The 123,987-nt window shown below is 31.6% G+C and overlaps 6 protein-coding genes and 1 long non-coding RNA gene across 10 annotated transcripts in view; 3 read left to right on the forward strand and 4 right to left on the reverse strand.

Annotated features, from left to right (window-relative positions):
• The first annotated feature begins 17,022 nt into the window (after positions 1-17,022).
• Positions 17,023-41,017, forward strand: LOC134708392 (uncharacterized). The gene is made up of 11 exons (XM_063568884.1): positions 17,023-17,117; positions 24,029-24,286; positions 25,364-26,949; positions 27,833-27,944; positions 28,652-28,870; positions 29,314-29,417; positions 29,922-30,055; positions 30,665-30,848; positions 31,595-31,882; positions 33,054-33,173; positions 34,465-41,017. The coding sequence occupies exons 2-11, from the start codon at positions 24,069-24,071 to the stop codon at positions 36,201-36,203; spliced, it is 4,704 nt and encodes a 1,567-aa protein (XP_063424954.1). The 5' UTR covers positions 17,023-17,117; positions 24,029-24,068; the 3' UTR covers positions 36,204-41,017.
• Positions 41,018-55,937: 14,920 nt separating this feature from the next.
• Positions 55,938-81,145, reverse strand: LOC134706100 (uncharacterized). The gene is made up of 6 exons (XM_063564809.1): positions 80,858-81,145; positions 79,404-79,547; positions 78,394-78,565; positions 59,196-59,464; positions 57,907-58,050; positions 55,938-56,248 (listed from the first exon to the last, which is right to left on the reverse strand). The coding sequence occupies exons 1-6, from the start codon at positions 81,057-81,059 to the stop codon at positions 56,103-56,105; spliced, it is 1,077 nt and encodes a 358-aa protein (XP_063420879.1). The 5' UTR covers positions 81,060-81,145; the 3' UTR covers positions 55,938-56,102.
• LOC134708393 (uncharacterized) lies at positions 67,169-69,284 on the reverse strand. The gene is made up of 3 exons (XM_063568885.1): positions 68,984-69,284; positions 68,542-68,679; positions 67,169-67,525 (listed from the first exon to the last, which is right to left on the reverse strand). Exons 1-3 carry the CDS (start codon positions 69,207-69,209, stop codon positions 67,359-67,361), a joined length of 531 nt encoding a protein of 176 aa, XP_063424955.1. The 5' UTR covers positions 69,210-69,284; the 3' UTR covers positions 67,169-67,358.
• A 6,184-nt stretch (positions 81,146-87,329) lies between the features above and the next one.
• LOC134705534 (uncharacterized) lies at positions 87,330-90,680 on the forward strand. 2 transcript variants are annotated; one of them, XM_063564252.1, is made up of 3 exons: positions 87,330-87,512; positions 88,029-89,504; positions 89,971-90,680. In XM_063564252.1, exons 1-2 carry the CDS (start codon positions 87,444-87,446, stop codon positions 89,481-89,483), a joined length of 1,524 nt encoding a protein of 507 aa, XP_063420322.1. In that variant the 5' UTR covers positions 87,330-87,443; the 3' UTR covers positions 89,484-89,504; positions 89,971-90,680. The 2 variants fall into 2 exon arrangements, with proteins under 2 accessions (XP_063420322.1, XP_063420321.1); XM_063564251.1 differs by having other exon boundaries at positions 88,029-89,434.
• A 4,629-nt stretch (positions 90,681-95,309) lies between these two features.
• Positions 95,310-98,784, reverse strand: LOC134708394 (uncharacterized). The gene is made up of 3 exons (XR_010105835.1): positions 98,728-98,784; positions 96,853-96,980; positions 95,310-96,290 (listed from the first exon to the last, which is right to left on the reverse strand). It is a non-coding gene; the product is annotated as an uncharacterized LOC134708394 (long non-coding RNA).
• A 2,796-nt stretch (positions 98,785-101,580) lies between these two features.
• Positions 101,581-121,199, forward strand: LOC134708396 (transcription initiation factor TFIID subunit 11-like). Of its 3 annotated transcripts, none has more exons than XM_063568888.1 (11): positions 101,581-101,820; positions 104,975-105,088; positions 106,241-106,309; positions 107,803-107,915; positions 109,586-109,628; positions 109,922-110,057; positions 110,563-110,620; positions 111,422-111,493; positions 116,373-116,556; positions 116,859-116,912; positions 119,538-119,677. In XM_063568888.1, exons 1-10 carry the CDS (start codon positions 101,732-101,734, stop codon positions 116,905-116,907), a joined length of 927 nt encoding a protein of 308 aa, XP_063424958.1. In that variant the 5' UTR covers positions 101,581-101,731; the 3' UTR covers positions 116,908-116,912; positions 119,538-119,677. The 3 variants fall into 3 exon arrangements, with proteins under 3 accessions (XP_063424958.1, XP_063424957.1, XP_063424956.1); XM_063568887.1 differs by having other exon boundaries at positions 119,541-119,652; XM_063568886.1 differs by lacking the exon at positions 116,859-116,912 and having other exon boundaries at positions 119,538-121,199.
• Positions 121,200-123,217: 2,018 nt separating this feature from the next.
• The window catches only part of LOC134708398 (sacsin-like), a 10,002-nt gene continuing 9,232 nt past the window's right edge, over positions 123,218-123,987 (reverse strand). The window contains exon 2 of the mRNA XM_063568892.1: positions 123,218-123,987. This exon is cut by the window's right edge and continues 1,298 nt beyond it. The gene's annotated coding sequence lies outside the window, so the exon portion shown is untranslated.

Here is a 123,987-nt window from a genome sequence, read left to right on the forward strand (position 1 = left end):
TTTGAAAAATTCCTATGCAGTCGGCGCCGCTTTTTTCATAATGTTAAATGTATTAACATAGAAACGTGTAAATGGCTTCTTCGTACTGAAATTGAACTTTTATTCCCTACCCTGTTTAATATGATATGTAATCAATTTTATAGATTTATTTAACGATGTGGCATGTATTTTTCATTATAAGACTTTATTTTGTAAAGCATCAATCTGAAATTTACCTTCAATTCAGAGTGAACTGTAACCTTCATTGTGGCACGAGCTTTTTCAATGAAGTGCACAGTTTAATAAAAGAAAACTTGATAGGAATCGTGTTTTCATTATCAAAGCATAGCCAAAAAGTTTAATAAAATGTATTGAATGCTTCTTGTAGTAATTTTATAGGGTTGTTAAAGCGTTGACCTTGCGCACATTTTAAGATTGGTTGATTGATTAGTGGTTGCTTAACGTCCAGTGGCAAATGTTTAAAGAATGAAGCGTTCACGTGCTTCATACAAAATGTTCTTCGGTCAACGATTTTACACCCCAACAAATTTGCAAAAAGAAGCATTCAATTCTTAAATGTAGGTCCTGCAATAGATTGATTGATTAAAGATAGCGTACCATCTAGTGGCAAACAGTTCATGCACGCAGGACAAGAAAAAGAAATGAATACAATTAATAGGTATATCCTAGCTGTAACAGAGGCAGCATACATTGATAATGTCGCCTTTTTTTTATTTATAACAAAACAATGAAGAAAATGTGTTTTACGGTCATTTAATGTACCGAAAACGTAGTTACTGTTGTCCAATCCCATTTTCAGGGTACATGCACCTGTTTTATACATTTAAAACCCAATGTTTTCACTGAGATGGTCAAAATGTACTTTATTTTCAAACCGATTTAAGTAATTATAAACAATTTAAAGAGTGATAGTTAATTTATCAGATTTGATAACCATCATAATTATATATGATTTATGTACGCTAGAATTTAATAAACTCCTAACTTGGGCAAGAACTGCTTTCTAATGCTTTCTAATGACCACATTATTGATACTGTTGGTCACATGTCACAGTCTTGTTAAAATGTGTGGTTAAATAATTGAGTTTCAGAACATAAATTGTCACTAATTACCCAACAACATTGACACTTATTGTATAATAGAGCCCTTATATGAGGGTGAATATTAAATAATTTGGCTTCAGCACTTTCTACTCAAATATAAATTATATATAAACGATGACCTAGGATATTATAATTTTCGCTTATTTCTTTTAGTTGTCCATTGATGAAACCCGTATTTGTACTGCTGGATTGGAGAAGATAACCACATAATTATTAAACACTTGACAAATGTTCAGGACTGACGTCTTCTTGGGAAAAAGTATGACAACATACACAAAATGCTACAAGTCAGCATGCTTATATAATTACACCGATCTACAGCACAAAATCCCATAAAATCAAAGACGACAGAATGGCGGAACGACTTACCCTCCACGTCCACTTGTATTTTTTGTTTATCTGATGAGTTAAGCCTTTTTCAACTGATTTTTATAGTTCGTTTTTATGTTGTACTGTTATACCACTGTCCCAGGTTAGGGGAGGGTTGGTATCCCGCTAACATGTTTAACCCCGCCACATTATTTATGTATGTGCCTGTTCCAAGTTAGGAGCCTGTAATTCAGTGGTTGTCGTTTGTTTATGTGGTACATATTTGTTTTTCGTTCATTTTTCTTTACATAAATAAGGCCGTTAGTTTTCTTGTTTGAATTGTTTTACATTGACTTATCGGGGCCTTTTATAGCTATGCGGTATGGGCTTCGCTCATTGTTGAAGGCCATACGGTGACCTATAATTGTTAATGTTTGTGCCATTTTGGTCTTTTGTGAATAGTTGTCTCATTGGCAATCATACCACATCTCCTTGTTTTGCCATAGTTCTGTTACTTGCAACTCTAATTGTACTGCTGGATTGCCAAATTTTGGCTTTACGTATCCGCCTTGTTAGAACGGTTACGTCTTCGAAATATTTGTTTTTGTATCTTCACGTTTAAATATCCACAAAAACAGCAAATAAACTACACAAAATACCAAACATTTCTTTTTTCTTTCAATGGTATTCTACTTTAATTTGTTACATTAGCTCTTTTTATATTTTTTTACACTGTTTGATATCTAGTCCTTCAACAATTCCGATATCAGCTCAAGATGACAATTTAATGACTCGTTAAAGTTGTCTTCAATCTTTAAACTAGATCCCCAAGGGTGCTTACCGAATCTGATAACACTTACTTTGTGTGAATTTATATACGATTAAAATGTTAATGCTATTGTAAATGATGAAAGGTTATCATTAACAAATTACAGAGACGTTCCTAGGGATAGATAAATTCCGGTTGACAGTAACTTTCTGTTATACTGATCAACGTTGGGGTTTGGTTTTGTTTTTTTTTTTTGGGGGGGGGAGGGGGGGGGGGTAAATGTGAAAGCTAACGTTAGAAGTCAACGAAAAAAACACCAATATAAAAAAAAGAATCGTATGATTTCCAATGAGACAAGGTAGATTAACTGTACATCGCCATTTTGAATTGGATTGTACAATACCAGTACACAATCGGTCTAGTTTTTTGCATAAATCTGAAATGTTTTTATACATATTTGCATTTTATGTGTAATAATGTTTGTTTCTAATAATAGAAAGTGATTTATTGCAATTTGTTAAAATTTCGTCTGAACAAATACCAAATGTTTGGGTTTTTTTAAAGGACCCAATTTTTCAACTTTAAAGGGAGATAACTCTTATATTACAAAAAATACTGAATTGATAGGGAAATTTTAATTTTTGATTTGCAGCGGTGATACTTTTTCATCTTTTTATTTTCTGAAAGCATATAATAAAACCTACATACTTTCAAATCCCCGTCTCCATGAATCCGCCACGTTACACAATCTATGTTTCAAACAAATTATTATACAGATGATTTACTTTCAAAGATTAAGGGACGACATCAAGATCCGCAATGAAGGATCGATAAAAAAAAACTTAATTCAAATAACTTGGGGGTGGGGGTAAAAATTGCTGCAAGTTTTGATTAATTGACATCGATTTTACATATATCCTTATTGGTCAATCATTTTTTTCCTAAATTAAGTTATGAGGGGGGTAAGGGGTCAATGAAAAAACTATGTGAATTAAGTTTTTTTTTATCCTACATTGAACTTTTGATGTCGTCCCTAATGCGTGTATACTTCTTGCGTGTATGAATGTTATATACTTGTTTTATTAACGGATTGAGTTTATTTTCTTATTTACGCTTTAGTAAATTAATACTTGATAATGACTGTAAAACAAATACTTGTTAATATAAGACATAATTAGAAGATCAAGAGCTTGTAAAATATTACATAATTCTTATTAAGTTTTCATTCATTATTTTGTGTTGTTGTTTTTCTGTGATAATTGAATAACAGCTCCTTTGCAACAAATTAGTCCATATTTATTTATTAATGCATTCTTTGCGAAATTAATAACGCTATTTTTTTCATCCAATAATACGGGACATTGACGCTGAATGAGTTAATTAATTATGTCTATACACCGAAACCGACACATGAACGGATATGTTTATTTAATGCGCAATGTTTACAAGTGCAGCAAAATAAAGATTAGTTTCTTCAATGACTTGAACATCTTGTAAAATTATATTATCGCTTTTTTACTACAACTAATTATACTTATGCTGGTAAAGTCATTACTTACGAACTGTTTCCCGCCATCTTTTTAATTATGGTAACCAGATCGTCATAACGACAGTTCGGAACATTTCTGATGATAGAGTAACTATCAATTGTAACCAATAATTTCTGCTTTTCATATTTTAGCCAGGAAACACCCGGTGCTTGTTGAGAGATGCTAGCCACACGCAAAAGGAACACAATTAAACTTTTAACAAAAAAAGTGTTAATTTGTTTATCATATATAACATATTTTCAAAAGTCATTGAGCCCCAAAGTAAGAAAACCGAATTATCTTGTATACAGTCCTCAATTCTGGTGCAACCGACTTTGCATCATAGCATTTATATATATACACGTTTTCATCGAACAAACGTACTTGCTTGTGTCGTTTGTTTTGGTCTCTGTTTTGAGGAGTTCGGTCGTTGTGTTGATACTGACGGTTGCATGAATTTGGCTCGATGATTTGTATTTCATCGAGAATTCGGCGTAAATATTTGATACACTGACACCACTATAAATCATCTGACAGATATTGTGGCTTTTATCCATACAATTATTGAATATCAAAATCTAAAGTTAAAGACTAAATCTGTAGGAAGATATAATTATAGTAGAACGACTTAAAACATGATATTGCAATTACAAGTGAACAAATACTAGTACCAGTTTATGAAATATTTGCATTACACCCGAGGGATGTGTACTTGTTGATACTTTAGTCTGAACGAGCATTAAATCGAGAATGGAAAAGGTGAATGTATCAAAGAGACAACAACTCGACCAACGAGCAGAAAACAGCTTAAAGCCGCTAATGTGTTTTAACATAGCGAGAAAATCTTGCACCCGGATGCGGGCTTTAGTTGGCCACTCAACAAAAATGTATACTAGTTCATAGAAAATAGATGTCACACTTAACTCCGAACATAGTAATCTGAATAAGATATCAATTTCAGTTATCGTCCTTTAATATGGATGTTTGCAATTTTCTCAATAATTTATTAAATAAAACATGTTTCGACAATGATATTTGAAAAGTACATAGAATGATGAAAAACCATCATGCAAATGATGGCAAAATATCATAAACATCCTTCTGTAAGATAAAACTGCAAGGAGTTATTTATAAAAATACCAAAGCATACAACATTTTTGGTAGAGATTTAAAGTTTCATGTCAGAAAATCAATTAAACTTGCTCCTCGCCTAATGAAGTTAAACCGAAGGTGATGGTGGCTCTTACCCTGATACTGGTAGACAATGGTGTTCTCCTGGATAAACTTTGAGTTTTCACAGCGGGGTAGAACAAAAGCATTGCATCTGCTAGAAATGGACTAAGTCCTAATGGGTTGTAAATTGTCTAGAAGGATGTTTAAGGAAAGGTAATATTTAAAGGTAAGTAAGAATGAGAACGCCAGTTAATGAGCGAGAGGTGAGTGAATGGGCGAGAGTGATGAGTGAATGAGCGAGAGTGAGTGGATGAGTCTGCGAGACAGGGTGAGTGAATGAGTAAGCGAGAGAGAGAGAGTGAATGTGCAAGTGATGAGTGAATGAGATGAGCGAGAATGATGAGTAAATGAGCGAGAGTGAAAGTGAGTGAATGAGTGAGAGAATGAGCAACAGTGTGAGAGTAAGTGAATGAGCAAGAGTGAGTTAATGAGTAAGAGTGAGTTAATGAGTGAGAGTGAGTGAATGAACGAGAGTGAGAAAATGAGCGAGAGTGAGAGTGAGTGAATGAGCAAGCGAAAGAGTGAATGCGAAAGCGAGAGAAAATGAGCATTAGAGAGTGAATGAGAATGAGCAAGAGAGAGAGAGAGAATGAGCATGAGAAAGAGTGAATGATAAAGAGAGAGAGAGAGATTGAGAGAGTGAGTGCGATCACTGTAGAACCATTTAAATTATACAGAAGTATTTGAAATTTTTATAGAATGGCACATTTGACCTGTTGTTCAGATCAAAAGTTCCCGTTGTTGTACTATCAAACTTCATGGAACCAGTACGCTCTTACATGCAATTAAAGGTATGAGGATTTTTGCAGCACAAGCCAGGATAAGGTACAGTTTTGACATGAAATAACTACCATTTTATTTGAACTTGAGACAAAGAAGCCATTAATGCTTGAAATTGCAGAATTTAACATAGAAAGCAATGAGGCTATTAATGATAATTTCTACCCAGTTTTGTGTTTTTAGAATCATTTATTGCAGTCGTTATGATAGTGATCCATGGATAACTTTGGTACACTTTTGGTGATTTATTACCATGTTTCCAAGTCTGACAAACTTTCTGAGACAAACCAAGGATCTTGTTGAAAACTGTTTCTGCAAAACACGTACCGACACATGGTAGCAATCTGAATAAAATATCAATTGAAGTTTAAATATCGTCCTTTAATATGGATGTTTGCAAAATAAACCAAAATTTAAGAAAACTAAACATAAAAGGATTCAACAGAGGTTCCTGACTTTGTACAGGCACAAAAATGCGGAGGGTTAAACATCTTATGTCTCCACCCTCCCTCTATACCTCTAGCCAACGTAAACAGACAAAAACATAGCAATATGCAAAATGATAATCAGTTGAAAAAAGTCCAATTCCGATGTTAATATAGATAACAGAAGAAACTTAGCAAAATGACAATGATCAACATAAATTAACAAAGGACTACTAACATGCGCTACTGACATGCCAGATCGAGACCTTACTCAAACTGATTGAAATATTATGTCTTCATCATACGAAAATCAAGCACGATACCCCTCCCCCTATATAAGGTTAAGTAGCATCCCATCATGAAATATACGATGTAAGAACATAACCCGTATCATGCAAACAACTGGTTTTAAAATAAATGTTTCTGTTTAATTCATACGCTGTTATTTACTGACTCTAGCCTATAGTAATCTCGATTACTCTTATAGCGGCAAATTGTGTCATCTGACTAAATGTTCGTTGTTTTTATGCTTCACACGAGTCCTCTAAATTCAAGTTTATTGTTTATGTATGTTTTAAAGGCAATTAATTGAATAGTGTTTTGTCCAATTAAGTAACACCAGCCAATGTCGTTAAACACTCCGATCTTCGTCGCCAATTTTGCCAAAAAATCTAAATTTTAGATGAATGTCTCGAAAAGTTGGGCATAAATTAAACAGAGACTATCAAGAGCTGTCATCAAAATCAAGAAATTTTGATAAAATATAAAAGACACGCAGATTTTGCTTAAGACATCATGCACGAAAGAGGTTCCTGGTATGGGAGAGGAATATGAGAGGTTTTTTTTATATAATATGCATAAAACATTTAAACTCTAAAAGTGTCCTATACTTGTGTACAAGCAGATGCAGTGTACACTGATAAAATATTGATTGATTGGTGTTTAGTGCCACTTTCAGCACAATTGTCCTATGTATTGGCGTGAAATTTTATTGGTTGGGAAACAGGAAAGCAACCGAAAGAGAAAAATGACAATTCTAGTCGATGAAGATTGGAGTCGAGTCGAGCGCATCTGCCATTAGCGAGATTCCAAACTCACATACTTCAGTATTGTCAGGCTAGTGATACAGGTATACGACTATACTTAGACCACAACGAGGCCATTAAGGCCCCAAATAATTGAAGAAGGGATTAGATAAGTGTAAAATCACAATCTAAATATAGTATTACAACAATATTCTAAGCTTAAACTTATAATTATGTGTGTGGCATTTTTAAGAAACATATTATATAATTGACGTAGTCTCAACTCAAGGCTTAGTTTTGACTTCAAGACGTTTATCGACGATTAAAAACTTTTTGTATTTTATTTATTTAAATGAAATCCCAAACTTTATATGAAAAATATTTTAATAACTTTTGTTTATGAACTTTTGTTTATGCATAGGTGACGTTAATTGTTATGCTAAGTTAACATACATTACCTTCCATCAACATTTGCATTAGCGATTGTAAAATGTCAATGAGGGCGTTTGTAAACCTAATCCACAGAAATTTATATTTCGTTTGTTTTCTTACAAACTTCTGTTTTAACATGTCACTTAACGAGTAGTGTAAGTTATCTTGACACTTACAGAAAATTACTGAAAATGATTAAAAGCTTTCGCCGACGTGCTGTCATCCCGCGTATGCTGCCGTCACGCTTCATTTTCAATCTTAACAGGCGTTCATGCGAACCGTACTGTAGTTAACATGCCGATATTATCAAGAATGCGCGTGTAATTTCGCGGTTTTAAATATTATTTTTTTTTGTATGTTCTAAGTTAAAAACTTGTGTCTTATGAGAAGAAAAAAAAAACGCTCTATAGTTTATGATGCATGCATTAAGATCCGGTAAATGAAGACTGCCTTTTTTACAGTATCAAATTAAATCAAGTTGCTTTGGAAAACTAGAGTGTCTAAATACCAAAATTAAAACTTCGCTTCGCGTATACATTACAGAAATGGGGATATTATCTCTATGTTATGTACAATTTTAGGGAAGCGATAACTAAAAAGTTAATAAATAAATAAAATCCTTTAAACATTTGAACTGACGGATATACCTCTTTTTTTGGAAGAAAATCTTTTATATATCTCTTCATTTTTTCATTTATCTTTGTATAATATATATCTCTAATTACATTTCATTACAAAAATCAGTTTTCTTCAAATAATCACATTTAAAAAAAAATATATTTTAGACTGATACTGAAGTTTATAAGAAGTTTTGTTTTCTTTTTCTCGATAAAAACGTTGGATATTTATATAGGTGTTACTGCTTACAGCATGCTTTCAATATCGACTCGTAACTCGGTAAATTGTATAACACTACAAGACATACACACGTAGATTTACCACCCATATAGCCGTTTCGTTCACAAATTTTCTGACTGTTACTTATATATATATGATGTGTTTAATTATTTTAATAGATCGATCTAAAAATGATATATTTTTTTTATCTGAATTTGAGACTGTAATAAATTGAAAATACCACAAATATTTCTGTAGCAATTTTAACTGTCATTTGTAACATTAAATCTGAAATAATATAAAATGACTCTATTTAAACCAATCCTTTCAATAAGAATAAAAAAGATTCACCCGAAGAAATTTGAGATATAAATGTCACAGCGAGAAGAGGTGACATGATTTAAATACGCTAAATAACAAAGAATTTTCATGACACCGAGGCAAAATGGCGATAATCCATTAAATAGTTAGATCTTTATCTACAAATCGGAAATGAGATATCAAACACTAGATCAAATTAGTTCTAAAATTAACCCTCAAATATATTTTATTTACCTACTTTCGTATTCATTTGCACTTTATGGCGACTGCATTGAATAATTATTTAATTTATTGATACACGTACCTCTCTTTGATTTTTATAGATATAAAATTGTTGATGTCTTGATTCAGTGATTTTAAAATATATATTGTTTGATTGAAGTCTTCCAAGTGAAGCATCCAGCGATAAATATTTACATACATATTTTTAAGACGATTGCATGTAAAAGATCAATGATTTTATCTTGCCTTCTTGTGGTATGAGTTGTAATGAACTATCCACAGAAATCAAGCAAGTAAGCAATTATGGGGCATTGTACGGACTAAAACAATGAGAAAATCTCATACCGTACATTCGGCTATGAAAGGCCCTGACATGGAAAATGCGAATTCATACGAGAAAACGAACGGCCTCATTCATTACAAAATAATTTACAAAAGAAATATGACAGAGAGAACCCAACGACAACCACTGAGCTATAGGCTACTGAATTTGGATATTTGCATACATTGGTGATTTTTTTGTGAGCTATCAACCCGCCCCTAGCCTGGAACAGTATGGACAATAGACACATCGTATTTTTTCATTCATAGGGTACACATTGAGAAAATTGTTCATATCTCTAATTTGAATATTAAAGAGTTTATTATATAAATTTGAAAAAGATTCAACAATTACACATTCCAATTTTAAAATGATGACCGCAATAATTGCTGTTGAAGAATACCGCCCATTTTACACGGCTTTGTAAAGTTTTGCATCGAATGACATCTTTAACATATCTGATTTATCAAAGGGACATTAGCACCAAATTCCTGATTTAACTCAAACTCTCATATTTGATTAATCATATACTACAAAGTATATTCAAAGTAAAAAAAAGTCTAAACCAGATGTAGTTAACAATGCATGGGCTAAATAATATGGATCCGTATTGCGTATGCAATTTAATCTAGAAGCCATCTAATTAACAATCGAGGTGACCTCCGAAGACTGCCGATTTTCATATAATCGGATATAAAAATTAAAAAAAACAGACAGAAAATTCGTGCAAGCGGATTTTTCTAGTTCTGGTTAAAGGAAAAATGAGAAAAATCCACACCGTATAGTCGGCTATAAACTGCCCCCCCCCCCCCAGAAAAAAATGAAACAGTCCAAGGTGAAATCTAAGGGCCTGCATGTATATCTCATAATTGACAATATCCAGGTTGACACCTAGCTCAAACATGTAAACAGTATATATTTTTAAACCTAAGTTACTCTCAGTTTTATATTAGAATTGAGTATGAACTTCCTGAGTTACCCAGGGGGAAATACCATAAAAAATATTAACGATGTTACAATAAATATTCTAAACCTTTCCGTTAAAAGTTATATGTTAATTGTAAAACGGTGCAATTCAGTGTAGTTTTTATTTGATTGACGCAAATGAAATACAACCTTGTGGCATTACTCAAATACTTGATTTTTTTTTTTAAATTGGTGCAAATGATATGCAACCAAAAAAAGACATTTAATTTAATATGCCATTCAGTTTTCAAGGTAACACCTCCTAGTGTCAGTGCATTAAGGATACCACACTGCTAGGCGCGTATCATTTACGACAGCTTTTACAAAATCAAAGCTTTCATTTGCGCCGCAATGTTATATTTCGTTTGAGACATTAAATGAAAACTGCGTTTGCGACACATAACAGAATAGTTCAAATATTCATAGCTTTTTTCGTACAAAAGCGAGACAACTCAAATGTTCAAAATGTCTAGTTACCGTCATGAAAGTGACGGTTTGTTGTTTTATTCTTATCTCTACTGTTATTTTTGTTTATAGATTGGACTTGTTTGTTTGTTTGCTTCCATTGAAATTAGGTGGAAATATAACGTTGAAATTAAAAAAATATGTTCCTTTTCCTTTTAAAAATATTGTTTCTTTACTAAGATTAGAAAAAAAACCACTCTTATAGCCATTTGTTTTCATTAAGTCGACAGAATTGTTTGCGGCGAGAGAAAAAACCCATGCTCATTCCATATAAGAAAAATGGTTGGTGTTTTACAAAATGTTTGAAAAACCGATGTTGTACTTTTTATGGTAGCACAAGAAACAAGTGCTGAACTATGAAACTTTATAACTTTGTAAAGTAAATTCCTACACCTTGCAAAAGTTGTGTAACTATCTTTACAAGAATAACATTATTTTGTTACTTGAATATCTGAGGATAGATTTCATTGATAAATTTCTGGAAATGTTTATGAATAGTATATAGAGAATGCTATAAGTAATGCACTATATTTTGTGTATACCAAAGGTAGTGATAAACCTTGCATGAAGATTAATATATTAAGTCTGAAGCATAGGGTTTTGATTGCACTTTATGAAATCTTTACCCCAAAACGATGAAAAGGTTAACACCAGCACATTAAACACAACATAGAAAACTGAAGACTGAGCAAAACGAACCACCACACCAATAACCGTGGGGTGTTTCCTAGGTGCTCCGAAAAGGTATGCAGATCCTTGACGCACACTTCATTGGCCGATCCAAAAGGGGGGGGGGGGTCAGGGGGTTGGACCCCCCCTTTTTTTGCCGATCAATGCATTTGAATGGGGACATATAGTTTGGACCCCCCCCCCTTATGTCCTGGGTTGGGGACCCCCTTTTTTAAAATGGCTGGATCCGCCTCTGCCCTTCATGTTGCTCATGCAAGTACAATCCCGTTGATAAATCTAAATCGCTAGGTTCCATTCGAGGGAACAAAATCTCACTTTTCTTTTAGAAAATAAAAAAAAAACTATTGCAAAGTATCGTGGATAGACACATTTTCACGATTGAATTGTTTTACATTTGTCATTTCGGAGCCTTTTATAGCTGACTATGCGGTGTGGGCTTTAATTCTTCATTGCTGTCGTATCGGGTGACCTATAGTTCTTTATTTCTGTGTCTCTTGTGGAGAATTGACTCATTGGCAAATTAATCATACCAAATCTTCTTCTTTATACATTAGACATGGTAAACACTCGGTTTGATGTATAATGTAGTAATAAAAACGGGTGTGTTTCGGGTGGAAATGAACTCCAATGTGTATCTAAAGTAAATTGTTTCCGGGCAAGTGTTAACTGAAATGAATGTTCACAGACAAAACAAGAGACCTCCTCAGCTTCCTCAGTCGTAAAATTTCTGATGCTGTAGATCATTGTTTTTTATTTTTATTTTGCTTTTTTGTAAGAATCTTCTTTTTTTTTTTTTATCTAAGACAAACAGATTGTTTTGCTGACACGCAATGTTCCACACTTAATTATATTTGCTCCCTACTCATTATCATGAGTGGCTCATTATAATAGAAAACAGTCTTCTGCTGTGGATCGACGTTCCCTTATAAACGATATCATAAATATCCTATAGTGACCTATTTCGTAATGTCTTATTGAGGTTTAGTAAATATCGAAAGTGATTTTGCCATCTCCGTAATGTGTTTAGCCTCCCCAGCCAGGTACTACGTTTCAGAGTCACATGTTTAAGCCTTCCTTAAATTGTTGATGAAAGCAAATGGTGGAATTTACCAATTTCTTCATCAATTCATCAAAGACGACGCCATTAACTAAACCATGGCCAGTCCGTGTGTGCCACAAGACACTGAATTTTATCAGCATCTATCTGAAGAAGAAGAAAAAAAGAAATAAGTAACGGCATTCAAATCAATTTGTAATACCAGAGATACGTATTATATGTCTCTGGTAATACTGATACGTTTCAACTTTTACAATACTTTTCTGTTCTTCAGCTGTTTTAACGACCTCTAACACATACCTTAGATGAAGAGAAAAACTATGTTTTAAAACATTGTCCGAATTTATTGTTCTGTCTGAAATCAGCGACATATATACAAGTATATGTGCGGCTGATTAAATTGCTGTGTTTACATGTTTTCAACAGGTGCGGATTAGGGAACAATACCCTTCTACCATGTCTACCGTAAAAAAAAAATGTTTTTTAGTACATTTTTCAGATTAAGGATGTTCGCTAGTCAGTTTCAATATCACAAGTTTTTCATAACACTTGTAAATATTAAAAGTGGATTAATAAAAGAACCAAAAGAGCCAATCTAATTAAAAACCGATCCCTCGTTGACTCCCGTTTTCTGACATGTCACGTTTAAGGCATTGAAAAGGACAAAAACAGATGATTCTCAAAATCTGACAAAAAACATTCCAAAACATGACAGGCGAACATCCTTAACACTGCACTCTCCATTGTGCATTTTTATCGGTGGGTCCTTCTGCTGTCACCTCCCTGTTTTTGAAGAATCTTTGAACTGTTATTGGCGTTAAGCGATGTTTTCATGGTAAATATCGTGGGGGTATATTTCGAATTGTCAAAAACTAATTCATATATATACCAAGCAGTGTATGTAATGGTATTTACACAAAAAAACAAGAAGATGAAAAAATCGTAGATGTTTGGGGCTTTATCTGTGGGAACAAAAGCATATTTGTCATGGAGGTGTTATAGGTGATAAACAAAAGTTGGTCTATAAAGATTGATGCAGCATGTGTATTCAAAGAATCGTCCAGATTTAAATTTTAATTTGCATCATCGAAATCACAGCCTTAACCAATTAAGAATCATTAATTACGTCTTTCGCAATTAGCTCATTGTCTAGCAAACTCTTCGACTGAACCATCAGTATTTTTGAAGTTGTGTTTCAAATTGTTTTTTGGAAGTTCTAGCCTTTTGAGAACACATTACGCATACATAGATGTGTTATTTGCAATCTTCAGGTTGCAAATAATAACGTGGGCAGACAGATTATATATGAATCGGGTGAACTTTTTTTTTAGAATTAGGACAAGTCGTTCTTTGACATACCCCTGTATCATCAACTTTCCGCTAAGACACATGAATATCGAATGTGTTTGGAAATGTATATCCCATATGCAGGTGAAGTTGGCATATTGCTATTAAGGTGGAGGGAATTAATAATGTCAAACTAAAAAAAGTTTCGTTTGTCATAGATTCTGGTACTGAGATGACTGTGTATGTCAAATTCGAAGTATCAGTCTAAGAATGAGGCGGAGGAAGCCGTGTATGATGTTTCTTAAATTTCTAGTTCTTGAGGATATTTTATGGAACCCAATCAGAAAAGCTTGGAATGTTAATGGAAAGACCATCATTAATATTAATGAATGTGAAATTAAATGATCTGGCTTCTTTAATATTTTTTGCTTTTGACGAGTGTCGGAAGAAACTCCGACTCATATGAAAATAAGAAAAGGTCGGCAAGAAGAGGCGCATGGTTCGTTCCCATAGGAATGCCGACAATTTGTTGAAAAGTCTGCCTGCAAATTCAATAAATAAGTTGTCAATAAGAAACTTCAGCATACTGATAATTTGCTCCTCTGCGTAGCATGTCAACTTTTGTTCACTAAAATCAAAATATACCGTTGGTTATCCCCAAGTAATAAATTTAAAGTAATTTCAAATTTGTTTGTGTCCTTGAGTTTCTTTCTCATTTACATATAGTATGATATACCCCAAATATCCGTGTATGCATGCTAAATATGACGGCAATTAAATGATAGCTGCTACACATACAGATATTTTAAGAAAGAAATGAAGGGTGGCCGGATAAATTACAAATCTACTATACATAACATCAAAAACAAACGAAATAAAAAATTAGGAATTCCGCTTATGCCGTTCCTAAGGGTCGTCTTACACTTGGAGTGAGTTTTTTTTTAGCTTTGTGTTGAAAGCCTAGCTGCATTAACACTTTGACATGAAAGTGACAGCAGTAAACACGCTGTTACTTTGCTTTTTGTGTGATCTATTTGCTGTACATGTACTGATTTTGTGTCATGAATGGATACCCCATATTCTTTGTTTTTTTCTTTTATCAAATCAAAACTTTTAGCACAGCCGTATATTCGTACAATGAGAGACAACTCCATAATTCATATATTACAATTTTGAGTTTGGTTCTCGTGATAATCAATATCTTTATCTTATAAACATGATAAAAAGAAGACTTACTAAATATTTCATCACATCTTTTATACAGTTATTGATAAATGGCTTTCAGTACATTTTTTAAGACCGTGTCATCCATATAAAAAAGTAAATTTCATCTTCTACAGTTTCAAGGCTTTCAAAAGGGTGTAGTTTGTTTTCCGTCTTTAAAACCCCGTTTATAGAACAACAATGCAGAATATGCATATCAACCAAGGCAGTAACGGCAATCCCTTGTTTCTGACAGAAAGAAAAACCCGTAAAAATATTTTCTATGGTCGGGTTGTTGTCTCTTTGACACATTTCCCATTTCCATTCTCAATTTTAATACTGTAGGCCTACTTAAGACTTAGTATATTATACAAATCCTTGGGCTACTCTATCAATCTGAAACAATAAGTCTCAATTTAACAAATATTTCATTTATATATTTTTGTTTTGCTCGAGGAGATCCTATATTTAAGTTAGGTTCAAACTCAAATTCATTTAATTTCTGTTTATTGTTTAATTATTTTCATCTGCAATTGATATGCAATTGGGTCCATTTTTTAATTTTTTTTTTAGATATATACTATTTAGGTGGTGTTTACAATTTAAGAAAGAAAATTACTACAGAGTTCGACCCGTAACGGGAAGAATCAGTGATAATAGTTTGTGAATCGAATACAACGATTGTAATAAGATAAATAACAAAAAAAAAAGACCAAGGCCATGTGTGGATTTGAGTTCACATACACTTTATTTTTGTCTCTAAAAAAATATATTATAGAAAGCCACGGATTTGTTAACTATACAAAGCCTTGAGTAGGCCCAAAAAATTATTACTATGTTGGGTTTTTTTTTCAGAAACAAATGCGTGTGTTCTTGGACGGCAGTTTAATGACAAATATAGCTTCTGATTCTTAAAAGGGAGCAATTCATTATCATCATTAAATATCACTACATGCATATGGACGTCTATAATTATTGTGTTTTGTATAAGGTTTCAGTTACATCAGATACGTATTAGTTCTGACTTGGGCTAGTTTTTATCTCACGGCTAATCTATACCAACTCTTTATATTTAACGATATACAGGTAACAAAGCAACGGTAAACTTCAAAGTTCCCATTTCAAACCACACAGCCGCAATTAAATTTAAAATATGCAGACCTTAAACGAGGGTCCCTGACAGGCATGACAGTGCACTGCATAACATATCTTACGCGAAATATGTGACAATCGATTTCGGTGTATTCCCTTTAAGGTACCTCTTACATTAGTCTATACGTTTCATCCAATCAGACTATGTGTAAGAAAGAACTATTATAGATTTATCCAATGAAATTATAGCTTACTAAAAATTAGGTTGTTCTGGAGGAATTCCTCGAAAATGTATATTTTTGAGAAACATTATTTTTAAGAAAAAAGCATTGTTTTTTTGTCAAAGTGATACTATACTTGACTCAAACCATCCATGTGCATAATTGTATCATGCATATATTCAAAAACGATATATCATTGGAGAATTTTAGTGTAACAAGAAGGCACTACTCGGGGATCCATGTTACTATATTTAGTAATTTAAATCATCCATTTCAACGTTAACAGGGTTTGCACATACAAACTCATGGAGCTCTGCGATAGCGCACTACTTATCCATCATCAATGTATAAAACATCTAACTATGCGAACTGAATTTGCAGTATAAAACACATTTTCTTGATTTAAACATGAAATAAATTTTCCAATGAAAGGGATTCCCTTTGAATTTATGTTATGAATCAACCTCAAAACTTGGATGTCCCGAAACTTATTTTTTGTAGCGGAGGAACCTGTGTAAAAAGACAGCTATTTAGTATTGCATATTTTCTGAAATTATTAATGTATCTTACCTTTTCATAATTTGACAATATTTTCCACGGTCAATGTTTACATTGTGGTCGATGAGTTACAACACAGGTGTCAAAAATGTGTCCCACAGCTTTACACATAGTACATGTTTGTAAACAAACCCTTAAGTGGCCTCCCAACCTCATAAATATTCATAATTTACACGCATATCTTGGCAGCCATTTTGATGGAAGACATTTGCAATCTAAAAATATTTCAAATATTTTGATAAAACATCATAATAATAAACGATGTGACAGGTGAGGCACCGAAAAACTATCCCCTATAAACAGATCTATTTTTCGGATTGTAAAAAATCCAGTTATTAGCAGTGGTTTCAAATATTTTTCCAGGGAACCCCCTTTGACTACGATGTTTTTTCGTCAATATTTTCGTTGTTTTTAAAGGAAAATTATGAAAAAGGAAGGTTATTATTTCGGTTAAGTTTTTTCTTACAATCTTAATGGATTGACTACAGTTAATCAAACGACTTTCACTTCACGATGTACACTATATGATGCTATATCAACAGAATCAATTCGTGTTTTTGTCCTATTGATAGTTGGTTTAGGGAGTAAACGTATAAAATGCTTAAAAGCGAAAATAACATCTGAAATAAGTCAAAGTAAAATGATAAATCTCCCTCCCCAAAACAGGAATGTCCTTCACCAGTTCCTTTTAGACAGCTGTTCGTTCAGTACAAAAATAGCAAGCCAAGTGTACGAAAATCTGTGTAATATGAAGTGCAATCACTTCACTTACATGCATTAAAGCAAACTTTGACTATTTCACGTATTTAAAATAATTCTTGTAACAGTCACTTTAATATTCCAACATCCATCCTGGTTAACACTCAGTTAGTCAACGCAATGTTCTTTCCATAATGATATGCTGCAATCCCTCAGTGCCTACTTGTATGTGCCGTCACAATATTTTGCTACTACTACCACGCTTTGTTAAGCCTGATCGTCTCTGTAACTTAACATGCTAAAGAGTTAATCGAGTAGCATGTAAATTTTCACATTCATGTATGAAATGATAGCTTTCATCAAGTTGAAGATTGTCTCCAAGAAGTAATGTAGTAGATCTAATTGCACCATATGTTGCAATTACTGATTTATTAGTCTATCAATTACCTGTATTGAGCTTATGAGGATATGCACAATTTTGCGTAGATTATTTATGTCAAATAAGTAAAGATATATATTTTTTGAGTTTTAGAGTACAATATTTTACCTTTTCACCAATAGCCACCCTAACAGAATTAACAAAAAAATCTCGATACAATGGCCATGGCCTCCTTGGCTATTGTGACTCAAGTGAAAAAACTTCATATTAAACTTCAATTAAAATTAAAAAAATTCTGTAGTTATTTGTCTTTATTTTATCCACCTATACATGCTATATCTAAGTTACGTTTCCTGTATTTACGTTCACATGTTTGTGACGTTACTTTCATCTTGTATAGGCTTCGCCATTGGAAATATTATGCGCAAAGTAAACACAACACAAAGTATACATATATACAACCTACTTAGTTTATTCCACACAATACCATTGTATATATACCATGGACATAGTTTTGTTTAAAAAATGGTTTATGTTTTAATTAAGGTTTTGTCAGAAGAAAATCAAATATATGCCAATTCTGGCGTTGAAATACACAAAACTTTGACCACTATACATGTATATGCTCGTCTTGAATACTTGAACCACTTTTGACTTGATTTATAAATTCAATCCCTGATTTAATATCCATGTCTTCAATATGTCAATAGTTTGTTGTGATGAGAGCTAAAATCTTTACCAGGACTGTGGGGATGATGATGGTGCCTTGGTGGGGGATCTTTTCAAAAAGAAATTTGGAAAACACATAGTTTTGTGAAAAGTCAGGAAGGGGGGGGAAGAGAAATTGTTTCAATTGTATATCTTCCCAGCATGTAAATTTAAAATTAAACATAAGAAAACCTCAAATATGTTAGATACCCTGATAATTTACTCTCTAAGTTCATGTCTAATGAATATTCATGTATTATAGATGGGCAGGAATTCGCTAGTGAAATTTTAGGGTCAATAGTGTTTATCCAATTAAAAAATAAAGAAATCATGCAAATATGGAGAATAAACATTGTTTAAATATCAAAGTGAGTTAGTCTTTATTGCCAAATGCAAAAAAAATGGATCCAATTAAAAAAATCAACAAAAAATCAGCACTTGTTATGTGCTGGTAGTTGAAAACTGTAGACAAAAAGTGTGACATTTCTGCAGTGGCAAAACCCCTAGTCATATTTAGAATATGCCTGAAGAATTGTTCTACTATAATAGTTGAAAATCAACTGCAAAATGATTTGTCCATCATTTAGAAACCCCATTTTGTACAAAATCTGATTATTGCTGCAAATAAAATACGTTTGAAAATGGACAAGTGCATGTAACTTTTCGTGTCAACAAATGTTACATGCACCTTTTCATTAGCTGATTAGCTTTGGAAACAATTTATTGGTCCAGCATGGCAAATTTTGAAAGGTGTCAACAATGGGTACAATTTGGATTTCATGATTTTTATCAATCAACTGAAGTTTGAAAAATATAGAAGGTAAGAAAATTTATTTCATTTTCGTGTCAATACTACCCAATAATACTCATCTTTTTATAACAGTCGTACACTTTTTATAGTAAGCATTACCAAAATTATTTTTTTCACATTTCAACCCACTGACAATAACATTAAAATGTGGCTTTGTCATCTTTCACACTAGGCATCTACCAGTGATCAAGCAGATGATAAGAGAGTGGGACCAGGTTAATTTGACCTCACAATGAAGTGTTACATGCACTTTCTGTGTAAATTAGGTTCTTTGATAATGATGTGTGACTTGCTTTGCAATTTTGTAAAAAAAATTAAGTTTATCTTGTATTTAAACAGGTTTGACCCTTACGATATTCATTTTATTGCTGGAGAGATTTCTGTACATAACATTGACACGAAAATATTTACCAAGGAAAGGTGTCTATGATACATGCAAAAGTTTTTTTATTTACAGTTTGCCTTATCAATCTAATATTTTACATGAAATACCACAGATTACATGGATTAATTGCCAATTTGATTAACTAGTACTTGTATTCATTCTCAGCATTATAAAGATAACTGGCCACTTAATTTGAAAACATAAAATGTAACATTGACACCAGAATAAAAACAATATTACTTTATTACACTTAAAGCATAATTGGCCAGTGCATAATATTAAATAAAATGTAAATGTATGCTGAATTCTTAACAGAGTTCTAAGTTGTTGATCTTTCTTGATTTCTAGACTTTACAATATTTACTTGTAATTCTTATCGTTTAAAGGCATGTAACATTGACACATCTTCTGAGTCCAGGTTACATGCTACAACCTAATAAATGTGCATACAATTATTCAATCTATAAAATCTTGTTGAAATTTAAATTTGCTTCATTAAAATGATATTAAAGAAATAAATGAGTTTTAATTATTTGTGTTTATTTTTTTCCTGATTGACTAGCAATTTTTCCTCATCATTTGTTGGTGTTCCTGTCAATGTTACACACATAACCCAGAATTATAATGTTTTAAAAGCATTGATTTCCAAACCTCTGTTATGAGCTTTAAAATGAGTTTATCTGAGTTTATAAATGACTAACATCTGAAATATTGTCATCACACAATTTCTTTGATGCTCCTATGATAACTTTATGAGTAACATGGACTACGATTTTTGTATCAGGTCTTTTTTGTGTTACATGAGAAGATTTTACTGTGTTGATATCAACAGTTAATCTAATTTTTAATATTCAAAGTTATTATTATGATACCTATTTTAAAAAATAATGTATAAAGTAAACCCAAATTAAACTTTTTTTTCATTAAGAAATTGTGTATACATGTAACATTGACAGATTCTATTATTTAGACTTTTACATGTTCAGGCCAGTGTTACATGCGTAAACAAAACTTGCTGCCATATGGAGCTATTATCTTATTTCTATTTTACAAAATTAAAGCGTTTTCATGTTTTCCTGTTTAATTTGTCTTTTAACACTAGCTAGTAACATTGACAACAATATTTTGTGTCAAGTTTTTTTTATGTTACATGCAAAGGTATTACTTCCTTAAAGTCAGACATTTATATAACATTTTATAACCTAAATGATTAATTAGATATTACTGGGCAGCAATTATATTATTTCTCCAAATTTGACTATTAAGCACACCACTTTCATCTTCTGGTCTTCATGTATGTAACATTGACATACAACCTTTTACGTTTCTGTCAATGTTACACGCATGAACAGAACTGATAACATTTACTTACTCCTTTCCTCTATAGAGAGATTATTGATAATTTAACTTGTTTTACCACCATCAAACTTCATCTTTATTTCTAAATATAGATATTCTTTTTAGAAGTGTACATTTTCTTCATTGACAACAAAATTGGTGTCAGTCTTGAAAATTTACATGCAATTTTTAATAAAAAAAAATCTACAGGCAATATAAACCTAAGAAAGAAAAAGATGATCAGCAATAAATGTGATGAAGAAAACTCTCAGGGAGATGCTGAAAAAAGATACTGTCCCTGTCAACCAGTCAGATGGTGATGTCCCTGGCAGCCAGACAGATGGTGATGTCCATGTCAGCCTGGAAGATGGTGATGTACATATCAATCAATCAGTTAGTTGGTGATGTTCCTGTCAGTTGACCAGTCAGTCTGTGATGTTCTTGTAAGCCAGTCAGAGGGTAATGTCCCTGTCAGCCAACAGATGGTGATGTCCTAGTCAGCCTGTCAGATGGTGATGTTCATATTAGTCTGTCAGTTGGTGATGTTCCTGTCATTCAGTCATATGGTGATGTTCCTGTCAGCCAGTCAGATGGTGATGTCCCTGTCAGCCAGTCAGATGGTGATGTTCCTGTCAGCCAGTCAGATGGTGATGTCCCTGTCAGCCAGTCAGATGGTGATATCCCTTTCAGCCTGTCAGATGGTGATAACCCTATCAGCCTGGCAGATTATGATGTCTGTGTTAGCCAGTCTGATAAGGTCCCTATTAGTGAGTCAGGTGGTGACGGTCCTTTCAGCCAGTCAGATAGTAGTTCTGTGTCAGAAAACCAGATGATGGTGACTGTGTATGCAGACATACTAGTGATCTCCAATTTGACCATTCTACAGCAGTGTAGAAGATAGTTATTTCAAAATCTTGTTTATTTGTCCCTTTTCATTTACCAGTCAACACATGTATCATGTGTATTTACTGATGCTCAATATAGAAATCTTGAGGAATTCAATTTGTAACATTTTTTTTTTAATTGTTATGCCAATAATTGACATTCCAGAATATCTTTTGCATTATAAGAGGTTCAGGCTCCTTCTGATTTCAAAATAATAATAATAAACTCATCATGGATACCAGAATTGAAATTTTGTAGGCCAGAAACGCTTTTCGTTTACCAAAAGACTATTCAGTGACGCTAATGAAACAAAAAAGTAAAAGAAGGCCAAATAAAGTTGAAAACAGGACTATGGTCTAATGGGTGTTGGTTTTCTCTTCTGAATTGTTTTACACTGGTCATTGTGGGGCCCTTTAAATTGTGGCTTCCTGTAGTTTAGGTAACAAGTTTTCAAGATGAAATGGCATTGAAAAATCGAACCAAGATATTTGAGAGTTTCTATATTATTGTAAATTTTATAATCTATGCATGGATTTTGGTTCTGATTGAGGGTAGATTAATTGTTGTTTTGTTTTTTTCTTTTATCAGATAAATAATTGAAGATGTTGGAGACAGAAAAACAAGAAACAAGAATATTGTTTTGAATGTTTGAAATAAAATTTATTGTTTAAACCTTAAAAAGTTATCATAAATGTAAGATTAACCAGCAGAAATAAAACGAGATTTAGGGTAGTATGTCTATCAGACAACAACCTCAAAGATGAAACCCAAATTGTTCTTTATAGAAGTTATGTAAACGATTGAAAATAAGATTCTCAATAAATGCAGCTGCATAAATCTCTCGTAAATTTGTCCATATTTTGTCTTGGTTTTTCATACTATTAGTTTTAAGTGTAACTGTGTCACATGAATGAGGGATACATGTAATCATTTTGTACCCTTACTTTGTCAGTATTAGTTATTGAGTGAGAAACTTTATGGATGCTGATGGTTGTGTGGTTGTCTTCTTATCAATCTCATCCCTGTGCATAAAAAAACGGGTTGCTTACTTACTGATATAAAAATGTTTCATGTTGTGGAAATTTTGGATGACTCCTTCATCAATTGATCTATCTTTGGTCTTAATTTTTATTTTTCTGGTTATTTTGACATTTCAATATCTTTTAATTTAGCCTTCCATAGTGTACCACCATGAACAAGCATAACTACTGGTATAGTTAAAAAATATGTCTGCTGTCTGAAATTTAGGTGAATGGTTTTGGTATTAACCACTATTTAAATAATATCATATATGAGAAATGTGGCAGTATAATTGTATAATTTACATTCAGATGGTTGTTTGGAGGCTTTTTATATCTTTTAAGGTCAATTCTGGCATGGTTCATTATTCATATTTTTTGTGTCCACGTTACATGCAACATTTAAGTCACTATTTTATGACAGAAATGAGATAATTGCAAAAATATTAATACAATTTTTTAATGTGAGGGTAACACAATGAAAAAGAGCCTTTGCATGTTCAGAAAGAAAATGATTTTTACTGTATTTATCTCTTAAACATTGCATGTAACATTGACAGAAAAGTAGAAGAAACTTGTTTTCACAAAATTTCTGAAAGAAATGAAAATATACATTTTAGAGTTTTGATGATAGACAATGTTTTGTGATCAATATATATGATAGTGAATGTTGAATAAGTTAAGGAATCATTAATCTCAATTTGGAAAAAGTGTCCATGTTACATGCTCCAAATTCATTATTTGCTTTGGTTCCAAACTGACCCAAGTTTAAAAATAATTTTTTTGGTTACAAATAGAAGGACACCATTTGTAGCAATAATTTGTAAAAAATTTAGAAGCTTATAATGATTTTTATTTTTTTCTTACAATGTCACACTAAAGTAGCATTAGCGAATTCCTGCCCAGATACTTGTAAAAAAATAGTTTTAAAATTAGAACTTTTCTTTATCTTTTCAGGATTATATCAGTCACTTACTTTTACTCCGCTTAGGAGATAATGTATGAAGGAAAAAATATCCATTATTCCTCATTTGACAAGAAACCACTTTGTTCCTTCAGTACAAAAGTATGTAATCAACATCGCTTGAATGGCTATGCCTTTTGTGTACGACATATCTTAGAGGATCCCACAGCACCTTTCAGAAGATGCTCTTATGTTGCTAAATCTAGTGGACAAAAATGTACCCAGGCTATTCCAAAGCATGAAGACCGAGAGTAAGTTATTACAATGAAGTTCCTTTTGTCACAGTTTGCGCCCAAAAAAATTTCATCTTCTAGTCTGGAAACTAAATATCAAAACTTGTCCCTATATGACTATATAAAATTTAGAAATTTTTCATTAGTCCAAATCAATATTTACTAGTCTGGGGCATCGGACTAGTTGCTAATGGTGCAAACTGTGGTCAATGCGTAATTCAATTTGATTCTGATTTTTGTTGTGCTAGTAGAAACATACTCATGCTTATTATAGGTCATAGTATGGCCTTCAACACAATGCCTTGGCTCACACTGAACAGCAAAGCTTGTAAAGGGCCCCAAAAAATACTAGTTTAAAACCATTCAAACTGGAAAACCAACGTTCTTGTCTATATAAAAAAAACGAGAAACACATCAACAAACAACAACTACTGAACATAAGATTCTTGTCTTAGGACAGGTGCAAACAACATGAACAATTGCAGTGGGTTTTAATCATGGTACCAAACCTTTGCCATGTTAACAACTGCATGTACATATAAAATATTGCTAGATGATCTTACACCTATGCATATTAAGATTTCTTAGATACAATAAAATCTTTTCGGTTTTCAATGGTAAATGGCAGTATGCATGAATTGATTGCAGCTGTTTTCAACAAGTTTTACTAGAAATTTGCATTTTTATCAGAAAATGTGCTTAACAGACATGACAGAGCCTTGTGCATGTTTAACAAAGCTTGCATGTATTTCCCAGGGTTCAAGAAAGTGTACATTTTGTCAGCATTACTTTATTCCTGGAAATGTCCCAACCCAACTTACATGTTATTATATTGTACATATAAATACAATTGTAGGTCTGTCAGCGTCATATACATGTTTTGTAAGTATTACTGTATTTGAAGTATTTAACATGTTAAACATAATAACTGAACATGCTAATGAATATATATTTTTAAAACAACAGACTTATCATGCTTATCAACAAAAAACAATCTTACAATAATCATGTTTTATACAAGTGATTATTGATGTTGGTAGGTTTTATATTTATAAAATATACAGAACTTGTAAAATGTTTCTTTTAAAATTACAGGTACTGCAATAACCATATGCAGGTTCTTGGAATGATACCTAGAAAAGAAAAGAAGGTGAAGAAAGATAAAATTACAGAAAATATGTTGTCCGATGTAAAGATACCTTTCCAAGATAGAGTTAAGTCACGATTCAATATTAACAAGCTTCAAAATGACAATGTTTTGCACTCAAACCCTGCAGATGACCCAGATGATCCGTATGCATTTCCAGACTCATCAGGAGACTCAAAAATCATTACAACAATTGTACAGCCCACAACACCATCGTCAGCAGGGGATTCCCCTTCATCTGCATATCATCCGTTTGCTAAGTCACCAGGTGACTCCTGCGGCAGTGGGTCATCTATTGCAAAATTTTACCCAGAGTTGGCTGAAAAATTGGAAAAAATTAGACCAAAGAATGATGCTTTAAAGCTGAAAGACAAAGGAAAAGACAAAAGTTCAAGAACCTTGAATAGTTTACAAACAAGAATAGCTCAGAATAGAATAAAGTCAAAGCGAAGGGGTACACAAGATTCTTCGTCTCAATCACAGTCTCCTTTGCATTTAGGGAAATCCCCATTACACCCAGGATCGTTAAATGACATATATTCAGGTTTTGCTAATCACATTGATTTGGAGAAGCCACAGAAAACTCCTCCTGCTTACAATCATTTTGATGGTTCTCCAACTGAGCCTACGAAAAGTGCTAATATTCCGGGAATAGAATTGAAAAGGCCTCCACCTTCATACTTTAGACAACCATTTGACAGAGCTCCTATCATGGCATCTGTAAATTCACCAGTTGTTTCTATTGAAGAAAAGGTTGTGAAGACACCTCCTACTGTCAGTTCACAAAAGCCAGTTCAGTCAATCAATCATAGTGTTCAGATGGAAATTCCACATGGAACCCCTTTACAATCATTACCTGGTATGTCTAACAGACTGCCCATTCCAAATATGCCAAATGCATTTAACCTGGATATGGCAACATCTTTGCCAAACTTTGCTGCCTACTTACAGGCCATGCAAAACAAGAATTCATTTTTATCAGGAGTGCCACCACAATTGATTCCTTCATTGAACCTCCAGCCTGGATCAGTTCCATTTATAAACCTAAATTCAGCATTAGCTGCAGGTAATTTAAACCAAAATGTTGGAGAAAAGTTGGTTTCACCTCAATCCATTCCACAGCCAGACATTATTAAAAGGCCATTACCACCACCACCGCCATTATTATCACCTTCAGGTCTTACCAATATATTTCCAGCAGTTTGTGGAGGCTCTACAACTACGACATCCGTTACATTTACAGCCCCGTCACAACCGATTAGACCACCACCTCCGCCATACAGCAGTGCTGTGGCTCAGGCACTAAACAAGCCTCCTGTTGTAGCCGTAGCCCCTAGTAAAACAACATTTACAAAACCTGTATTGAATGTGATACCTAGTGTTAACCCTTCACTTATGTCTGCCAAGCCGGCAAAGATGAAGCATGTTCTCTCTGAACAGGAAATTGACAAAAAGATCAAGACAGAAATGGCCAAGAAGTACTACAATGCTTACCTCAAGAGGAAAATCTACAACCATTCTCTGTTGAAAGCTGGTGAGTATCTATAAAAAAAAGTCATGTAAGACTAAAAGTAGATCTAAATAACCTAGTGAAAGATTTTTGCCGGTTTTTTTCTTTCTGTCGAATTATATTTTATCCATTGTAAAAATTTAGGGAAAACCCTTTTGGATCATATTGAAATTTTTGTCAGCATAATTTTTAAGATCCGTTAATCATGTTAATCATGTTAATTGATATGATATGTCAGAACAATTACAAAATATTTCTGCTTATGAATATGGAAAAGAGAAGGAGGTTTACATGTCATCATGTACAAGACAGGAACCATTGTTTACAAGCACAATGTTATAAGAAATTACATTTTCATGTCGAGAGACCCATACAGTTATATATTTACAATGCAGTAATAATGTTTTGAAGACTAGAAAAGATGTGGATAGTCTGTTATATTTTGTATTCTAGTTATCATTAGAGATTTAAAATTTGACTAGCACAAAATGACTAGTGAAAAAGTGAAAGGATTTAAGTATAACTGCAGTTCATCATATCCATAGACATGATAGAAGAGTAAAAAAAAAGTCAACACAACTGATGATGACATGCAATGTTTGAAAATGTTGTTACTTGAAAAGTCAAAAATTGATTATCTAGTTTATATTTCTGATCTGTGATCATCACACCTTTAAAAAAATGTTTATTTCAACATGTTTAATGCCATAAGATCAACCATACAATTAAAAAAAAGAGAAATATATTATGAAAAGTATTCTAAATACATGTTTTGTTATTTATATTAAGTACATTTCAAACAACCCCCTTTTCTGGAACAACCCTATTATTGTACTGTTTAAATAAGTTATGATTATCAAATATAAAATTAGACCAACAATCATTAATAAGAAATTTGTTGATTCAGGCATAGACAGTTCAGATGATTCTAGTGATGATGAGAATAATGGTTTGTTACCATGGCAACCTAAATGGTTTTGTGCTTCATCTGATGAAGAAGGGATGGACGAAGAAGAAGAGTAAGAATTGTGTTACCTGGTGTTACTTTTATATTTAATTTGATGTATGAACATGATGAACACTGTTTCTAAATAATTGTTTTATATCACCACCAGAAACACACACACATTAATTTAAATAGTAATTAACTGTGGAGTGTTTTTCGATTATTTATAAGTATTAGTTTATGGAATTCAAAAGTAAATGTAAGCACACTCATCGTTCCAACAGAGTGCAATGATAAGCAATGATAAATGATAATGGAAACATTAGAATTTTCAATTTATATCTCTGTTTAAACAATTTTATGAGTTAACAGTAGGGTTTATTCATATAAATACTATTCAGGTTAAACTACTCTTTGTACATGTTGTAATGATATGATATTCCACAGTTGATTTTCAAGATTGTGGTGATTCACCACTCAGAAATACATCTTAATCAATACATACATGCATCTAAACAATATAAGTAGAGGCCATATACTTGCCAATTAGAGAATTTTTTTTTACAGTTTTTACTTTCTCAATACCAAAAAAACAAGAAATATTTATTGTTTTGTCATTGTCTTGAATGTGCATGAGATAACTGATACTAGACACTATGTTAGCAACAAGAAATCATTGTTTGGTTGCTGTCTCATTGACTTGCATTGTACACCACATCACCTTTGATTTACCTTACTTAATAGACAAACAATTTATTTTGTTGATTTTCTATTCTTCAGTCAAAATGATGTTATTCGAACAACCAAGCTTGCATTATTGCGGGCCAGATTACGGAGACATTGTTCCCAGTCTCGGAAAGCCTTTAAAGGGAATGTTCATGAACAAGGGTCCAGTAAATCAGCTACCATGTCACTTATACAGTCTGCTAGAGAGAGTGGTAAAGCTACAGTTTGTGTCATAAAGGAGAAAACACATGAACCACAACCAAGAGTTTTTAGGTGAATATTTGTATAATAAGCACTAGGAGAAAAAAATATGTTGAATTTTATATTTTTACACAATTGAAAACCTCTTTGATACTATTTGAAATGCATTTTTTCAAATGATTTACACATTTTTGAACTTATGTGATCTTTGGTTTCACATACAAGCTTATTTCTTGCATATTTGAAATCTTCATGTATTTTATTATTTATATTTGTTAAAGATCAACAGCGGTAGAGAATATTCTTGGTCAAAGGGTAACAAAAGTTCAAAAGAGGGAAAATTGGAAGAATTATGTACAAAAATGGACAGCATACCACAAAAAGATATTTTTAAGAATATACAATTAATGATTTGACTGCTGAAACAAATCTGACACATCGAACATACTTTACTGATGGATGTTGCTTTATATGTTTTAATTGACAGGAACAATACATTGTTTTATATTTTTCAGGTACAAAAGACGAGGTTTGGATAGAAGACAGTGTCTCTACAAGAATGATGAGGAAGAACAGTGTCCAAATTCAGTTGTTCCTTGTGCTAATCATTGTCTTAAACGTATCCTTCACCATTTATATAGTTTTGTTCTTTGTAGTCCATAAAGTCATTCATCAAAATGTAAAGTTGGATTGGGTAGTTATAGAAATTTATGAATAAGAAACATAACCAATATTTGAGGCAATAATAACTGATATATACTAAATGTCTGTTGCATTATGTCCCCAGCAAAAGATGTCATTAGGCCATTATCAGGTACCCATTATAGTATATCTTCAATTCTATTGTCTGATTTATAATACAACACATAGTTATAGATGTGTACCACAATGGATTTATTAGATGATTTAGTAGTGAAATCATCAATATTGGATTTTAATTCATTTATTAATTGTATGGGAAAAAGACAACAATTAACAAAGATAAAAAAGAAAAATGCTATTCAATTTCAAACTAAAATCTGTTTTATTACTTCCAATAATTTCTGAAACTATTGCACTGCTATACATGTTATATGTCTAAGGAATTACTTTTAAGAAGGATTTTTTCTTTAACTGTGTACAGATATCATGTACAATATTGACCAGCAGTTATTTGACTACTGTACAGCCAAGACCTTGGACAATGTACAGTGTTGTATTCCTGTGATAGATATCAGCCATGAACTACCTCTCTGTGTTAAACATGCCAGGGAAGTTGTAAGTAGATACATTGTACATAACAAACTCCACATCTTATATAAAAATGGTAAATTTGACATTTCTTTGTTTGATATTGTGAATTCATATATTTTCATGGGTTCTTAAATTCGTGGATTCGATAAAAGATTTATTTTCAGATATTTCATTTTGTTGATTTTACAAAGTCTGCATACAAGCCTATACAAAATTGACACTTTGGTGTTCATTTGAATTGTAGTTTTCTTTAACCCACAAAATCTATAAAAATTGGTACCCCCATGAAAAAGAATTGATCCACCAATTTTCTTTTTCGATTACACATTATATAAGTATTGAATAATCCTTTGTTTGAGATACATTCAAAGGAAAAAATGGATAAATTCATCTAATAAAAAATATGTAACAGTAAAATAAGAATGGGGCAACTGAAGAAGAGATGACATTTTTAATCCATGAATAAAAAATTTTGAATGTGTTTAAGCCTTTCCATAAAATCATACATCTGACATGTCTGATCAGATTTAAATGGATGTTGGGATGTTAGACTGTTTGTGTCTTTATATTCTTCAAAATCATTTTTATTGATTTCTAAGTGAATAATACTTATGTTTGATCTGTTTATTTTAGGATGACAGTTACAAGTTAGAGGAAGAAGAAATCAAACCTAAAAGACCCCGTAAGAAGACAAAACCCTCAGCTCTAACACGACCTCCAAAGAAAGGAAAGAAGAAAAAGAATCAGAGAAAATCTACAGTACTTCAAACTAATATGGACAGTATGGATACAACAGAAGAGCCACCAACTGCATCAGGTATACATATATAAATGCTAAATGTTTGGTTTATTTGTAGGACATATATGTTAGTGAGGGGTAAACGTTTATTAACTGGTACAGGTAACTAATTTTGAAGGTAGAGTTATCTTTCTTAGTCATCCAGATAAGTTTATATTTGTTTCTTATCTTTAATCTCTCTAGGCTTCATTGCTCTAATGAATTGATATGGACGCATGACATTTTCATTATCTGCCTGTTGAGACAAAAGTTTGAAACCTAATTCAGAAATTTCAAAGCAAACCCAGAGATGATATTTTAGGCATATTTGATTTCCCAAAACTTGAGGATGTTGTAAATAATCAAATAAGTAAATTTTTGGAAAAGCATTAGGGGAGACTATTCAAGCAATGAAAAAGAAAATTTTGAATCTAACAAATTTGCTAACATAGATAAATATTATTACACCTTCAGTTACAGTGTATATAAAATAATTGCTTTATGTGAAATAGGGGAAGGACAACAAAAAATTTATTACAAAAGAAGGGAATTTGTATAACAACAATCCCAAAAGAATACAAGCATAACAAGGCGGCAATAACCAAAATAGCTTTAGAACAGAATATACTTGTGGTTTATATTACTTTCACCTTGACATCTCTTAAGTCTACAGCATTGCAGTCCGATTTACTGAGTTTTGAAATGCTTCATACTCTGTTGAATCCGATTTAAACAATAAAGCTTACATTTTCTAATTATTTTGTTGCTAAACAACTCTTTTATAGAATCAGTTATCTCAGGAGATGTGGAAATGGATGCTAATTCTGGTAGTGGAAGTGAAGAGTCAGACGAAGGGGAGACAACTACACCTCAGGTCAAAGATCAGAGTTCAAAACCTCCAAGTCCTGTGCCTGTACCTGCTTTTGCTCCTGTAAAGGTTCAGGTGACAAAACCACAGACACTGTCATCACCACTTACTCGTCCACTAACAGTGACAAGACCAAAAGTAGTGCAACACAAAGATTTCTTGGGTGAATTACCTGATAGTGTATTGGCAGCCAACTTGCCAGCAGGTAAGATTTGGCAAATATATTCATACATGACATACAGCAGGGTTTCTGCTGGCGGTCGCCATTTTCGCAATCGAAAAAATAATAATTGTGGCGATTAAAATTCGTCATTGGCAAAAGAAATATATATAACGATTTCTTTTCAGCCATCTTGTTTATTTACTTTTTTCGGGTTTCTCTGACTTTACCTCTCAGACAATACTCGAAATTCACATAGAACTCGTTAAGATTTTGAGAGAAAATCAATAATCAGCTGATTGCATTAATAGCTATCGACATCAAAGGACTTATTTATAAAGGTGTTGATTAGATGATATGACAAAATGATATGGTTAAATGGCTTCTGCACATGTCACAAATGAATTTATCTACCGCTTTGCGACGCACGTGTTTGAAGCAAAATTTACGCTTTATCTCCTTCTTATGAAAAGAAAATTGTTGTTATAAAAATGTTCAAAGCTAGAAAGGTCTCTGATTTCAGCTTTATCATTTAACTTTCATAAAGATCATTGATTTGAGTGGGTACTTCAAAGTCGTTTCTGTAACACACGTGTTTCAAGCATATAGTTTTACTAATTTACGATGGTCTAGACAAGAAAACTGTCGTTATGAAGAAATCTATTCAAAAGGTTGGCATGAGAGTAACCCTTCAATGTAATGACTACACCTTACACGAGGGATCAATTCCAAGTGATAAGATTCTTCATTTTGTTGTAAAAAAACACTTCTTATTTAAAGGAAGGGGAGGGCTGGAAAAAAAATAAAAAAGAAAAGAAAAATTTATTTGGCGAAAAAAATAATAAAGTGGCGAAAAATATATTGTTTTGGCGAAAGAGGTGGCGAAATAAATAATTGACCCAGGGGAAACCATGATACAGTGCATTGGACAAGTATTTGTGTTTAAAATAGTATTACTCATTTTGAAGTCATTATTCTGAACAGAAAAAAGATAATACTGATACAGTTCAAAAATATGATTCAATACCAAAACTTATTTTTATTGGAAAATCAAAATCAAGAGAAAAGCTGAACTTAATATTTCTTTAACTTGCATATAGATTTTATGGTCCTCTTTAAGCCTTGCCTTTAAAAATAAAGTTTTAGTCTAAGTATTTTGAGAAATGTATAAAAGAAAATAGCCATTGATCATTCCAAAATATATTTACAATTTCAGACTTGAATTTGAACAAAGGACTAGAGCTGCCTTTAGAACAGGCTTCCAGGTTGTTAGAAGAACATGATTTCCAAGATGTGCTCAACAAAATTCCAGATGATACATTTGATATGTTTTCAGGTATTATTGATTTTATCAGAGATGCTTTCTGTGATTCATACATGACCTATTAGTTTAAGGAAGTTTAATGTTTAATTTTAAAATATAATCATATCTATTTAGATCTTTTTAGCAGACATTAGTTGTATTTTACATCATTATTATGAATAAGTGAGAATTGCCTTGGAAAAAGGGCTATGATGAATTTTTTTATTTTTTTTTGGGGGGGGGGGAGGCAGAACAAGAGATTTGAGCATAAAAAAGGCAGGACAAACAACTTGCCAAAAAAAATGGAAGGATGACAATTTATGTTAAAAAAAAAAAGTGGATAAAATAATAATAAAAAAGGCATGACGGAATAGTGTGTAAAAATAAAAATGCAAGACAGAGATTACAACTAAAAACAAATGCAGTACAAAATAACTTATCTTGGTATGACAGTATTGATCTTACAAACAGAAAGGCAATATACCTGTTAATTAAACTATAAACCCTTTCATATATAATACAATCACGTAGTATCATATAAATGTCGTGGAAAATGGGACAAAAAAAACCAAAAACATTAATATAATAAAATGTGTCTGTTAAAACTATATTTATACCATGATTATCTTTTTTGTAGTTCTACGATATGAGATATTTTTCATGTAATTTAAAAAAAAAAATCAAAATCAAAACATTAAATTGTTTTGTTAATTACTATTAGAAAGCATTGACTACAAAGGTTCACTAAAAACAGACATTTAAAGTTCACTTCATGGTCATGGACAGCTGAATAATGAATACTTTGCCACTAGACATCAAGCAGTCAATTAATCAAAACAAAATGTGAACTAATTTAGCAGAGATATGATATCAGTACCAAGTTCTGAAAACATAAAACAAACAGCAACAACCAATTACTGTGGACTCGTTAATATTTGTGGGGTACCACTATTTTCAAGAATTTCTAGGGTACAGGACAACCACGAATTTCAATGGTCAACAAATTAAAAATATTTTAGAGGAATGTATTAAGACTTTGTCAAAACCATGAAACTAAGTATCCTTAATCCATAAAAATTGATGACCACAAAAATAAATTAATCCACATGAAAAATATTTCAGAAGAGTCTAATGAACAATTGTATGGTTAATATGTATGCAAGTACTTCCTGAATGATAATACCTTGATCAATTCTAGAACCAATTATTCTAGTTATGACATGTATGACAAAGACTCAGTTTCAACTAATTGATGAAAGGTAGATAAGAAGTGTAGTTTTCCTCACATTAATTTAATTAAACATCTAAATATTGGTCATTTTAGGTGGAAAGAATGGTGAACCAACAAAAGAAGAAATGGATGAACTTGAAAGGCATCTAGCTGCTGCAAACATGGATCTAAACTCTGCCCAGGAAGCATTAAGTACTGTAACAGACTATGACGATCAGATCAGAATTTTAGCCTCCATTTTAACTAATCAACCAACTTCTCATATGGGTGGTGATGTGGTGAATGGCACAACAGATGAACATGCACAGGAAAACATCAACATGATTGCCAATAGTTTGGCCTCCTCACATTCAACAAATACCATGGTTTCTTCTGGTCAAGTATTTCAGCAAAATCAAATTCCACAGTTTCTTATTTCTCATCAGAATAACCAAGCAAGTTCTTTGCATCATTCTACTGTTATGAACAATATGGCTACAGTAAACATTGGAAGGGGTCAAGGCCATCAACTCTCTCAAGGTCAAGGCCAACAACGTGGAAGTCCTGGACCAATTCATTCTCAACAGATGAGTCCTGTCAACAATCAGATGAGGAGTTCACATCGAGGAAGTCCAGTCGGTCAAGTAAACCATCAAGGAAGTCCAGTTGGTCAAGTTAATCACCAAGGAAGTCCAGTTGGTCAGGTTAACCACCAAGGAAGTCCAGTTGGTCAGATTAACCACCAAGGAAGTCCAGTTGGTCAAGGTAACCACCAAGGAAGTCCTGTTAGCCAGCAAGCTGGTCAGGTGCAACGCGTGCAGAGTCCAAGTACACCACATCCTGGTAGTCCAGTCCAAAATATCAAGATGCCAGTTCAGGTGGCTAATTCTATTCACCAATCTAATGTTCACAGTGTACAGAATATTGTACATCATTTAAAACCTGGTACTGTCTTACCGCCTGGAATTGGAAATGGAATACAACTTCAAAATCTTCAATCAGTTGGGCATCGTCCAATGCTTGTTCAAACTGTAAATTCAAATATAGGCCAGTCTGTTTCACGTGCCTCAGGACAGCAAGCTTATTCTCATCCAAATCTGTCAGAAAGGATAAATAGTGTTCAAACCTCAATTCACATGTCACCATTAGTACAAACAGCTGGTCACCAATCAAACTTGATTCATGGTAGTATCAATCAACAGTTGAATCTTGCTCTTCCAGGAAGTGTGCTTCATCAAAAACTTATTCAACAAGCAAGTTTAGGAAACTTATCAAATAAAGCCCATATTCAACAAAACTTGTCAGGAAATGTGCAGTATTGTGTAACTACTATGGGGAAAACTACTAACCAGTCTGATGTTTTGTCTTCAAATGTAATACAATCACCCCATGTTTCATCACAAGGTCATGTGACAGGAAATGTGCAATCTACATCCCATAATGCTTCATTGCCATATCATATTTACCAAAGTAACCATCTGATACAACAGTCCCTAGGACAACAGTCTAAAATATTATCAAGTATCACAAATGTTGGGACCAAAACAACTCCTGTTTTACAACAGACTAAAGCGGCCATTTCAACTTCTGTGCCAACAAAAGGCACTTCAAGAACTGCCTTTCAAAATGGATTCCCTGCTCAAAGTGCTCAGTTTACAAACAATGATGTAAATAGTGGAAAGTATGTGATGTCTGCTGCTCATGGGGTGCAGAACTGTACTGATCAACAGTTGTTACAAAATATAGCCCAAACCCTGGTCACAGCACCACATCACATTCCACCGACTTTTGAAAATCCAAAAAAAACTCAAATCACTTCACAAAGGATAGCACAGACTGGAACTGGTTCTTGATATTGACTGAGATATTATTTTATGTATCTTTCCAATTTTACTTTGAAGATAACAGTCTTTTAAAAAATGTCATATTCTTTCAAATCATGTAAACAATTTCGGTTTGTTTTATCTACAAAAGGCTGACTGGTTGGTATATATGTTAATGTAACTATGTCTCATTGTGATAATTGTATTAAAAAAAGAATTGCATTTATATTTTTATATACATTCAGATTATTAATTTACTATAGTAATTGCTAATTCTTTTTCCATTTATTTTCATTCATTCCATGAAAAGGTCTATGTAAAGTTTTAAAATAGATTTTTAATTCTGATAAACATACAACATGTGCAATGTGCAAAGAACACTTTTAAGTTGATAATTTTTTTTATTTTAAATAGGTTTTTTTGGTCTTTTATTAAGTTTTCAATTTTTTTCAATCGTCCAAATTTCCCAGATCTTACCCAAAAAAAATAGAGCCAGTGTGTTTGTGAAACAACTTATTATAATGGTGATTCATATTAGAACAGTAACAATTGTTATGTATGTTTGTTGTTTTTAATAGCGAAAAAAAATAAAGTGAAAAAATTAAACAAACCAAATTTTTACATAGACCTAGTGTGAAAGTGTACTTTTATATCATTCATCCTGTTGATGTATTTTTTGGTGCTATATTTTAATGTTTTTATATATTGCTTTCACCAATATCAGAATCTCATTTTGTTAAAGATATCTGTATTACAACTCTTGTTTCTTTTCATGCTTACGGCACACTTGTTTCAATTTGAAGACTTGCATTTTTTTTCAATTTTGAAAAATGGAAAAGAAGTTTATTATTCATAATTATAACATCAATTATTCTATTATACAAAATGCAAGCTATTTATTGAATAAATGGTTTAATTAAAAATATGAAATGTGAGGTTGACCATTAAATCTATCTAAGTATCAAACTTGGTGAGTTTAGTCAAAATAAATGTGTAATATAGACAATCAAATCATTGAACAGGTTATAATTGAAAATGCCTTAACCCATATGTTTTATGTGGCTTCATCTAAATTTTGTTCTTCAGCAAAAACAAGAAAACACACTCATTTAACATGTTTAAATTACCTGTAATGATGTAAATTCTTATTGCCAGAATCTGTTTATTAAGGTCATATGTACAAAATGTAATGGTTTTGGAGCAATCATGTCTGTAAACCCTAGCATATGACCCTTATTAAATACTAAACGAATTTCATCATTTTACATGTTTGTTGAAAAGCATTTATTTTAATATTATCTTGCAGGCATTTGTTCCACAATTACACTTATTTTGATTGAGTAAAAAATTTATTAAGGTTTTCGAAAACATAAAGTCACAAATATCTGGACCAAGAGCATGAAGAGGAGATAAAATCTTATTGACTGGTTGATTTATTCTGAAAATTGTTAACATGAGGTTTTGTGAATACCATTACAATGGGACGACAGTTAAAGAGATTTATTGGGGGTAAAATACACTTATTATACTTTTAATTGCAAATCATGTTTAAGAAATTCAAAATGAAATTGAGAATGGAAATGGGAAAATGTCAAAAGAGACAACAACCTGTCTAGAGTGTAAAAGACAAACAGTTGAAGGCCACCAATGGGTCAAAAAGTGTTTGCAAACTTTTTTTAGAGTCAATAATTGGTAAAAGATATGCCTCTTTTTAATTAAACATTGTATTCCAATGACTAGCTGTAAATTTCTTTGTACCAGATGTTTTGTCTATGTATTAATGTGATTTGGAAATAATATTATTACTATTTAAAAGACAGTTTTACCTACATGACCTATATTTATAGTTCTGTTGTCATAGGTGATATGTATTTATTTGTTGATAATTTAATCTGTGTATGGAACAAAGGCAGCATAATTTTATGGCTTGTGTAATAACCACATTAATTTTCATCGTCACTAAATATTAATGGGTAAAGATTGTATTCTTTTCTGCATTCTGACTAAACTACAACACTTCTCTAACCTTTTTTTGTTTTTTGCTTTAATATCCATTTTATCCTTGATTATTTCATTTTCTGTCTGGAAGCATTGCAAAAAATTATTATTAGTTTATGCTTAACAAGTCTCTTACTGCTTCATCGTTATAACTTATAGGCAAACTGTTTTCAAGCAATGCCATTGTTTAGATCTACATGTAAATAAGTGCTCATCTGACTTTGATAAGGGATATTCTTTTCTATTTACATCTACCATTGTCAACTACATGTACTTCTTTTTCTTCTATATGTATATACTTCCAATTATGGAACACCTCCGCAACGGATATTATCCAGACAGGAGTTACATTATAATTAAGGCTTAATTCAAATTGTTTTCAACTTTCACACAAGCTAAGGGGGTCAAGACATTTCTAAGTGTTAACTTTATTGTCACAAGTCAGAATATAAATGATATGAAACTTCATGTGGTTATTTAGAAGTCTAGATTTCTCAAAAGGTGAATTGTAGATGAATATTATATTGTTAATTGAATGTTTTCTCCTCACCTATTGAGCTAGACAGTTGAGATGACAAGTGGTTTTCTATTCAATGTTGTTATATGGTTGTACATAATATAATTAAGACATGTAATGTGCTTAATGTTGGAACATAATTATAACTATTATTTAACTCTAGTCTGTCTGACGTAAACAGATTGTTTCTACTCTTTAAAATGTGTTGGTAATATGACTTGTAAATGTCTGAATTCTTGGAAGTGAGAGTTTGAGTGCGTCAGCTAAAATATTTCATAGAAATGGCATTTATTTTTGTATCTACACATTGGCAAATTATTAATTTACTTATTAGGATTTGTTATAAAATTAAAATTACATTTTGTAAATATATTTATCAGTATTAAATTATTCCAATTCAGATTTTTTTTTAGCTATTCTTGTTTTATGGTTAAACCACAGCTTTTTTCAAAAGTATAATTGCTTTGAATAATGGCGATCAAGGTGCACATTTTAAAGAGTAGCATAATTATATAAAAGAGCCGTTTTATATTTTTTTAATTTAGATTTATTAGTGCATTGTTTCGTTATGTGATAGATTTTGTTTTTATTTTGTTACTTTTGGTGTGAATGTTAACATTATTATCTGAAATTTTAACAGTACTGATTTACCTCAGAAAAGTATATATATATTTGTTGTAGAAAGACCTCAGAACAGTCTATAATTGTTGTTTGATGTAATATTTAGAAGTAAGATATGTTCTGTTTTGAAAGAAAATCTATATGCTTCAAATTATGAATTATCTATTGAACTGTTAAAATTATATCACATGTTCTTCTGTACCCATGGGAGATAAATAAGTTACAGAAAACAGGTAAACTACTCTTAAAGAAAGAAATGGATTTAGGACTGTCTCATTGATGTATACACCATCTATCATGTCTATACCCTACATCTTTTCCTTTACTTTTTGCATATTTGATTTTCGTTTACCATTTTAATAAGATTTACTATGATTTTATAAAAATTATATTGCAGTTATTTCATTTGAAAGAAATTCTTATTTGCAAAGTGAATAACATGAAACTCTAATTGAATAGGAAATTTATTCTATTTAGTTGAGAATTAAAATCAAGAGTTGTTTGTAACTTTTATACAAAAAAGTAAATCAGGAATAAATATAAAAATATGCTTAGATATTTACAAAACCCTTTTCTCTGTATATCTTTCCTAAGATAATGTAGTCTCTATTTTGTTTATGCATTACTTTATAGTTCTTTACCCTTTTGGAGTCTGTATTTTGATCAAGTTTAACTCAAATAAGTAACTCAATAATCTTGAATATTATTTTCAGAAAAAATATTTAAATCTGACCAAACAAAATATAATAATATCAAGTTGTTGGATTTGGTTTGTCCTTTATCAATTTAATAAGGAAAGTCTTCCTTAGCAAGCTTATCATTTCACTCTGATAGGTAGTAAAATAAAATAAAATATAAGTGTATGATCTATGTTTTTATCTGTAATTTTAGACTGCCATACATTTTGAACTACACTTGAGAACAGTCCTAATTTCCTTTTCTTTCTCCCTATTAAATTGCATATTTGAAAGTTATTGCATTGTGTAAGTATGCTGTTATTTAGAGTCCTAAATTTAAAAAAAATATACCCCTTAACAGATGGACCGTGAATAAGATTTTCTGACTTTTCTATGTCTAAGCAAGAAACATTTAAACCACATTTATTATTGCTTAACAGAAAGACGAAAGATTTTAAACCTTGCCTTAGAATACAAATATAAGTATTTTCTTGGAAGTTTTCTAGTGAAATCTTCCATACAGCTGTTACTGCATTTAGAGTATCATTAATCATTGAAGATGTTGTCAGAAAATGAATCATGTATAAGTCAAAATCATTTACTGGTTAATAATTAAAACAATGTTTAATCATGAATATAATGCATATGTTATGATTGATAATTCAAACTCATTAAAGCATTACTATTAAATTCAAAAATTTTGACAATTTTAACAAACTTGAAGAAAAAAATAATTATGGTTGATAAATTTTTTGTATTTATTTACAATTTTGTTTTAAACCTCTGTGCTTATTTTTTCTTATTGAAAATAGTTTTTTTTGTTTAATAAGAAAAAAATCAGCTCAGAATAACTTTTTGAAATAAACCTGGCATTACAAGTACAAATGATATTCTGATGAATGTTCTGTGAAATAGTGAGTTGTGTGAGAGTCGCTGATCAGGTTAACAAAAGTATGAAACAGAAACTTCTAATAACTGATCTCATTGACATTGTTTTGCATGTTTTGGAAAATAAATATATTTCAATGACATGATTCTTAAGATTATTTGCCTATCCATATTCTTGCAATAAGAAAAGTAAGAAAATACAGGTGGATAACGAGCCAGTCAGGGGAAAACCTACAACGCCATTGCCAAACAAGAAAAGACTCGTTGGAAAGATTTAGTTATACAAAGGCCACTGAAAATCTTGTTTAATTTTATAGGACTTACTAGGAAAAGGATAGATGGTTTTATTGGCTCTACTTGACAAATCTAAGTGTGGTGTGTCTTTTGGCCGTGTCATCAACAATTGTTACAGTTTGTGATAAGGTCATTTTAAGGTCAAGGAACAGCAATAGGCTATGTCACAGATTTTTTGCAATACAAATTTGGCTTGTTAAATTAAATCTGAAAATGGACTATAATAACTCAATCATATTTTCTGAAATATTATTGACTTTTCAAAATAAAAGAACATGTGTATAGAAGGCACATGAAATTGACAAAAACATTCAAAAATTTGTCATAAACTCACCAAAACTCCAATTTCAAACAAATATTTTTCTTAAAGATCTGTTGTTGATACATAAAAAGGTGTAACTATAGGGCTGCTGGGCCAAAATATTTGTATAAATCTTTTTATTCCAGAAGGTAGAAGTCGTCGATGCTTCATAAAATCATACCTTGTATGAATAGTCCTTATGATACGAAGTTCCCTCTATCATATTCGTTGCCCTTGACTTCATTTGTATGGTTCACTGACTGCCATTTATGTCTTGTGAATTTCTTATGTGTAAAAGGATAACTATATTTGATATATATGTTAACCCTGCAACGTCTAAATGTCCTTCAGATGGGGTTCACCTGACTTCAATCTCATTTCTTTGATCAGTGATTAAGGTTTAAGTTACCGTGAGTAGGTCCTTTTCTCAGATATTGTAACAGTAGGTCATCTATATTTGGTTTATGGAATGATTATAAGGGGTACACGTCAGTCTGGCAGGTTTCACCTGGAATTTACCTCATTTTCATGGTTCATTGGTTATGTAAAGTTTTATGTTTTGGTCTGAATTTGTAAGTAACATAAGCAATAGGTCAACTGTATTTAGTGTACGGAATAATACTAAGGCGTAACAAGATAAAAAAAATAAAATAATGGAAAGTAAAGCAGGTGAGACTATTCTGTGTGTGCACTTTAAGAAAAATAAACTTGATGAAGTTTAGACAAAGATAAAAAAAAAAAAGGGTTTTTCACTAACACTGTGAATTCTATACAAATGGTCATCTATTTTGGATGAATTCAATGTTATATTCAAAAGATAAAGAGTTAAAAACATTTATTTTATAATTTTCAATTTAAGGATGTACTTAGGTGAGGTTTTTGAATTTGTGTCAAATGTTCGGACTTCTTGGTGTTTTTCCATACAATACAATGTAAAATATTTTGCCCCAAAACACCCATTTATTTTTTCATATAAGACTTCATAGCTCATGAAAGGTCATTTAACAAAATTTTAGGAGATTCTTAATTTTCTGTCTTTTGTTTTGAGACCTAATGATACCAATGCAAATATAAGGTAAAGTCAGAGTCAGCCTTTTCCCGCCATACTTTAAATCTCAAATATCTCGAAAAGGAGGTCCATGACCTATCAATATTTTTAACTTATTTTTATTCTTAGTTGATGCTCTACCAGCTTATAGTATCAATTTTAACTTCTTAATTTATTAATTTTCACCAAACCTCACCTAAGTACATCCTTAAGTTCAATATTTCAAAATTGTGTGCAAAATTTCAGGTAAATCTGATGTAGCCAATTAACTGTTACTTGAGGAATTATCAATGCAAGTCAATCGTATTTGGTATACAGTTGTATAAGCATTTGCACTTTTAATGTCCATTGAGATTATTTCACCCTGTTCCCTTAATCATGGTCTTAACTTTGGAATTTTTACATAATAGAAAAAACTAAGCAATTGTGATTAGGTCAGTTTGAAGAGAACCATGTATCATCTTATGCCATGAAACAGCTCACTTCTATGGAATATGTGATTGAGCCCTGTCCTCTTAAGTCAAGATCTATTGGTTTTAAAACTTTAGCATAGTTTACAAGTGAAAGGGAAACCACTCATGTTATGCCAATAATGTTTTGTATGCAGTTGTATCAGTATTGATATTTCATATTTCGGCAGAAGTTATTTAGTTCTATATACTCAGTCACGGTTATTTGCATTGAACATTCTGCGTATTGGTATTTCAACATTTGAAATGAATGAATTTTCATTTGCTTCTATCTGGCAAGACCAACTCCGGATATGTTTGCAACTTATATTTGTTTTAACTATTGGGTATGTTTTATAACAAAACAAAAAAATAAGCTTATTTTCTTAAGTATTAAATGAAACATTATTCACTCTTTTCCATTTGTTGTTATATTTCTTTTATAAGTCCAACTCCTATCATTTGTCATTAGTTACAAATTAGGTGAGAAAATTGGGAACATTTGAATGCACTGGTTAAACCATTTTGTTGTGGCACCCACCAGACACCAACATTATTAGCCCAGCTGGATACTGTTCTCAATTTGGTATACATATAGATGAATTTTCAAGAGATATATGTTGTTTTACAATGAAAAAATAGGACTTGGAGTATTTTGTCTCTGAAAGATGACCAAAATCAGTCACATTGAACATTTAGGTTTAATAGATAGAATAGTTAATTATATCATAGTCTATGCATTATTACACTTAAAGTGATGTTTTATTAGGAACAACAGTTACTATAAAAAAATATAATTGTTGCCCTATTTTTTTTATTTAAACCAGCAAAAATATACCAAAAAAAGGCTTATTTTTGCTAAGTTCAACCAATTTTATCCATTAAAAGATGGCGCCCAAAAAAAATTCAAAACGGTTCAATATTCTCCCCCTAAAATTGGTGTGGTTATTAACATCACTAAGGTACAATGTGCCAAATATAAACTCATTTTGCAAAAGTGACATTCGAACGGGTTTACATGGTTTTCTGACAGATTGGCTCTTACCTGTTTTGCTCTCACAATTTTGTGACGTCAATATGATGGAACTCTATGCGACTGTCATAAACAGGAGAGGTTTAGCTACCTATAAAACCAGGTTTAATCCACCGTTTTCTACTGAAGTAAATCCCTGTACCAAGTCGGGAATATAACAATTGTTTTCGATTCGTTAGAGGTGTAAGAGCTTTTGATATTGCCAATTTAGATCATTTTATAAAGAACTTTCCGTTTTGAATTTCCCTTGGAGTTCGGTGGTTTGGTTTTTTTTTTCTCTCTCAATTTTTTCATAAGAGAGGTGAGTTTGCAGGACTAGAGTTATCGGGATTTAAAGTTGAGGGAGTTGGTGTAGGGTGAATTAAGTTGCTTTCGGCACCTTTCTTCTAACCTAGGACAAGTGGTATGGCAGGTCTTTTGGTATTTCTGCTCTCAACAGTTTTATTTAATATGTGAATCAACGTCCTTCTATTCTACGTTTTGAACTATAAATCTTCAGTTTTTTTACTTTTCATTAGCAACATGACGAGTGCATCTAAAACCTCGGGGGTCCACTTCAATCATTGACTTAATTGATATCATAGGATGTGTCGCTGGGGTTCTGTTTAAATTCCGTGCACCCCTTATTACACCAAGATAACGAATTTATTGTTGTGAACAATTCCTTTACACATTTTGAAACAAGATGTAAAATTGAAAAATGGTAATGAAAAAACTGTTTTTCTTTATTTGGGGAATAAAATTAGAAAATCAAGAAAAAAACTAATTAAAAAAAAATAAAAATAAATCTAAATTTTATTATTTTCTTTTTCTTTTTCTTTTTTATTTAAGGCAAAATTTTATTCATCCCGGGTGAACTAGGGTGAGGTGTTATTAACACCGGGGTGATTAACCAATCAGATTGCTGCATAAGAAATAAAGATTTTTACTCAGGACAGTAACTTATATTTAAAAAAAAAATAACAGAAATATATATGAACTACCAGCAATGAAGGTTGTAAAATACTATAGGCTTCTGTTTATCGTTTTCCATTCGTTGATAGCTAAATGCTTTTTCTTTTTGAAATCTTTTTGTTTCGCTCTTCTTAGTTTTAAAGGTGTTACAAGCAGCTAAAATATTGGTAAAACAATCTTGAAAAAAAATACTTATCTGTATAACAAAGACGCAAAAGAAAACGAAAGAAAGCCTCTGGAATGCATTCCTGGTCTCAGATAAGCACATATAAAAAATGACAGCTAACATGAAATGAGTGCCAATTAAAGCGCGAGTTCATCCCACAATCTATATTCAAAATGATATTTGAATAATCTATATATAAAAAAAATTAGGAAAATTTACAATTCAAACAAAAGTGTTTCATTATCATTTTAGGCTACAATGGATATATAAAAGGTATTACTTTTGTCCACTGAGGTAGCCAATTGCCTGTGGGACCATCGCTGACGGCTTTTGGTACACATAAGACATTTTGTTGGTTAACATATATTTTTTCACGCCGGACAGCCATTAAAATATCATCAAGGAAAGGTTGACATGCTCTTTGTTGATTTCCATGAAACTGATATAGCCCCAAAGGTTTTACCATGTACACCAATGGATGATACTCGTGTCAATTAAAACGCCATGTTTCAGACAAATGCATCTATCCTGCTGGGCGTTTGTTGATCTATATCTCTCTTGACATGGCCTATCATTGAAAGTCCCTTTTGAGGATTTGTGGATTATTTGTTCTACTGTACACGATAAATATACAGTCTACAAGCAATTGCATCCATGGAAAAGCCTCGTAAAATTACGCCCCAAATTGTTTGTCACTAGTTGTTAGAAAGACCTGGCATATATAGTCTGCTGTTTTATTGAAGTTTCTTTACAATAAGGACGTGACATTCATGACATAAGCTAAACTTTCATGTCGAAAGTAAAAACAAAAACAAAGTCATATTTGAGTTGGAAAACGAGAATTACGTCCGTTCAAATAACCCTGTACTTCACATATGTTTCAAAAATCTATCAAGCGAAAAGTATTCGACATAAGTATTAACAGTCATTATGCATAGTTATAATAATAATAAACTAGAGGCTCTATTAAAATAGCCTTTGTCTTTAGCCTGGGTCTATGTCTATATTCAACAAAGGACAATCTCAAACATTATACACAAAAATGTAATTCAGGACACAATCTGTTTTGTTGATCTTGTATTGCCGATCATGTGCTGTTTATATTCCTTCTATCTTGTTTAGTTTTGCTCAAAACATAAAAGAGAATAAAAAAAAATCCTCATTTATGGGCAATTACTTCTATTAAGATTCACAGTCTACCTAACTTTGACTTGTTAGTATAAATCCTGACTTGCTGATCATTTTTGTGATTTCAAGTGTACATGTATATTAATTAAGAAATAATTCATGGGGGCTTGAATATATCGTGATTTTACCACGGGTTGGCCCTTTATGACAAATATTTTACCCTGATCGTTAGCGAGGGGTAAAATATCGGCATAAAGGGACAACCCGTGGTAAAATCTAGATATATTCAAGCCCCCATGAATTATTTCAATTCTAATAGGACAAAAACGGCAATTCTTTTGGATCAAAGCGCTCTAGGTGGAGGCAAATATTTGCCGTTCTCATAAATAAACGCACTATTAAAGTGACGTAAAAAAACGGAGCAAACTAAATTAGTGACATGTTTAAACTATTTAAAATAACGTATTTAGATAGTTTTGGATGAATTTAAATGATAATTTACTTATATGTCTAAAATGTATAACAAAAATGGCTTATACCACATTCTAATGCAATTTGGATGTAACATTTTTTTTCATTGGCTAAAAGTTGCCGTCAAATCCACAGTTGACCAGGCGTAACTAAGGAGGGACCCACCATTTTGAATTAGTGAATCAACAAATGTTCGATTACTACTTAATAGTAAAAAGTAAAACAACGCCAACCTAGAATTCGCCGTTTTTTCGTAATTTTATCCGAATTTGAAGCGTACAGGTAACGGAATAACGTCCAGTTTGTCAGTTTTCATTTGTATGACGTCACGTTTAGCCATGGCGTCTTTGTGCCAAAATTATTCATGACGTTTCGCGGATTTTTTTTTTATTTGTCAAAATTAGACATTTTTCCAAGTTTTATCGTATTATTTCTTCTTGAAATGCATTAGAATCGGAATAACAGTACTGTAGTTGAAGAGTTGCCACCGTCAATTTTGATTTGACGGTCGCAAATCTCCGTTTTACTGTCTCCGCTACGCGTCGCCAGTAAAACTGCATTTGCGACCGTCAAATCTACAATTGACGGTGGCAACTCTTCAACTACAGTACTGTTATTCCTTAATTTTAGCATCGTTTGTTTACGTTTCTTTGTTGTGATGACTTTGGGATTCACAAGCGTGAATTTTCCCGTAAAATGCTTATATTCTTACGTCATCGTTCTATGACGTCGGATTCCTCATTCATTAAAAAACATATGACGTGGTGGTACAATGGGGACAGCCCATGAAATATATTCATATTTTACCACGGGTGTGTACTCAAAGCGTTTGAAGGACGTCATGTTAGAATCTATGATAATTTTCTACAATATATGAAAAAACTTAAAAAAGATAGGTATAAATCTTCCATAAGGTGGTATGGAAGTTTAGATTTAAAATGACAGAATTTGCCAAAACCACTGTGCTTAAACGGCCGTGGGTAACTTAAGTTACCCACAGCCCAAGATGGCGGACTCTAAACTCGTTGAGATGACAGTTGATACGAAATATACTTTTTGCAACGTTTTTCATGATCTATGTAAATATTGATAGGATTTTTGAATAAAGAAATCACCTACCATCACTTCAAATTCGTTAATTTTGACTTCACTTTAGCGCAAGGCCACCTTTTAAAAAATGTATAAGATGTCCGTAACTTACAAGTTAAAAATAATCAGACTGTCCGTAACTTTATTTTCGGATGTGGGTAACTTTTTTTCAAAATTGTAAGATTAACAATTTCAACAGTTAAAGGACAATAAACACTATCAAACCCCTTAATTATTACATAGATTTATACAATAGCGATATGCTTCAAACTAAACAAGAGAAAAAGTAAACCAGAGTGTCACGGATTTTCGGCCGTTAAATTTGAAAAAAAATATTCCCGGGATAAAACGGGATCTGACGGTACGGCGAAATTTATCTAACATTCTTCTAGCTTTATAGATTGTTCACTGATGAGTCCTTGGCGGAAAAAAATGATATTCTTTCCTTTAAATAATTCTGAATTGTTAGCCAAAAAGGTATGGTCTCTACTATATCTAGTGTGATGTGTTGTTGATTGTAAGAAAAAAATGCCAATATCTAGGAGTAGATGGAAGTCTATATTATTGAACATGTGTCAGTTTATTATAGTAATAAAGGTAGATTTAAAATCTTCTAACAGTTTCATTGGCCTCAGGGGTTCAATAAGATCGGGTATCAAATCATACATATCTTCTTAAGAGGTTTGGACTGATTCATCTGTATTTCTGCTAAGGATTGATCTCTTTGAAAGTTACTGACATCATGCTAAAGTTACGGACATCCCTATTGGTATAAGGAAAAAAGTTACGGACAAGTTGTTTTGAAGTTACGGACATCATAAGTGTTTTGGCAAATCGCGCTGTACTCGTTTATTTTGTAGTAACTAACCACGTTTTACATTGCAGAGTTTCCCTAAATGATTTATATAACTTTTTAATTACTGAACATTTCTTTTGTATTCATGGTATTGTAATTATATAGGAGCAAACTTCCTAACCGAAGCCAGGCGGTTCCATCTTGGGCTGTGGGTAACTTAAGTTACCCACGGCCGTTTAAGCACAGTGAAAACGTTGTGTATATTGTGAAATGTTCAAAGAATTAATAAATATGATAGGTCATCGAGTATTTTTCGCAAACTACAGATTGTAACAAAATGATACAATTTGTAGGTAGCGTGGTATTTGTATGGATTAACGGTGAAAAACAGCATTATGTGATCAGAAACTAATTTAAATAATATAATTGAAAACAAAATGCGAGAAGATAGTTTTGATAAAAGGCGTTAAGAATATCAATATATACAATAGGATCACCATGCGTTTTTTCCCTGCTAAAATTTAAGATAGCAAAAGTTCATATAGATTTCTTCCCCAATTTGAAAACGTTATAAATCAAACATATAAAATCTACGCTTGTAAAAATATCAAAATTAACATGTATTAGTTCAGTTCTTATAAAATTGTTCTTTCGAAAAATTTACAATAGTTATCTGCATTTTTGCATGAAGTTTTGCTACAATGATTAAAAATTAGACGTTAGGTTTTCTTGTTATTTCACGGGTGTTATTCGGTGCTGCCGACCGTTTTTCAAAGTTGCATTTGATATGCCGGAAAATATGACAGATCAACGTCTGTGACGTAACATGCCAAACAACGACGTCATTCGATATATGACGTCACGACATAACGACCGTTAAATTTTGGACCCATCGGATAAAAACATAACACTGTTTAATCTTATTTTTTTTTAATTGAAAGAGATACAGCATTGATAAGAAGCTTGCATAAATTTAGCCATGGACATATGTGTCCCTCCAGCACTGCCGGTTTGGACATATGTGTCCCTCCGGCAGCAAGAGGGTTATAATAACGAGAGAAATGATCGTGAAAGAATATCTTACGGTGGTAAAGTATTGCGAGAAGATCGTGAAAGCTATGGTACCGGATCGTGAAAGACATTTAATGTAAATTATAGTTCATTATCTTTGAAAAAATCGCTTAATTTCAAAACGCGGAAAAATCCGAACAAAAAAATATACAATATAATATATTTGATCCTACAGAATCTTCATGAGAGAAAAACAAAACGTTTACTCCCTAAACAGGAAAAGTGGTCTTGTCATTAAGTGATATTTTTCTAAATTTAAAAGCTTGTTAGGGGTCTACACAGTTATTTCGAAGTGCATTTCTTTAATATGGTAAGACATTAAATGCAAACTTTTAAAAATTACACCTGCGCTGAGTGGGTGTCATACTCTCTTGATGGCTTCAGACATTTTTTAATGTTTTTTAGCTGGTCCATTCATGACCAAAAGTTACAGTATAATTTCAACTCTTTAAATACTTCCTCTTTAAGGCATATTTATTAAAGGTGTATGAAAAAATTATTTCAAGATATGTAATCAAATTTACAAAAATGATTATATAATTGATTTTCATGTGGAACGCATGGTAGTCCCACAAGAACATCCTTTGATTTATCCTTATTTGCAAAATAAAGATAAATCAAAGGATGTTCCTAAAATGTATCTAATAGGATAGTAGGAACTAACTGATCTTAACCAACTTTGTGTGACCAGAGATTACTAAATTAAAAGCCTACGGACCAAGTTTCATGGCAATTATAAGATATACACATGTATTATAGACAAAATGTTTTTAAAGACTAATTTGATGTACATGTATCTGACATGTAGAATGTTTGATAAATATTCAAAAGTCAAAATTATACAAATGTATAAGTATGTGCCTTTTAGCATGTTTAGTAGGTTTTTTGAATGAAAAGGGGGGGGGGGGGGGGGGGCTTGTATGAAGAGGTGATATTTTCCTGCAATTTAAAAGTCGTGAATGTTTTTGTTGTATAAAAAATCCCAGTGGCGGATCCATAATTTTTCATAAGTGGGGGCTCACTGACTGCCCAAAAGGGGACCCGCTCAGGTCATGCTGCAGTTATTCCCTATATAATTAACCAAATTTTTCTCACGGCTGCCTCTGAATCCTCCCATATGTTTAAAATGTACTATAAATAAAAAGGAAATTACAAATGGCATAGTATATTACAATGTACATGTAATAATTTAATAGTACGTTATGTATTAAAAAGTCTTAGGCCAAAACACTTGAAATAATTCAGGGTCAATTTAGGCCCCTAGCACATACATTACATTTAAAAATGCATACTACAGCTGAAGTTATTAAAATTTGCTTTTTTTGGGGGGGGGGGGGGTGATTTCTATTGCATGTTATTTAAGTCTCAAGATGCATACATGTATATTTGAACCACTTACTATCCTACAGTAGAAAAGAAAAATAACATGTGAAATACAGCAGTTACAGAAAATATTGTAAAATGCGAATATACTGAAACTTTTAATTTTATGACAGACTGTATGTACATACAAACCTCATCACATTTTTCTTGCTCCATAAAGTTTGTAAGACAAGAGTCCCGACTATTCATACAACTCATTCTGCAAATTTATCTGTGATAATCTACTTTTCGCTAGATTTAGATTTTAAAAATGAATAATACAAATTGACAAAACCCCTATGTTGTACCAAATTACACCACTATCCCAGGTTAAGGGGAAGGGTTGTCACCTTCAAACATTAACCTCACAACATTATGTATGTGCATGTCCCAAGTCATGAACCTGTAATTCAGACAGTGGTTGTCGTTTTTGTGTCACATATTTTTTTAGTTCATCACTTTGTACATTAATATGCCTTCAGTTTTCTCATTTGAATTGTTTTTCATTAGTCATTGAAGGGTCTATATCTCATTATGCGAGAACAGCTTTTGACCTGTAGCTGTTAACTTTTGTGTCATTTGGTCTATTGCGGAGAGTTGCCTCATTAACAATCAATTATCATACCACATCTTCCTTTTGTATTGAAACACAAATATTGACACATAAAAACCTTTTAGATAGAAAGTCAGAATGAGACTTCTGGATAAAAACTAAGCAGACTGTCAGCTCACACTTTTCATATGTTGTCACAAATATGGTTTAAGCACCATAATAACCAGAGGCTCCACAGGACGCAGCTTTATACAACAGCAGAGGTCAACCCCTCTTTGAACAATGAACAACTTCTGTCATTTATTTTGCTAAACAAATCTCTTTTATTTCAATTTTATAAAATAGAGACATCAAGCTATACAGTATGAAAAAAATGAGCTACTTCTGTCATTTATTTTGCTCTGAAAATTCAATCAAAGAGATTTTATGTCTGTTTTTTTTTCTATATTTAGCCTATTTGCACTATGTTTCAGAGGTCAAAATATCTCTTATATGGCCGGTGACCCCCAATTTTTTTTTACATTTTTTCATTTACAATACTTCAAAATTAAATTTGACAAAGTATAAGAAAATTCTGACAATTTTTTTTCTATACCCCTGAACTACCTTAAACCAAAATATTAACCAGCAACCAAAATCTTACAGCAAAAATAACATCTTTCAAGAACAATTTGAGATTGAACGATAACCAACATTTTGTGTAACTTTCTTAAGTTCTATGTATACAAAGTAGCAGATGTGAATTGATTTCCAATTAGATAGATATATACTACAGACTGAAAAATACCAGAGCACAAATGCAGAAATGTCTCGTCTGCTTTACTTATGATAGTATATTTGTTGAACGTCTGTAATATAAAGGGTAATAGACGTGTTACATACTCGTAATATTGTCAATGATTGATACAAAAATATCAATGACAGATAAACCATGCCATACAAAACTATACAAACACCCCGTACACCAAATATAGGTATCCCGATGATTTCAGTTCCTTAAAACTGACAAATGTAAAAGTTATGGTTGGTCAATTAATATATAAATCGGAACATAAGGTCGATGGTATATGAAACCTGGCCGACAGCCAGACATAAACATCTTACTACCATTTAATATATCAACTACAATTGATGGCATATCATGAAACATGCAGACAGACATGTACACCATACACCAAATACCGTGGCGCTATAGCATACAGCTATATAAGCAAAAGGCCAAACAACATAAAAAAAAACTAACATTGCTATATGATGCATTATAATGAGGTCAATACCATTTAAAACCTTGCAGAAGTCGAAAATGTACACCTTACAATCATACCAACAGACAGTTATCCTAAAGCTTAAAGAATCCCCGATACGGACTTGACCAAAAAGAAATAAATCTTAATTCATCCATCATTGGCGTTTTGTTGACAATTGTCTTTTTTTCTTTTTTCCGTAGCAATGTTGTTATTTCTTTTTCTTTTCATTTTCTGAAAATATTAATACTTCGAAATGCTTAAATTTATCAGAGACATATAATAATTGTATTATATGTCTCTGAATTTATTGAGGATCTTGACCAACTAGTTTTTTCAATACCAATAACAAATTTAAGTTATCATATAATAGACCACTTTCGAGTTCATCCGTCACCGGAAAAAAACTCGTCAATTATACGCGCCTTTATCATCGTCATTTGTGCGTTTAGGGGCGTCGTCACTTCCTTCCAATGTTGAGCGAGTGGTTGGAAAACTATAATTCTATATTGTACGAATTATTCGGCAAATTGAATTCTCAAAATTGACAATCAACACTGCTGTCATTAGGGAAATGTCAGTAAGTACCTACAGAGCAACCATTATTTCTAGTTTATCTTGCACAAAGACGATCACTAAGACGCTTGATGAACGTAAATAGTGCAGGGATACAGGCGAGCCCCTCTATCTGGTAAATGACGTCATAAAGGCGTGTATAATTGACGAGTTTTTGCCGGTGACGGATGAACTCGAAAGTGGTCTATTGAAGAATAATTTGAACATCTTCGTATCATCAAATCTTTCTCAAGGTGTAATACCACCATTGATTTTCCCCTATTAGTCTTTGTTAAATTTGCACTTTTCAAAAAATTGTGCAGAATTTATCTTTGTTTCAAATAAAGAAATACTTGGCATGAGTAAAGTTTTATCCTGTCCAGTTCTATAAAAAAAAAATCACATAACATTTCATTGCATATAAGAAAATAACCATCATTGGAAGTTAACCAATCAAATGTCTCCCCTTATTCTATCTGTGTACAAGGTTTAGTCACCATGTAACCTCAAGATTACAAAATTTTCTATAGAAATCACAAATAAAAAATAATGGTGTTTTGAAATACCCAAGACATATGTTTATGACACAGAAATAGTTTTACTGCAATAAAATGTAGGATTAATTACCTACAACGGTCAAATTCAAGGGAATATTTTTTTAGACCTACTTTCGTATGCAACCGGATGTGATGTACCATGATTTGGTGGTATTACACCTCAACCCTTTTCACGATCTCTTGAAAAGCGATACGTGATCTTTCACAACTCCGAATAATCAATTTTGTGTAAATATTTCTTTTTTTTTTAAGTTTCAGATTATGTTTATGCAATATAATTATAAAAAAAACATTTGATTCATTCAAATAGAATGCCCTTTTTTGGATAAAAGTAGTTATTTATTCGAATTTGTGAATAAAAAACTTTGTTTACATTTTTTATGTCATTGAAATGTCGAGAAGCAATCTGCCTTTTGTTGTTTTGTAAAAACTATGTACTTTTAAAACTGGATTTTCTCACATACTGATCATAATGTTAAACCATTTTGAGAGACAGGTTTTTTTTTTTGTAAATTTATCTGTGTAATTAATTAAATCAGATTATCTAATGACCTTTATTATGTCGTCTCGATTAAATATCTTTCACGATCCGGTACCAGAACTTTCACACGATCGTCTAGCAATACTTGACCACCGTTAGATATTCATTCACGATCATTTCTCTCGTTAAACCAAATGACACCCGTGTATTTAAAATCCAAGAATGCGAAAGACACTTCATATTAAGCACAATAAATTCAATAAGTAGTCGCATTCATATTGTCTTTATTGTACACCTAAGGTATAAGGTAAAAACGCCCCCAACAGAGCAGAAAGGGACTTAATTTGATAACGACAAAAGTGACACTACCCACATTTGTACATTGTGAATAAGTTTCATAGAATTTGCATGAGGCCGTTAGTTTTTTCGTTTGAATTGTTGTACATTGTCATTTCTAAGCTTTTTATAGCTGACTATTTGGTATGGGCGTTGCGCATTGTTTAAGGCCGTACGATGACCTATTGTTGTTAACTTCTGCGTCATTCAGTCTGCTGTGGAGAGTTGTTTCATTGGTATTCATGCAACATCTTTTTTTTTTATATTACGGTAAGAAACACAAACGATAAAGTCAGTATTTTCCCCATTTATATAGGGCATAAGAGGAAAAGTGAGGCCACCACAATTCATACTTAACCTGTGTTTTGAGGTATACTCATTGAATATAAGTTTCATATCATTTTTTTAAGGCAAACTAGAGTTAAAGAACGGATATAAGTTCAGCAGTTTTTTCTCTAGAGCAGTAAAAGTGACGCCATCAAAATTCAAACTTGATCTGGGACATGTGGTAATAAGCATTGCGTTTTAGTTTTATAACATTGGGTTTGGGCGAACTATATAGTAAGATAATTGAAACCAACTTTGGACGTCATCTGACATTTTTGACAATTGGTAATTAAAGCTCAACATCCTGCTGTTGTCAGATTTTCTCTCTTTTGAATGGTTTTCAAAATAATAGACAAAACTTTAAGTTTATCCCGCATGTTCTATTTCAGTCATGTTGGCCATCTTGTTTGGTAGGCGAGGTAATCTTGACATATATATATATATTTTTAAATACGATACCATAATGATAATTTTTCGAAGATAAAAAAATTCAAACCTACAAAAATGTACACGTTTTTATATAAAAATAAAGCAAAATCAGCGGCAAAAAGCAAAACGGACATGAGGCAACGGAAAAGGCAAAAGCATCGGACAAAAGGTAAAACGGACAAAAAGCAAAATTATCGTACACAAACTGCAAAACGGACGAAAGGCAACGGACAAAAAGCAAAAAAGTCGGACAAAATACAAAATTATCGGACAAAACCAAAAGCGAACAAAAAGCATCGTATCATTTTTTTTAAATTCCTCTCTAAAAATTAACACTTGCTTATAAAAGTTAAAAAACTTTTTTTTGCAATAATATTTTAAATAATAAAAGAATTAGAGAACAAAATAACTTTACAACGTACAATTATAAATATGCTATTTCAAGAAAATAAATAATTTACTACATACATGCAATACTATAGCAAACAAGTTTGTTATTTTAACGAGGTCTTTGTCACTGTCAAATCACCACCTAATTCGGTATGTAATTTTGTTTGAAACATATCTTTCTAAACGTAATAGAATCACTTGTCGATGCCAAACAAAACGGATGCTACAATGGCGATGATAGCAGCAATAATGACAAAAGCAAACGAAAAATGTAGATTTTCCGTTTGTAGACTTGTTCCCTTTGCTCCATAAACAATCACCCCAAGCAGGATAAATGCCGCTGAAAAATAGAAAAACGTACTTATACTACCATAATAATTTTGAAGACGTTACGATAATATCATTAAATAATTACATTAGATGTAAGTTTCATTATTATACGTTATTCTGATTGGCTAACATGTTATTCCGTAAACAATTGCATCAGACAATAACATTTATCATGCATGATGACACGAGGTCCCACAAAAAAGTGCACAGGTGAATTAAATAAAACTGGATAAAAATCATGTTTTCATGATTTTAGCTAAAAGAATGTAATTATAAGTATTGAATACTTCTTTTTGAAACTTTATAGGGTTGTAAAAGCGTTGACCGTGCGTATATTTTTAGAATGAAGCGCTTCCGCGCTTCATACAAAATGTACTTCGGTCAACGCTTTTACCACCCAATAAATTTACAAAAAAAAGCATTCAATTCTTAAGTATATATATGCTATGCTGATGTTTTATAATTTTGTAAACTGGTTATTTCTTTTGCAAAAATTATATAATTAGTATCCATGTTGTTTTAGGTGCAGTGGTAAATTTAACTTCCTAAAAGGTTAAATTTAAATGTCCCTTGGATCGATATTGTTTTTTAGATTGTGGTGTTTTACTGTACTATGCGATATTAGGATAGGCTAAAGATATATCCAAAATATACCAGATGCCGTTCTTGCTTATGTCCATATTCATTTTTATATACTCGTAGTCTGTTTTCCTGTATGAAAATTCAATTAAATAAACGTTATGACGAAGCCCTTATTTAGCACATCGAATAAAAAATCAAGACGTAAATCAATCAATTAATATAATTTCTATTTTAACCAGACATTCAAACTTCCTCTATATTTAATATAAACTGTAAAACAATCATTTAGATTTGTGCTATAGCAGAACCAAATAAGATGATATATCTGCAATATTGTATATGAAACAAAATAAATTGGCGGGTCCAATGGATGGAGTGGGGTTCTGGGTGTTGGACCCCTTTTATTATTAAGTTGTGAACGTTCATGGTGCTTAGTGGAATGGAAATCTCCTTTTGTCATGATGGCTGGATCCGCGTCTGAATCATCTGTATCTATACGTTTAGAGGAAAATGCCTGTGATCTCCTAAATTATTTTTAGCATCATTTCCAGATAAAATAATTTTTATGACGCCGATATCAAAACGTCATTGGAGCATGTAAACGTAATGTATATTTCATCTTCAAAAGTTTCGTGAAAAACTACATCACCGCAATTAATTATTATCTTGAGTTGAAACACAATTTGAAAGGATTGCAGAAATTAAGACTTCTTTTTCAAGGTTTTTTTCTTCGTAAGGAGAGAAAGCCGCTTTTAGAAATGTCGCGCACACGTGTCAGTGATCTCTCGGTACATATTATAGTTTACAGGTCAAGAATCCTCGGTTATTCAAGTAACTTATTTTAACCTCATAATCACACTATTGTGGCGAGGTGGGGAAAATGAAACTGAAAAGGATAAGTCACAAATACTCAAAGCGGGATTCGCTTTTTACGAAAACGCTTTTCTGACAGACATAGGTTTAATGGTTAACCGATTGTAGTTTACTCATCTTCAAACAGTTAAAACACTTGTCACACTAGAATAAAAAACATTGATGACATAATGTGATGTATCTCAATTCATATAAGTGTTTAAATAATCTTACCTGCTGCTGCTAAACATGCAATACCAACCAGTTTGAGGACCGGTTTATCTTTTAAGACGAACAATTTGAGTATGACAACAATAACAGCAGCTATTAGACATAGAAAACCAAGTGTTTCCATGGCTTGAACGGCTTCGAACCAGGCTTTAAAAAAATAAACAACAATGTTTACATTAATGTTAACAAAAATTATCCACTTTTTAATACTTAACAAACTTTAACTTGTTGTAAAACATTTGTAAGAGTTATAAAACTGTTTAAACATATCCACGTCCACTTGTATTTTTGTCTATCTGATGAGTTAAGCCTTTTTCAACTGATTTTTATAGTTCGTTCTTATGTTGTACTGTTATACCACTGTCCCAGGTTAGGGGAGGGCTGGGATCCCACTAACATGTTTAACCCTGAAACATAACCCCATTATGTATGTATGTGCCTGTCCTAAGTCAGGAGCCTGTAATTCAGTGGTTGTCGTTTGTTTATGTGTTACATATTTGTTTTTCGTTAAATTTTTTCATACAAATAAGGCTGTTAGTTTTCTCGTTTAAATTGTTTTACATTGTCATTTCGGGGCCTTTTATAGCTGACTATGAGGTATGGGCTTTGCCCATTGTTGAAGGCCGTACGGTGAACAATAGTTGTTAAATTGTGCCATTTTGGTCTCTTATGGACGGTTGTCTCATTGACAATCATACCATATCTTCTTTTGATATGTATGAAGAGGTTGGTCAATAAACTTGAAGACATTTGTGACAATGGTGAAGCTGAAATGTTAACACAAAAACCAAAAACTCTACCCAATTTTAAATTAATTTAATATTCAGAAATATGGCACATTGTTCAGTAGTATCTTTAAGCAGACAAAGAAAGCTTTCATACTTTTATTTTAGGGAAAGATATGTAAGTAAAGGCAATATGTTTGAAAATGACCATATCGGCGAAACAAATAAAAGATAAATTTTAGCCATGCATCCTCCAAAAAGCAATCAAAGGAAAAACAGCAATTTAACTTAAAAAAAAAGATTCAATAACTTAAATTTATACATAATTTGAAAGTATTCATTTGACTAAAATGATGATGAGATATTTGGGAAGTACATTCCACCAAGATCTCCATAATTTGTGTTAACTGTTTTTTTGGAAGTGCATGACGACATACTGAATTAATTTTTTTTTTGGTCAGAAAATGTTATACTATATTGTGTTGTATTATTTCTCATAAAAAGTTTATTTTATATATACAACGAGTCTTAAAACTCCGCTCTCCTATTTTACTAATCTTTACTTACAACCGTAATTTTGGTCTCCTGTTGATACACATGATGTGGTACCGCTTTCTGTGTTGCAGTATCTCCAAAGTCCTTCATTAAGGTCAATAGTTCCCCTGGCAGCACCAGCATATATACTACCTGATGCCCAGTATGGAGTAGCAAAACCAATTAAATCGAAAAATGCGGCGATAATTGTTAGAACAAATCCAACAAATGTAGGAAGGTTTATTCCAGCAATTTCCATTGTAAAATCTCGTAATATTTTAAGCTGAAATCTGTCAGAATATCAATACAATCGGACAAATTTTAAGAGTATGATATACCAAAAATATGAAGCGAGTTTTTATGTACGGAGAAAAAACATATATGATTATAGCTAAGCGACAAACAATATCATCAATTTCTGCAAGATTGCGGTTATTCAAACTTTTTTTAATTTTATATTATCTATTCAATCAGTGTAAAATGATTGTGACCGTAAAAACTTAAAGTCGTGGTCCTATAGGTTCGTTTTACAAAAAGGACACTGCGCAGTGTGTTGTTTTATGTCCGCTATTAGGTTAGGCATTTAACATTCAAAAGATCAAATTCTATTTAAAATCAATATACATATGACAATGATTTCCAGAAAATTGAACAGTTTGGTTCGTATTGGTTTTTTTCTTATTTGCATAAAACAAGACAGGTTAAGGTAATATATAATTGACCAGACGTGACATGTTTTAGAGTATTGTATTATTTCCACATTGACCTCCAAATCATTTTACGTCGTAACTTTTGACTTGTCAAAGGACTTTTTTTTAAAACCAAATAACCATATATTGTACAACAATATAATGATTATATATATAGACAACTTGAATACTTTAAAAGGAGTAGGTCCAGTAGTACCCCTTTTTGTCCCCAAAATATTGCAGTTTTACAAAATTATTAAAATGTGCACTATTACTTCTTTATTGGATAGTAGAATAGTTCTTCTACATAAATATGGGCTATTTTAGACAATACAATGCACATATATCGGTTACTAGCATCATAAGGTCATGCTAACTTACCGAAATATTCACAATTCCAGCATTTTAGTTTAATTTTAGACGGTTTCCGTGTAAAACGAAAGTGGCCGCATTTGTGTTCATCCAAAATATTGAAATGTCGCTTGTATTTGATGATAATACATAACATATATAACGGTTTAGGATGGACACGGATGCGGCCACTTTCATTTTTGACAAAAATCATCTGAAAAGTGACATTTTATTTACATATTTGGTAGATTTTTCACATTTGAGCTTGAAATGTTTTTCAATGAAAAAAAAATTATTTTTTTGAAATATGAAGGTTTTATTTACGCAGGTTTTCATATCTTTCAATATTGAACAAACTTTGCTAAAAAAAAACAAAAATAACTTAGGAATCTGGGCTGAAACTTACAATGATCTAACAGAAACATAATAAATAAATTAATTGAAACGTATTGCATTTAGCGTAACAAGACTAGAGTCACGAGTTAAAGCTCCTTTGTATTACTTAAAACACTGTGTTGCATAAGCCAATCTCATGGCTGGGTACTGATGGTTCAAACACGGAACAAAAGATACGTAAAAACAATATTATATTATTTATATTTATATTAAAGTATGTAACTGTCTAAAAATTATAAAGTAAAACTTCTCTATAAGACACTGTCTCTTAAAGATGTTCATAATAATAATATCTTGTAGTCACAAGGTAATTGGAACAGCTTTAGCAAAAATAATCACGAATATAATGCCAATTCGGTAAAATATTGGTTAATACAGCAGAAATGAAGTCATTGACAATAGTTATTTTATATCAACATGAAAAAAGAAAATCACAAAAATACTGAACTCATTGGAAAATTTAAAACGGAAAGTCTCTAGTCAAATGACAAAATCAAAAGATCAAACACATCAAACGTATGGATAACAACTGTCATTTCTGACTTAGTACAGACATTTTCTGATGTGAAAAATGGTGAATTGGACCTGGTTTTATTGCTAACTAGAACTCTCACTTGTATGACAGTCGCATAAAATTCTATTATATCGACAACGATGTGTGAACAAAACATGCAGGCATAATTGGTAAAAAAATGTATAAAGTAGGGGTATAGCAGTCTACTTTGGAAATTTGTGTAACAAACTCATCTAAACTTCCGAAAAAAGAATCTACGAGTTTAAGTTTGGGGATTTGATTTACTTTAAACTGTATGTGCATTTTGGTACAGATTTTCTCATTCATTTATATTTCAGATAATTATATAACCTTCTTGGTACAACATAACTTTTCACAAGGACAAACGCACTGTATTTTTGAGTGCATTTTTAATAATGCCGTTATTTTATCTTTTTGTTTCAAACCTATTTAAATTTATGCTTAAATGACAATTTGAATGTCAGATCTTCAATACAAAAGAAATACCACTCCAACGCCATCTGATATGGCTTACTTTGTTAGGCTATATTTAAATTTTCAATTATATCAATGGCGATTATTCTTTGGGTTTTCAATATGGGAATTCCGTACATAATTAAATTGTATTATTGTCATGTCTTTTATCAGACAATTAGGCATGTTGACAGATTTTACCAATACAATACTACTTAATACACAGTTATCATTTCCCCCATTGTTTGTTTGTCGGTCAACTATTAAGAACGAGTGAGGTATTGTGCGAAACACGAATGGATATGGGTAATTTTAAAAATTACAAATTTTCGGAAAACCTATTTCTTTTTCTTTATTGTTCTATGTAAATGAGAGTGAACAACACTTTATTAATGAGTTGCGTTCGAAATATATTCAACTAAAATATATAGAATTGGATAATGATTGCATTTCATGGAAATATGTATAATTAATTTCCTGTGTACATAGGGTTTGATACATTTAGATTTTACCCTGTCTGTGAGAAAAACAAAACCAGTTGAAATTTGCTCTAGTCATTTTAAGTCTATGTAACAATTCGTCACATAAAAATTCCGCGTGCAATTCAGTTATACCCTTTTGATTTTATGTATTTCTATACAAAATGTGCAAATCAATAAATAAAAAAACTTTCATTTTCTTGGGATATAGAAGGCTTCATAAGTGTAAAAATGGCCAACTAAATTCACAACAGCATTTACAAAAATTGTCTACCCTGTGTCTTTGAATAAAGTAATAGGACGGTAGTAATAGGACTATATTTGTTTGAAACTAATTTAAATAGTGTATAAAAAAAATAAAATGTTATCTATGTTTTATCATGTTTATTCAATTAAAGATCACAATATATTTATCTTCGGAAGTTACCATACACAATATTCAATATAGTACTATGGTAATATGATAGATAATTAGAATACATTTGGTAATAATTGTATATATCGCAAACGTACGTGTTTCTTAAATTAAAAAAGAAAGTGACTACACACATTCGACACACACATGTAGAACTGTGATGGTACAATATCGGATTCTGCCAAAGTTTGGCAATTAACGCATTCACACCACATTATCTTATCCTTATAATGTGACAAATCTCCATTAGGAAACAAAATGACGTAAAATGTAAGCATCTCTAGCTCTAGCTCGACATTTTTTATGTTCCCGGATTTGTATTCGCCTTTCTCCTTTCGTCCCCTCCTCTTTGAAGAGGTTTTTGTTTTTTCATCCAATCAGATATTATTGCGAAGAAAACTGATAGAAACTTAAGACTTAAAATTAATTTTGCAAATCGTATTCATGGTTAAAAAAATAGTATATACATAGACAAACAAAGGAAAAAAAACCCAAAAACATGAGAAAAAACCCAATAACCTAACAAGACTACTGGACGTCGAATCTACTTATATAAACATCATTTTCATTTACTAAAACAAAATAAAATCTACAATTTTTTATTTATGTACGTAAAAATCAAATATACAAATATAATCTTATAATGAATTGTGTTCAACAAATATGTTGCTCTGTTTGCAAGATAAAACGTTCACAATGAAGTTTTCTGCTTTTCTACTTAACCAAATTGAGTCCTTTGATATATGGAGAAATGGTTCTTCTAAACCGACAAATCTCTTTTTCTTGATTTGACCCTAAAACTCATTCATTCGAAGCTGCCAGCTACCAACTTATACTATATGTATACTTTATTTAAACTAGAATGGATTGCATAGCAGTATGTTCATGGACACCTAGTATTTAAATGATATCGCATTGATCACTGCATGTCGACAACAAGGTGACTTTTAATAGGGATGTTCATGATTTATACATGTCCATTGTTTGAATGAAATTTATAGGAATTTGTTTTGAATATATTAATATACTCACATCAAAAAGTGTTTTTGAAAGAATAAGTATATTCAGAGTTGATATCACTAAGTAATCGAGAGAAAAACTTAATATTAATACCTACGTTTTTCTTTGCACAAACGATTATTTGCCTATTAACAGAAATACGAAAACATTTATTCGTACGAGTTAACGTAAAGTAACCTACGAGCAGTTTTCATGCTAAGATAATTATACTGCTACGGAACAACGTCTCGTATGGTATAATGTTTAAACCTGTTCGTCTGTCCGTTAGTCGCCAGTCCGTCCTTCATTCATGTTCTTGTCATCGCAACGTTTTTCTGAAACTACAGAATGTTATGAAACTTTGTAGATAAAATGAACATACCATGTAGATATGATTATCTAAACATGTTAATAGCAAATTATGATTCATTTTTTTCTTCTAGAAGAAGTTATGTCACTTTGAGCTTAGAAATATAACCCCAAATATACAAGTGACAGTTTGTCACCGCAACTTCTCTCAATTTTACAGAACTTTGTAGATACTAAGGTCATGCTATGTAGGAAGGACATTATGATTCAATATTATTTTCTATGAGAGAGTCTCTGTTATCTAAGAAATGTTTGCCAACAATTATGGAGGTTTTTCACCTTAGGTATCAGATGATATTTCGTTTGGCAAGTGACAATGGATGGCTATGGGGTTTGTAAGCGTGATCCCAAATCATATAATAAAACAAAACCCAATATCTATAAATATCATAGTGTATTGAGTTTTGTTTTATTGATATGTTTAAGATTTGGGATTAAATCAATTGACTAAAGCTTACCTATATTACTAAGCTATTTTACACAAACAATTAGTATGGTACAAATTATTGAAACAGACGAACATAAAAAAAGGAGATGTGGTATTGATTGCCAATGAGACAACTCTCCAAACGAGACCAAAATGACACAGAAATTAACAACTATAGGCCACCGTACGGCCTTCAACAATGAGCAAAGACCTAACCGCATAGTCAGCTATAAAAGGCCATGAAATGACGATGGAGCCTAATTCAATCGAGAAAACTAACAGCTTTATTAATGTACAAAAAATGAATGAAAAAAAATATGCAACACATAAACAAACGACAACCACTGAGTTACAGGCTCCTAAATTGGGACAGGCACGTCTTTTTTTACCGACAAATTTGTCAACAAGATTTCATAACATCATCTTCATATATAACTATGGAACATTTATGACTTTGTGTTATTATTTTTTTTGCCCTTTTCATCGCCTATTCTAAACATAGATCCGTCTCATATAAAATTTGCTGGTTGATATTTTATAAAGTTTTCTATATATATAGGTGCATGCCATATGTATTTATTGTACCGCTGTGTATCATATTAATTATTTAAACTAATCATCTTAATCTTGATAATAACCCATTGCCAGTCGATAGGGTTTTTCGATGTGATATCAATTACAAAACAATAACTTCAAGGAAAGGATCAGACTCCCAGTGAGAACAACATAAAGTATTAAATTGAAAAGAATTATGGAATCACAATTGCCTAAATGAAGCTTAGATAAGCTATTACGGTGGTAAAAAAAAAAGTCATACGAAATTTGATAAGGCTTTTAACAATACAATCACTAAAAAAGAGAAAAATAGAGAAAACCAACTAGAGGTCAGAATATCTTAATGATGACCATGCTTCTTAGTGACATTATAATTTCTTACTACTTAGGTCCTATTCAGATAATAAATGCAAAAATTAACATTTCGTGATTGAAAATAATTATTGAATTACTAATCGCAGTATTCAATCATTGAAAAATATCCAGCGAGCGAACGAACAACAGATTATTTCACGTAAAAAGTTTCTGTTGTACGAGATGGAGTGAGTATGTTCTAAAGATAAGTTTAAAAAATAAATTTCATTATTGAACAGAAATCAGCACATTTGCCAATTCAAAGCTAATGAAAAAAACTAAGGATTTTCTTATCCCAGGCATACATAACCTTAGACGTAATTTGGCAAAACATTTTGGAATTTTGGATCCTCAATGCTCTTCAACTTTGTACTTGTTTGGCTTTATAAATATTTTGATATGAGCGTCACTGATGAGTCTTAAGTAGACGATACGCGCGTCTGGCGTACTAAATTATAATCCTGGTACCTTTGATAACTAATGAAACATAAAGCATACGAAGAAAACAATTGAATATAATTTGATTAGTCAATGTAAGCGACAGATTAAGAAAGCGATAATTCTAGAAAAAAATTAAACCACTGTAAATGAAAAGGCTGGCAATAGTTTAAAATTTTATATAACAGAAAGGAAAACATATATTTGATGTAAACACGTGCATATCATATCATATGTTTTTTTCTACCACTGGTCCAGTAACGCTAAAGATAAACTATTAGAACACGTGAATACCAACTTCGATCGATATAAACGTGATGTAAATTATATATCTTTATTGTAAATTTCTACTTAATAGAATAACGTTATTGTAATAAAACTTGCAACTCCTTCACTTAAAGTTTACCTCAAACTGGTTTAACTGTCCTGTTCAGTTTAAAATAAGAAGATGTGGTTCAATTGCCAATGAGACAACTATCAACCAGAGACAAAATGACGTAGCTGTAAGCAACTACAGGACAGTGAACAGCTTTCAACAATGAAAAATCAATACGGCATGAAAGTGAGTCATTAAAGTTTCCAAAATAACCAAATGTATAACAATTCAAATGTAAAAACCAACTCATAAATCAATAAACAATGAAAAAAATATGATCGACAAAGACCAACGACAACGGATGAATTGCAGCCTTCTGATTTGTGGAACCGGTAAACACATACAGAATGTGGCGGGGTTAACCATGTTTGCGAACGTTCAACCTTCCCCTAACTTGGACAGTGTGTGACAATATAAAAATAAGGAGATGTAGTATGATTGCCAATTGGACAACTATCAACCAAGTTCAAATGAAGTGGACGTTTCTGCTCTGAAACGTTTTTTTATCATCTTAAACGTCCTTGTTTTCTATGTTTTATTCTTATCACTTATCACTTTTCATTAACCACGACGAGTGCATCTTATGTAACACCAGTAGACATTTTGTAAGTGTTTTTTTTATGTCATTCATTTAAGACAATTATTGCATATTGAATTAAGCCTCATACCTAATCGTATACTGTAAGGAGCGACCATTTGATGTTCTGGGGACGGGGTAGGACTGGCGAGTTTTTTAAGGGCTTTTAACGTTCATAATTTGTGGCTTTCTCTCTTTCTCTATCTGTCTAAAAGAAGATTCATATTATACGTCCCCAATCTTACTGGTTTTAGCAATCTTAAGAAATAAGAAAAGTAATTGCCTCATTTAAAAAAAATCATTGCATCCCGAACAATGGTTATATTACATTCGATTTTAAATGAAATGTTATGCTTAACTGCAATAATAAAGATAACTTCTTGTTTTACTACACTTAATTTTAATCAGACACTATTCATTGAATGCCAACATATTTGTACCTGTATTTTGTCGGCAATTGAAGGATGTAGGTTTTCAAGGAATACACTAAAAAAAATAAGAGAGAATACTATTCAAAGGAAATGTTTCGTTTTACGCCAAACACAATTCATTACTTCTTATTTATTTTTTGTTTAATCACAACTTCTTTGGTATGTAGTTTTATACTATTTTTTTGTATTACAAACCCAATTAAATTAGTACAGGAAAAAAACGACAGTATCAGGTTCGCAATATTTAAAACTGGCTTGCATAATTTCAGCAGTAGTTTTCTTTTATAACATTGACTCATTCGCATTCGCATTTTTTCCAGTGTTCAAGTTGTTGCAATAATAAATTCACACATTAACCACATCTGTATTTCATGTATGTGTAACCGCCTAAACACGTGGATGCAGCAAAGGCGAAAACAGAAGCAACGATGACAAAATAGAACGCAAAAGCAGTATTATCCGTTCGTAAACTTGATCCGTTCTGTTTATACATTCGCACACCAATCACGATAAATATCTCTGAAAAGGAGTAAAACGTAATTGATATGAATAAGCATAAAAAGGTCTGCTCATGAATGCATTTTTTAAAGTTGTTACAATGATATGAAAAATTCAATTTCTTAGCAACGAATAATTGTATTTTAAGAAATACTTTATCTTTTCATTTACTCATTCCCTTTGTGTATTACTAATCATATGATATGGTTCTTGATTAAACATCAGCTGACGTTTTTCATATTGAAGACCATTACCATCTTTGTACGTTTAACATGAGAAAATGTCTGTACCAAGTCATGAATATGTCAGTTTTTATCCACTCGTTTGATGTCTTTGAGCATTTGATTTTGCCATTAGTGTACGGACTTTTCATATTGAGTTGTCCTTAGAGTTCGATATTTTTGTATTTTTACTTTTTGATATGCTGTTTATGCAAATTTGGAAAATGATGATGTGTTACCTGCAGCGATAGTAGAAAGAATTTTTTAGTTAGAAAAGTTACTTATTAGTAATAAACATTAAATAGAGACAAATTCAACCCTTAGATCAATAAAATTTGTTTTATTATTCTAAAGTAGATTAAATAGATAAAATGTAGACACATCACTGTCCCATGACCTTTTATGTATTGTGTAATAATAAGTATATTTTACTCTTTCATTTTTAGGTATGTTTTTCAGTATATAAAATTTACCTTTAATGGAATTTGATACGACTGTCATACACGTGAGAAGTTTAGCGATAAAAACAAGGTTCAATCCATCGTTTTCTACATTTGAAAATGCTTGTACCAAGTCAGGCATATGACAATTGTTGTCCATTCGTTTTTGTGTTTTATCAATTGATTTTGTCATTTAATTAGGGACTTTCCGTTTTGATTTTTCCTGGGAGTTCAGTATTTTTGTGATTATACTTTTTACCTTCAACTTTTAACTGATAATAGTTTTATCATCTTTAAAACATTCTTCACTTTAGTATCAAGTATTAATGAAATAATGTGATATGTTTCATTTTTATTGCAATTTTGTAAATTTTACCTGCTGCTGTTAGACATCCAATGCCAACCCATTTGAGTACGTCTTTACAGACGAAAAATCCGACGAAGAGAACAATAACAGCAGCCAAGAGGCACAGAAGACCAAGTGTTTCCACAACTTGAACCTCTGTGAACCATGCTTTGAATAAAACAAAAAAGAAAGCAATTGAATAAATTTGCATCAATTCAATGTTCTGTCTTTTTCCGAATTAAATTTTAAATTAATAAAACATTAGTTTTACCTAGTACAATTTATATATACAGAAAGTATGACTATAAAACTTGTCAATGAACATGAAACCATTGTGACACGGGTGATCATAGGGTTTTTACTTTGATCAAATTACACATTTTATAAAACTATACTCTGTTGTCATTTTCACCCTAAAACAGTGTCTTTTGTTTAAACAAAAATTATCTCATCTTTTATTATGTTTACTTACATCCCAAATCTCTGTCTCCTTGTGAACCACACGATGTGACGTTAACTATTGTTAGACAGTATCTCCAAAGGCCTTCGTTATGTTCAAGATGTATCACTCTCCCAGATATGGATACAGACTTATTAATCCATGACCAATATGGGGCCACAAACCCAATGAAATCGAAAACTGCTGCTACAATTGCCAAAACAAAGCCGACCACTGAAATAACAATCTTGTGATTCATTTAACACATTTGTCTTAAATCTGTCTAAATATTATGAAACTGGTCGTATTATTTTGAGAGTATCACAGTGTAATGGTAACAAATATACATTATCGTAACCAATCGACGAACAATATTCCCTATTTCTACATGATTGGTTATTTAAATTTTGAAACTTTACTTGGTTGAATTCATGCAGTAATAATGGTTTTGGATGTAGTCGGAGTAATATAGTTCATGTTTTCAAAAGAAGAACCATATATGTAATTTGAGTAACGCAGGCAGGATTGGGTCACGTCACAGTTATGTTAGTATTCAATTATGAAAAACAATATTTTTTTTCAAAATTAATATACATTTCATAATGCTTTCCAGAAAACTAAACAGCTCGGTAGTATTGTATGTTAACATTTTCAGAAAACAGAAACAGGTTTAGGTGATATATGACCAAAATTCATTATATGTACCAGGGTCATATTTGACCAGAACGTGTTTAAGGTTATTTTAATATTTACAATATTACAAAAAAATAATCAATATTATAATGTTTTTAAAATTAAATCCAAGTCATTTCACGGAGATACTTTAAACTTGTCAGCGATCATTTTTGAAACGCTTTTAAGCTTCTATGTCTGTTAAGATAAGGCTTTGAAAATATGATGGGTTTCATAAATATATATCTTTGCTGTTTCTTGCATTACATATGAGCCATTCATCAAATTCATTTGGGGTGAAAATATAAGAGTTTTTTGTTCTTTAATAAGCATTTTGTCTGCCTACATTGTTTTAATTGAAACGTCATCAATTTGCAAGTATTAAAGTTTTTAACTGAATTTATTCTAAAAGTTTGTATTTTTGTATTTTTCGAGCATTTTCCGATTACTTTTAAGTAAAATAATATTCAGAATGCTTCCGTGATCTGAATTTCAAGACATTTTCACAATTAACAATCTTAATTTTTAAAAAGCTTGGACACTTGTTTTGTGAGATGTTGCTTTTACACCTCCGTTTTGAAAATCTTACTCTCTAAGGAATCCATATGGAGTTAATGTCAATCAAAGTTATTTATTTATTGTTACGCTCATCAAAATGCAAAAAAAAAGAAACAGAAAAAGGAGCTGGCAACGGCTATTCTATATCGATATGGACATTTGTGTAGCAACATTTGATAAAACTTTTTATCAAATCAATTTTTATTTTATTAGCAAGGAACACGACTCAAATGTAAGAACTTTCGAGAATTGAACAAATGAACTTTTTTTTTCAGCTGAAACAGAATTTTGTAGGGCTAGACGATATGTAGTTGATTGTATTGTAAGATATACTGTTTACCTAATCTTTTTGTTTTAAACCTATTTTATGCTCAAATGCCAATTTGAAATAAATTATGACAACAATAGTTTACCGACATGACCGATGTTCATAAGATCTTTTATTCAAATGAAATACTACCCCAATGTTATCAGCTTTGATATGTGTCGATTATCATTGTAAGGCTATTTTTTAAATTTAAATTAGATTATTTGCGATTGTTCACCGGATTTTCAACTCGGGAATTCCTCACATTATTAGTTTTGATATTATATGTCAAACCGTCACGTAAGCATGTTGACCGATTTAGCTAGGACATTCAAAGAATAGTTAAACCAATCAAGGTAATTTTTGTATAAATCTATTGTTACTTCAGTTTGCATATCATTTTAAAAAGAAAATTCAAGGATTTGTTTCACATCAAGGCCATTTTCAAAACCCCTTTTTGAAATCCAGGTGGTTTTTAAGGTATTTTAAAACTATATTATTTTCGCATTACTAAACAGATCGTATATTTATAAACACTAGGAGATAGCGTAAAACTGCATTTATGTCAATGTTTAAGTACTAAGTGTAATTAAAAAATGAATTAGTAATAGAAGACAACACAATCCAAATTATTTTGAAGTCGAGCTATGTATTGTCTTGGGACAAAAAAATACGCATTTCGGTTATTATCGTCCTTCGATGCAAACTATGTATGAATGTAAATACGCATTAAGAATCAAAATGCATTCAACTGCAATATGTAGCGCTGAATTGCACTTGGAATGTTATTGAAATCTATAAAATGTATGAAAGATATTTACTATATACGATAAAGTATACTCTGAATATGTACCAATACAGTAAAAATGTGTTACGGCAATATTCGTTCTGATTAAATTCAACTCTATGTAACGGCTTAATGTTTATTGTCTTATCATATTCCAGTTAATAGTTAACAGACTGAAATATACTATATACCTGTTGTTTACAAACATCCAAACAAATTAATAGAAGAACTGTAAGAAATTAAGGTATCAACTCTTTCAAACAAAGATGACCATAGATGGATTTGCCTATTATTTTTTTGTGTCGTTTTTTATTGTATAGCTCTTCAAATATGTACGTTCTTATACATCCTTGATTTTATAATATACGGCTTTGAGGTTAACTGATGAAGGCAAATCCAGAAAAGTGAGTCGAAAGCATTTTTTTTTTTTTAAGTTTTACTATCAATTTCTGTCGAATATACTGTGCAAAGACAATACTTTTGAAAGATTCTGGTTGTGTGTTTGTTTTTTTTTTTAGATTTTTTAGGTGGGGGATTTTTATTCGGTTAATAAGCATTGCACGAAATGTAGAGATTCAACTTAAATCTGGTCCCATAATTTTACATTTGTAAGAATAAAGTTTATGACAGATTCCTAATTTATGGTAAATATTTCAATGCCCGTTGTCCTTGACCGTACTTTTTAGTTTTTAGGTTATGTGATTAAGTCCATTTCTCAATTTTGTACAAGACCAACTATATGTGAAACAAATAATGATTGGAAGGTATAAAATTAAGTATGGTAGGTTCATCTCGCAATGACTTTATTTTGAAAGTAATATAGACGATGTAACTTTTTATACGTAGGTCTGTTTCTCAGATACTTAAAGATTATATTTGGCTATCTCAACGAGATTAATTTTCTTGCTTGGGCCGGTACGGCGAAAGTGGAAAAAGCAATCGAGTTTAGATGACCAATGATAATCTGTTTATCGCTATTTTACCTATGAAGACGTTGTTAATTTCCTTGACAACGGTATATGTTCTCCTAGCTTCTAGCGATAATTTTCATATCACTCAACTCCGCTGAGAAAGGAAATTATCAGTCGGCAAGACCAAAGAAAAACTTCGTAAAATAGCGATTATACGAGTTATAACTATAATGGCTAAAGAAATTCCTTGTTATATCATATCAAATATACAAGGTTTCTAATATCTACAACAAAAACAGCTAGACTTCAACTTAAGTACAAATTTGAAAAGCTTTGAGATCCAATACGATACGTTAACAAACAATGCCATCGATCCAGTGGTTGCAAATAACTCATCAAAGATACCAGGCTTATAATTTGGTACGCCAAATAAGTGTTTCATTAACATAATACTCCTCATTGCCCTTATAATTACAAGGATTATAATTTGGCACGATAAACGTGTTCAGAGTTGAAAAGCATTGGAATCCACAATTCTCGAAAGTTGTATCATGCATGGCTAAGGACATATCTGCCTAGAGGCAGTCAAGCCTTAGTGTTTTGAATAATTCAAAATTTGGTTAAACAGTAAATTCATGCAATTGATCGTATTAATGATACTTGATGTTTACACAGAAGTGCTGACTACTGGGCTAGTAAAACCATCGATCACGAATCATAACCCAGTGGTTGTCAAAATTCATCAAAGATACCAGGCTAATAATTTGGTACGCCATGAGTGCGTTACATCAGCATAAGACTCAACAGTCGCATTATTGAAAACCAGTTTAAGGAATGTGTGCCTGTCGGTTGAACAGTTCCACCTGGCATCTTTGTTATGTTCATTACTGAGGGTTATGTGCTAGTGATAGGATCAGTGTCTTAGATACTATTATCACATAGAAGATAAGGTATGAATGACAGATCTGGCCTTGATCTCATTTTTCCAAACAGAAGTAATTTTATTAATCAGGTCTATATCACAAATACTTTTTAAATTGCTGGTGATACAATTGGTATAAAGAAAGATTGTAAGTTGTAAATATCCGACCATCTGACAAGATTCATTTAAACTCGGTTTCATGGATTCATGCATGAGTCAAGGCATTCTTTTTTAGCTAAAAATAAGAGAATGTGTTAAGATTTATATTCAGACAACTCTCCACGAGATAAAAAATGACGCAGAAGAAATGTCACCGGAATTTATTTTTATCACGAACGCAAGAAAGAATATAACGTATCGTCTTAATTGAAAACAAGTATTCACATAACAAATTATTTTGATAGGTGAAAAATGTTGGATCTTAAATGCATTTTAACACATTCAATTGAAAAAAAAACAACATTAAAAGGTAAAAGATTGATACCATAAAAGAGGGACGAAAGATACCAAAGGGACAGTCAAACTCGTAAATCTAAAACAAACTGACAACGCCATGGCTAAAAATGAAAAAGACAAACAGAAAAACAATAGTACACATGACACAACATAGAAAACTAAAGAATAAATACACGAACCCCACCAAAAACCAGGGGTGATCTCAGGTGCTCCGGAAGGGTAAGCAGATCCTGCTCCACATGCGGCACCCGTTGTGTTGCTTATGTGATTACAAATCCGGTAAATAGTCTAATTCGGTAGGTCAAATTCATGAAAGGGAAGGGGATTGTAGTTACGACGAAAGGAACATATCCGATATCATTTGTGAAACGGTTATTCCATAACGGTCAACCAACTCGTGATGGCGTCCGTAAAATTTACGAAGGGATGATTTCAACTTCACCGTTTGGAACTCTTGGTTTAATAGCTTCTTTGTGAGCAGTAACCCTCTATCAAGAAAATCATGATAGGAAATGCAAGCACGTCTTTGAAAACTTATAATATCAAGTAATGTGTGGTAGACTGTATTTTATAGGTTTTACAGTAATTGTGTATATTTTTATATTTAGTTTATTGTGTTATATTTTGTATATTATATGACTTATATTGGGTATAGTATACTAATTACAGATTGTAATTAGTTGATTAGTCTATATATATGCTTTGTTTATTTTATTTACGTATTTGACAGTTGGACTTATTGACATACGATATTTTCTACTGGTTTGGGTAACTTTGGTTTGACTGTAGTTTACTTCAAAGGTTTTCTTTTTATGCTTCGGTGGACCGCACACTTTCTTTATTTCTATTGGTCATTATATTTTGGCGCTATATTTCTTTTGTTCTTTTATGCTGGTCATCACTTTTCTATATACTGGTGGACATGTTGATATGTACTTGATGAAATTCTAAGTTTGAACCTTTATTCGTTCTTAGTTTTCTTTCTATTCCATTTTCAGGTATATTTTATGTAATCCTGGGATGATGTAAATCAATTTCCATAGATATAAATCAGGAGGCCTTTGCACCTCATGCGAGGGTATTTTTATATATATATTTGTTATAATCCTGAAACTAGTCCAGAAATAAAAGGAACCACCTTAAAGAAAGTATTGTGTTTACTAAGCCCTAGAAAGTGCTACTACAAATGCAAGTTAGCGTCTTTGAAAACTTATAATATCACAACTGTGAAAGAGTAAGTCAGAAATGCCTTTTTTTCTGACGTCAGACACGCGAAATTATTTCTTTCAAAATTGTAACTCGATGATGACTAATGTACCCATATTCTGACTATTTTATTTATTATGTCTGTTTAGTTCTCACATCATTGTAAATATATTGGATTTGATGAGACTGTCGTAGAAAGTTAAAGGTTTAGAGCTATCAAAACAAGGTTAAATCCACCATTGTCTACATTTGAAAATGCCTATACCAAGTCAGGAATATGACAGTTGTTGTTCATTCGTTTGATGTGTTTTGTCCTTTAAGGTGGTACCTAACACTACAGGGAGATAACTCTGTAAAATCAGCAGAACGTTGTAATGACGTTGTATTGTTAAGGGAATATTAAGCTTCTCAATACAAAATAAGTGTTCGTCAAACTGCTATATAACCAGCGTATTATTTCTGATTCTGAAACGGTTGGTTTAAATTTTTTTTAATTTTTATTTTTGTCAAAGGATCAAAGTAAATATTTGTTAAAATTTGTAGAAAAATAAACGAGCCAAATAATATCTATAAATTTCTACTTTAATTTTTCTAGACAAGAAAACTAAATATATATGTGTCAAGTGCAATTCATTTGCAGAGTACATGTGTGCTATTATAATTGTCAACACTACGTAGTTGAATTCTTACCTAAAATTAAAACTGTGAGAGAGAAGTAAAAAAACACCTTTTACTGACGGGTGCCACATGTGGAGCAGGATCTGCTAACCCTTCCGGAGCACCTGAAATCACCCCTAGTGTTTGTTGGGGTACGTATTGTTTATTCTTTAGTTTTCTATGTTGTGTCATGTGTACTATTGTTTGTCTGTTTGTCTTTTTCATTTTTAGCCATTGCGTTGTCTCTTTTACATAGCTTGAATATCTTCTAGAAAGCATTTAAAACTATCTTTAGCCATGGCGTTGTCAGTTTGTTTTAGATTTATGAGTTTGACTGTCCCTTTGGTATCTTTCGTCCCCTTTTTACGTGCAAAACAATTGATTTATCATCTCGCTTAAGATTTAAATATTACTTTTATATGTTTACGTTAAGTTGATTAAATATCATTCAAATTTTATAAATTAACTGTTTTAAAACTTTAGATTTTTTCTTCCTCAGGCATAGATTACCTTAGCTGTATTTGGCAAAGTGTTTTGGAATTTGGATCTTAATGCTGTTCAATTTCATACTTTCATACTTTATTTGGCCTTTTTAACTATTTTTGATTTGAGCGACACTGATGAATCTTTTGTAGACGAAACGCGTGTCTGGCGTATATACAAAGTCTATTCCTGGTATCTAGGATGAGTTTAATCGTTACCAAACCATAAAACCCAAATTATGGATCAAGTGAAAGTCATTGAAACAGTGCAATAGCGCTATTAAAATTGTAAAAACTTTTAAATTGACTTTGACCTTGTTTTTCTAATTTCCTTTGATGAATTGTAAAAGTAAAATTTAAGAAGGTTTATAATTTTTCGTGAAAATGTACTGCAAAATTAGACGGGATGATGCAAATATAAGTCGACGTTTTTTTAATTAGGTTTCACTTTGAATAACTTGTGCATCCATTTTTAAAATGGTTCACAGACTTGTCTATATTAAATCAATTAAGGCATTCTGCTAAAATCATGTCGGACCTGGTAATTCCAAGTTAACTGTGACCGCCATTTCCCACATTACTTATTGGTTTGTTTTGTTTTGCTTACAACTGGATTCAATAAATAATTTGTTTATTAAAGTGTCACATATTGATTGCAATAAAAATAATTCATACACAATATACACAACCAATATCCAGCCAAAAACTGACTTACGAGACACTGTTATACCAAATATACAAATTAAAATAGCGTAAAAATAGAATATTAAAAGTAATATACGTTGTTTTCACAAATCAATAATCCTGAGCTTGCAACTCTAATAATTAGGAGATAACTGTATTGTATTTTAAGCTCCGACGGCATCAATTGGGGATTTGGTGGTCGCAAATTAAGTTTACTGGCGACGCGTTTGCGGAGACAGTAAACGGGTATTTGCGACCATCAAATCCCCAATTGATGCCGTCGGAGCTTAAAATACAATATTGTTATCTCCATTCTAATGAAACTGTCAGAAAACAACGTTAAAACATGTATTTAAAATCTGTCATGTGCCGTCTGCGTTTGCGCGTAAGTTCCATAGCACCAATTGTCAATTGATGCCATATAAATAAGTGACGTTATCCAATCAAAATTAACGTTACAAACGTTGTTGCATTAGAATAAGTTTTATATAAAACATTTAACATATACTCATTTCACAAAAATGATAAAAAAATATCAAAGATTTCCTTATATATAATTGAATATTCTAACATGACGTCCTTCAAACGCTTTGAGTACACACCCGTGGTAAAATTTGAATATATTGCATGGGCTGTTCCGATCGTACTCCCACGTCATATGTTTTTTTATGAATGAGTTAGGCGACGTCATAAAACGATGACGTTAGAATATGAGCATTTTACGGGAAAATACACGCTTTCAAATCCGAAAATCATCACAACATGGAAACGTAAACAAACGATGCTAAAATGTGTTATAAGCCACATTTGTTGAAACATTTAAGACATATAAGTAAATTATATTTAAATTAATTAAAAACTATCTATATACGTTATTTTAAATAGTTTAAGCATGTCACTAATTCAGTTTGCTCCGTTCTTTTACGCCAATTTAATAGTGCGTTTATTTATGGGAATGGAAAATATTTGCCTCCACCTTGAGCGCTTCGATCCAAAAAAATTGCCGTATTTGACCTTTTAGAATCGAAATAACTCATGGGGGCTTGAATATATGTAGATTTTACCACGGGTTGTCCCTTTATGCCGATATTTTACCCCTCGCTATCGCTCAGGGTAAAATATTTGTCATAAAGGGCCAACCCGTGGTAAAATCACGATATATTCATGCCCCCATGAATCATTTCTTAATCAGTTGTCTAATAAATAAAAAAAAAATTTAACTCTTTGTAGAATATAAACTTTTAAAATAAAGAAAACCCTTAGTTTGTCTAAAATTATGCATAAAAAAAAGAAGTTGAATCATTATAAAAATCATTTTCTACGGATAAAAAATTTGTGTAGACTTTAACAAAAATAATGCTGGATTTCAGTGCCATTCATAATACTTAGAAATTTGTTATTAATGTTCAGATTGTCAAAATTCGTAATGTGTTTAGAACATTCGTAAAATAAGTCATATCTTAGATCACTATACAAAGGACATTCCAGTAGGAAATGTTTTTCATCTTCAATTGCTCTAGAATCACACAATCATATACAGTAATGTTGATAATTTCGAAGATAGAAAACCATTTCTATATCAAAATACAACGTTTAGGTACGAATCGTAGTGCGACACTATAAATAAATTTTTGGTTTTGAAAAACTATCATAAATACAATGGTCTATTTTCTTATAATAAGCATCAATGTGTTTGATGACTGTACAATTCTGACGAACTGGTAAGACTAAAGGTTAATTTTACTCAGTAAAACATAAAACTTAACTCATGTCAAATAAGTCAAAATTCGTGTTAATTCACAGATACTTATTAATTAAAAGCTCCACATGTTTATCAAAACAAAACAAAACAGACGCAACAATGGCAACAGTAGCTGCAATGATGACCAAGGCAAAACCAAAATGAAGATTTTCTTTTTCAATACTTAGGCTTTTTCCTCCATAAATACAAACCCCAATCAGGATCAACGTTGCTAAAATAAAACAAAACGCATTGTCAATATGGAAACAAAATAAGAACATGATCCATACTTGTGTTTGCAATTCGTAACATATTACAAACTCTTCATTTGCTCTTTTATTCATTGTAGATGTAGGTCTTCTTAATGAAATTAAGAAATCTGATTGAAAAGCTCTAACAGCCTTGTAAATGGTGAAAAACAAACGAAAGTCTATGTATGATATTAAAATATTTTACATAATCATTAAACGAAAGTAATCCCTCAGGTCAAGAAATGTTGTTTATAAGTAATTAAGTTTGATGTCATGACCAAATGTTGTATGAGAATTATGTTTTAACTAACATTGCTACTAAAACATGTATAGTGCAGCTTTGATATATCAATTTCGGTTTGAATTTCAGATCCTTAACTTTTTACTATGGTTTAGATTAACAAATATGCTGGCCTCTAGCATCAACGGAATTATTATTTGTCAAAAATGTATTTAATGTTATTCTTGAACGTTACCACTAACCATCCTTTAGCGCCAGATTGAGAAAGAGGACAAAGATTCACGCTCTTGATTGTGTGTATGTGTTAACATAACGTCTATATTGTTTCTCATTCACTTTTATGATGATTCAATAAAGTATTATATGTTTATTTAAACAAATTTTGACCATCGACGTACCATCATCAACTCCAATCACTGCTCGTCAGTTGAAGAATACCAGTTTCCAAATTTGACATACTAGTAGGTCACCAATACACGTATCTATGTAGGGTTGTTACAACAGGTGCTACAATTGTATTTCAATATTTTAAAAAAAGTAGGCGATAAAATTTAATACGTCGAAAATATATGAGTTACCTGCTGCTGCTAGACATCCAACTGCAACCCATTTGAGAAATAATTTGTCTTTTAAGACGAATAATTTTAGTATGACAACAGAGCTTGCAGCAATAAGACACAAAAACCCAAGTGTTTCCATGGCTTGAACGACTTCAAACCAAGCTGAAAAGAAAACAGCAAAATCAGGTAAACTTGTGTGCATCAATTTGATATGCCTTTTTCTACATAAAAATAGAAATATAAAGCGCAAGTTAAGCTTGACGATATCGAAGTGCATCTACCAAATATTTACTATACAGTAAAGGTTAGAAATATACAGTGACGTATAAAAACAAATGATATCAGTACATATAATCTATACTTCAAGACCATCATGCATTATTTGTTAGGTTGTATCTATTTACGAATATTTTAAGAAAAAAGGACGAGATTATATTCGATATAACCCTGGTTCATCAAATTTCTGCTCAGGCACTGGTGACTTTTTATAATGTCTAAGTAGCAGCTGCAAACACTTCTGGGGTATTTGAGTGTTACTGGAAGTAACATCATCAATATATCTGAATGTGAAATTAAATGATTTGGGTCCTTTGATCTTCTTGTATTTGACAAGTGTCCGAAGAAACTCAGACTCATATGAAAAAGAGGAGGTCGGCAAGGAGAGACACACAGTTTATTCCCATTGGAATGCCGACAACTTAGTTTAAGAAGTCTACCTCCAAATTTAATAAATATAAATATGAACCCTGCTTTTAGCGATGTACGAATACAATAGTCTAACACTGATTAGAAAACGCTTTTTTTGTTTCTATATAAATATAGGAAGATGTGGTGTGAGTGTCAATAAATGTTTTAGTGGTTAAGCAGCATATAGCAATTTTTAAGATTTGACCCAAACGGAGATCGAGCAGGACTTATGTATAAATTATAAACGAAAAACAAAGTATAGCAACAAACGACAACCACCATAGAACAGGCTCCTGACTTGGAACAGACACATACATGATGTGGCGATGAGCCTTAAACTGATGCAGAGGAAGCCTTGTCAATTGGAGGACATATTAATGGAATTCAATCAGAAAAGCTAATGGAAAGAACATAATTAATATATAGGAATGTGAAACTAATTAATCTGGCTTCTTTTATCTTATTGTTTGACAAGTGTCTAAAGGAACTGAAGTAATGCTCCATATCATATTTGTTTTCGTAGTTCATCGTGACCTTTTCTTTAGTCGTAGTTTAATATTCCAGTGCAGGCTGAACTATAATGTTAACACAATTGTTATCATACCCGATCAGTATTATACTAAAATATCTTTCGATTTTAATCAAGGTCACGTACAAAAATATAAGAACTTCTAAAGAAGTTTTGTATGTTATGTTATATCAAAATCGTATTAATCAACCTAACTACGTCAATACAAAACACTGCAGCTACTTCCCTTTTAGTTTTATTCTAAACTGTTACTTACATTCCAAATTATTGTCTAATAATGAAGAACACGCTGTTGTAATCGAAGATTTTATACATGAACTCCAAAGTCCTCCATGATATTCAATTAAACCAGATACTCTATACTTATACCAGTATGGAACAGCAAAACCAATTAAATCAAAAACTGTAGCAACAATTGTCAAAATACATCCAACAAAAGTAAGTTCTTCACCTTCCATTGTATTAACGCTTTGAGGTCGGTTTCTCCTTAATCTCAATATTTAGTATCCTGGTTTATATGTTCCGAAAATAATACTAGTATACAATATAGCATATACATGTGACAATAACAGTCGCAGTTTAAAGTTTATTGCATAATCAAAAACTTGTTTTACCTAGCTTTTTTCATATTTGGGCATTCATTAACCATTCTAAATAGAAAAAAAACAAATGCACACAAATTGGGTCGTGTCACGCAGGGTAATAAAGATAATTATTGTATTCAGGGTTTTTTAAATTATCATAGTATCACAGACTTTTAATAATAACTACAATTATAACATATTATACCTCTGACGTTTTGAACAGTTTCGTACTGGTTGAAAGGTTTTTAATTCCCAAAATATAAAAAGCGATCTACGGTAACAAGTTTTTTTTTTTTATCATACAAGGACTTTATTGAACTTTCCAATATCGAGTTCAAGTAATCATATCAGAACTTTGATTAATCCTTTCGATGCAACTTCGTATCTTCGAAAAAAATATATCTCAGGACTAAAATCCTTCGTCTTGCAGCACTTCTCCGTAGACAAAACTTAATCCGATAATTGCGGGTCTGCGACACCATATGGCAGCAACGACAAAATTGATGGTGTAAGAATTTCATCAGTATTTCTTCCAGCTCTGTGAATGTGATGAACAATTTTAATTCTCTTCCTCGACGTGGAAGCAGTAATGGTCAGTATACAACACCTATTCTCAATTATGTCTTTATCGAATCCCCCCCTTTATATGACCAGCGGTCTGTCATTAAAAAAAAAGCTGTTAGATATTTTTCACATTCGCGTCGCGACGCTTTATTGATTATCCTTTTCACACTTTCATTGTCTGTATAACTTATATTTGAATATTATTGTTACTGAACCACATTCATACCAATTTAAACTTCTAGCTACCATAGCAAGTCACATACTTTTCAACCCAGTTCCCATTTAAAAAGATGAAAATGAGAAAAGATCCTTTTTAAACTTTCCTTTGCAACCAAAGGTAGTCTTGGTGCCATCAACTTGCGCATCATAAATTAGTTCTCTTGAAACTTACCTCCCTATTTTAAAGATCATTATGAACCTATCATTTCTTATACTTATAAGTCAATTGTAGCTTACACTTTCATTTACAAACACTTACAAAGTCTTAAACTTCTGATTGCATCTGTGCTAGTTTTCCATTCATGAATAAACTTGCTGTCCATGTCATTACCGTTACCGGTACCCTAAACATTAACAATAACTTATCCCTGACAAATGTGTAATCTAAAGGCCTGAAATATCGTAAGCATACATCCATCAAATAGAAACACAACTTCTAAATACTGATAGATGCGGTATGTCAGACAATGGATTGAAGGCGAAAAAGAAATACAAATCAGAATTAAGAAACTGAATGGGTCTTTTTAATAACCATGCTGCATCAATCTTCACAATTTTTGGGAATTTTGGATCTTCAACTTTGTACTTGTTTGGCTTTATAAATATTTTGATATGAGCGTCACTGATGAGTCTTATGTAGACGAAACGCGCGTCTGGTGTACTAAATTATAATCCTGGTACCTTTAACTATTCAAGACCCAACTGTTGCTAAACACTTACTTTCCTACTTTCATGACAAATAAATGTATGGTGTTGTCCCCGCAGATAAAGTCCCAAACAAAATTTTTTTGCGTGTAAACCACGTTACATAAACTGCTTGATAAGGTATTGATAATTCACATGGAAACTGATCATATACCCCCACGACACTTACTAAAGAGGAAATCCTGAATAATCATAGTTTTGTTCTATGTTCCTTTGGAATTTCAACCAAAGATCAACGAGAAGAGAGCCGTGGTGTAGTGGTTAGTGCATCGGTCTTCAAACACAAAGGTTCCTGGTTCGATCCCTATTTCATGCTAAGAGATAGCAATATCTCTCTCAGGGAAAAGACACCCTTGTAGATTTTGAAAAAGAGCAGGCTAATGCTCAGTCAGTACTCTCACCCGAAAAGTGGAAAGGAATTAATACAAGTTGTAAAACTTGTTTCTGAATCCACTATAAATAAATATGTTGAAATTAAGATGAAGAACTGTATATTCCATCACTGTATTGGATACCTAAACTACATAAGTGCCCTTATAAACAATTGTATTTTACTTGGTCTTTAAAGTGGTTCACAAAACCTCTTTCTCATTCATCAACAAGAAATTTGTCAGCAATAAAATAAAATTGAGAATGGAAATGGGGAATGTGTCAAAGAGACAACAACCCGACCAAAATAAAAAAACACAACAGCAGAAGGTCACCAACAGGTCTTCAATGTAGCGTAAAGCCTGGCTTCAAAACAATAGTATCAAAACATTGGACTGTTCTACTCTTTACACAAGTATTTCACATTCAAAACTTATTTCCTATCTTAATTTCCCTGGTGGTGGATTGTCGCTCACAGGGAAGCTATTAAACCGAGTTCTAAGAGGTGAAGTAAAAATCATCCCTTTGTTAGCTCTATGTATGTCATCCAGAGTGAGTTGATTGATCATTATGGAATATCTGCTTCACAGATGATAATAGATATGTCCCTTATATCGTTACAAAAATTCTGTCCACTTTTCCCGAATACGACCAACCGAATTAAATCATAAGCCTACTACTAACTTGACCATCACAACGGATTTCATATGTGGAGCAGAATTTACTTTCCCTTCCAGAGAACCCGAGATCACACACAATTTTTTATGGGTTTCGTGTTGCTCAGTCATTTGTTTATGTTATTTTTTGTGTACTATTATTTGTCTGTGTGTCCTTTTCATTTCCAAATATTTCCATCACACTTTTCTTAAGTACTTTTAAATAGAATTACTATTTAATCTATAATAATAATATTCTCTTTGCTGATATCACCCTGCTCATTCGTTCCGTATTCTCGTATCACGTCTTTGAGATTTGAATAGAACTTATCAGTAGCAATAACAATGTGTGAGGAGACGTTTATAGGAAAAAAAGTGGTATTTCATTTCCCCATGCAGCATTCGTTTTGCCTTTTGTGTACCCATGGCAGGTAAAGGAAGCCAACTTAGGAGCGCTGAAATGGAATGTTAGGGTACAATATAATTTTGCATTTATCTCTGAATAAATTGAAAACACAATGATAAAGTGAATTTAGTGCTAACACCACACATGACTGTTTTGTTCACGGGTGGGGGGGGGGGGGGGGGTCTCGAAAGTATCCTAAGATTCGTCATAAGACACATCTTAGACCAATTTTAGGATGGACTTAGGATCAATTTGAGAAACTCTTACGTTGTTTCTCGAAGCTATCTCAGACGAATCTTATGTTAGGACGTCCTAAACTTATCATAAGTCGACATTTTAAATCGTTAAAGATATTTTTTGATGAAACATTTATTAATGACGAAATTGTTTAATAAAATTGTTTACGAATTTTATAATAACATGTACAGAATTGAATGCATAATTAACAATGTAATTATATAAAAAAAAGATTGATATTTTAACTGAAAAACAATTTATTTTGAAATGAGAATTTAATGTGTAGTGTAATCGTAACGTGAACACGAAGTTCAAAGTTTAAAATCATGCACAATGTCTTTATTTACGAGTTAATAACCGATAAGAAGTGGTTGACATACAAAATGTTATACATACTACCGTTTTCCCATCAGCGACGTTACAATGTCAGGAGTAAAACAGTAAAACTGTCAAAGGGAAGGGGCAGAAATTGCACGGAATACCTACTATTGGGTTTTGCTGTAAACATTTATCGAAAAATATCAGTAGCTTCATATTCGTAGAAAAAAAATAGTGACTTTTCAGCTTTGACCTAAATTTTTACTTTATTTTAGAGAGGGTGGAAGATGTATTAATAGAAAAATTATACATTTTAAAACCATTCACATATTTCGAAAAGATTCAAAATAGTGACGTAATCCCTGTTTCAGTCAAAATGAAAATAAGCAATGAAAATAATTAGTTACAACCCTGCTTTGATAATCATGCTGTTTATGAATTCAATTTCAGAAACATAATCCGTTGTTGCTGTATTAAGTTGTATGTTTGTGTTTTTGTCCTTTTGATGAAAGATTAAGATTGGAAAATTAAGAGCTTAGCATATAATAAAGTGAAAATCTTTAAAAGTATTGTTAGCTATGTAACTATTATATATGTCTCAAATTAGAATCTCTTCGCGATAAGATGCTTGGGTAGATTAGACAATAAGGAACAAAGATTCTTTCAGTTTCGATTACTAGTACGTCATGATGAAATTAAGTGAGTTTCTTTAAAAGCTAACTAGTACATTCCTTTATTGGTTGACTGATGCTTCAGCGGCTTTAATAAATAAATTTTCACAAAGATGGACGAAATAAAGTCAACATCGTAGAATGTAAACTGATTTGTTTGCCTGTTTCAAATATCGTTATTTTCTAAATTGTTATTATTATAAGCTTTTTGATTTAAAAGAAATATGAAGTAATACATCAAGAAAAAAACCTATACTAATATATTGGTCGGTAAAGTCATCAACATTTTTTTTATGATTTACATACATGTACTCATTTAAAATGATATTTTAATTAAACTATAAGGAATAACTTGTTACGTGGGGTAATAAGGGTGCACTGCATATTTGAGGTTATTTCTTCAGAAAAACTATATCACAGTCTTACTTTATATGTATGATATAAAATTTCAACGAATACATGAATATAAAAAGAAGATGAATTCGTCCTTGTGAAAATTACAACAGCTTTGATTTGATGGAAATCTGTGAAGTGTACTATTTGCGAAAGATGTCTCTCACACGAAATTGAAAAAAAAATATATTTCATCTTCTTATTATTATTAACTTAAATCATCATTTGCTGAATCAGAAGAAATATTTAAGACACCTACACAAGCGTGCGCGTAATTTCATTAATAAAAGTTATATTTGTATTTGTGGTATTGTATGGGATATCAAATGTTATAAGTAATAATATAAACCATGAATCAATAAATATACAAGCATTACGTCCTTTTCGGTTAGGTACATTGCCGCGTTTCCCTTACTTTATGAAATGTGGATTCTATAAGAACCAAGAAGTTGCATCAAACTCATACGAAGGTGTTCACGATTTTAAGTAAACATTTTCGTTGCAATGACTTGACGGGCAAATATTTACATATTACATAGGTTGTCTTCAAACAGAGACAAACCCACAATAGATAAAAAGATGTACATGAATGTCTACTCCGTCGACCCATGATAAATTGTCAAATAGGTGTAACGGGACACAAAAATTAAAAGAATTCAACCACGTCATGACTAAAGAAACTTGTAAATAACGCCGGGAATTCTTATGATAACTCGATGATTAGAAAGTGTTTAATTTGTGATAAAAGTAAACATTTAGAAGGCGAAAACACTCAGTCTGATAACTTTATCATTGCATGTGATGAACAAATACGATATGATTGATTTTTTAAACATAATTTATAATTTTGGATATTTATTAAACACTGAAAATACAAATTGACTTACAATTTAGTTGGATATATTATAATTTATAAATGTATGTATTACAGACAAATAAAAAAAACCAAGTACTATCAAAATTTATTATATACTACTAACAGTTAACGAGGCTGGGATAAAGTCCCGGTATTTGATTTATCCACTAACAAATGTGAAAAACTATCAATAAAACATGATCTAAACAAACTGTCGAAATATGAAGTTAAATAATATTTCTTCATTTTTGTCTAGAAAATGGCTAAAATTTATAGTCGATTTTTTTTATTGTTATAATTTGGTAAAAAAGAATTAATAGAGAGCAGTTTTTCATGACTAAAAAGTAACATATACGTTCTAATTTTTCATCAAACCCAATACTTTCCGAGACCTCTCTTTTGATCTACCATACGATAAAGAATAAAGTTAATATGCAAACGGGAAAATGTGAATAGATAAAGAAACGAATCAAAAGGAAACAAAAGGGAAACAAAAAAAAAGGGAAAATGTGTCCAGTCAACTTTTGAATTAAAAGATTTTGGTCATATGAAAACAACTAGAAATGACTAAAAGAGAAAAGAAAGTGATCTAATGGTAATGTTTTCCTTTGATGGCTGATTAAATATGTGCATAGATTACACTTAATCTGACTAACTGTATTGACAGGTGTAACAGGAAAATTAAATGTATACATCATAGCTTTATTTGGGTGATGTTGGAATTACTGATAACTTGACTTCCGAGGCTTCCTGTAGCCCACTGATATACATTATAATGTTGTTTAAAATCTCCCCCATGTACGACATTTAGTAAATACAGTTCTTACATTTAGGATACAAACATTTTCTTTTTTCGTTAAAAAAATGGATTTAAAGTTAATTAGGATTACATATATATGGATGTTTTTCAGTTATTCTATTATAATTCAACAGGTATGTCGATTCTTATTTATTTAATTTTATACCGAGTCTTCTTTTATTTCTTTTTTTTCCTTTTTCCTATTTTGTATTTTCTATTCTCTTAGTTTTTACTGTCCGTCACATATATGCTTTCTGCCTGTGCCAAGTCAAGAATATGACAGTTGTTATCCATTCGTTTGATGTGTTTGAACTTTTTATTTTGCCATTTGATTGGGGACATTCCTTTGTGAATTTTCCTCAGAGTTCAGTATTTTTTGTGATTTTGCTTTTTCTTAATCTTTAAACTTTTTTTTATTTTAAGTTTCATTCGATTGACTGTACACAAACATGTAATCAGGGAATGTCAATTAGGGATTAATTTGCCACTGGATGTTAAGCAACCATCAATCAATCAAACAATTAGGGATTGAGGATGAATATTCTTTATGTTTTTCATACACTATTTTTTAAATAAAATTATGAATTCAAAAAACATTCTTTGTCTTGAATTAGTGATGTTGCTCAATCAATATATCCATTTTATTTCAGTGCCATGCTAACGATGTAGAAGGGGATAATCAATCAACATCAGAAATAGAACACATTCAAAATAATAAGACAGAACATAATTCAGACAACACTTTAATGAATATAACCACCAGCATAAATTCAACGCATGCGTCAACTGAAAATGATACTGTAGAAATGCAGAATGTGGAAAATAATTCAGAACAGCTATCTTATAACAGTAGTGCGGACTTAAACACACCCGCTATGACCACTGAACCCATGTCAACGTTGTTGGTATCTGATAGTTCTGAAATTTCGATTAAAAAAACAACGGTTTTGGATATATTGAATAAATCTCTGGAATTAATACTAGATCATTTACGGAATGTGACCTCATCTAGCGCAACAACGGAAACTCCCAAATTAACAACTGGATCTTTTGAGAATAAAACATCGGAGATTGAGATAAAATCCAATGAAACACAAATACAAGAATCGACGACAGAAGCAAGTAATAAAACTATTGGGAGTGAAACAAAGACTAATGAAACACAAATACAAGAGGCGACTACAGAAGGAAGCAATAAAACAACAGTTGAACAAAATGTTTTGTATACAACAGAAGAGCAAGGGTCTACTAAAATATCAGATGTAGACAAAAAAATTATGGGCGGAACTAATGCAACAACCGAAACCAATAGGACGAACGAAATTAATGCAAATAATACGAATCTTTTAAATAACAGTCGAATCAATTCGGTATTGAATGAGAGTTTACCGAAGTTAGACTTAATGGCAACGACGGCTGTTGTGATCAATACTAGCAAAGTCAGTGAACACAATGCTCAAACGACGCAATCGACTCCAATAAACAATATCACTGCTCCTTTGTTAAATCAAACTGACCAATCCTCTCTTAGAATAACAACAATTGGTGAAAAGGAAACTCGTAATACGATAGAACCATCGCAATCATTGGATAAGACAAAGACAACAACAAAGACACCTGTAACTAAAGTTACAATTTTAAAAATAGTAGCTACAGAAACATTTAAAGGAACTTCAGAAATAGATGTAAACAGTATTAAACGTACAGACACACCTACGTTAAAAACCACACCAAAATTTTCCACTGAACAATCGACAACATTTACAACAAAAGCAGGAATACAAATATTGGTGACTATGAATAATGAAATAGCAACCAAACCATCTTCACAGAAAACAATTGAAAAAGATATGTACAAAACTGCAGAAATAGGAGGCATTACTGAGAACTGGATGGAGTTCAACATAAGTGGTTTTGGTGTCAATGCTAACCTAGAAGTCCACAACCTTGGAGACAAAGAAGACGACCGATACTGGCCTGTGGTTGTGGCAGTGACCATTGGGATTCCCGCCATAATAATTATTGGTGTAACCATCATTGTAATGCATAGAAAAAGGTTAGGACGAAGATCACTCTCTAGACCAAACAAACTTGCTTATGCTTAAAACCAATGCTTTACTGGGTTGGTAAGTGTAATGTATCGAGTGCTAGATGCTTGCTTATTCATTAGTCACCATGTCTGTATGCTTAGTACTGTAGAGCTAGTTTAAAAATAATGTCAAAGTACATGCAATTTATATCATATTTCTTAACTTTTTACTAGACAAAGCTAGATTTAAGAAAATATTTGTAAAATAGCATTGTTCTTTTTTAGGTCTCCTTTTAATCAGATTTTTATGACAATTTTTACCTTTATATTCTTGTAATCTTTTTTCAGGATGCAATATGCTACTTTTAATTATACCATACAACTCGAATTATACTTCTACAGTTAATCCCTATACTCAAGATGAAATTTTGTTAAAGTTTTAACCAATTTATAATTTATATATCATTGTATATATACAACTGTCATATTTTATCGTGTCGGTGATAGATACTTTTCCCTTTTTACATGTAACATATATATATCTTCATTGTTTTTTCTTTCAGAAAACTTGAAAAGGCACGACAGGCCTTCAGTGGATACAGCTATATCACACCTCCGAGGGAGTATGATGTATGAGCGATCGTCTGGAGCTATTTATTTGGTGACGCAATCATTAACTGTTGATACGAAAGCATAAATGAGGAGCATAATCTCAGAATCTTTCATACACACACACACACGTGTATACAAATGTTTTTTACACATCAAGGATTCATCAAGGTCAATGTTGATGGTTATAGCTTTTATATGCGAATAATAGTTTGTTTGTTTAAAATGTATAACCAAACTTGACCTTAGATTACTTAGGCTAAATGTGTCGCCCCTTTTTGGTCATATAGCTCCTAACGTTTCTTCGTATTTGTATTTCCATGGTTTTCAAATGCTTACTAAACAATTTCTCAATTTTAAAATGAGGCACATTTTTGGCAGTTTAGTGACATTATCAAGAGGTTTGAAGCCCTAAAGTTTATATTTAAAATACAATTGAAAAATAAATATACCCTTATATCCGGCAAAACTAAAACTAGGCCATATCTGAAGCATGTTATATATATTGTTTTTAGTGGATTTATAAGGCATATGTATGTGCTCGGTCCCTTAAAAATCCAACTGGTGGTGTATATAAGTGCAATGTAAGTACCCAAACGTCTCCATTTTTCATCTTGATTTTCGTTTAAAAGTTTATTGCACATTTTTGTATGTTTATGTTACTGACTGAATACGTCTTCATTTTACAAAATTATTTTATCTTATGGTTAATGGTTATTTTGATAATCATACGTATTGGTTGTTATTTATTGTATATATACTGTTAAATGTTCTCCATGTAGGAAAAGGTATGAAATATGAAATAAAAAAATAAAAAGACATCTTGTTTTAGTAGTAAATATTTTTTTCTGCGTTATTTTTGTAGACCATTTATTTGTTATATGAAGATGTGGTATGAGTGCCAGTGAGACAACTCTCCATCCAAGTCATAATTTGGATAGTCATACCAATCACCTCTCTTCTGGTTATTCTCTTGTGAGTTCAGATAAATTGTCTAAAATGTCACGATAAAGGAACTTAACAAAATGTTCATTTGCAATAATATATCATGAACAAGGATAACAGGGATTACTTAGAATGTTGGGCAGTAAAAGAAACTATACCAAACACCAAAACATGGCGACTCTGATTTTATTTTCGTCTTGTATCGAAAAATTTAACCTGAGATCATAAAATTCAGTGGCTCTCGTTTGGTTTCTGTCTACCATAATTGTTTATGGTAGCTGGTTGACGTATATATCAGGCAGTTGGGCTTTCTTTACAAACCAACAAACCATTAAAATGGGGGACATAAGAATTATATCATTATTCCTAATTACCAGTGTTTCGTCATAACATCGCTTACCTAGTATTGACTTTAAATGAGAAACCGACCTCACCATGAAAAGTTAAAATTGGTCAAATAAACTCTATAAAACTTTAACAGACAGGTACAACTTACAAACGGTCTACATAAAATAATAAATAAATAACAAGAAGATGGATGATGTGGTAATTTGTCGGTTACACGCCATTATTCCGACAGCCCATTAGTCCGAAAGCCCATTGATCCGACAACCCATTAGTCCAACAACCCATTGCTCCGACAGCCCAATACTCCGACAACCCATAAGTCCGACACTTATCAAGACAAGTATTAGGGTATCAGGGTAAAATAAAACTTGTCTGTCTGTATTATTACGTTTAGATATGTAATAACATATTTTAAGAAATAACTTCGTATATACATAAGGCTGAGGTAGTTCGAATACTTTCTATACACGTGCACTCAATTCGAAATCTGTATGTAGAATAGAACAGAAAATATTATTTAAAGGGTATATAAACAGTATATAAATCAAGAACAACCAGTGATGGTGCGTGTTACTGATGATGCTCTCGCACAAATACTTTGTTGTTGAGTTGTGAATCTGAAAAAGCCTCACACCGTATAGGTGACTTATATAAACCTTGAAAAATCATTGTATTGTAAGTTCCTGCGAAAAATGTGACGAAAATTTTCAACTTGGCTGTCATGTGAAAAGTGTTCGGTAAACAGGAATTTGTTGAGTAATGATTCTGAAAACGTATCACACGATACAGCCGACTGCAATAAACCTTTCAGAAATCCTTTTTATGTCGTTCATGAAAAAAATGCAACGAAAATATCCATGGGACGGAAGGACGAACTGACGGACGGTACGACTGACGAGTGGACGGTTGAATGAACGGACAGAGGTAAAACAGTATATTCCCACTTTTGCAAGCGGCGGTATACTGATTGGGTCAACATTAAGACTTTACAATACTAATATCATAGTAATTATAATGATATAATTATCTGTATAACACCGTAAGCCTCAGTCACAATCGGAGCCAAAACAAAATAAAAAAAAAACCAATTAGCACATTGATATCAAATAACAGTCAGTATAAAACCATGTACTGCATAATTCAAAAGAACTATCAATATAATCACCATTTGTTTCCCCCATAATAGTAAAGTTTTCTTGTGTTTACATCGAAGATATATCATATTTATCTAACTTTTCAAAGTTCTGACATGTGCTAGACTGAATATGCTGAAAAGAGTTCTTCTCTCAAATTTTGATAATGCGAGCATTCGATTGACAAATTACGCTCATCCTCAACTCTACCAGCTGTACAATACGATTTTTTGAATATCTGGCATTTTCAATTCTTAATGTGATGGGTGAGCACCGATTCTTAATCAACATATGAACTTCCTTTCTGAAAATCAATGATACATTGTAGCTAAATATTTTCCCCCTTGAAAACAAACTTTAAATGAAAAATAAGTGTCAAGTATGCCACAAAACACATAATGTAGTTAGTGTTTACAATTAGACAATTTGAAAAAGACACAAGCAGGACAATAATGTCACACATTGTGTTAGATTTATTACTAGTTGTTACTGGCTTTTATACTGCACTCGTTCTTTTTGAACAGTCAAAATACGTTGACTGTATTTTTCTATGTCATAAATTTCATAAACAGTCACCGACCCGATATCACTTTTCCTCATGAATATTTTTAAAAGAAAAAGAAGTTGCCGCAATGTTCATGTCCGTCGTATTTGTTTTTCGTTTTGTTGTAAATCATCAGTCCTGCACTTCCTTCAACCATTATAAAAGAGTCATATTTTTCTAGATTTTGAAATAAGCTCGGGATATAAAATTGGAATCACTATAAATAAATTAAGTGTCATCTCTCAGACTATGTCTGATCGATCGCTTAAAGTGATGTGTACTGTCTCCGTATTTCGTGGATTAACATTCCCTAACATGATACCGTATTCATAATTGGAATTGCTGATCTTTTCTGAGTTGTCATCTTATGTTTAAGGATCTGGGTATGTATTTCAGGGGCAGATCCAGCAATTTGAAAAGGGGGATTCCCAACCCTGATTAAAGGGGCGTTCCAACTATATGCTCCCATTCAAATACATTGATTGGCCAAAAAAGGGGTCCCCCCCTTTTGGGTCCGTCAATGTATTTGTCTCTTTGTTTTTCTCAATTTTACTGACGCTACATCCCCCCCCCCCCCCCCCCCTGATACGCGAAAGGGGGTATCCGACGATCTAGTGAAAGAAGGTAGAACCAGACACACACAAAAACACAGCGAACTAGAACAGCACAAACTGAGAGGGGACACAGTATCAATGAAATGTTAAGAAAAATGAAATACTCAGACACGTAAAACGAAAGAGGGACCCGGGTAAGGACTGATGAGTAGTTGCAATAAGCATGTGTATCAACTCCAATGTACTTAAACTTACATCCCGCATGGAAAGAATAATTGGGATCAAAACGAACAACCACAAATATTACAGAGAACGGAGTTGGTACTTTTTAGAGAAAATTTACCCATACACATAAGAAAAATGCATTGTCGGAATAATGGGCTGTCGGAGTAATGGGCTGTCGGAGTATTGGGTTGTCGGAATAGTGGGCTGTCGGAGTAATGGGTTGTCGGAATAGTGGGCTGTCGGAGTAATGGTCTGTCGGAATAATGGTTGTCGGACTAATGGGATATCACCAATTTGTCTTCTGGTGAAAAACAGATCCATTGGTGTTTGTTTAATGTCTAATAGCCAACATATTGTGCATATTCTTTAAGCTTTTTATTGCACAGTATTTCAACCTCTACTACAGTGCTTTTCATATAGCTGTCTCGTAAATGTCTTGTTCACAATAGCCTCATTTTCATTATGAGACTTGGAAAGAAGAGAACTTTAAAAACACCACTACAGACTACTAAGTATATATGACAATTATGGACATGTTTTAGTGTCTTTTTCTATCGCACATTTCTTGCAGTTTATTCATCACTACTAGTATTCAAAGATCTAGATAATTATTCCATTAAAACAAATTTATAATAGTAGATCTTTGGTAGTATTTGTTCATTTCATCAAGTTATAACCTGTATAGACTGAAAGGAAAATGTGATACATGTATATATTTGTGACATCATCAAATGACTCGAGACTCATCATTATTTATGTTCAGCCATCCTCTTCAAAAGTAGGGAGAAATCTATCATCACCCTTGGCTAAGTGTAGATGGTATTCACTCTGAGTATGAGTCACATGAATGGTGAAATTAGTGGAGCAGGATCTGCTAGCCTTCCCGAGTTCCTTAAATCACTAACAGTTCTGGGTAGGATTCATGTTATTCAGAATAAATTCTCTATTTAGTGTTTTGGGTTTTTTTTGTTAGTTTTTTCAATGGTGTTGGTCAGTTTATGTCTTTTTATGAGTTTTCATAGTTACCTTGGTATATACCGACTCTTTTTGTCTGTTATTGAAGGTCATATGTTAAACACTAGCTGTCATATCTGGTTTATTGTGACATTTAATGGTTGTGTCATTGGCATACACCCTCACTATAGGCTTTGACAAGTAAATAATTAGACAACTTGTCCATTTTTTGTTGTTGAATATTGACTATTTTGTTAAAAAAAATGATGGAAGGGTAGGAACTGCAATGAGTTTGAAAACCAATAAAAACAGTTGCTTATTATTCAAAATCACATGGTCATCAGTCCTATAACATAAGACTTATTGGGTTAATATTGTTTGCATTCAACATTTTTTATTGGATTTAAAAAAAAAATATCAATGTGGAACAAACTACATGTATATCCAATAATAAATGTTGAATTCAAACTATATGAGCATACAAAGTCTTGCATAATAGAACTACATAGTCAGAGGAATGACAATACAGTTAAATATTAATTGTCATTCCAAATTGATCATGGAAGGGTGGCTAAAGATAGAAATGCATATTATTTAAAATTCTTTATTTACAAACATGTTCAAACAGATACAAACATTCAATGACCATTTACACCTATAACATGTACTCCCTATGAAATTATATATTTTAACAAGTCTCTGTCTTATATAATAGCAATTCATACAAGATATAAATCAATTACTGAAGCATGATTGATAAAATCAAAACAGTTTCTGTGACATACACCATAAATAATTATACACAGACACAAATCTCTGAAAGTCATAAAATGATCTTGAGCTTGATCAGAATATATCAAATCATAATTCATGATTGATGAAATAATTATCAAAAAAAAATACTTTTTTTATTTTCTGGTACTAGTTATTATAATCATGAAGAAAGTCATACGCTAAACAAAACCTGGTGCTGAAAATTAACAGATCACGCTAAAAATAGTAAATAAACCAAATCATGAAATTCAGACTTGATTTGTGAAAATAGTTTTGTTTAAAAATGCATTCAGAATCTATTGCACCAAGTACACTAAGTTAAATAACAACGAATTACAGAAGTTGAAATAATATATCAATCTTCAGTTTGTATCATTTGATTTGACCTGGAGACTAAAATTAGATGAATCAAGACTGTTAAATAGTTTGTTCTTTTTTTTTTAAATGCCGTATACAGATATAAGAACCTGCATGGCTCATCAGGAAAAGATTCAAATATGAACTCTAAAATCAGGATTTTTTTTATATATGATTACTACAAAAATATATCAACTTAAATAACTGAATTCCTTGGTTTCTGTGCATCTATATACTGGTACATGTACTCAATTTCTTATCATTGAACTTATAACACTCTAATGCACATATGAATATGAAACCATTTTAAATGAGTTGATATGATATTGATGTGGTTTATTTTGAATGTCCCATAAGTTCTCTCTCGTGCAGTGCCTGTGCATCTCTCATTTCCTGTTCCTTCACCAAATTTATTATCTCATTCTTCATTGGAGGAGTAACTATAAAAAACAAAAAAATCATCTTTTAAATACTAATCAATTTTTATCTTATACAATGTATAATATAAATATGTACATGTAACTATAATATTAATAACAAAAGATTTCAGCTTTTTTTCAAAGACAATGAAATAAAATACAAACAAAATAATTACAGATATTCAAAAGTCAAGAATTCAATGACAGAAAATGTTCTAAATTATTTTATCTTCAATAAAAATAGTTATACTAACTCATGTCAAAAAATTCTAGTGGCATAAAAAATTACTTTAGCAATAGTTTTCTGAAAGGGAAAATACCAATGTTTCTAAATCTCTTTTTTAACCCCTTCATGGCTCTACTTTAAATTATTTTTTACTGCTTATTGTTAAACACTATGTATATATATTTAGCTATTTTCTTCCAAAATAATCAATAGGAATCATTAATTTATAATCAAAGGATTTTGTTTTTCAGTAATGAGAGCCAAACCATTTTTTTAAGGATTTGTTTATACATACACAAGATAAAAGCACATTAAACAGATCACAACCTTATTAAAATGACATAAAATAATACTTACTATAAGAGATCTCATACATTTTGAAGGCTAATACGGACATAGAATACAACATGGTACCAACTAATCCTATAACAGTACTCTTATGTGCTATATCATACACAACATTCTTTCTAGGCAGCCTCATTTTCCTACAAATAAAAAAATAAATAAATGGACTTTTAATGGAATTATATAAATCGGGCATCAATTTGTTCATTTTTCATTTACCTCTTCATTTATGTAAGTTTCACCTACCTGCAAACCTTTATTTTTCCATATTTTAACAGTTTTCACAGAGACCCATCAATTTTGGCATTTTAAAAAAAAGGTTGGCAGGTAGGTGAAACTTACACACATGAAGAGGTTAATGAAAAATGAACAGATTGATGCTCTATTTATATAATTCGAAGGCCGTCAGTCAGCACCAGAAGCGACAAAGCAGCACATATATTTTGGCTGGGCAAATATCCCTTTTTTGATATGGGACGAGCTCTGACGTCCCACAGCCCCAGCTTGTCTGGTAAAACAGCTAGTACTAAGAATAAGAAAAACAGCTAGTACTAAGTAGTCCGAGATTACTCTGACGTCTGACGGCTGTTTAGTCAGACAAGCTGGGGCCGTGGGACGTCAGAGCTTGTCCCATATCAAAAAGTGGATATTTGCCCACCCAAAATAGATGCGCTACTTCCTCGCTTCTGGAGCCGACTGAGGGCCTTGGAATTATAAATATAAATCGGGCATCAATCTCTTCAGTTTTCATTTATCTCTTCATTTATGCAAGTTTCACCTACCTGCCAAACCTTTAATTTTCTATGTTTTAACATTTTTCACCGAGACCCATGATTTCTCCATTTTTAACTTTCACTTTCAAATGGATGTCAAGTTACGAGAGATTTCCTGGCCTGGAGACTCAAATATGCAAATATTTATATTTTGTTACCTTCTTTATAGGAGATCGATGAATAACATTTAGAAGCAACCACGTTTTTTCACCTCCTTTTCAGGCGATCGGTAACTAGCATTTAGTTCCGACCACGATAACAATCGGCAACTCTCAGACATTTAGGTAACTTACAGCGTAAATGAACGAGGTGTTACATTATGGTCATTTGCACTGTTTTCTCGTGGTCACGTGATAATCTTTGAAAATGAAAGGCAACATGGAGAAATCATGGGTCTCGGTGAAAAATGTTAAAACATAGAAAATTAAAGGTTTGGCAGGTAGGTGAAACTTACATAAATGAAGAGATAAATGAAAACTGAAGAGATTGATGCCCGATTTATATAATTCCAAGGCCCTCAGTTGGCTCCAGAAGCGAGGAAGTAGCGCATCTATTATGGGTGGGCAAATATCCACTTTTTGATATGGGACAAGCTCTGACGTCCCACGGCCCCAGCTTGTCTGGCTAAACAGCCGTCAGACGTCATAGTAATCTCGGACTAGTACTAAGTTGCAAATTGATTGGGCTTCAATCTCATCAAAAACTTAGTCTAGTCTAAATTGACCAAAACTTTAGTCTGAAGCGGGTCAGATGGAAGGACTTAAAGACGGATACACTGTAACACAGACCGAAATACGTAATGTTCGAAATACACCTTATCGCTATTTGTCCGCCATTACTGGATATCACACAGGTTCCCGTAAAATGTTGATGTCATAAAACAAAATATCTGACGCCACAATAGAAAAGTGATTGTTGTATGCGTCATAAAGGTCAAGCTAATAGCGATAAGATGTATTGGGAATAAAAAAAAACATATACACCCCCCTTTTTAAGTTAATTGGTTGCTTCCTTATGGTAATAAAACATATCCAAGCCTATCCTATTCTTGAAACTTAATGATATATGTGTTAGTATGGTATTGCTTTTTCTTCACATATAAGCGTATAAGTACCTTATAAATTAAAATAATAATTCGTCAAGAGCAAAGTTAGGTAACCTTGGTTAATTAGACGCTTGAAGGAAAATCTCGAAAACGTTTTTTTTCTGGTCTCACTAATTAGCGACAAAAAGCGTCAAGAAGCGAGAAGAAGGGGTACAAGTCAAATCGGCACCTGGTCAAATCGGCACCCATAGAAAAAGTCAAATCGGCACCTGGATAAATCGGCATATAGTCAAATCGGCACCCATTTAAAGTGAATTTGGCATCCAATAATAGATATAATATATTTTATAAATTTAAAAATGTATAGATGTATTTGTTACCAAATCACAAGTTCATCCAAGTCAGGATCATATATACTGTTCCCAGACCAAGTTGACTAGTTTAACAAAACAAAAAGTTGTTTTTATTATTCATCCCTTAAAGTCAAGTATTTAAACAATCATACATGTAATTCATAATTTATTTAAAAAAATTTTTTTTTTTTTGGGGGGGGGGGCGGTATCAGGCATTACATCGTCAAAAAGCATCTAGCAATTACAATACACTGATAAGTTAAGTATTCAAAATCAATTTAAAGTTTTCCCAACATTCTATGACTGATGCTTGATAAGTTTTCTTTTCAATAATAAATAACTTACTTTGTTCTTTATTTGGCCTTTTGAATTTATTTGGATTCGAGTGTCACTGATAAGTCTTTTGTAGAAGAAACGCGCGTCTGGCATATAAACTAAATTTAGTCCTAGTATCTATGACGAGTTTATTTATCAGGTACTAAGTAAATGTGATTGTTGTTTTAAATCAGTATACATGGTATGAAGGTAGTTTATATTGATATTTTATTCTTCAAAAACTTCACAAGAAACGACAAATCCCAAGCTGTTGTTTATAACCATGAGACAATAAGAAGCAATCAAATGGAAAACTATGAGTCCCTTTCAAATATTTAAACTTCCATAAGAGTCCTACTAAAATGCGCCCGGGAGCGCCCCGTGTGAAGAACAAGCACCAGGGGAAAGAAAAGGCGCCCGGGGAAGAACAAATAGCGCCCGGGGAAAAGAAAAAGCGCCCGGGGAACAAAAATAGCGCTCGGGGAAATTATTTAGATATTTTATTGGCATGGGACAACCTTGTGTCCGGCAATGAGATAAGTTATGCACATTGATCTTTTTTTAAATTTTAGACAATTTATTTGCAGATAAGGATAATAGACATTTGTAATAAAACACAAAAACAAGTATAAATGTTTCAATTTTAACAATAATAAATGAATAGGCCTACTATACTATTTCGAAAGACAGATAATAATCGATCGCAGTTTATGCGGAATATTAATAAAATGTAAGACTTTTTCAAAAACGATATCCAAAATGAAAAATGTAAAAAAAAAAACTTAAATTTCGCAGATAAATATTTATCTAATCAAAATGAAAAGTGCACATAATAAATCAGCAGATAAAGCAGTACTATACATGTACCGTAGTACAAACAAGGGGGTTAAAAGCAGGGGTTTGGTTTAAGTTAAAAATTAAGCATTAACACCCTGATAAGCATTTTCATTAAGACAGTTGTAGTTTTATAAAAAGATATAACCATATCTTTATCAGCATCTGCATAAAAAAAGGTGTTCACCATGCAGTTGCTAAAATATTAGACCTAAGGCACTGATTATTTTTAAGTAACAAAATATACGTTTTGATCGAGGACAATATCGTTCATGATTCTTCTATATACTCTCATGTTTATATTTATTTACTTATGTATATACAATTTTGCAATCTAAAATCTAAATGCAAAAGTGCAACAACCGTTTTGTTGGCTTCTTCATACTTTTATAAGAGAGGGACGAAAGATACCAAAGGGACAGTCAAACTCATAAATCTAAAACAAACTGACAACGCCATGGCTAAAAATGAAAAAGACAAACAGAAAAACAATAGTACACATGACACAACATAGAAAACTAAAGAATAAACAACACGAACCCCACCAAAAACCAGGGGTGATCTCAGGTGCTCCGGAAGGGTAAGCCAGATCCTGTTCCACATGTGGCACCCGTCGTGTTGTATAAGCCTCAATGCATTGTAAAATTAATTGTTTTGTTAAAATTATGGACATATATAATTGCTCTATAAAAAAAATCAACTTGGGAGCCTCCATGGGGAAAATCCCCCGCAAATAGTGACAGTTGGCAGGTATGATTGTCGCTAAATAGCTGCTTATATATAAATGAATTCTAGTCAAATCGGCTATAAGCAGCTAGTTAGCGACAAGCACACCTGCCAACTGTAACTATTTGCGGGTGATTTCCCCAATGGAGGCTCCCAAATTGATTTTTTTAAAGATCAATTATATATATGTCCATAATTTTAACAAAAAAAATAATTTTACAATGCATTGAGGCTTTTAAAAGTATGAAGAAGCCAACAAAAATCATAACACTGTATTTGAAGGCCACCTTGAAAACTTAAATATATATTGTATAAAGAGAGTTAAAAAAATTAAATTATAAGATAAATATATCATGAAAATAAATGTTTCCACTTGTGTCACATATTTTAGAAAAATTCAAAAAATAGTTTCAACGATACTGAAAACTCAGAAGAATACATCCTAATAGTTCTTTTCGCTTCTTGTCGCTTCTTGACGCTTCTTGACGCTAAAATTCTTTTTTGTCGCTAATTAGTGAGACCGTTTTTTCAAATTTACTGTTTCGTATTTTATTTCTTCCTGATATTTGTTTTTTTGCTAATGTCAAAATAGATAATAAGAATAATAATAAAAAAAAATTGTTTGAATTCTTACATTATAACATGATATACAAGGAAATGAATTGAAAACAGTTAGTACGAAACAAAACTAACTGTAACTATTGTAAACAACATGGCTGACTAGAATTTTTTTTCATTGACATTGTCTGTTCTTTTTTATTTGGCTAAAAGTTACACAGATTCTATCTTTTACATCTGAAAATGTGACATGAAGTATATCTGTTTGACAAATTTCAACTCTCGAAATGGCAAAAGCAAATGTGAAGAATAACCCCAAGGAAAATGGTCTTCAAGTTCTAGGAGAAAATGAAGATACATTTAATTTCTCTAATAGGTTAGTTAATATGTATCTGTATTGGTATGAGTAGAATTCTGTAATGGATTTTTTACATGGAGGAGAAGAGCACTGTTGTTATGGGCAATGTTCTTGTAGAGATGGAATTTAATGTGTCACTGTCATACAAGTGAGAGGTTTTGCTAGCTATAAAAATGTTCAAAAGTTCAATCCACTATTTTCTACAGAAGAAAATGCCTGTAAGAATTCAGGAATGTGACAGTTGTTCAATCCATTTGTTTGAGCTTTTGATTTTGCCATTTGATTTAATTATAGGGACTTTCTGTTTTTAATTTTCCTCTGAGTATTTTTGTGATTTTGCTTTTTAAATGCCTCCAAAGAACCTGCATGCACAACTTTATCTGGTAGTTGGTTCCAGTAAATAGTTATTTCCACAAAATTTGAATGTTTACTCTGTGGCTTTATACATGTACATGCTTCCCAAAAAATCTGTTCAGTTATATAAAAACACAAAAGTCTGAAAGCTCTAATATACCACCACTCCGAAAAGAGGGCTCACTTACATCTGACTCAAAAGCGAAAGCTAACATTCTAAATGAACAGTTCAAAAAAGCATTCACACCTGTAACAGATGACCCAATACCAGACAAGGGCGTCAGTAAACATCCACAAATGCCTGATATTAAAATACAACAACAGGGCATAGAAAAACTTCTAAATAACATTAACATCAACAAAGCAGCTGGGCCTGATCTCATCCATGGTAAAATTTTAAAAGAGTGTAAATCATCCATCACTCCCATCTTAACAATCATATTCCAATCATCACTCAATTCTGGAAAGATCCCAGATGACTGGCGTCGCGCAAGTGTATGTCCAGCATTCAAAAAAGGCGACAAACATGACCCAATAAACTATCGCCCGATATCATTGACTTGCATCTGCTGCAAACTATTAGAACATGTTGTAGCTAGTAGCATAATGAAACACCTGGAAAAAAATAAAATATTGTATGATTTACAACATGGTTTTCGATCGTCCCGCTCCTGTGAAACTCAGCTAATATCATTTATTCAAGATCTTGCAAATTCAAATAATAAAAACATTCAAATAGACATCATAATAATGGATTTCGCAAAAGCATTTGATAAAGTTTCACATCAACACCTCATGTACAAAATTGGTTTCTACGGTATAAATTGCAATGCATATCATTGGATCCAAGATTTCTTAACAAACAGAACACAAACTGTAGTCCTTGAAGGTGAAACATCAAATAAAATACCTGTAACATCTGGGGTACCTCAAGGCACAGTGCTTGGTCCAATTTTATTTTTAATCTTCATTAACGATTTGGCAGAATATATTGAACATAGCACATAAAGATTGTTTGCAGATGATAGTATTATTTATAGAGAAATTAAAAAAACAGATGACGCATATAAATTACAGTCTGACTTAGAAGCGGCTGGCAGGTGGGAGCAGGACTGGCTCATGCATTTTCATCCTGATAAGTGCAACATTCTCAGTGTAACTCAAAAACGCAAACCTTTAGACTTCACTTATAAATTACACAATCACTCTCTAGAAAAAGTTGACTCTACAAAATATTTAGGCCTAACTCTTCAATCAAATTTAAAATGGGACAAACATATAGATAACATGACATCAAAAGCAAATCAGTCCCTTGGATTTATTCGTAGAAACCTAAAAATAGCCTCTCCAAAAGTTAAAGCACATGCATATAAAGCTCTTGTACGACCAAAATTAGAGTACTGCTCAACAATCTGGGATCCACATCAAAAACAGCAAATTACACAAATCGAAAAAGTTCAGAGAAGAGCAGCACGCTTCTCATGCAATCGCTTCCATAACACCAGCTCAGTTACTGAAATGATGACAGACCTAAAATGGTACCCACTCGAAATTAGGCGCTTACGTTACAGACTTGTTTTCTTCTAAAAATTATTCATGAAATTGTTGCAGTCCCTACACATAACCTTTTGATACCACTAGACAATAGAACCAGACATAGCAATCCGCACTCATTTAGGCAAATACAAACATCTAAAGACAGTTATAAATATTCTTTTTATCCACGAACAATTATAAATTGGAACTATCTGCCACAACAAATAGTATCATGCAGTACAGTAGAGGGATTTAAGAGTATGATCACAGAATCTGCTCTCATCCCCATATTCTATCCCTAACTATTCTGTTATCAAATGTATATAGTTTTATCAAAATTTTTTTTTTGAATGTACATACGTTATTTTGTTTTTTCTTGATATTGTTATTTTTGATTTTTTCCTGCTAAAATGTAAATTATAAATTTTATAGTCAACGCCCGCGAATAATCTTCAATAATTGAAGGATCGCTAGAAACCTAAAGAAGAAGAAGAATGTGTACTTACATGTAAATAAGCTAGTCCTATAATATTAGACTTTTAAGAGGGTGGTGCTTGCACGAAAAAAAACATGAAATAACACATAATTTCACGTGAATTAATTACTGTAATGAACGTTGCAGGAAAAATAAATGCTTTTATGCGAACCTTTTTTGAGTGAGTCACTGTCTTCTCATATAAACTCTTTGTTTTACTTGATATTCCCGATTTAGTATACACATTTATGATATAATTGGTTTACGGCTTTTAAAAAAGTATTTCTTGATAATCCCTGCCAAGTGTTTGAATTTTATTTGAAAAATACCGAGCACGCAAAATAAGACTTTAAAATCACAATGCACATAAAATTAAATAAGCAGATCATGTTGAACGAGGCACCTGTCTTGCACGACCGAATGTCAAATAAAAAAGTAAAAACATGCTGAACGTGAAATAAAAAACTGCGATCACGTTGCACGAAAATCAGCCTTAACCACCCTCTCTAAAAGTTTATATCTGACATTTACATTCAACGTTTTTATTGGATATATTTTTTTTTACTATCAATGTTAAACCTTAGTTGCGGTTCAAAATTGATAGTAAAAAAAAATCTGATAAAAAACGTTGAATGTAAAATGATATGAACCTGCAGCGTCTTATATTATAGGACTAGTAAATAAGCTATCCAAGGTTATTGATTTTTTGTCGTTCAATAACACCCTGACACTACTATTAGGCATACTTTTGTAGTAGAAGTCTGAGGTTTAATAATGATCAGTGATACAGAATGTTGAATTTTTCAGTGCCAGTCAGAAAAACCCACCTGTCTCTAGTCGATCATCATCCCAAGCTAGTAGAAGGACACCAACTCCAACAAAACAAATTTCACTTACAGCTGTCAGGAGAAGAGAAGAAAGGTAATTTTCACTGTAAAAAATGTTTTCGACTTGATCAATAATCCTAATACTTCTCAAAATGAGGAACTCAAAAGTAATGTGTAAACAAAAAATCTCTGTGTAGTGATATTTCTATTTGAACAAGTGACTGACCTTAACCATTTGTGTTGATTTGAAAAGTAAAGGAAAATAGAAAAATGTGTAAAAACTATGGAGCTATTAAATGTGTTCAAATTATTTAATTTTCAAAAACTTGTGTAAAAAAAGGGACTTTTTTACTATGAGGAACTGCATCACAAAAGGATTTTCAGAGTATGCTAACTTACGGAATAAGTAATCTCACTTCTTACCCAAAAAATTAACCCATTTGTGAAAATGTATCAGATTCCAAACAAGCCATCACACACATCCAAGTTTACAATATGGACTGAGCTACAGAAGAAAACTTTACCATTACCGCCTAAGGAGAAACAATTGCACATATTGCCCCAACTACAAAAAAATGAAATAGAAATCAAATCAACAAGAAAATGAATGAATTGGAAGTTCAAAGCAATGTTTTATTTTTGTATTGTTATATACATTCCGTTGGCGGCGGCGGTGGCGTCCAAAAATATTCACTATATATGTGGTTAAAGTTTTTGAAATTTTAAACACTTTTCTTAACTATCCTGGATTTCTACCAAACTTGGACAGAAGCTTGTTTATGATCATAAGATAGTATCCAAATTTTTTTTTTATTTTTCTGTATTTTACTTATAACATGTATAAATGGACTTAGTTTTTCCACCAGTAACCATTACTCTGTGGTTTCTTAAACTATCCTGGAGTTGTACCAAACTTGGACAGAAGCTTTTTTATGATCATAAGATAGTATCCAGAAGTAAATTTTGTAAAAATAAAATTCATATTTTTCTGCATTTTACTTATAAAATGGATTTTCTTCCAGTTAACATTACATACAGTCTGCAGTTACAGTTTTTAAAACATCTTTAAGATTCTTAAACTATCCTGGATTTTTACCAAACTTGAAAAGAAGCTTCTGACAATCAAAGATAGTAACAAGGGAATATTTTTATTGATTTTTTTCATCATTTTTTGAGTTTGTGATTAACAGAAAAAGTAGGCGAGACACTGGGTTCTGTGGAACCCTTACAATTTTTTTCTTTGCAGTTTTCATCAAGAAGATGACCCCTCTAAGGTTGAAGAGCTGAGGAAATCCATGAAATTAGAAGCAGAGAGGTAATACACCATACAAGTATATGTTTCTCTGTCTGTCCAAGATAGTACAATGTAACATCTTAATTTGAAGAAAAGTTATTGTTGTAAATTGCCATACTCTTATACAGGTTTTGTGGCCTAATAAAAGGCTCAATGTTTGTCCCTTCCAATATACCTCCATTTTTTTCTAGCTTTCACTACATTTCATTTCAAGTCTTTCATCCAAGAAGACACTATTGCAGGACCTACATGTATACAGATCTAACATTGTTGGGTTGCTGTTTAGACGAGTTATATATGTGTTGTGTTTATTGTTAATTTGACAATTGTTCTTGTCCTAATTATGCATAGAATTATAAGCAAACATAAACTATCAATATTGATATAATAAGCTGAGAGAATACAAGGGATATATACCCACTATATTTATTTACGAGGAATGAGATTTATACCAATAAATTTTTATGATGATTTTTTGTAATAATGTTTGTTGTAAATTTTGTGAGTGAAGAAATTAAATAAATTTCAATAAATTTGAAAATTTTGATTTTTTTGTTGAAAAAAACAAGTACAAAAAACAAGGTTTTGATAATGGTCTTATTTTACCTATGTTTTCCCTTGAATTTGACATGTTTATTTAAAAATTTAACATATAATCAGATTAAAGATTTTTATGCTTCATATGAATTTGTACTATGCATGCTTTTTCAATGGAAATTGTGACCTCTCAATGCATTCTACATGTATACACAGGCAAATTTCACTCACATCAATTTCACGTGAATTTAAATTTATGTGAATCTCACGTGAAATTCACATCAATTTCACCTCAAACAAGCTTATACGTGAAACTCACATAAAATCATTTTTTGTGAGTTTCACGTGATTCTCATGTAGTTTCACGTGATTCTCATGTGAAACTCATGTGAATTTCACATGAAAATCACATAAATTTTTTTCATGTGAAATTCACATGAATTTATAAAATAGAGTTATTTAAGTAACATATAAATTTTCAAATTTGATCAAAATCATGAAAAATATAAAAAAAAATTGTTGTAAATTTCACGTGAAATTCATGTGAAAAATTTCACATCAGATTCATTTGAATCTCAATTCACGTGAGATTCACATGAAAATTTTCACGTGAGTTTCATGTATAAGCTAGATTGAGGTGAATCTCACGTGCAATTTTTCATGTGAATTTCATGTGAGATTCATGTGAAATTCATGTGAGCAAATTTTGCCTGTGTATAGCACAAAAAGCCATGAGACAAAGATATGTCTATTCAAAGTTGAAATAAACCCACATGTTGAAGATTAATTATAATCAACATTTTGGAATAACACTAACATTTAGAAATAATACCAATTTTTCTGGACCAGATGCACTTTTTTTGACAATTAATGTCTCAGCAATAATTATACCATGATGTTCAAGGCAAGTTTTGTACAAAGTGTATAATTTAAGGTAAATTAATGTCTACATATTTTTTTAAAAATTTTCTCACAAGGAGTTTTGTTAAAGAACCAACAGATCTGAATGAGTTTGTTGTTGAAAGAAATACAGCTGGAAGTCATGTGACAAAGACTAAGAAAACTTCAAGACACAACTGCTATCATAATGGTAAAATCATTATTTAAAACATGGAAAAGCCAGTAGATATATAGACCATTGACATGGATAAAATTTGTGTTTTGTTATAGATAGACTCTCTCCTGTTTACCAAACTTTAAATTTTTGAAAAACTAAGGATTTTCTTATCCCAGCATAGATTACCTTTTTTTGGCACAACTTTTTGGAATTTTGGATCCTCAATGGTCTTCAACTTTGTACTTGTTTGGCTTTATAAATATTTTGATATGAGCGTCACTGATGAGTCTTATGTAGACGAAACGTGTGTCTGGCGTACTAAATTATAATCCTGGTACCTTTGATAACTATTAAGGAGGCTCGCGGGTATAAAAAATTCAGCAAAAAATTAAACATTTGTTTTTTCACTACAAATTTTATTTATTACACTATTAGTTATTACTTTATAATATGATACAAAAATTACAAAAATCACCCAGACAAATCCATTTGTTTTGGCCACAGATGACTTTAAAAATGTTTATATCATTGAAAAAGCTCCAAATTATCTCCCTTTGGTTCAAAAATGACATTTTTTTACGTTTAAATGGAAAATATCTTTTTTAACTCATGGGTGACCTACATTTTTTATTATTGTTTTCAAACAAGCTGTACATAAACTAAATAATTGTAAAATTTAAGTGATTTCTGTAATTCAGTTCTTTTTTTATTTCGATATTACCAATATTTCTCCTATTAGTTCAACAGAAAAAAAGGACATTAACATAAATGTATACTTCTTTCGAATGGCAGATTGTGAGCTTAAATGAACGGCGACCCCATATTTTTATTTTATATTTCTATTAGGTATAAGATAAGTTTTAGTCATAGAAAAAAATAGCAAAATGCTATGTAGGAAAAAAAAGTTGATTTAGACCCTTGAGCCCCCTTAAAAGTTATCTGTGATAAATTTTTTAATTGTTTTGAAATAATGTACATACCTCAGAATTAAAGATAAAAACTACACATTACATGACTCATTTAAAAAAAAAATCTGAATTAAAATGAAGATTTACAATTTTTAGATTATTTTATTTAAATACACTCAGGAAAGAGAAAAGAAAGATCCTTCTACCCATTCTTGTCTTTCTAAATATTTCACAACATGATGATATATATATGTTAAACTGTAGTAATCACATGAATTATTTGCCCCTGAAAATTCACAACTTAATGGCAACACTTGTTGATTTGCATTATTCATCACTTCTCTTGAAATAGATGGCAAAACTTAACCCCATATTAATTCAGTTGTTATATTCTACTGCTCTATGGTGGCTACCTACCAATACAATGAAATATCGTCAATCAATCAGTCTTCACTTAGGATTTCATATACCTATGTTGATAAAATTGAACTAACTGGTCACCTCTCAATTAAAGACCAGATAGCAGCCAAAGGTCACCAATTGGTGTTTGTTAAAAGAAAATATTAGGGATTAAATATTGAATATGATTACAATAATAACAAATCCTTTAGACTTTTTGCTATGTAGATAATTATTTAGGTATTTTTAAAATATAAAATGTTTCTACAATTGTATTTTGTCAAACTGTATACCTTTCTTGTTAAAACCGAAATAATGACAGACATACTAACCATACTGATCAGTAAATAAAGTAACCAATGTATCCATGACTGTAGATTTTTTCTACTTTTTCAGGGGATGTTGAAACTGCAGTACAGAATGAGAAGAAAAAACCAATGTAAGTTCAGATTGCTCAATTCTGTAGTTAACCTTGTGATGAGGGTTGCAGGTTGAATGCAAGTCTTCAGTCAGAATTGTGACACTTTAAATTAAGCCTGTTTGAAAAAAAAAGTTATTTATATGACAAATAATGTTTAATACCAGAATAAGATTTATCTTTTCTTTCACGTAAGGAAAGTTGTATATATGTTATAGACCCTTTTCTACATTCTTTTGGTGTTTTTTTTGTTTGAAGTTGAATTTTTTGTTCCTGGTGAACGAAAACAATGAAAACAAAATGTTATATTTAAGACCTGAAATGCCAAAGAAACCAGTTGATAAAGCAACATCGAACACTACAGACAAAAAGAAAGAAGAAAGTAGCAGTGAAGAAAGTAGTGATGAAGAAGAGGAAGAAAGAAAAGCCCCAAATCAGTTGTTGATGGAAGTATGTTTAAATTTTAGATTAAGGATGGAATCGTAGTGATCATATTAAATCTAACTTAAATTTTGATCTTTTCATCAACAGGTATTGTCAGAATGGAGGTCCAGTTGGATAATGAACTTTTTCACTTGACCAATATTTTAGGAAATGCAGATGATTGGAATTAAGTACTTTATAAATTCCTTTATATAAAAGATAAGAAGTGGTATGATTTCCGATTAGACAACTCTCTACAAAAGGCCAAATGACACAGAAATTAACAACTATAGGTTAATGTATGGCTTTTAACAATGAGCAAAACCCATACCACCTAGTCAGCTATAAAAGACCATGAAATGACAATGTGAAACAATTCAAACGAGAAAACTAACAGCCTTATTTACAATGTATAAAATTGAGAATGGAAATGGGGAATTGCATGTTTATGTTGTTTCTGTGCAATCAATTGAAAATAGTTTAACCAATGGGTTTCAAATGTTGATGTGTTGTTAAACCTTGTTCTTTTCAGTTTTTAGAATGTATATATGCAAAAGACTTTCCTACTGCTGCAAAGTTATGTAAAATGAGTAAGTGTTCATTACTGCTATTGACTCAGCTGATCATTTGTGCTTTATACAGTAGATGGTTTAAAGAAAGCAAAGATACACAAGATTTATGAAATTTATATGAAGCATATGGACAATTAATTGATTTATTGTTGTTTTCTTAAAATTTTGTGGCAAATGCTCATAGTTCATACAAAAATTGTAGAGAATTACAGTACAACCAGAACAACTGATATTTCACAGGAAAAGTCTTCATTCATAAGTAATTTCAAATTCAGCTTTGCAAAAAGCATTTCCCAAAAAGTTTTAAAATTAGTTTACAGAAATTAAGAAGACTTACAGTAAATATCAAGGAATATGAACACGATCAAACTTACACTAATTATAGTTTTTTTAAACTGAAAATATCTAATTATATCCCTTTTATTAATTGTAAATTATCTCCCTTTGGAAGAAATGTCCATATGTATAGAAAAAAAAATCAAAAAAGAAATAATTTACTATATGTAACTTATTTCATTTATGTATATTATGATATTAGAACTCTTCGGTAAATGAGACTTTTAAAGTATAAAGTGTTTGGCAAGGGCATGTTTTTATTTACGACAATTGAATGAAAAAAATTCTACAAGAAATTTAAATGTTGATAACATGCATGTTTATATGAGTTTCAAGTGTGTACATTAAGGTAGGTAGGTTAAAAATGTACAATGGCAGTCTTTTTTCATTCTTATTCATATATTTAGTGTCAATTTTCAATATGTCTGATACTTTATATTAATTATTTTTAAGAATATCTTAATTTATCTTATTTTATTACAGTTTTGATATTTGAACCTGATCACCCAGTGGCCTTGCAATTCCAACCTGTAATTGAAGAAAAAATTCAACAAGGTATGTGTTTTGTAATTTAGTTAAATTAAAATTTAAAAATTCAAGTTGATAAACAACTATAACACATAAATTAATAGAATAAAAGACAAAAGAGCAGGCTTATATATCATGTTAAGTTTGATATGAAATTATTCATTGTCAACTGGTTGTACGTTTAATTTTTTCCTTATTAAGGAGGCTCGCGGGTATAAGATTTTCAGAAAAAAATTAAACATTTAATTTCATTACAAATTCTATAAATTACCTTAAGTAATTGTTACTTTATCATATGGCACAAAAATCATTCCAAAAAATCAATTCGTGTTGGCCCCACCTGACATTTTAAATGTAGATATCATTGAAAAAGCTCGAAATTATCTCCCTTTGGTGCAAAAATGCTATTTTTTGGCATTAAAATTGAAATATCTTTTGTTACTCATCGGTGACCTATATTTTTTATTGTTGTTTTCAAATAAGCTATACATAAACTAAATAATTGTAAGATTTCTGTAATTAGGTTCTTTTTTTATTTCGATATTACCTCTTTTTCTCCTATTAGTTCAACAGAAAAAAAGGACATTTACAAAAATGTATGTTTCTTTCGAAGGCAGATTGTGAGTGTAAATGATCGGTGACCCCTCTTATTTATTTCATTTTTCTATTAGGTATAAGATAAAGTTCATTTATAGAAAAAAATTAGCGAAATCTTATATTAAAGGGATAATTCACGATTTTTCACTTTTCATCTTATTATGTTCATAATACAATAAAAAACATATTCACCAAGTTTTATTTTGATATGAAATCTAATAAAGAAGAAAATTGGGAATAATTAATTTTATTTTTTGAAACTTCCTGACTTATGTGACGTAGTTTAAGTCTTTGATGCATGCCGGGAGTGAAAATATCTCATTGAAGTCTTGTTCGTTAACCATCTAATAACGCGATTTAAAGCGCATCGACGACTTTTGGTGTAGTTATTTACCGACGAAAAGTAAGTGATAGCCATGCAACCTTTAAAATGAGATCTTGTGGATATTTTAAAACAAATTTTAATGATAAAATTAATTCATACAATAGAACATTTTTATGATTTTTTTTCTAAAAATACTTTAAACAAACATATGAAATTGACATTATCAAAAGTGTATTAAAATACATGTTTGTATTCTGACCTTTTTGCTACATTTCATCAAACATTTTCACTTGCTTGTACGGTGGAAATAAAATGTGTATTGCTTTGTGACACCTAAAGAATATGTTGAATGCGTAGGTTAACTCAAGGTAATTAAAAGATAACATAACGTAATTCTAATCCTTTGATCCTCATTCAGTGAAATCTAGGCGTCACGGTTTACTGGTATTGCAGGTGTGAACGACATTTCGAGTCAGTCAAAGTTTTAGATACAGAAATGTAAAAAAAATAATTAAAATTAATTAACGGGAATAATAAGGTCGCACAATAACTGGATAGCTGTTGTATATTTTTATATTTTGCATAAGCATGATAAGATCACTTTTAAATGAATTATGACTTTTGATTAATTCAGCAACGATAAAATACTCAGTTATTTTAATTGAAGTATAATTTCATAAATAAAAATAGCCTTCTAATCACGAGTTTATGAACTAAAAATTGTACTATTTTAGATTAGGATCGTCAGCCTTAAATATTTCAAACAGACTATTAACAATTGCAATTATATAATTTAGTCCATCCAAAGTTATATTTAATTACCTATTTAGGAATTAATGTTCTCATAAAAATATTTCAAATCTCACAACGCACGAATACTTCAGATATTTGAAAAAAGATGCTTTAAAAAATTGACAGAAAATTTAAGAATCTTTTTGGAATGGAATAAAAATTTACGAACATATTTGCTTTGTCATCTTTCCCTATTGTTTAATGTTATCATAAGTCTGTTTCAACTGGCAAGAATACCATGTACTAAAGCGGACAAGCAGTTTGTTCTTTAAATTGCTGTCATTGAATATCAAGAAAGAAAATAAATCCTGAAATTGATTTGAAACTTTGATACTCTATATATATATATATAGTTTTCCTGGAAAATATTCACATCCCTTAGAGATTATTAGTGAACGTCCAGTTGCGTATATGATGCATGCATGTCGGAACAATTGTGATGATGACGAATTTCTTCCTTTATTCGAGAACAATCTAATTGATATATAAATGTCCATTACTTCGATGAGCCAAAGAAAGTTATATATCGACCTGTATTTAAATCTCTTCTAATCTTCTTCTTCTTCTTTTGGTATACAATAGTCTTTCGACATTTGATGATTACATACTGTTGGCATACGTGGACTAGATATAGGAAGATGTGGTGTGAGTGCCAATGAGACAACTCTCCATCCAAATAACAATTTAAAAATTAAACCTTCAACACAGAGCCTTGGCTCACACCGAACAACAAGCTATAAAGGGCCCCAAAATTACTAGTGTAAAACCATTCAAACGGGAAAACCAACGGCCTAATCTATATAAACAAAACGAGAAACGAGAAACACGTATATATTACATAAACAAACGACAACTACTGTACATCAGATTCCTGACTTAGGACAGGTGCAAACATTTGCAGCGGGATTAAACGTTTTAATGGGCCCAAACCTTCTCCCTTTTTCTGAAACAATAGCTAACATCACAACATATAAAAACATACGATAAAATATCAATTAGCAGACTTAACTCAATCAAAAAACGTATGATTACACAAAGAAAGAATAAATTTGATCTGCGATATCTGAATACAAATGCACAGTTAATTAAATATTAGAGACAAACAGTCATGACCAAAAGGCTATCAAACAAATTCAAACACACTGAGAAATATTTAACCAATCAATGTTCACTTTAGAAAAAAACCGTTTTTTTATAATCTTGAAGTTTATACAAATGTTGTAAGAATAAGTGAAAAATTGAAGATATTACAAATAATCAAAGCTGGTATACAGCCAAGATCCATATAAATAAAAAATGACAAAAAAGCATTATAAACAGTATCAACAGGTCGAATTAACAAGAAAATACGATTTGAGAGTACTCGCAGTTACTGACAGTCTATTTACAAAACTTTTACCCAAATTTACACAAAATGTATGTTTCTTTCTTATGTGCAATGTATACATGTATATATTTGAATTTGCGCTATTTTCCGTAACTTATAATCCAGGCGTATATATACGAATGGTCGACAAGTGCGTACATTTAAATCAATATTTCTGGTATGGTCCAATCTGTCCTTCACCTTTGACAACGAGTATAAATTACATTTTACCAAATTTACCCCTGGAAAAAATATGTATATAGATTTTTATTTCATCAAATCTGTTGTTTATTTTTAGGTATTATTTATTTTTTTATAAATATATTTTTTTTACACCAGAAATGTTTTTCATAAACAAGCGTATGAGTTTAGTAAGGACTAGTATATTATATCACTTTCGGACACGCAAGATAGAGATGCATATTATACACCTTATAGTTCAAAATGGAAAGTTTTAAGTTATCGGCCGTGTACACTGGTCAATACCCTAAGAAGTGAATCGATGATGAATTTGCAAGCTCGACAGGAAATCGCCTGAATACCTGGACGTGTCACCTCACACCCCCTGCAATACCTTTGGGAGTAATACCTTTAGCCATGCGGGTGATCAGTGGAGCGAAGATCCTAATTTATTTGAATAAAGTTTATTACATAAAAGAATTATGAACTAATTAGATTTCCGAAAACAATTCAAGTTTCACTGAACACTTTATATTTATGATTTTGAATTTTTTACTTTTTAACTAATTCCAATATTATCATTATTGTTATAAATAACAGATTATGACGTTGATCATGGTTATAAAAAAAAAGATAAATTTTCCGTATTAAGTTTACTAGTCGGATAAAACAACCGTACGATTGACAAGATATTGACAAGCAATTACGACTACATCGGGTTACTGTAGTTTTGATCCTTAGACATATCGCGGGTGCAAATCGGGGAAGGTTACAAAATGGCCGACCAGAGGGAATTGATACTCTAAGATTAAAATCGATGGTGATCTCTTATCTAGCAGAATAAAACTTTAATATCTATGAATTTGAGCATTTTTATACAGAATGAACATAATATCAATTTTTGATTTTTTTGCGAAGTTTCCCTTTAAATAAAAAAAAGTATTTAGACCCGCGAGCCCCCTTAACTATTAAATGTTATATTTTAATGTATGAAAAGTAGATGTGGGGTATGTAAATGAGACCTAACAACGTGAACAAAATAATTATCTGGAGGTTTGATATGCCTCCTTCAACGATAAATACTGTATGTGTCTATTCTGTTTTATATGTTAAACTTTGAATCATTCAAATTCTAAATTTATTGTTTGTGGATTCAACAAAAAATTTGAATGTTGTAAAAAATTAAAACAACTTAAAATTTCATGTGTTCCATTTGTTTTCCTGGACTAACTTCATTAGCAACACTATTATTTTTGAAACCCAAGGATAAGTAAGATACTATCAAAGAGCTATGTGACCAAAAAGGACATAGAAATTTAAGCAAAATTCATTTAAGGTCAGCTTTGATTTCAGCTTTGCTTGAAGAATTAAATTGCACAAAATTCACAACTTATGTTTTGCTGTTTCATTGTTAGTTGTTATATTTGTTATCTTGATGATCTGTTCTGTGAATCATGTCATGTGCATTTTATTGATAAATGACATGGCAAGGCATACATAATGCATCTTTGCCTTAACTTTTTCGAAATATCACTCCCTGTCTGCAGTCTTAAAACATTATGAGGCAGTAGGACGGAAAGAAAAATGTACATTTTGTCATCATTATCTAATAAATAATATCTATATATTTATTATCTTTGATCTAGACATAGAGGCTGAACAAGAAGGAGAAGGAAGTGATGAATCAGGTTCAGATGAGGAGGATAGTGGAGAGGAGGATGACTCTGATAGTGATGATGATGATAGTGACAGCGATGATAGTGATGATAGCGATGATGATGATGACGACAAAAATGATGATGGTGACAATGAAAATGAGGACAATCAAAAGTAATATAAATTTTACAAATGGTTTTTGATAAATGGGTTATTTCTTTAGACCAAAAATTACTTCCAAGAAAATTAATCTACTATTCTGCAAAAAATTATTTTGGATCAAAAAGATGTTTTGGGAGATCTTTTTCTATTACAAAGTGTTAAAAATCAGAACAATAATTATTAGACTGATCATTAAGTATTTATATATACACCATAATAACAATAATGCATATTTAAAGAATTTTGTTTTAATAGTTAGCAATTTCATCAGTTAAGCCATTATTTTAGATTAGATACTAATTTATTTAAAATAGGATACCTCAACCTCAACAGAAACCCTCTTTAGGACCATTTAAAGTTTGATGCAGGTAGAAATGTTTGTTATTTAACTATTATGCTTCTTGAATTTGTTATTCCTTCCTTTTCCTCCAATATACCTAGTCTTTTTTTTTTCACAAAATGTTTCCTTAATAGACCTTATCTTGCTTTGATATAGAGAGTTAAATTTTCTCTTTATTTTTTTGGCGAAAAAAGCACAACAATTATATTGACTGTTCCTCTAAAATTTTAAGAAGCTGAAGAATATCTTCCCTTTCAATTTGAATACAAATCCATAATTATAAATGTATTGCACTGGTTCCTTCCATTTTTGATAGATTCTTTGCTTAGTAACTCTTTATTTAAATGGAACAATTACTTAACCGAAAACAGTAATAATGTAGGGTTATTGTATGAATATTGGGAAATATTGTCCAGAGTAGAATTTTATATTGCACAAGCTTGCGAGTGCAGTATATATTCTAAGAGCGACAATATTCCCCAATATTCATGCAATAACCCTTTTATTGTATAGCAATATAATGTTTGAAAGTAAAAATTGGTTTAAACAAAGATTTTATTGTTTATGACGTCATGAATTTTGAAGATTTATCGCACTAGTGCAATATTAGAATTTATTGAACACTTACTTTTGGTTACTTTCTGTGGGATGTATTATATTTTATTTAATAATATCATAAGAGTTGAAGGCCAAAGTGATATTTTTTCTTAATGAAAGTTGTATAGAAAGATGTTATACCTCAAATATTGAATGTTAGAAGAAAAAGACTAGGTAGTTTTAACATGTCCATTTCTATAAAATTATTGCACTCTTTTTACATTTGTTAAGTTTGATTTTGTCACAAAAATTTGATTGTTCAATATTATAATAAGTGACTATCTAATTTATGTGCTGGTATTTATCTATATGAACATGCACCATAAATATGGAATGATATAAAAAAAAAAAAAAAAGGGATGTACATTATAAAGCTCATTTAACCCTCTATCAATCTGTATATATATCTGTCATGTATTGTAATATCTTAACAAATTAAAATGTGTCTGTTTTGAAACTAAAAGTTGCTGCAAAAGAATGTGAATGGTAACGGTGGTATTTAAAATAGTCTGACAGTGTTCTCATAGGGGTTTTGAAGACAGGGCAGGGGCAGGGACTTGTCATTGCATCTTTAGACTCACCAGTTTTGAAAATGAGAAGTCCAGGCATATTTTCGTGAGTCCATGCGTGGGCTCACCTAAGTGAGAACCCATTATAGAGATATAGGATAAAACATGTATACATTAATAAAGACTCAAAATAAATGGTTGCTGCAACTACCAAAGACTGAAAAGTTCTATACAGCCTTTTTATAAAAACATTCAAAATCTCTTTTGAAGCTATGGTCTTATTCTATCAAAAGCTATTTATATACACATTTATTTCCTTGTTATATTTGCATGTCTTCTGTGTATATGTATTGATTCCATTTCAATCCGAAATCTGTGTCCTTTCCTCAGATCTCTGTCATATTCAAAATTGCTTCATGGATGTCACAAATTTATTTCCTGTCTTCAAACCAGTGTCTATTTAAATATGTGTTGGCGTCAGAATTATCAAAACATCTAATAAGAGGATTGTTCTTTGTCAAAGACATCATAACAGCTTTCATTCCAAAATTAAATCAGCAACTGTTAAGACTTTCATATATTCATGTGTGTTGAACTATTTTCATAGAGGGGTTCCACAGGGATAAGGGAATTTTGTAATGAGGTCCTGGATGCAGGATTCAGAAGGAAAACTAAGGAAAGAGGAGTAGGGAATAGGATCTAAGAGGGACAAAAAGTTGCTCACACAAAGATAAAGTGCTAATGTTTATTTTAAAACATATACTTGACTCCCCATGCCGCTAAAGTTATATTTGCTTAAGAGCAATAAAAACACATCTATTTCCATAGCACATTTATTTCAAAGAGACAGATAACATCACATGACAAATATGCATCATCATCATACAAAGGGACAAAACTCTCACGACTTAACTACAAAACACATACGACCATACAATACAGATACATAACAGTGAACCATTCAGGATTATTTTTTTGTATTCTGATTAGAGTTACATATTTTACTGTTTGAAAATTGCAAAAAAAAGAAGGCAATTATTACTTTGATGTTATTTTTATAAAACAAATTTAAAGTAAGATATAAAAGAAGGAATGCAAGACAAAATAATTGGTATTATATATAATTGTGCTTTTAACAAACTTATAGGCTTCAGAAATGCAAGATTCCATACAATTTTATTAGCACTTTCCTTTATTACATTCCTATCTCCTAGGGCTTTAAGTACTGTAAATTCAGAAATTATTGCTAGGTTTTTATTATTGAGAAAAATGCGACCGAGTTGCAAGAGCTTTTTGAAAAACTTTCTATGAATAAAACAGTTTTTTTTCTCAAATTGTAAAAATTATAATCGCATTTGATTCTAGATTGAAAAAATTGCAATAATCACTGAACGCAATAATTTCTGAATTAACAGTAATGTATAATGATTTTAAAAAAAAAGAGCTTTTAATTTTGCAAAGAAAAAAAAATTCTGGTATGCCTTTCATCATATTTTTACAATGAATTTGTATAAATTGTCACTGATGGTTTGATATTTTGTTTTTAGCAGTGATGATTCTGCTGTGGGTGGAACAGAGGATTCTGGAATAGCTTCTACTGAATCATCAGACAGAGATTTCTATGAAATGTGACATTTATAAGCTCTTTACCTACATTCTCCTAAGAACCATAGGTTCATATCATGACCCATCAGTCATTATCATAAATATCATTAATAGTAAGTCAAATTTGGTTCATTTTACTTCCTGAGTGTGATAAACTAGGAAATGCAAGTTTTTCTATTTGCCAAATATATGCGGGTTTTTTTCAAAAAAGCTTTTAGTTATGCTTGGACATTCTATTGAGTTTGAAATAAATGAAAAATGAATATTTTTAGGTATGTTGATCATTTGTTTTGTATTAAACCTATAAATTTCAAATTGCCCTGAGAGGTCAACTTTTGAAAAAATAAAACCTAACAATTCAGCCAACTAACCATAATTTAGAATTTTTCCTTTATCTCTCAGTTTTGAGGACACTGGGTGGACATACATTATGTGATATTACCCTGGCTGTCAAATAAAGCATTGTTGATATATTTTAAAAGATCTTGAATATTTTGGTATTTTTTATCTGTCTTGTACATGTGTCAGTTAAAGAATCATAGCATGTCATCCAAACATGCCTTTTGATTTGAATTATATTTCAGAGTCCAAATTTCTTGTTAACATTGTCCAATATATAAAAACTCCTCCATCAAGTAGTAGTTCAAACCATTGGTTGACAAGACTCGTTTTTAGATGCCTTGAATTGCTATACACATTTTACCTCAGGACAATAATCTGGAAAGAAATAATTGATAGATTAACTTTAAAAAGATGAATTTAAGAACTACTTTTCTTACTTCTTTTTAAGCCACTATAAACAGAAAAGAATACCAATAAAAGTAAAAGAATGTTGTTCATATATCATTATAAGGGATATAGCTTGTCTTTAGCATCTCTCATCTAGTTCATTAAAGACACATTGTAATGTCTCTTTTTTTCATTTTTATACAAATTTTCCATAATGCATCTTCAAGCTCTAAAATTCTATTAAAATGATGTATAATGTACTGTTATCTCTAAAGAGAATATTAAGGCTTCAAAAACCAAATGTTTATTTTGTCATATCATATTAAAAGAGTGTATTAGTATAATCATATAGTGAAATGCAAAACGAGTGCTTGAGGTAACAAATGAATTGTAATACTGTAAATTCAGAAATTATTGCATGCACTTATTATTGCGATTTCATTCCACACACAAATGTGATTTAAATCTTTGCGATATTGAGAAAAATCTTTTTTTATTCATATAAAATATTTCAAAATGTGAGTTTAAATTATTGCGATTATAACCCTGTCGCATTTTTCGCAATAATATAAACATCGCAATAATTTCTGAAATTACAGTAAATAATTGTATGTTTGAATGAACAAAATAAAATATTATAAGTATGTGAATTTTAGATGATAAAGAATAGTGCTTGTCCTTAAGCTGTAAGCTGAAATATCTGTGATATTTATATTTTATACATACTTACTATTTTGTATTGATAAATAAATGTTTGTGTGTTCATCTTGACCTGGTTTATTAAGTCATATACTAGTATGCAGAAATGTCTGTAAATTGAACTGTTCATCTTGACTTGGTTTTATTCAGAGTAGAAATAAATGTTTTTGTGCTCATCTTGACCTGATTTTATTTAGTGTATACATATTCTCAAAAGGGATAAGATAAGTTGTGGTGAAAAATTCAATGGAAGAGCAATTTACTAATTAAGTTCCCGGGAAACATTTAGAGGTCACAAAACTGCAAATGTTTCCTTTACACTTTTAATAATTACTGTTTAAAAACTGTAAGTAATATTCTCATTCACTTATAGGAAGATGGAGTATGATTGCCATTGATACAAATAAAGGCAACAGTAGTATACAGCTGTTCAAAAATCATAAATCGATTGAGAGACATTAAATTAGAAATACAAACTAAGTTGTTAATGTTTGTGTCATTTTGGTCTTTTGTGGATAGTTGTCTCATTGGCAATCATACCACATCTTCTTTTTTATAAACCTGAGGGAAACACATCAACTATATGAGGAAAACAAATGAAAAACAGAAACACTGAAGTTACTGAGTACTCACTGGTCTGTATTACCCACTCAAGTCTTACTACTCATTATTTATATAGAACATACACTAACTCATTACATTTCTTCCTACTCAAATCATTGGCCTTGGTGAATATCATAACTTTGGGATTAATAAAACATTGTATTAATCTTTTCAAAAGTCAGTAATTTGATATAACAATGACTGCAGCAATTACAGGCAAGAACCCTTTAAGATTTTAATGTGTTTTGGGTTTTTAGCCAGTTATTTGTGATTGTGAGTACTCTCAGATTGTTACATTGGGTCTTTAGTCTTTTTAAGGTCTTTCCACTCCGTTAGCAAAGACCTTACTCTTTTTGTTAGTGTTTGTCTTGCTTCAGACAAAAGTCCAAAAATGCAAGACATCAGTATTACAAACCACCGAAGTGACAGCGTAAACTATTTATATAAAGCTTTATATTTCAATGGAGAAGACTTGAATTTATTATACCTTGAATGCAGATACCTTATACTATGTCAAATCTCTTTGTCCTCATTTTCGTGGGTTAGCAACTGCAAAATTATTATTTTTGTAATTTGAATTTCTTACTTATTGTGAGTAATACGATAACTTTATTTGGTATGTGGGTTCCTTGCAAGGTTTACATGTCTGTCTGACATGGTTCACCTGACCTCAACATGATTTCAAGAATCACAGATTGAGGTGATTTGGGGTCAAGTCACTATCTGAGATACAATATGCAAAAGGGAAACTGATGGATGGAACGCTGTAAGGTGTAAATATCAGACTGTCATATTTTTTCTGACCTTCACCTCTTTTTGATGGTTCATTTATTTTGACAATGACAAGTTTAAGTTGTTTGGTCTATTTCTAAGAAGCTATTCATGAGCAATATAGTCATTGTATTTGGCGTAAGGTGTACTTTCTGTCTGGCAGGTTTGATTTTACCATTACTTCATTTTCGTGGTTGTTGTCAATTTTTTTTTGTGATGTCATATCATCAGATACATTATAAATTAAGCAATAGGTAAGCTATGCATGGTGCATGGAATGTTGGTTAAGTGTACATGTTCTGCTTGCAGTCCTTGGTTATCTAACCTTGACCTCATTTGCCTATGCATTGATAAATGTTATTTTTTGTGGTTTGCAGTTGTATCAGATACTATGAGTAATAATAAGCCTCGCCTATCTATTGATTGCAGATGTCAATCTTAATAACAATGCTTGAGCAAACATTTATAAAAACAAAGAAAGCAAGGCAACCAAACCTTTGCTAGCATTAGGATAACACCTTTAAGATCACCAGACGTTACATGAAGGTTTTCTGTTATTTGAAAAAGCTTAAAAAACGCTGAAAATATGCATAAACAGTTAAACTTATTCGGTGTAATAATTTGCATCTCTGGTCACAAGAGGCTGAGCGAATGAAATGTTTGTGATATGGCACTTTTATAACAGGGATTTAACCTACTCAATCACAACTATAGGTCTGATATTAAACTTTGGCAAAATATATTTTGGTTCACAATCTTACAGGTTTATCAAACCAGTATTATTTCAAAAGAGGTGTTCGTGAATGATAAGTCCAAAATGTATATAAAATATTGTAATAGCAAATTATACAAAAAAGCAATACAATTTGAAAAAAAAATAAACGAATAACAATACAAAATATCAAATGCTAACTTTTCTACTATATAGTCATTCACTAATTTTTGCAAACAGAAGTTTACAACTGTATTCCAACATTTTGTTCCTCAAATGAGCAAAACAGAATTTTGTTATCCAAACCTAAAGTCATTCAAACATTGTAACTTACACGTTTATAGTTAATAGTTATCAAATGTACCAGGATTATAAATTAATACGCCAGATGCGTGTTCGTCTACATAAGACTCATCAGTAGATCAAACTAGTTGTAAAGCTAAACAAGTACAAAGCTGAAGAGCATTGAGGACCCAAAATTCCAAAAAATGTGCCATATACTGCTAAGGTAATCTATTCCTGGGATAAGAAAATCCTTAGTTTTTCGAAAAATTCAAAGTTTGGTAACAGGAAATTTATAAAAATGATCATACAATTGATGTTCATTTCAACACCAAAGTGCTGACTACTGGGCTGGTGATACCCTCGGGGACGAAACGTACACCACCAGTAGCATCTACGCTTCATAAACAATACAAAAGACAGTTTATAAAATACTTGTAGATAAACAATGCAAAATACAAAACAAAAATTCAAATATGAACAGACGATGACAATGAAAAAATAAGATGAAAACAACAATAATTCAGTTGTTCCCCGTAGCTAGATTGAGGGCGCTTTTATTGTATACCAGTTAAAATGTCCAAATAGACTCTTCA

The sequence above is a fragment of the Mytilus trossulus genome, chromosome 2 (genome assembly GCF_036588685.1).
Source record: "Mytilus trossulus isolate FHL-02 chromosome 2, PNRI_Mtr1.1.1.hap1, whole genome shotgun sequence".
Lineage (NCBI taxonomy): Eukaryota > Metazoa > Mollusca > Bivalvia > Mytilida > Mytilidae > Mytilus > Mytilus trossulus.

Excerpts from the sequence above, each read along its gene's own strand:
- LOC134708392 (XM_063568884.1), top strand. The coding sequence starts at position 24,069 with ATGTATGAAGGAAAAAATATCCATTATTCCTCATTTGACAAGAAACCA. Across the intron at positions 28,871-29,313 it reads CCACAACCAAGAGTTTTTAG|GTACAAAAGACGAGGTTTGG; the intron begins GTGAATATTTGT and ends TATATTTTTCAG. Across the intron at positions 30,849-31,594 it reads AGAGCCACCAACTGCATCAG|AATCAGTTATCTCAGGAGAT; the intron begins GTATACATATAT and ends ACTCTTTTATAG.
- LOC134708396 (XM_063568886.1), top strand. The coding sequence starts at position 101,732 with ATGGCAAAAGCAAATGTGAAGAATAACCCCAAGGAAAATGGTCTTCAA. Across the intron at positions 106,310-107,802 it reads ATGAAATTAGAAGCAGAGAG|GAGTTTTGTTAAAGAACCAA; the intron begins GTAATACACCAT and ends TTTTCTCACAAG. Across the intron at positions 116,557-119,537 it reads GAAAATGAGGACAATCAAAA|CAGTGATGATTCTGCTGTGG; the intron begins GTAATATAAATT and ends TTTTGTTTTTAG.
- LOC134705534 (XM_063564251.1), top strand. The coding sequence starts at position 87,444 with ATGGATTTAAAGTTAATTAGGATTACATATATATGGATGTTTTTCAGT. Across the intron at positions 87,513-88,028 it reads ATTCTATTATAATTCAACAG|TGCCATGCTAACGATGTAGA; the intron begins GTATGTCGATTC and ends ATTTTATTTCAG. Across the intron at positions 89,435-89,970 it reads ATTGTAATGCATAGAAAAAG|AAAACTTGAAAAGGCACGAC; the intron begins GTTAGGACGAAG and ends TTTTTCTTTCAG.
- LOC134708393 (XM_063568885.1), bottom strand. The coding sequence starts at position 69,209 with ATGAATCACAAGATTGTTATTTCAGTGGTCGGCTTTGTTTTGGCAATT. Across the intron at positions 68,680-68,983 it reads AGGAGACAGAGATTTGGGAT|CATGGTTCACAGAGGTTCAA; the intron begins GTAAGTAAACAT and ends TTTTATTCAAAG. Across the intron at positions 67,526-68,541 it reads TGGATGTCTAACAGCAGCAG|AGATATTTATCGTGATTGGT; the intron begins GTAAAATTTACA and ends ACTCCTTTTCAG.
- LOC134706100 (XM_063564809.1), bottom strand. The coding sequence starts at position 81,059 with ATGGAAGGTGAAGAACTTACTTTTGTTGGATGTATTTTGACAATTGTT. Across the intron at positions 78,566-79,403 it reads TGGATGTCTAGCAGCAGCAG|CAACGTTGATCCTGATTGGG; the intron begins GTAACTCATATA and ends GTTTTATTTTAG. Across the intron at positions 59,465-78,393 it reads CTTTTAATTAATAAGTATCT|ATATTCTGACAGATTTCAGC; the intron begins GTGAATTAACAC and ends CCGATTGTATTG.